The sequence below is a fragment of the Callorhinus ursinus genome, unplaced genomic scaffold, assembly GCF_003265705.2.
Source record: "Callorhinus ursinus isolate GAN/ISIS: 27379988/994484 unplaced genomic scaffold, GSC_fseal_2.0 scaffold2, whole genome shotgun sequence".
In the NCBI taxonomy this organism is placed as follows: Eukaryota; Metazoa; Chordata; class Mammalia; order Carnivora; family Otariidae; genus Callorhinus; species Callorhinus ursinus.
Genome location: NW_027397064.1, coordinates 54,500,636 through 54,634,440, shown reverse-complemented (window position 1 = coordinate 54,634,440; position 133,805 = coordinate 54,500,636). Strand labels below are relative to the sequence as shown.

The 133,805-nt window shown below is 37.4% G+C and overlaps 2 protein-coding genes across 2 annotated transcripts; both read left to right on the top strand.

Moving 5' to 3' along the window:
- The first annotated feature begins 52,296 nt into the window (after positions 1-52,296).
- Positions 52,297-53,094, top strand: LOC112807067 (small ribosomal subunit protein eS6-like). The gene has a single exon (XM_073882078.1). The coding sequence runs from the start codon at positions 52,331-52,333 to the stop codon at positions 53,078-53,080; it is 750 nt and encodes a 249-aa protein (XP_073738179.1). The 5' UTR covers positions 52,297-52,330; the 3' UTR covers positions 53,081-53,094.
- Positions 53,095-67,199: 14,105 nt separating this feature from the next.
- On the top strand, positions 67,200-130,185 carry MTX2 (metaxin 2). Its single transcript, XM_025850829.2, has 11 exons — positions 67,200-67,205; positions 67,758-68,124; positions 91,710-91,757; positions 92,962-93,008; positions 113,906-113,978; positions 117,758-117,834; positions 119,103-119,195; positions 119,701-119,739; positions 120,123-120,248; positions 121,329-121,405; positions 129,725-130,185. The coding sequence occupies exons 1-11, from the start codon at positions 67,200-67,202 to the stop codon at positions 129,906-129,908; spliced, it is 1,137 nt and encodes a 378-aa protein (XP_025706614.1). The 3' UTR covers positions 129,909-130,185.
- Positions 130,186-133,805: the final 3,620 nt, after the last annotated feature.

Here is a 133,805-nt window from a genome sequence, read left to right as displayed (position 1 = left end):
ATTAGGGGGAAGAGATATCACTTAAAGAGCAGGTCTGTCAATATTATTCTTGTTTGTTTGTTTGTTTTTCACAGTTGCACTCTTTAAGGTTTTTATTTAAATTCCAGTTTGTTAACATACAGTGTAGTAGCAGTTTCAGGTTGTCAATATCATGCTTATGTTTCACCATCTGCCCTTCATGGACTTGATGCTAATCAGATCTGGTTTGAAACAACAGCACCCCCCACCCCCACCCCCAGCTATTTGAAAGGACTTGTTAGAGGAGTTGTCATCTGCTTGCTTGTTTCCCCTGCAGTGGTCTTTGACAAGACAATGTTTCCTTTTTGATAAGCATTCCATGTACACCTAAACAAACAAACAAACAAGATGCCAACACCCTGGGTCATTTCCTTAATCTACCATCCTTTTCTCTGAGAAAATAAAGCTTTTCCTTTTGAAGCTACTGCTAGCCCTTAACCCTGATGGATGTCTTCTTTGATGAAGGTGGCTATTTTGACATACGTATAATGTTGTTCTATGAATCAGGCCAATATTAGCTATTTTTTGACCAGCCCCAGGGATCTTTAAAAGCTTTCTTAATGCAGATCACTATACAGCTATATTCAGTATTAGGGAGAGTCCTGGCTGGAGAAGGGGATGAACGAGGTGACCTCTGGAGGTCCCTTTTAGCAATGAAAATGCTACAGAAACGACTCAATGACTTCTGCATATTTTGTTTTAGGCCTATCATTGGAAAAAAGAGAGTTCAGCCCTAAGAAAGTAAATGCAGTCCATGGGATTACAGTGACACTGTGTTTGTACAGGAAAAGGGGATTTTAGACTTCACTAAATACATCTTGTCAGTGGAGGTACCTAACCCATCTGGATTGTTTATAGAACATTCCCCTTCCCATTATTCAGAGCCTTGTGTTATTTTGAGTGAGGTCATCCATGAAGTATGATGGTTACTATGCAAACTGTGAAACTGCTAAAACAATCCCATTTCTATTTTATAAGAATTCAAACTAAGTATGCTAATTTTCCCTCCAGCGGTCCGTTACAAGAATGAATACACAGTGGACAGTTCTGGCTGTTGTATAATTTATTGCTCAATGTTCCTTTGTCTTCACAGAATGACCGTGTGTCTATTTTTCTGGATTCAGGATAGTTGGGAGTGAGGAAGAAGAAATAAAGCATTTAATAATATTTAAATTTCCATTACTTGAGTACTAGCAAACAAGGGAGTTGCTAATGTAAAAACCTAGAGCAATGTCACCTAAATCCTCAAAGGATTAATTGTATGCATTCTGCCCCAGTCTCATATATGGTGAGGCCTGAGACCAGAGAGGTTATGTCCGATTATCATGTCATCAGAAGAGAGGGGCAGACTCGGGAGAGTTGCATTAACTCTGGACTTCTTAATTATTTCGTACGGCCAAACAAATGCTCTATATTTGCCGAATATTGAATTTAAAAACCTCAGGACCTAATCAGGTTCAGAGAAATGTTTAGTCTGACCACAGACCTCTCGACAAGAAAAATGCCGATTGTTAAAACTTTATTTGTGGTTTTAAAGTGAAACCATACTGGACATATCTCACAAATAATGATAAATCTCCATCTAAATAGAAATCAAGATTTTCATCGTTTTGTCCTCTAAAGCATATTTCCAGAGCATGAACATGCAACAAACATACAAAATAGTTCTATTTAACATCTCACTTACAACTGCTTCAGAAGTTCTAATTGTTATGTAGAAATATGAATTCAATAGAAACTGTTTAAATTCAACAGTGAACCAAGAGGAAAGAATTCCTAAATATTGGCATGAAAGGAAGGTCTATTACTTAGATTGTAAAGAGTTAACCATTATCTCTTCCACTTCTACTAGTCTTATTGATATAATTTAATAAATACAAAGGATGGCCACAGACTTGTGAGTAGCTAGTAGAGCAAGTCACTGACACTTTTGAGGCATTTCTAGAGGGCGCTAGACTATTTAGCACATCCCATTCTTAAGAGGTTTTGTTGAACCTAAACCACAATTTGAGGGATGTCTTTAAGAAAAAAAAAAAATCATGAATTCAAAATTGCTAGGGTATCTTCCAGGATCTGGAGGAGCCCAATGAGTGAAGCTTAAGTTTCTTTCTTTCTTTCTTTCTTTTTTTTTTTTTTTTAAGGTTTTGTTTTTAAGTAATCTCTACACCCAAGGTGGGGCTTAAACTTGCCACCCGGAGATCAAGAATTGCATGCTTTACCGACTGAGCCAGCCAGGCGCCCCAAGTTTCTTTGGGTTCATCATAAATCCCTCTCTGTCCCTTCTGAAATCGTTGCTCCATTTGCAATACTTAGCCATTGTTTGTAAGATGATTGCAGTCTGCTTTTCTCCAACATCTTGGAACCAGAATGACTATTTGCTCCTCCTAAAGTGCATCAAATAGTAGATAATGCAGACAACGGCAGCCTGGGGCTCTCTTCTACACTCTGAGCACCTCGATCCTACTCTGCTCTTCAGGGCTACTGGCTGGCTGAACTATTTCACTGTCTGGTAATGGGAGCTCTATTTCATCCCCGCGGTTCTTTTTTGTTGTATTTCCTTCTCAATGATAACAAACAGAAGAGAAATCTAGAACCAGAGATGACAGCTACACTGCTGACTTCTAAGCATTTCCCAGAAGGATGGAATCACCGAGGCTGAGGAAAGGACTGTGGAAAAAAAAAAAAAAAGAACATTATTCTTAAGGGAGGAGATGTGGATTTTAGCACTGGTCATGATTTATGATGAAAAGGGAACATAACTTCCCTGGTCTCAGTTTCTTCTATAAAACAGAGGGGTTTGGTCTGGATGATCATTAAGTTTCTTTTTCACCCTAGTATTCTGCCACAGCCCCTTACTTTGCTGGTTATTACTGAAAAGTTTATTTAACAATAATGTAGCTGTGTAAGATTAGCATCAACAAGAGGCCTTTACATTTTAAGCTATCTATCTTTAGATTGTGTGTGTGTAGGGGCACCCGAGTGGCTCAGTCGATTTAGCGTCTGTCTTCAGCTCAGGGCCTGATCCTGGAGTCCAGGGATCCAGCCCTGCCTCAGACTCCTGGCTCAGCCGGGAGTCTGCTTCTCCCTCTGCCTTTCCCCTTGACTTGTGTTCTCTCTCTCGCTCTCTCTCTCACTAGAGAGAGAAAGAGCACAAGCAGGGGGAGTGGCAAAGGGAGAGGGAGAAGCTGGACCCCAACTGAGTGGGGAACCCTATGCGGGGCTCGATCTCAGGACCCTGGGATCAAGACCTGAGCAGAAGGCAGACGCTTAACGACTGAGCCACCCAGGCGCCCCGAAACTCAAATGTTTTAGCTTGAGATTCGAGTCTCTCAACATCCATGTTGATCTCATGCCATTGTCTGACACAGAAACTTCACCCTAGTTAGTGTGATCTGTTCGTTCTCTTCCCCAAGGAAATGTATGCTTCTCTGCCTCTGAACCTTTTCTAATGCCATCCCTCTCTTTTCTAATGCCATCCCTCTCTTTTATAATTATCTCTCACCTTCCCTCTACCTATCCAAAGTCATCTTTTATGGCACAACTCAAATCTCATCACTGTGAAATCTTTTTGCACCATCCAGATTGAAAGTGAGTGCCTCCGAGCTTCTGCAGCATTTGTATTACTCACTCAGCATTTGTATTACTCACTTCAGTCTCCTGATGTATTAGGAGATCTCTTTCTTTCTCTATCCCCACCACTGTCTCCCTCTTCCCCATTCTCCATTAGTTTTCTCACCATTGGTGTATATTTCATCTCTCATTGAGGACCTTATACATGATAGCGATTCTATACTAGTTGCTGAAGGTTGAATGCAGTTTTATTAGATTATCACATACCGGGCTACTCATTAAGCACCTCTTCTACCAGGTGAAGAACATTATAACAATTTATTTGCTAAGGTTTTTTTTTTTTTTTTTTAAGCAATCTCTATGCCCAGCGCTGGGCTGGAACTCACAATCCCAAAATCAAGAGTCACGTGCTCTACGCACTGAGTCAGCCAGGCTCCCCGTGCTAAGTATTCTTTATATTTCATTATTTATAGTAGAACACGAGCTATTATTGACCACACAATAAAATACAAATTGGAGGCTAGGAGGTAAAGGAGGAACCATAGACTTCCCTTCTTGTGCTTCAAGACACATTCTTTTGATTGAATACATTGAAAATCAAAGGAGAGTGGGAATGTTTTCTGAACCGATCCCTTTTATCCTTATAGGATATGATATATAATGCACTTTGGTTGTTGTTTGAGGCTTTGTAATATATTGTATTGCATTCATTACTTGCTATAATCACTTGAGGACCTTATGGGAACTTGAGTACCTTATGGGAACAGAACCATTGGAAGAGGATTTTTTAAACCAAACAAGGTCTAGTGCGGGGTTGCTCAAGAAGGGTCTGGAGACCATAAATGTAGTGGTTACAAGAGTGCATCTTGGAGGCAGACAGGCTTGGGAGCAAATCCTAATGGACAATGCAGTGTCACTTAGCTCTACATTCCTCCCTTAAAAACAGGAATAATAACATCCTTATTTCATTGACTTGTGAGGATAAACAGGGGTAATACGCGCAGATTGCTTAGCACAATACCTAAAGCTTAATAATCATTCACGAATTATGAGTACAGGATGAGAGTTCTAACAGGCAGCTAGGATGGAAAGACACAGGCTAAGGGAGAGAAATATTCACTTATATATATACATACATGTATATATATATGTATGTATATATATGTATATATGTATGTATATATGTATATATATGTATATATATGTGTATATATGTATATATATGTATATATGTGTATATATATATGTATATATATAAAACAGGTATTTATTGAGCTATTAGGTTCCAGGCAGACTATTAACCACTCGAATTGGAGCGATATTGAGAAGGGAACAAGAATTACAGGGAACCAGTTTGGAGAGAATAAGTAAAGGTCTAGGGTTATTGATAAAATTAGCAAAATATAGGTGGTAGATGATAACAGACTAAAGTAAAATGGTAGTTAACAGATACTTGATGAGAGCAATGGCTAGGCACATACTGAATTAGGAGCCCAAGACTTTAGAGGATCCCAGCCTGGGAGAAATAAGGATGAAAGGGACATTGGACCATTGACCATTGCTTCCAATTTACCGACGAGGCAATGCAGAAAACTTAAATCCATGACACATCTGCTTAATTTTTCCCCATCTACAAGGACATGTGAATTCACATGCATGGCATTTTGAGGGTCAGGTGTCATGAATTAGATTGCAGTGATGATTTCCATGAGTTTCCTACATTGTGGCACTTCCCCAGGGTTGAATTTATCCTTAAAAATAGAGACTCTGGTGGCTGTGTTCTGTTGACATCAAAGTTAAAGTAGGATCAACCACATTCTTGACTCTGTTGCCACAGAAAGAAGAAATTCTTCCCTCTACCTACTCTGGCAGTGGGGAATCATGAATTTTCTTAACTGTGCATAAACCTGTAACTATTTCCATTGTGGGTTTATGAAAGCCTGCCCTTAAGCTTTTAGGGGGGAAAAAAAAGGCTTGCTGCAGAGGGACATTTTGAGGTCTAATTAATGGCAAGACAGTCTATGTAAATAGAAAGTATTTTATTTTTCCTAAATGCCTATGACCTAATCGTCAAAATAGTGTTAGTATTCAATTGCTTGTATGAAAAATTACTCTATCATATATAAATGTTTATATCTCCTCTTACATTTGAAACCTGAGCTATGTTTCAAATTTGTGAAGTGTTTTGTCTTTACTATAAGGGGCAAGAAAAGAAAGCGTATAAAAGAATTGTAGAAAAGATAGGTTCACAGTAGATAAATATAATGAGCTACAAAGGACAAGTTAAAAATATAATATTTCTTATTCAGACAAGGATAGCGTACTATTTGTCTCTAAAAATCTTTAGTTGACTTTAAAAACAATTTAAACTTCCTTGGGGTGGGGTACCTGGGTAGCTCAGTCGGTTAAGCTTCTGACTCTTGGCTTCAGCTCAGGTCAGGATCTCAGAGTCATGATCTCAGGGTCATGAGATCGAGCCCCAAGTTGAGTCTTGCGCCGGACTTTGCGCTCAGCGAGGAGTCTGCTTGGTATTCTCTCTCCCTCTGCCCCTCCCCGCACTTGCACTCTTTCTCTCTCTGTCTTTCTCTCTTAAGTAAGTAAGTAAATAGATAAATAAAATCTTAAAAAAACCCCAAAACTTCCTTAGGTGAACCTGCCAAGAAGCCCAATTTATTCTTGTTTTGACTGCAGATAAAAGCCCGCATGCAACCAGAGTAATCTATTTTTCTAGCAGCATATGGTTCCTTTGCAAACGTCAAAAACAGTTGTGTTTGTGTCTCTGAAGAAGCTTTGAAATTTGTTACATGGTGATACTATCTAAGAACTGTCCAAATTTACTTCTTTTGGAAGTTTGTGATTTTTGGTTGGCCCTGAGCTTTGAAAATTATATAGTTTATAAGAAAGTGCTATAGATTTCTTAACTGGTCTCATAAACAAAACCATTAGAAGTTACATATTTTATGATACCAATGGACTGAATGAATTTCAATCTGATTGATCAAAGATGAATAAAGGTATTGCTTTATACCTGTCCCTAACTTCATAAGCATCACAAAGACAAAGCAAGTTAACTCCAGATTATTTGTAAATAAAAGTTTCAGATTTTCCAATTCTGTTCCCTTCTGATTTTAGTTGTAAAATATAATTATCATTTTGAACTCAGGACAAATAGAGTTAGCTTAAAGCTTCCTCAGTTAAGATTATGTAGTACTAAGGGACACTTTAGTCTTTTTTATTTACTTATTTGAGAGAGAGAGAGAGAGGGAGAGCACGAGCAGGGGGGAGGGGCAGAGGGAGAAGCAGATTCCCTGCTGAGCAGGGAGCCCGACGCGGGACTCGATCCCTAGACCCTGGGATCATGACCTGAGCTGAAGGCAGACCCTTAGAGGACTGAGCCACCCAGGCGTCCCTAGTTTTTTGTTTTTGTTTTTGTTTTTGTTTTTTAAGTTCTATGTATTTAAGTAATCTCTACACCTGGCATGGGGCTCCAACTCACAACCCCGGGATCAAGAGTCCCACGCTCCCCGATTGAGTCAGCCAGGTGCCCCAGGGACACTTTAATAAATTTGAAAAACACATTTGGGTTGCTAAAAAAAACCCCAAACCTTTTTTTTTTTTTTAAAGATTTTATTTGTTTATCTGACAGAGAGAGACACAGCGAGAGAGACGGAACACACAAGTGCGGGGAGGGGGAGAGGGAGAGGTAGGCTTCCGCGGAGCAGGGAGCCTGATGCAGGGCTCCATCCAGGACTCCGGGATTCATGACCTGAGCCCAAGGCAGACGCTTAACGATTGAGCCACCCAGGTGCCCCCCAAAAATCCAAACTTTTTAAATATCTTCCCCCCTATTGTCAGAAGGCTCTTCTAGAGGCTACTCTTCTAGTGAAGAAGAAATAGTTATCTGTTGGTTTCATCTGTTTCTCTTGTTTGTTCAATTTAACTTTTTTATTTAAAAAATAATGTGCATGGTAGGTGTCCAGTTTTATACAATTATTTCTGTGTACCAGACTATCTCTCCATGTGTTCATCTACCATTCCTCCTATCTCCCTATGTGTGTCTACATAGAGAGATGTCAAAACAGATGTTCACCTAATGTTAATGATGATTATTTCTACAAGGTAGGCTTTTGTTGATTTTTTTCTTTGTAGTACTTTTCTATATTGCTTAAAATCTTAAAATAATGAATCATTAAATGTAGAGATAATAAAGTCATTACCATAAAATATATGAAAAAGGGGAAATTGCATTTGATAGTCACAGTCTTTGCATTTATTTTTCCCAGTGGAAGACCCCAGAGGAATTAGATAATGCATCTCATGTGCCAATTCCTGAATAATTAAATAAAAATGTCTGTAATATACATGGGTGTACACATGAGTCGAATAAATGATAGATAAGGTCTATCATTCATTTCTTCAACAGGGAATTCAGCACTCAGGTGTCACATATGTTCAATTTTCATCTTACCAGTTGGAAACAAGCTCTGAATTGTGCTGATAAAAGCAGAATTCACAAATAGCAGAAGAATAAGAAAAGAATATCTTTAGCTTAAGTAAAAGGGAGAACCAAGAAATATGGAAAATGATACTCTATTTTATGGAACTTATTTTTTTAATTGAAGTATGGCTGACACACAATGTAAAAGGCGAAAGATTTATGCGATCTGAAGAGAAACCAGAGTATCTGACACACAATGTTACATTAGTTTTAGGTGTACAACACAGTAACTGGACAAGTTTATACATAATGCTATGCTCACTGCAAGTGTAGTTGCCATCTGTCACCACAGGACACTGTTATAATCCCATTGACTATATCCTCTATGTTATACCTTTTATTCCCATGACTTACGCATTCTATAACTGGAAGCTTCTATCTCCCACTCACCTTCACCCATTTTGCCCACCACCTCTCCATAACTATACTTATCATTTTTTCATACCTACAAAGCAAACTCAAGAAATGCTGCTTTTTATATTAAAAGCAAGTTTCTAAAGATACAAGCAAACTTTTTATAGGAATGCGTATTCTTTTTTTTTTTAAGATTTATTTATTTATTTTAGAGAGAGAGAGAGAGCACGAGCGTGAGCCGGGGGAGGGACAAAGGGAGAGGGAAGGGAGAGAATCCTTAAGCAGACTTCCCTCTGAGCATGGAGTCCGACGCAGGGCTCCATTCCAGGATCCCAAGATCATGATCTGAGCTCAAATCAAGAGTTGGCTACTTAACTGCCTGAGCAGGCGCCCCGAGAATGAGTATTCTTAATATGCTTTGCATTTTTTCTGGAGAGCAACACCAAAAGATTCTTTGATATCTATCTTTCATTATGTTGTAGAAAGATTTAATGAAATTTCATGGTGGTCCATGAGAGAAACACACCAAAAACACAGGTCCAGTTAAGTCTCTAGGAGGCTAGTGAAAGGTTAGAGAACCACCATGAGAAAATGCTAGTTCTTTCGTCGGCTTTATTTCAAAGTTGGCTTATTTGAATAGCAGCTTAATACCACTAAGTATGTGTGAGAAAATTTAAAATAGAGATGAATTCTTTCTAACTGTACTAAGTATCTTCCTTTGGCTGAAATTATTAAAATTCTGTGGAGCATCTACATTGCTGCGGCCATTGGGTTTGGTTGTTTTGGCTGGCCTAGTGCCTACTCCTTCTTCCGCTAACAGCTTTCCACTTTTTTGGGGGGTAAAGGGATAGCTGAGTCTCCTGTCCAGGGCAGCGAGGACAGCTCCAGGACCTGTGCTGGCTTACTCTGAGGGAGGTGCTTCTGGCTGGCTGCAGAACCACTACAACCTAGTGTAGACCTGTGGCCCTTCTGGAGTAACCCAAACCTAGTCCTTTCCCCACCCTGTTTTAGCGAGCTTGCGGGGGTCCCATGTTCACCTCTCAGAACCCTGTGGGATGCACTGCCCTCAAGGAACTTAAAAACTCACTAGTAAGGGAGATCAGACGAGTCCCAAAATAACTTTAAGTGCTTTATGGGAGCTTCACATGCTTAGGACTGTGTCTACACAGCACAAAATGAAGTGGCAATCTGGCGTGCATCCCGCTGCTTTAACAAACTTGGCAGCCCAATGGATACATAAGACTTCAAAGTCTAGCCGAAGATCTCCGGAGAAGGGCTTCCATAGCTTCCATGGGAAATGCAGTATGAGTTGCTTCCTGGACTGGGACCAGGGAAAAGGAGTAGGTTTTCTCCTTCCATCTCTTTCAGTTTCCTGGAACTTTCTCAGCTCACAGTAGGAATTTGGAACAAAATGATGACAAAGATCCCACTACCAATTGCTTCTTGCTCTGTTTCATAGTTTGACAAATTTTGATTCTTTCTGTTTCTGAAACCTTCTGCACTCCGCTTTGCATTTTGTACACACCTTTATTATGGAACTACTGATGTTTATTGCAGTGATCTGCATCCATGTCTGTCTCCTCCAGGAAAGGAGCTATAATATTCATCTTCCTAACTCGGGACTCTACGATATCCGTTTAGTATTACACTGGTTTTCTACACCATAATTACTGAAGAGATTTTTTTTTTTTTAAAGGAATTGTCCATGGGCCCCGCTCTGGTCCTGCTAGAAATTGCTGCCTCCCATGCTTGGGTTAAGATGATAACGTCAGAGAAATTTGTCTTTATATCTTTTTTTCGAGGCCCTTTCTGCTACTCTTCCATCTACCCATACGGTCCAGTCAGTTAGCTCTAAGCACCAACTGGCAATGTTCTCTCCTAACCTGGTTATGTGACTGGTTGAAACTGTACACGAAAGTGTGATGTACCCTTCTGCATGTATGCTGTATTTCACAATCAAAATAAGTGAGGGGCCCTGGCGGGCTCAGTTGGTAGAACATGTGACTCAGGGTGGTGAGTTCTAGCCCCATGTGTGGCAGAGAGTTTACTTAAAATACAATTTTAGAAAATAAGTGAAATTGGGCGCCTAGGTGGCTCAGTCGGTTGGGCGTCTGCCTTTGGCTCAGGTCCTGATCTCGGGGTCCTGGGATTGAGCCCCGCATCAGACTCCCTCCTCCACGGGAAGCCTGCTTCTTCTCTTGCCTCTCTGCCTACTTGTGCTCTCTCTCCCTCTGTCTCAAGTAAATAAATAAAATCTAAAATAAAATAAAATAAAAAATAAGTTAAATAATGCTCGTTTGAAACAGGTGTCCAGCCTGGGTTTCCCACTGAATGAGAGAGAAAACTGTTTTAATATGTGTCAAGCTTCTTCTAAAGACAAGAGTGAGGCCCTGAGAGAGTTAAACTCTGGGATGACATACAAAGCAGTGCTGAGAGACAGACTGGCTAGGAAGAGGCAGAATCAGCGAGGCCATTTAAGGGTTCATTTCAGTAGGCTTCACAAGAGATGATGAAGGCTTGAGGCAAAGAAGAGGAAAACCGTAAGACAGACACTTTGGAGGAAAAACGGGAAGGAGTCAGTAAGACCAGATACAGACCTTGGAGCTCTAGCAGTAGAAAAGATCAGGGAAAATTTTTTTATTAGGGTAAAATATACATAAATTAAAATTAATCATTTTACCTACTTTTAAATGTACAATCCAATGGCATGAAGTGCATTCACATTGTTGGGCAAACATCACTACTATCCATCACCAGAACGGTGCATCTCTCCAAACTGAAACTCTGTACCCATTAAACACTAACTCTCGGGGCGCCTGGGTGGCTCAGTCGTTAAGCGTCTGCCTTTGGCTCAGGTCATGATCCCAGGGTCCTGGGATCGAGCCCCGCATTGAGCCCCACATCGGGCTCCCTGCTCGGCGGGAAGCCTGTTTCTCCCTCTTCCACTCCCCCTGCTTGTGTTCCCTCTCTCGCTGTGTCTCTCTCTCTCTCTGTCAAATAAATAAATAAAATCTTTAAAAACAAAACAAAACAAAACAAAAAAGCCACTAACTCTCCAGTCCCTCCTCTCTCTCCCCAGCCCCTGGTAACCACCATTCTCATTTCTGTCTCTATGAATTTGCCTATTCCTGATACCTTATATAAGTGGAACCATATAATATTTGCCTTTTTGTGTCTGGCTTATTTAAATTAGCATAATGCTTTCAAAACAGAAATGATTTTGCTGTGCCTCACCTCCATTATAAGTCATTTAAGATAAAATTGTGTTTTTCAAAATGGCACTAAATTATGCATATGCTTAAATTTAAGAAAGCATTATCTCTGGGCTTTCTGATCGCAAATTTTGGATAATTGAAGTTGAACTTTTCTCTCTTTCTACATCTGGGGTGTGAGTGGGATGTGTGTACAAGGTACTTTCGCTTCACCTACGAGGTATGCAACTGCTCAGAGGCCTTCCAACACCTGGAAATGCTGCAGTTTCAAATCTTTCTCAAATTCTCCCTAAACTCCAATATATCTGCTAGGTCTCCTATTTCCTTCGGGCTCTGTTCTCTGCTAATAGGTCAAGGATGGTGACAACGGGTTGGTGTACATTTCCCAGGTAACATATTTAAATTTTAATCAGGGATTTTTTTTTTTTTTTTTTTTTTTTTTACTAGACCCTAATGAGTTCTAGAGACAATGTGGAAATGGAAACTTCAAGAGAGAGGATGTGAGACTTTGGCCAGAGCAGGCTTGGGACTCTCCCAAATCTCTTGTGCAGATGGGCACCTAGGATGGTTGTATGGTCCCAGCAAAGGCCACTAAAGGTGGACAGTGCTTTAGGTGGCATGAAGCAAGGAGTAGAGGAGGAGCTTTTCATAGCACAGAATCCTCTCTGTTTGGGCTGGAGAGAGCCTTAGTGATTTTCCACTCCAGTCCCAAAACATGGGCATGGAAATCCGAGGGCCTGGCTTCAAATTTGGACTCCACTCTTTACTATTTGACCTTGGGCAAGCCACCTGACCTCTTCTATGCTTCACTTTCCTTATGGGGAATGAACAAAGTGGTATCTACCGCATAAGATTGTGGTAAGGATTAAATAAAACAAAATGTAAAAAGCTTTTCTATATTTATAACCTTAGTAGCTTAGGGCAACAGCAATCATCCATAACATCACAGTTTCTGTGAATCGGGAATTCTGCGGTGGTTTGGCTGGTCGTTCTGGCTCTGGATTTCCCCCGAGGCTACAGCCAGATGTCAGCTGCACTGTAGCAGTCTGATGGCTTGGCTAGGCCTGAAGGATTCACTCCCAACAGGGCTCCCTCACAATTCTGGCAGGTCAGGGTCCTCCATGCGGGCCTCTCTGTGGGCCTGCTTAAGCATCTTCATGACATGAGTACTGGCTTCCTCCAAAACAAGCAATTCGGGACACGAAGGCAAAACCCCAATACCCTAACTCACCTGAAATGGCACACTGCACCGTGGAATGTTCTACTAGGCACACAGGCTGGCTACCACGCCCATCTTCAGCTCCAATTCTAGTTATGAATTACCCCTGGGATAGCAGAAGAATGGGGGTGGGGTAAGGTCTGGAGGGAGGCAGGAAGACATGGAAGTGAGCCTCATCCACCTCTCCCTGACCCAACAGAGGGTGGAGAGGCAGCTTGAGTCAGGAAGGTGCAGCACCCAAAGGGAGCTACAGACCTCAGGAGTGTGCTCGTGCCTGGAAAATATAGATAAAATGATTCCTCTTTCAAGCAAATTGGGTACAACTTTGAAACTTTTGACAAATGTTCTAGTGATCCCTGTCACCTGGCTGGGCCAGCAGTTTTATTTATTTATTTATTTTTAAGATTTTATTTATTTATTTGACACAGAGAGAGAGAGAGAGAGCACAAGCAGGGGGAGCAGCAGAGGGAGAGGGAGAAGCAGGCTTCCTGTGGAGGAGGGAGCCCGACGCGGGGCTCGATCCCAGGATCCTGGGACCATGACCTGAGCCGAAGGCAGACCGTTAGCGGACTGAGCCACCCAGGCGCCCCGGCTAGGGTTTTAGACAGCTACCACTGCAGCCAACATACTGTGTGCGACAGCCAGTCAGTCTCTTCGTGTCTTACCGCCGCCCGTCTTTGAAATGGGCTTGACAATATTAATTCATTGGTGGTTGTTTTGAAAAACAGGTTTATCATTACAAATATGAAGTATATTTATTTTCATGTTATTACTTTGCTTTAGAATATTCATTAGTTTGTTTAAAAGATAGAATATAGATCCTCATAGATGCATTAATCAACACATTTACTTGTTCATTTTTCTTCTAATTTTAGTGTTCAGACCCCAAGGCTACATCCATTACAGGGTAATGGACCGCAAAATCTTATTTAATTGCAATGAACACATTTAGTGGAGTTAACAAAAAAGAAAAAATATGTAATTCTGTGAACGTCTGTCAGTTGAAAAGAATCAAAACCATTGTTCTCACTCCCTTCTACCACCCCCTTCCATCCTCCTTCACTCCGACTTCACAGACCTTGAGAAAGCAGGAGAGCCTGGCCGTCTACACTCAGAAGGCCTTGGAGACCCATGGCTCAGGATAGGGAGACGGATGTATCGAACATGCTCCAGGTTTGATTCTGATACAGGGTTTTAGGGTGGCTCACCACCAGCAATTTCCAGAGCCTTCCTCCTCTGCAGACTGAGAATGTTCAGCAGACAGATTGTGTTGGGGGACCCTTGGGCCACAAGCAGTCCCACTGTCTATGAGCTATTCTGGTGCATTCTCTACTTACCTTGAAGACAACATGAGCATTTTTTGAGGTAATTAACTATGACCTCATTTATGATTCTTGAATTATAAAATGTTTTAATGGAAGAATTTCCCTAGAAATTTAAAAGCGATAATTAAAAATAGATAAAACCCGCAAGTTCAGAAAAACTTAGTACATCCAAATTCTTCCGGCAGATCCTGGTACCATTACATATATGATTATATTTAATTTAATCTAAGATGATTACTTCAAACTGGATTCTCCAGCTGTCTATTTCTGGTTCCTCAGGGATCCTATGAAAAATCTGAGGAAATTTCTTGCTGATTGGGGAGATATTAAACTGCAACATATGGCCCACACATGTGATTAGTATTCCTCTAAGGAAAAATGCAAAGGATTATATTTAGAATACAGGGTATGTGTTCAGTGGCTCTGGATGACCCAGGGGATTATTAGGTTCTTCTTGTGGAATTTTCTATAGTTAAAAGATGAATCCGGAATTCTGAATGTTTGGTGTGGACAACGCAGCTCATCTGTAAGATTTTGCAGGTGTGAGGCCTGCCAAATTTTCAATATCATGTAGTTTCTTGAAAGGTATTCATACTGTTCTTCAGAGATTTTCTGAGTTTTAGGGTCTCTGCCATATATTTTAGAGGAGCCTTTTCACACAGGTATCTTCTGAAGTAAAAAATTAATAACACTGTGTTATCGGCCCCCGAATAGAATGGGTTGAGCCTGATAGTGTTGCCAGTTTGTGCCTATGGTACCTTAAATGAAATCATTCTAAATTTCACTACTTTTTGTTCTGATGTTTCACCACGAATGTGTTTTACCACATATTTGATCATGGAACTAGAGAATAGGACATGGTTTCTGATGAAATTCCGACTCTCACATTGTGGTCCTGGGAGGCCACGGGCAGATATCAGGATGACCTGCTGCGTTGGTCCAAGGCCATGCCTGGCTAATATGACCATCTCAGAAGCTCCTCAGTACCTTTTCCATCTTCTGGTAAAATGTCCCACACTGCAATATGAACTCCTTGTTTTGTAAGTGTCCAACTTCAACCACTAAAGTCCTAAAGAATGTAAGGGCTTCCAACTGCCTCTATGTGGCCTTTCCACTTGAATATCCTATTGTCAACTCAAAATCAATATCCCCTGCCCAATCCACTCCTCCAGCAAACTGGTTCTCCTTCTGGTTACCCGACTGCTGTCAGTTTAGTGACACCAACTTCTCCTCATTTCCAGTCACTCAGGTGAAAATTTTGGGGACGTACAATTTTGTTCATTCTCATACACTAACCTCTTTCTAAGTCCCTTTATTCATTTTTCTCTTCAAGCATTTGGATTCGCTTTCCACATTCCTCTCCTTTGACATCACATGGGAAGCTCTGGTTCTAGCTGTTTTCCACTACTCCGGGGTCCTTCCCGGCCAGTTCAGCCCCAGTGATTCTTCATGATCCCTCTCCCTCTCAGTTGTGCTACTGCCCCGGGCTCTAGGCATTGACGGCAAGCTTCAACTATTTTGTCTCACTCTCAAGGTCAAGGACCGCCTCTGACGAGAATCTACTCATCTGGCCTGATCTCCCACTATTGCCAAAAAAACCTTCTACTTCAATCAGGTTAATTTCCTTCTGTCTTTTTTCCTTTTTTTTCCATATTAGGCTCTTACTTGTTTCTGTTTCATTTTTTTTCTTCCTGAAGTATTCCTTTTCCCACCTTTTAAATCTCCATATTCAGACCTCTGATAATCCTACCTCACAGTAGCTTCTTTCCCTGCACTTAAAATCAACAAAAGCAAATCAAAACCATAAAAATATGTTCATGCTCTTCAATTCAGTAATACCATTTCTAGAACTGTATCCTAAAACATTTTTTTTAAAGATTTTATTTATTTATTTGAGAGAAAGAGAGATAGCAAGAGAGAGTATGAGCAAAGTGGGGGAGGAGAGGGAGCTGAGCAGGGAGCCCGACGTGGGACTCGATCCCAGGACTCTGGGATCATGACGTGAGCTGAAGGCAGACGCTTTACCAGGCATCCCTGTATCCTAAAACATTAACATTAAGAAATTAGAAAAAGCTCTTGTGCACAAACTTTCCCCTCCCCTCCAACACTATTGATGATAACACTGAAGAACTGCAAACAAACTATATGTCCTGAGATAGAAATAAGTAATTATCGTACATCACTCTATAGAATGCACAAAATGAATATGAGTTATAAAGACTAGGTAATTATATGAAATTTGTAAAAATATAAGGCTAACTGGACAGTAGCAACAGAATGTAATATTGTAGGTATATAAACATTTTAAATCAGCCCTTAATATGCAAAACATTTTAAATCAGCCCTTAATATCCCAGATTGTAAATAAGCTTGATTATGAAATGGTGAAGAGATAATTTAACCCTAAAGACATTGCTGACACAAGAAAAACACATCAATTTACAAGTTTCTAGGTAAATAAATTTGGACTTTTGTTAAAAAGAATCTAACATCTCTTATGTGCCTATGACATTCTAGTTCTTTTATATCTTATTTAGTCTTTACAATATACCCAGGGAGGGAGGTACTATTAGCTCCATTTTACAGATGGATAAAACAGGCTGGGAGAGGTTAAATAATTTTCCCAGGATCACACAGTTAGGAAATAGAAGTTTCAGGAACACTTCTTTATTCTTAATAAAGTTTCTGTTATTGAGGACTTGATTATTAAATAATGTGCCTATGTTAAACTTTAAAAAGTAGGGGACAAGAGGGGGGGCAGTTTGGGACTTCTTTTTTTTTTTTTAAAGATTTTATTTATTTATTTGGGGACAGAGAGAGAGCGGCAGGTAGAGGGAGAGTGAGAAGCAGGCAAGCAGGGAGCCCAATGCTGGACTCGATCCAGGACCCTGGGATCATGACCTGAGCCGAAGGCAGACGCTTAACCGACTGAGCCACCCAGGCGCCCCTGGGACTTCTTCTTAAGAAGTAGTCAAAAACGGGCGCCTGGGTGACTCAGTCGGTTAAGCGACTGCCTTTGGCTCAGGTCATGATCCTGGAGTCCCGGGATTGAGTCCCACATCGGGCTTCCTGCTCAGCAGGGAGTCTGCTTCTCCCCCTGACCCTCTTCCCTCTTGTGCTTTCTATCTCTCATTCTCTCTCTCTCTCAAATAAATAAATAAAATCTTAAAAAAAAAAGTAGTCAAAAACAATACAGAAGTTAATGATAAAAGCCATGCTGGTGGACAAGGTGCCTTCTGGGAGCTCTCGTTCACCATTTTCAGCTTAACATTTATGATTCAGAGGTGACAATGATGCAACTATGAAAGCGCTTGAATGATTTGATTAGGATGCAACCCAGCCTCAAAATCAGATAGAAGAATGGATGCTACCACCTTTCTATAGACCAGAAATTCAGCTGGCACTTCAGGACTCTTTAGTTTCAATAATCTTGCAGTTTTCTAAAGATAGTTGGTTCTCCAGACTCAAGTCTGTTTCTGTGGCAGAGGATCGGGTAGTCATGCCCCATATATGGATCATAAGAAGCTTTGAAATTTTGGCAATCTTTGATGGCAAGTAAGATGTCCAACTGCAGAGAATCTTGCAAAAGTAAAGTTGGCAAAAACCTAGTATTACTAAATTCATGGAACTGGTAGCCACCTGGGAAAGGTGTTATTTCGGAGATCCATACATTTTCCCCCCAGGGCTTGAAAACATGGACTCCCCCATTGAATAGGACAGGTGAGAAGTTTTTGAGCTTCTTCCATGGTCTTCAAGCTATGTGGGAGTTGCCCAGGCACTGTGGATGAAGTGCTAGTGAGAAGCTGAATCTCACAGTGATTTGGCTTTTAGGTCAGTCTTTGTCTCTGTCCACAGTACACTGTACTTTTCAGAGCCTACTGATAAATAATGCCTTTAAGTTAAAAAAGATGAGGCTGTTCATGCCTAAGATAACTCAAAATTTATTTCACACTGGTGTGGCCATAAAAAAAGTTCTGTCGTCAGTTTATTTACTCACAAGCACCAGCAGATAATTTTCAGAACAGTCTAGGTGGGTAGCATGAATTGGAGTACCATTGCTTGGAAAGCCCTTCGTTGCTAGTGATCAAGACAGGCAAGGAAGGACCGTTCCTCTGTTGTGTGTGAGAAGTGTTCAGGTCAGAAGCCTGAAGCTTAACAAGGTAAAAGGGCAATGGTACTGCCTCTCTCCCTTCCTGTACATGCAATTCAGGCTTCATATTATATTGTTTTGACTTCTTTTTGCTTTCAAGTCTGCCCATACTGTATATTTTAACTTGAATCCACTGTGCAAAAATTATGGGGTGGGGAGGTAGTGGAGGAAATTTTAACCTCCCGTGGTATGGTCCTAGGTTTTGTATCTCCCTGCTACAACCACTACATTGGTTAAAATTTGTAGTTTTGTGAAACCTTTTCCTTGGTAAAGGGTGAGAAGTCCAAGGGTTGGGAGTACCTCATGTCCACCAGTCATCTTAGCATTGTCACCAACATCTTGTGAAATAATTCAGTTGTGTGGTATTTGCTAATGTGGTATTGAACTCTTGAACAGTTTTAAGGTTTTTTATTATTATTATTATCATTCATTTGAGAGTGAGAGCGCGAGAGAGACAGAGAGCACAAGCGGGAGAGAGGCAGAGTGAGAGGGAGAAGCAGATTCCCCGCTGAGCTGGGAGCCTGACGCTGGCCTTCATCCCTCCATCCCTGGACCTGGAGATCATGACCTGAGCCACCCAGGTGCCCCCCTCTTTTTTTTAAGATTTTTTTTTATTATTATTCATTGAGAGAGAGAGACAGAGACAGAGAGGGCACATTGAACAGTTTTAAAAATTAAAATTCTTCACGTGAACAGCTTTAGCAGATGGGAAATGCTGAAATTAGCAAAGGTGCATGGAATGACTCAGAACATCCACCAACCCTTCCATCTGAAGACCTTAATTGCTACGGGAGAGAAGAGAGGCCCATTGGAGCTCTTTGTCTCTCTCTTTTTAAAAAATGATTTTATTTATTTATTTCACAGAGAGAGACACAGCGAGAGAGGGAACACAAGCAGGAGGAGTGGGAGAGGGAGAAGCAGGCTTCCCGCTGAGCAGGGAGCCCGATGTGGGGCTCGATCCCAGGGCCCTGGGATCATGACCTGAGCCGAAGGCAGACCCTTAACGACTGAGCCACCCAGGCGCCCCTCTTTGTCTCTTTTTTAAAATACTTCTATGCCTACCTAAAGTCTCTTTTTATTATGGAAAGTTAGAAATAGTTTGGCTTCTAAACTTAAGAATTAATGAAATAAAATAAGACGAAATCAGAGAGGGAGACAAAACATAAGAGACTCTTAACTCTAGGAAACAAACTGAGGGTTGCTAGAAGGGAGGTGGGTGGGGGTTGGAGTAACTGGGTGATGGGCATTAAGGAGGGCACTTGATGTAATGAGCACTGGGTGTTGTATGCAGCTGATGAATCACTGAACTCTACCTCTGAAACTAGTAATACACTGTATGTTAATTAATTGAATTTATATAAAAATGTCAATAAATAAATAAAAAACAGAAAAAGAATTCTATTCACTTGAATGATTTTCAAGCTAGATGACTAGTGATTCAACTTGATATTTTCTTAGCTTCTATTTTCTCAAAAAGAATTGAATTTTACTTTTGATGTATATCAGATGAACAGAGTATAGGTTACATGCTTAAGTATACTATCTAGGGATTGTATTATGTAGAAATTTTAGAGTTTATCCTATCATATTGTTACATGAATGGTAGTATTTTTAATAAAAACATGACTTTTGGCCATCATTTTATTTCCCCTTCACTGGGATATAAGCAGCATTGGACTTTCTTCAGATTGTGAAGGAAAAACCCTATTATTCTATCAGTGACCTTTGGCAAGCAGCTGCACTCTTGAACTGTTCATGTCTCTGGAGTGTTTGACTAAGGTTTCTTCTGGTCAAGTCATCGACAATCCAAATGTCAAACAACAATGTGGCCATTTTTCATCTTGAGATAAGTGTTTCTCCAATAAGATGATCAATTAGTCTTATTCACATTACAACACACCTCCCCATGTATTTTTATGCCCTACAAAGATCTCTGTAGTCCTATTTCCTTCTTATTAAAAAGCCTCTTCATTTAGATTTCAGGCTATTGGACTGTATAATCAATCCAAACACACCTCATGTATGACCTTTGTGTATTGACATTCTTTCTACCAATGCATCTTCCAAAGGTGGTATTACGAGAAAAAAATCTCTATTCTCAAGGATATGAACTAAAGTCTTTCATAGAAAATGTCCCACTTTTGGGACGCCTGGGTGGCTCAGTCGTTAAGCGTCTGCCTTCGGCTCAGGTCATGATCCCAGGGTCCTGGGACTGAGCCCCGCATCGGGCTCCCTGCTCGGCGGGGAGTCTGCTTCTCCCTCTCCCACTCCCCCTGCTTGTGTTCCCTCTCTTGCTGTCTCTCTCTCTCTCTCTCTCTGTCAAATAAATAAATAAAATCTTAAAAAAAAAAAAGAAAATGTCCCACTTTTGGTAGAACTAATGTTCTGGAAATGGGCTTTTCACTGAAGCAAAACTTATATTTAATTACAATTCCTTAGGATTTTTTTTCACTTGGAAACCAGGCGTCTCATGGAATGCTTTACAAGAAAAATTCTAAAATGTGTTTGCCTCTTGCTAGAAGACACTTAAGGTGCCACACTTGCTTCTAAAGAAAGGTCTAATGCGGGAAACGTTTTAGGTGACATTTTGTGAAGAATTCTCCGCCCATCATTACATAGTAGTTTGGAAAGTTTTGACTGCTGTCTGGGGTTGTATACATATAGCTGTTCCAAATGCAGCCAGACTGTAAATAGGAACTACTGCTTTTTCCTAGTTCCTTGCTAATGATAATATCCTTCACATCTACCCACATTTTCAAAAGCGTTTTACATTACCGTTGGACAATTTATAAATCCTTCCCAAGAGATACCCACAGTTTAGAGAGACCTATGAATGCTCTCATTTTTAGAAATCTTCTTTTTAATTAATGAAACTTAAAAAGGCCCTTTTGGAGAATGTTACTTGGAGCTCAGAGTGTTTATACCTCTGAATATAAACTGCTTTAAATCATTTTGGGGAGCATAATAAAGATACAGTATTGTAGACACATGGGCTGCGTGTCTGTGTGTAGTGAGGGAGAAAAAAATGCCATGTCCAGAATCAGTCTTTAGTAACACATTTCAGAAATTTGGAGTATTTAACATACTCAAAACAGCTGGCTTAAAATAATAACAAAATACTTTCCTAAATTTGAAAGTGAAACAGCAGTTCCAATAAGCATTATAAATAGAACAATCTTCCCCGGTTTATTAATTCATTCTCTTTTTCCTACGACAAGCCAGTGACAAGCACCTCATCTGGGCCAGGTAAGTACAAGGCACTGGAAATACAAAGATAAATGACAATCTGTGCCCTCCTGGAGATATTTTTCCTCCTGGAGTTTTAATGTTTAATTTCATTCGTGCTTTTATTAGGAAGGAAAGGCAGAAGAGGAGGGAAATGACTGTCTAAAAAAGGGATGGGAGTTTGAGTCAGAAGTTATTATTCAGCTTTTCTTGGGAGATTCTGAACTCATTCCATTATTATAAAGTTCTCACTTCTCCATCTGAAATGAAACATACACACCCACTTTCTCTCCCACAAAGATAGAATGAATGGTAACAAAATAAGAGCATGAGATCTGGAGTCAGATAGGTATGGGCGGAATACTAATCCTGCTACCAATTCGATTGTACCTTCCCATAATTTACTTAATTAGCCTCTCTGTGAATTGCTCTTCTCATCACAGAAGGAGAGTAAAAATATCAGCTGGTCCTTGCTAAAGGCTGTTTCTTTCCCCTTCTAGGCCCTTCCTTTCCCTTCATGCTCTGAATATTATTGATCTGAAAATGAGGCATCACACAAAAAATTTAAAATAATTTGAAACTTGGGAGTCATATCTTTCAAATGATGTAGCGTAATTGCTAACCTTGATGTTTTATAAGGCACTGGAGTAAAAATGATGTCAGGGCTCCCTAATCCCTTGGTCTGGCTATGCGTTTTTGGCATGGATCCCAGAGTAAATATACCAAGTCTTGCTTCTTGGGTCAATATAATTTCTAATCCCTAGGTTGAATGAGCAAATCTTCCCAGACAAGATTTAATTCACAAATGCATTTAGGTAGACACTGGGTATATCTAACAGTACATCATCAAGTGAAAACACGTCATCAGCATTAGCTTGACTAACTGAAAAGAAACTTGCATTAGGAAACCAGCAATCTCACCAGCAAATCCTGCTGGGGATTGACTAAACATAATTGTTAATCGAAAAAAAAGTTAAAAATAGAGTATTAGGGGTATATTCTCCCACTGATAGTTGCACATAATTCCCTGAAGTGTTAATGGAAGCTCAGCAAGTGCATCAACAGGAAAATCTGCCTCTTAACATCCACGTTCATCTGTCAGTCTCCATTCACAGACTCTTGAAGTGGAGTAGAAAGGAAAAAAAAAAAAATCCCATGGAATTTTCAAGTAAGAGAAGTCCATCTCTTTGCACTTACCAGTTCACCACACTACAGCCTTAGCTTTAAAATGGCTAAACTATTTGGAATCATGTATTCCCATCCCTGGAGGATGGACTTTGCTGTCTTTATCTTTCTAGAATAGATAGATTAATGGGATTCCATCTAACTTAACCCATGAAGGACAAGTTTTAAGCCAGGTCCCTCTGACTTACATGGACATTACAGGAGTTTCCCTTCCTTCCTTCTTTCCTTCCTTCCTGCCTGCCTGCCTGCCTGCCTGCCTTTACCTTTGCCAAAATGTCTCTGCATTCTTGGACTTAAAGCCAAGAACAGCCTAGAGTATCAGAAGAAGGTACACGTCTTTATTTTTTTATTCATTTCTATTGAAATAAACAAGCATATATTTTCCAATTTTTTTGCGAACTAAAATCAATTTCTGTGGCGGATGGAAGTTACTATCACAACTCAGTGTGCAAAGTCAGTGAGAAATTGAAGCGTGCTGTTTCTGCGACTGCTTCTAATGATTGCAATGGCAGGCTTACACTGCTTTCACAGGAGGCCTGTAGGTCAGGCCCCAAAGCAGTCTTGCATTTCTGTGTAACCCCTTCAAGGAAAACAGCATTCAATCTAACAGAGACTGAATAAGCTACACTTCTGTGATTTGTGTGGCTTGTGGCTTCTATTGGTTTTCTATTACTTCCTTAGCAAATTATCACAAACTTAGTGGTTTCAAACAACCTAAATTTATCATCTTGCAGTTCTGGAAGCAGAAGTCTGATGCAGGTCTCACTGGCCTAAAACTAAGGTGTTGGCGGGGGTACGGTCCTTTCTAGAGGCCTGAGGGGAGAACAGGTTTGCTGTTACTTCCAGTTTCTAGAAGCACGTGTGTTAAAAGAAGTTGCTGAATCCTATTACCCGAAAGGAATGGGTCATGGGCAGGATGATAAAAAGAAAAGAAGAGCTCTCTTTCACGAGTCTTTTATTTTAATGACCACTGTGGCAGGCAGCCTTTAAGATGACCCCAATGATTCCAATTCCTTGAGTATGAGCTGAACCTAGTGCCTTGCTTCCAACCAACAGAATATGGCAAAGACAATGAGATTTTGGTTCTGAGGTGAGGTCACAGGAAGACTCTGGCTTCCATCATGTTTCCCTCACGTGTTTGCTCTGATGAAAATCAGCTGCCATGTTTTGAGCTGCTCTACAGAGGGGCCGCATGGCAAGGAACTAAAGTCGGCTCCCGGGTGACAGAGAGCTGAAACCCAGGCCCTCAATGCAAGAACCTCAGAGGAACCGAATCCTGTCAACAACTGCTTGAGTGCGCTTGGAAGTGGATCTTTCCTTGCTCAGGCCTTGAGGCAGCTGCTATCCTTGAGGCTGAGGCATCTGGTAAAGCTGTGCCTGGATTTCTTTTTCTTTTTCTAAGATTTTATTGATCTTTTTGATAGAGAAAGAGAGAGAGCGAGAGCATGAGAAGGGTGAGGGCAGAGGGAGAAGCAGACTCCCTGCTGAGCAGGGAGCCCGATGTGGGGCTCCATCCCAGGACCCCGGGATCACGATCTGAGCCGAAGGCAGACGCTTAACCGACTGAGCCACCCAGGTGCCCCTGTGCCTGGATTTCTGATTCACAAAAACTGTGAGGAAACAAATGCTTGTTGTCTTAAGCCTCTAAATTTGGGGCTAATTTGTGTCATAACAATAGATAACTAATACAACAATGAAATGGCATTATAGAAAGTTTAGAAAATGGGGGGAGTCACCCGTAATTCTACCACTCAATCACAACTCTGGCTTTTTTTGTGTGTGTTTTGTTTCAGTCTGCATACATATACACACCTACATTTCTATTGCTGATGAGCATAATGTGAATAAAATTTTGCATCCGATTTTTTTTCATTTAAACTAAAGCCATAAGTATTTCCATGTTGCTATAAGATTTTTTGTACTTATGGGGTGCCTGGCTGGCTCAGTCAGAAGAGCACTGACTCTTGATCTCAGGGATGTGAGTTCGAGCCCCGCGTTGGGCGTAGAGAATACGCAAAGTAAATAAATACAAATTAAAAAAAAGAACTTTTGTACTTATAATATTTAATGGCTGCATAGTATTCGCTCAAGAGGAAGTAACATAATTTAGCTAATTTCCTCATTCTCTTTGGGCATTTCCATTACTTCCTATTTAATTTGCAATTAAAAATAATGTGACAACCATCGTTTTGTGGATGTGGTTTTTTTTTTTTCCTCTTACCACTTTAATTTTTCCCATGTCTTTCTCTTTCTTGGTACATTTCTCAATTTGCTATAGTAACTCCTCAGATAATTCTCAGTGGTTGGTGGATGGCAAAATTTCTGAGTCACTTCATGCTAAAGCTGTCTTTGTTTTTCTCTTCATTAAATATTAATTTAGATGGCTATTGATTTTTGGTTGAAAATTGCCATGCTCAAATATATGGCAATATCAAACCTAAGAAAAACTCCACCTCTCCAGTAAGAATAATATTTCAAAATTTTTAGCCAGCTTGAGTAGACAATTTTAGACATGGAAACAATATAGGTAATGTATATTTATAATTAATTTTGTCACACAAGCATTTACATTGACATATTACAAAAATCACTTTTTAAAGTTTGAATGACTGCCTTCTTTTTTATCTTGTTGAATTCCTAAGTACTTTTTATTGTGGTAGAATACACATAACGTAAAATTTGCCATTTTGATAATTTTTAAGCGTACAATTTAGTAGCATTAAACACGTTTATGTTGTTGTGTAACTATCACCACTATCCATTTCCAGAATGGTATTGCCTTTCTTTCGGAGTAGGAAAACTTCTTGTAAGTGGGATTACTAGGTCAGAAAGTTTGAATTAAGTGCTCTTTTTGTTTTTTGTTTATTTATTTATTTTTAAAGATTTTATTTATTTATTTGACTGAGAAAGAGAAAGAGAGAGAGAGAGAACCAGCAGGGGGAGCAGCAGAGGGGGTGGGAGAAGGAGGCTCCCCGCTAAGTAGGGATCATGACCTGAGCCGAAAGCAGACGCCTAACCGAATGGGCCACCGGGGAGCCCCTATGTGCCCTTTATGAAATTCACTTATATTGTAGTGTCTAATAACATGGGCTATAGAGTTAGACCAAACTGGATTTGAATACTGAATCTGAGTAATACTTGACAAGCTTTGGGAAGTAATCTAATTTTTCTTCCTTTCTTTTTTTTTTTTAAGATTTGATTTATTTATTTGATGGAGAGAGACACAGCGAGAGAGGGAACACAAGCAGGGGGGAGGGGTAGAGGGAGAAGCAGGCTTCCTGCGGAGCAGGGAGCCCGATGCGGGGCTCGATCCCAGGACCCCAGGATCATGACCTGAGCCGAAGGCAGACGCTTAACGACTGAGCCACCCAGGCGCTCCAATCTAATTTTTCTGTCTCATGTTCCTCTTCTACAAAGCGGAACCCAATAATACCAAATAATAATTGGTATGAAATTGTATGTCTAAAATACTTAGGATGGTGCCTGACACAGAGTGTCCGTGATTTCTTTTGTAATATGTAAACATGTAAATGTAAACTCCTATTATTTATCATCATTATCATCCTTATTATCACCATATTCATGACCCTATAGAATCAGTTATTCTTTATATATGTGGCTTCTGGCATTTTACTGCTTCTGCAAGGAGATGTTCAACAATATCTGTGACCAGTATTTGTGTTTTGAACAAGTTGTGGTACTATCAGGATTATAAAAGATGCTATTGGCGCAGTTCTCCTTAAACTTGGAAGATCAGCTTTTTCCAGAGCTTAACAACAGATGCAACGAACATGGAATTAAACCACAACAGTATTCATAGTACATCACCACAGAGCAGGTTTCAGTATCAGATGAAACGCAGGGGGAAAGAATATAAAACAATGATGGGAGGGGTGGGGGTGGAGAGAGATACTGAGATTTTGAAGAAATGAGTAGAAAGAAACAAGGAAGTTCCTGGTTATCGAGCAATTAAGGAAAGCGATTGTGGTCAGCACAATCAGGTGTCAGGTTCTACAAATATCCTCACAATACTCTAGTGAGATAGTGATGAGTAGACAAACAAGAAAGTCTAAATACAGAAAACTTACTTTCTCAGTGTTACACGGCCAATTATTGGCAGAAGTGGGATTGTAATTTAGGCTCCTGATTCCATGATTCTATTTGTTTGTGGCTCACTGCGTTAGTCTGATTAAGGACTAATTCTAGAAGGAGGTTTTTTTCTATTTCAAATGCACGAGTCTTTACCCAGACACGGATTCATGGAGAATGAATAAAGCACGGCTGTGCTGGAGAACTTCGGTTTGCCCCCTGAGATCCATGCCTATCCCCCTCCATCTTGCTGTCTACATCAGAATTGACCTGTCGAGATTGCATCAAAGGGCTCCCTTGCCCCCAGCTTCCTGTTGGTATTGGTAAAGGAGATTAGAGGGAAGAGAGTATTTATGGTTTCCTCCCTGAGGGGTTTCATTAGGCTGGCTATGTCCTGGCTCCTGTCTGGCGTCCCTCTGGGTACAATCTTCAGGTTCCAGTAACTTCTCTATACCCTTGTTATTGCAGGGTGGTAACAGTCCCTGGGGCACTATAGGACTATGCCTTGTTGATTTCCCTATATCCCACTCACATCTTTGTAAATAGTCCCTTTACCAAACTCTCCTCAAATTACCCCACTTTGAGTATACCGTCTGTTTTCTAATGGGCCTCCGACTGACACACAAGCTTTATTGCCACTAACCAGAACTTTTGGGGAAGAAAGAGGAGATGACTTAACCAGAGGCGGATCTGACTTCCCACCACTCCAGACTGGGTTTGGCCTATGAGGATGGCAAAGGAAGGTGAGTGGAGTTATTTCAGTATCTATGAATCCTCAATAAAACTGGATCCTTCCTCTTCTTGTTGAAGGTGAGACGATATTTCCATCAGTGGGGTCTCACCAGGTTGAGAAGAGAGACCTGGACTGAGTGGTGTCTGTTGCGGTGGGCCATCCTGGAGAGATGGACATTCTGTTCTACCTCTGCGTGTGGCCAGGCCTCTTGTCAGGAGTAGTCAGGCGATCCAGGGCTGAGCTGCCCAGCCATCTACTTACCTATTCTTAAAAGTCATAGAGCTCTCTTTAATACCCCCAAAAAAGTCATAGAGCTAAAAGCAACCAAATCCTCACATTTCAGAACTATCATTGGCATCTAAATTATGGTATTATAATTAAGCTTTGTATCCAAAGATAAGGAATAGTCTAGTGACCAAAGAAAGTCTCATTACTAAGTGTGATTTGTTTGATTTGAAGGTCTCTGGACTCCAGAGAACAGATTATTATGGGAACCTGTACCAAGATACCATCATTGTCCCATATGGGACAGACAGTTTTGACATTGACGTTGGGGATTTGCTGTTTTATGTCCTCTCTTGAGAATGCTTTATACATTTGACAGGACACACAGCCCCAGAGCTGCCAGGCTCTAGTCAGCTGGGAGAGCTCCTTTTATCCTGCACACAGTGATAACCTCCAAACCCATCAACTGTCCACTTAGCTATTTTCGCTTTTCTAACTGATTCTAGCTTTATTTCTCATGTATCCCACACTTTGGTACGTGATTATGTAGAGGCTGCCTTTTGTTGTTTACTTCAATAGTGTTCATTCATTTATTCAAGTATTTATTGGGTTGGCAGGTACTGGGCAATAATGGCCAGCTGTGATTATGATGAATAAATTAGTCCCTACTGTCATGGAACTTAGTCTAGTGGAAGATACAGATACACAAAAAGATAATTACCCACGGTTGTTCCTTGTTTCGTCAACTTTATTGTACGTAGAAGGCAGAATTCATCTCCACTGTGTTGTATCCATTGAGTATCTAAGCATATAGGTGACATCCGGTAGGTACTTTGTTTTATACATTTTCTGCTAATAGTTCAGAGTGTCTTACTCTGTCTGCCTTGGTGTCAAAGGCATCAGATCTGGCTACAAGGCAAAGAAGGAAATCAGATTGGAAAGTGATGCTTGTTTCACTCTTTCTATATGCCCTGGGACATCTGTCATATCTGACTAGATAGCTCCAGATGTCCAACAGATTGGGCTAGTTCCCCCATCCTATCCTCCTTCTGGGAGGCACAGCTGCGCCCCTCCCTGATGAGCTTCCCTGGTCCACTGCTAAGAACCATTTTCCAGGAAGGAACAGAAAAAAGACGAAAAAACGGCAAGCTCTGTGACTAAACCAGCTTCAGCTCTCAGGGGTAAGGAATCGTTCTCCAAATCACCTCATTAAAGGGAACAGGAAAGGAAAGACTCTATCTGAGGATCACTGGAGTGTAGTCACAATCCATTCCTTTAGTTTTCTTGCTAAATTTTGGATATTTGTTGCCACCGGTTGATATCTTTTGCTCTTGCTTTTTTTAGGGACTAAGGTACCCAGTTATTCAAACCAGCATATTCTGAGATTGTTTGGGTATGGTTTGTTCCAATCACTAATTTAATTTCCAACATTCTTGGTGTTTTTTCACTTTCAGTTACAATGAATTTATTTTGTTGAATGCATCAGGATTTGCATGACCTTTGAAATGATTCTCTGTCAGGAAACTGAGTAGCTTAAAATGGAGAGTAGCTCTTACATTGGTGACTATCATTTGGTATTATTAGCACCTCTTCTATCTAGACCCCCAAAAATTCAAATTAAAGAGTTAAATCATTTATGGAATCATAATTGCAGTCATACATTTCTCCAAATTTTTTATTTTTATGCAGTTATCTATTTATGTACCTTAATTTTCATTCATCTTAACCACAGTTATGACTTTTCTTTAAGATTATCACCTTAACCTGCCATCATGTCCAGCTCGTATTTATAGTAATTTCCCTATGATCGTAAGCTCTATTTTGAATTTTAAGACCATCGGAACTTCTCTCACTTGTGTCTGCAGGGAACTAGGTAAAGGGATCCACTGCTACTTGCTCTGCCTCAGGACTAAATCTTAAACTGCTCTTTCAGACCCAGTGGGGTCCTCCTCCATCCCATTGAGACTTTCTCCACCAGGGACTCTATAACTCATTTATCCATCTACTCTATTACCCATCTAGTTCTCAGCTTGTCCTTTGGATTGGAAGCATACCACTTGTCTCCTGGCTCACAACTTCGGCATCTGCTGACTCCCCCATTCCAGCAACAGCTTTAGTGGCTGCCGCAGGAAACGCTCTTCCGACCTCCACTTAGGAAGGGAAATGATGCTTCTATCAGATATGGAATCCACATGCCCTATTTCTTAAAAACATTTTTTTTTTCTAATTGAATGTCAAATTGTGGAAGCTGGTGCGATGGATAGGATCAGAAACTAAACTAGAGGTGGGCTTAGAGCTGAGTGCTTTAGATAGAACTAGAATATAGAATAGATGGAATTCTTTAGCAGAATTAGAATACGCATTGGCAGAAGACCAATAACCGGTATTTGTAGCTAATCAATGTAATATTTGCAGCTGTTACGCTGTTTAAATCCTTTTTAAAACTAGACTTAACTGGAGCTATGAGAAGCATAACTTTCCTGAAGGAATCTCTAGCAGAAGGAGTGATCATTTTCAGTAGGAAAAAAAGTATAAATATTAAGACTGAGTTCACCTAAGACAGATGAAATAAGCATCTAAAAGAAAATGTATCAGTTAGGATTAGATCTAGCAGCAAGTAACAGAAACTCAAAATAATAGTGGCTTTAACAAGATAGAGCTTTGTTCCTCTCCATGTAAAAGTCTAGAAATAAGCAGGGCCTGAAATCATTAGGGATGTATGTTCTTTCTGTCTTTCTGTTTTACTGTCTTTAGTGTTCCATCTCTGGTCCAAAGTGGATGCTAAGCCCCCAGGTGTCACATTTGCTTTCCAGCCAACAGGAAAGAAGGATATTATAAACATATATCTTGCTTTTATCACGTTAGATAAAATATTGTCATATGACCATTCCTAGTTGCTAAGGAAGCTGGGAAATGTCTTTATACCAGGTGGCCATGTGCTCAGCTAAAAATCCCAGGAATACTACTGCCAAGAAGAAGGAAAGAATAGATGTTGGGGAATAGATAAATATTATGTAATTGGGGACTGTTCGGGGTAAGAAAATTCACAGGCATTTCATGAAAACAAGTTCCAAAGAATTTCTGACTCCTAGCATTAAATAAATAATTTTAAACACATGTTAAATCATGTTCAGGAACATGTCTATAACAGAACCACAAGCCAACCCTCAAGAGCCTGGTATTAGAAGCACATTGTGAGTTATTATTGCCAATGTAGGTGTTGAGAATGAAGAAGAGTGAGTGAATGTTGAAGAAAAGACCTCAGAGACTTATGGATAAATGGACGCTAGAAGTATAGGAGTACCTGTCACAACTTGAGGAATGATTTTGATCATTGTCAATGGAGTTACTCTGAATTGCAGATTTGGGACTTGGGGAGTTTCTCCAAAGCAGCATTTCTGTACTTAGATTTTCAAATCAGAGAAACTGAAACCTCAACTCATAAGGATAGCAGCTTTTTTCAAAGGAGCATTTTTCCTCCCAAATGAGTCAGTTTTAACCGCTTCTTGCCATTTCTGGCAACATTAATCTATTTATCCAGTGGTACTCTAAGTTAACTTAATGTGCTTAGCTTGCTATTAAGAGTGATTTATGTACCATGAGAGATAAAGTTCACTTTGTGTGGGCAAAAAAGAATACAAAAGAACTTACCCTATAAGCCACCAGATCACTCACCATCAAATTTTGGCCCTACTTGCTCCCTCTGGAGGATTTTTCCATCCAAATCCCTTGAGGCCAGGGAGTCTTCCCGTTTCACTTGGTATCCCAAGTGCCTACCCAGTGCCTCTCACAAAGCTAGCTCTCAACAAATATTTGTTGAAATATTCTGAAGGGGGTTCATCAGAAACAATGACAGAAAAGCACATAATGAAAATTAACAACACAGTTTTTGGTTAGTGTTGGGTCATTTTTAGTAGTTGTTTTTTTTTTTTTTTTTGAAGATTTTATTTGTCAGAGAGAGAGAGAGAACACAAGCAGGGGGAGTAGCAGGCAGAGGGAGAAGCAGGCTCCTCACTGAGCAAGGAGCCTGATGCGGGGCTTGATCCCAGGACCCTGGGATCATGACCTGAGCCTAAGGCAGATGCTTAACCGACTGAGCCACCCAAGCGTCCCCCCCCCTTTTTTTTTTAAAGATTTATTTATTTACTTGAGAGAGAGAGAGAGAGTGAGAATCTCCAGCAGACTCCCTGCTGTGCCCGGGGCTCAATCCCACCACCCTGAGATTATGATCTCAGCCGAAATCAAGAGTCGGGCACTTAACTGACTGAGCCACCCTGAGGCCCCTCTAGTAGTTCTAAGAGAAAAGAAAATTCACAGCAGGATGGTACTGGGAAGTCTTGAGTTTTTGTAAGGAAGTGATGAAGGAAAAATATTTATTTTGACAACTGCTCTTCAGTGTGAAAAATTCACAGCTGTACACGGCAACAAAGAAAAAAAACCTAATCTATAAGAGCCTAAGCATATACCATACTAGATTTCAGGACACACGAGTATTCCTTCTGCTACTTCTGTTTGCTAGTGCCGCCCATTTGCCAAAATAAAGATGTCCTTTCTCCGGCCAAACCTGAGCTGCCAGAGTGAACTAATGACTTCAGAATGGAAGACAGATGCTTCCTGCGGGAGTGTTCCTGGGCAGACAGAGAACACGAAACCAGAGCTGGTTACAGAATTTTTGAGGCCCAGTGCAAAATGAAAATGGAGGACTGCTTGTTCATAAGTTAGGGGAAAAAAGTGTCATTAAAGGGACTAAAATATAAAGCTTTTTCCCTTTACCCACCGTATCTCTGTTGACTTGTCAGGGTGTTTTTATTTATTTAATGCTGCTCTAAGTGAAGAAGAATTAAGCATTTTAAGTTACTGGCATGTTTTTTTTACCATTCATCTTTCAATTGTGGAATTCCAGTTTTAAATTTATTCAAATATATTTATTCAAATTATATGAGAACATTTAACTTGCATGCAGGATCACCAAAATTGTACAGTTTGTGTTTTGTAGCTTGTACATGCATATGTATTTTGTTCTTTTTTTCTTTAAGGTTTTATTTATTTATTTGAGAGAGAGAGCACAAGCAGGGAGAGGGGCAGAAGGAGAGGGAGAAGCAGGCTCCCAAGGAGCAGGGAGCCCGATGCGGGGCTCCATCCCAGGATCCTGGAATCACGACCAGAGTCGAAGGCAGATGCTTAACCAACCGAGCCACCCAGGCATCCCTGTATTTTGTTCTTACCACCACACTGGATATGCTGCAAAAAACTGCCTCACCTGTTTCTTTCTTTCGCTCTTTGATTCATGCACATTCTCCTAACACTCTGTGGAAGCCAACAGCTTCTATAAAATGCTGGCCTTGTGCTTTCTTTGAGTCCCCTTGAACTTAACGCTGGATCCACTGGAATTCTGAGTTCATGCAGCATCAGAAATGCTCTATGAAAACGGGGGGCAAGAAACGACAGTCGCACATACAATGTGTGTTATCTGCTCATGCCATGCTACATTGTCCCTTTGGACTTCACTTACAAAACACCCAAATTCAAGGATTAAATTATTATGAATTTCAACACAGTAATAGTAGAGCATTAAATCAAATGTGGGGCTCTTTTGAACATGGGACCTTGTGTGCCTGCGCAGGTCACGCGCCAATGAAGACAGTCCTGCATGTAACCAAAGTAAGAGTTATCTTTTCTTTTCTTTTTCAGTAATTTGAAAAACCAGTAGTCATTGGAAGAGCACAAACAAAATGGGCACATGTCAATAGGGGCCATATTGAAAAATAATATTGTATTGGCTAACTGAAGCCTAAGATGAATCTTGATATATTGTAGAAGAATTAACAAGAGGGGTGCCTGGCTGGCTCAGTCAGAAGAGCATGGGACTCTTGATCTCAGAGTCATGAGTTGGAGCCCCATGTTGGGTATAGAGATTACTAAAAAAAATAAACTTAAAAAAAGAAGAATTAACAGGAAAAAAAGAACTTGTAGTCACTGTTTAATTGAGAGTCATCTTAAGTGCGATAATGACATAGTTGTGTGGCAAATTAGTGAATTAAAGTTTTTTAAAGAATAAAAATATTTTTGTTTATCCCTGTAAACCTTACAACTTAAAAAAAAGCTAAACATTACAGAGAGGTAATATAAAAAAACTACTCTCCGGGCGCCTGGGTGGCTCAGTCGTTAAGCTTCTGCCTTCAGCTCAGGTCATGATCCCAGGGTCCTGGGATTGGGCCCCTCATTGGGCTCCCTGCTCAGCGGGAAGCCTGCTTCTCCCTCCCCCCGCACTTGTGATCCCTCTGTCGTTGTGTCTCTCTCTGTCAAATAAATAAAATCTTTTAAAAAAAAAAGCTACTCTCACAGTTTAATGTATCTTGAAAAACTTGATGCATATATCTATAACATAACCATTTTTACCATTAATTCAGACAGATGACATAAGATCAAACAAAGATACCAATCTTGTTATTTTCTTTTCATGCACTAAAATTTTGTATTACTTCATTTTTTTTTAAGATTTTATTTCATTATTTCACAGAGAGAGAGACACGGAGAGAGAAGGAACACATGGAGGGGGAGAGGGAGAGGGAGAGGGAGAACAGGTTTCCTGCAGAGCAGGGAGCCCGATGCAGGGCTCGATCCCAGGACCCTGGGACCATGACCTGAGCTGAAGGCAGACGCTTAACGACTGAGCCACCCAGACACCCCTTGTATTACTTCATTGATGAGAGCACTGTAATAGCCCCAAAGGAAAATCCATCTAAATATTTTCAATTTGAAGGGTTTAAAGAAACAATAAATAAGCCAATAACTTGTTTTCATCTTAATGTATTTTCTTTTTTTTTAAAGATTTTATTTATTTATTTATTTGAGAGAGAGAGAGAGCGTGAGCATGAGCACGAGCGGGATGGGGGAGGGGCAGAGGGAGAGGGAGAAGCAGGCTCCCCGCTGAGCAAGGAGCCCGATGTGGGGCTCTACCCCATGACCCTGAGATCATGACCTGAGCCAAAGTCAGATGGTTAACTGACTGAACAGCCCAGGTGCCCCAATGTATTTTGTATTATATTAAGGTGAAAAATTCATCTATGTTTTCAAATAATCATTAGAAATACAAATAACTATATTAGGATGATATAGGAAATCATATGTGACAAGAGGGCGAAGATGAAGTTCTATGAATATACAACTTGGCGAATATAAAAGTGTCGCCGCAAAATAAAGATGTATTATATGTTCACTCATAATTGTTTATAATAAAATCAGCCAAAAGCCAGATAATTCTTGTGTTTATTCAAATAGTCTTTAAAAATAACTTCCAAACACACACACACACCCACACCCCCATACCACCGCATGTGTGATTATGCATTGAACATTTCTGGAAGGACACTCAATGTGTCTATCTAATGAGACTGGATGTTGAGAGAAAGAATTTTACTTTTCACATTTCTTCATCTTCTGTACTATTTGGTTTTTTTTTTTTTTACCATGAGCACGATTTTATTTCAATAATTTTAAAACTGGCTAGTTAAAAAAGGTAGTCATTCAGTGAGTATACCCTAAAACACATCCTGCGGTCTACAGGCACATATTGTACATAGGTGTCTCTATCATGATTTCATTTCATTCTTCAGTTGGTTGGAGTCCCTCTTTGCCCAGGGGGATCCTTGCATTAATACACTGTCATTGAGGGTGTCCAGAGGAACGAGTGTCTGCAAAGGGAGAAGGGCTTTTTGCGATAGTAGGGCTTAATTGTCAATCATGAGAAAGAGGAGTATCTGTGAAACTTCCTGGCATATGGTGTATGTAAATGATATTCTTTCATAATTTTAAAACACTGTTTATAAATGGAAAAGTTTGAACATATACAAAAGTAGAAAGAAATGAACCCCATGTATTCAGCAACTAGCTTCAGCAATGATCAATGGATGTCCAATCTTGTTTTGCTTATACCCCACCCACTCTCCCATTTCATCGAATTATTTTGGAGCAAAGCCAAATATCCTATCTTTTCATCCATAAATATTTCAGTATGTATCTCCATAAGGACTAAAAAAAAAAAAAACAAACCACAATAACATTATCACATCTAAAAAAAATCCCCAAGGATTCCTTAATATTATTAAATATTCAATTATTACTAAAATTTCCCTGATTGTCTCATAAATATATTTTTACAGTTGACTTATGTATAGATTATCGACTGTCTTTTAGCCCATAGATTACCCCCTCCCTATTTTTTTCTTACTCTTTATTTATTGAAGGAACCAGGTATTTTGTCTCATAGAATTTTCCACAGCTTGGATTTTACAGATTACACCTTCCTGTTATTGTTTAACATGTTTTCTGTCCCCTGAATATTTTGTAAATTAGTAGTTAGATCTGGATGCTTCGAGCAGTTGCCATTGTTTGGGAAGACTACCTCATAAGTGGTGGTGTGTACTCCCCGCTGCATCGTATCAAAAGGCACAGAATGTCCGCGTGTCTCTCTTTTTGTGATGTTAGTACTGACCAGTAGTTTAGGGGCTGTTAGCATAGCACATTGCGGTAGACTCTTCACTGGTTCCCCCACTTTGCCCTTGTTCCCACCCCCAAGGGATATCGTCCATGTAGGATTGAGCTGTGGATTGGCTGGACAATTCTGTTCATCTTGGCTGAGCTTGATTGGATGATTTTTTCTGGATCCAGCTAGGGCTTCCACATTAGTTGGGCAACTTAGTTGATTGATCCAGAATGTCTTCCGGTGCGATGGCTCATCTGTTCCTTGTGTCTCAATCTATGGCAGGCTAGCCCAGGCATATTCTCCTGGTTTTACAAAGGTCCAAGAGCCTTCCATATTTGTAATCATCTGACTCATTAAAAAGATCATTCTTTTTTAGCAATGCAAATTCTTTCTTAAACTTCCAATTAGTCTTCAGTATGAGCATTCAATACAGATACATATATGATAGAGCTGACCTTTCTGAAGTTTGGCAGTTCATTTTGTCTCTTTATGTAATAGGATAAGGTTTATTATTAACGTTTTCTAGCCCTTGTACTTACACAATTTCATAGACTTTCTGACGTGATGAGAGGTCTTTATCATTTTATTCTTGAGCTTGTCAGTTCAATCCACACCAGAATTCTTTATTTCCTTTAATTTGTCTCATTGACTGTTTTACTTCCTGCACAATTCTTCTTCTCTTTCTTTTGACAGCCCAAGCAGGTTTACAGCAGTCCAGTTTTAGCTAGGCCGACATATCTATTCAGCTTATCCTTGGGACATTCAGGAGAAACCTGTTGCAGTCAGTGTTTATGAGCTTTTATGATATTTACTTAACAAATGTGGCCTTTAGAAAACCAAGGCAGGCATTGAATGAGTTGACAAGAAAAATAGAGGATGGCAAATGCATGCCCGGGTAAATGGGAGAGTCACTCTGGAAAGATGCTTATATGAAATGAGGAATATTTTCCCCCAATGTTAGAAGAAACTCTGCCCGATCATTCATTTCTTCAAAATTTACAGAATCTTGGATCTCTTGAAGTATAAAAACTTCAATATATATATTGTGATATATGTATAACACAAGCCTAACTCTATGCTCAAAGGCAACTTCTTACTCACCCCATATACAAAGGCAAGATAACCTATAGCCCAAACTTGAAGGATGATATATTTTACTGGAAAGTAAGAATTGAAACCCTCGGATGGATTTTGCTGAACAATGCAGCAATCTGGGAATGTCAAAGAAGTAGGAAAAAAAGAAAAAGAAAAAGAAATCTTTTATCAGAACTTAGCTAGGCTTATGAGGGTCACTAAGGAGCAAGCTCAACAATAATTAAAAGCTATAAAGCGCTTGAGTGTCCTAAATTATAAACACCTTTACAATCTTGGAATTACAAAAAGGCGCTTTAAACACCATTATCACTAATCAGTTTAAAATATTATCAATTTAACACTGATTATCAGTAGTAAAACACTACCAGTTTAAAAATATTTCTTGAATGTCTTAACACTGTGTTCTGTACTTCCAAGGAATGCAGATGAAAATAAAATTCGCCCTTTTAAAGAGAGAGTAATCTCTCTTGAGTCATAAACTATTTAAGATATTTTGGAAGCTATGAATATTCTCCTTTAGAAAATGCACATTTGAACATACGCTCAAGATTTAACATTTAGCTTTTGGGGTTTTATGGGCATTCCAGAAACCCTCCGATGGATCTTGTAGGGGGAGTTATGGACTTTACTTGCTCCTTGTGAATTGGGAAGAAACTTAGTAGGAGTCACATATACCCCTAACTTGCCATCTGATCTTGATAAAGTCATTCCGCATCTTAGGGACTCAGTTTCCTCATCTGTCAAGAAAAGAAGCATGGAGTAGATAACCGTCTGGACATAACTTTTTCTGTCCTTTAGGAGCTAATAATCTGTCTGGGAACATGAAATGATCATAAAAATATTCAAGGCAATGTTTTTTCCAACATTTATGAAAAATTTCAAACAAATAGCAAAATGGAAGGAAATTATAGTGACCACCCATGTCTCCATCATTTAAATTCTGATATTCAATTTTATCACATATTTATCCATTTAGCCATTCCTCCATTCATCCAGCAGTTTAAAAAGTGCATTTCAGGGCGCCTGGGTGGCTCGGTTGGTTGGGCGACTGCCTTCGGCTCAGGTCATGATCCTGGAGTCCCTGGATCGAGTCCCACATCGGGCTCCCTGCTCAGCGGGGAGTCTGCTTCTCCCTCTGACCCTCTTCCCTCTCGTGCTCTCTCTCATTCCCTCTCTCTCAAATAAATAAATAAAATCTTTAAAAAAAAAGTGCATTTCAAAGTAAATTACAGACATCCCTACTTTCTTCCTACATTTTTCAGCATGAATATCATTGAGTTCAGTATTTGTTTATAGTTTTCTTCTTTTGATGTAAAATTTACATACAAAGGAATGCATAAATCTAAATTTCACATTTGTTGAGTTCTGGCAAACCCTATGGTCACTCTTTGTAATTGATTCCTTGCTATACCCCAACTCTTTTGTCCCATCTCTCTTTACTTACCTGGAGAAACTAAAATCCTGCTTAAACCCAACTCTCTAGCCAATAAAAAATTATCTGTATGGTTGAATAAAACTAGACAAAAGCAACTCTGTTGACTATGTGTGTTTTAAATTCATGATCACTGACATAATGCTTCCCAGCAGTTATACTCTATTTGCTTCGTCCAGTCTCTCCCACTCTCTAAACAAGTGTTTCTCACAAACTATCTGGGTGAAAGGTCAATTTCTTATCATTTTAAATCCATTATGGAATAATACTTTTGTAAAATACAACTTAAATGAGTTACAAGAAAAATGAAATAAAACAAAGACATACAAAAATGCAAGCCCCAAATTTTTATCATTAGGCTTAGCAGTCATAAAATTATTCCATCCAATTGCTATAAAAGCTTCTACAGGCTTACCCTCAATTCCTACAACTGTCTTTTCCTGGACGGATAACAAGGACTGTGAAAAAGCCCTGGTCCCCAGACTACACTCTAAATGACTATTTTGTAGCTTCTCCTGCCTCCTCAAACCTTTCCTATTTGCCTGCCCTTCCTCCTGTGAGCTGATGATTTTGCTTCACTGAGATACGTGAAGGAATCAGAAGAGAATTTCACAAGCTCTCACCCGCATATCTACCACCACCTCTATCTCTGCCCATACACACCATGCTTTCTTATGTGACTATGGATGAACTGCCATGCTTCTAGAAAAGGCCAATCCTTTTGATGTACACTGGGGTCATGCCATCTCAACTCAAGGATGAGGCTCTGGCAAGTCTCCCCCTCCCTTTCACATCAGGATTCCCCCCTCCCCTCTCTACTCCGTCATTCACATTAGCGTATAATCATGCTGTTATTTCTCCCACCTTAGAAACCTCTCGGCCGTCCCTCCCTGTCCAGCCACACACTTAACTTCTCTGCCCTTTTCCTGCAAAACTCCTTGAATTAGTTGTTTATACCAGCCATCTACGATGTCTTTGCCCGATTCTCCCTTGGACCCACTTTAGGCAGATTTTCACCCTCACTACTGCATTAAAACTGCTCTTTTTCTAAGGTCACCAGTGGTTTTCACATTTCCAAATTATTATTCATTTTTCAGCCTCAGTTTCCTTGACCCACTGGCAACATTTCACAGTTAATGGTTCTGTTCCTTGAAACATTTTCTTCTGTCTTCTGGGGTACCATTCTAGTTTGCTTTCCCTCTGACTTTTCCGGCTTTTCCTTTTCAGTTTCCTTTGGTGCCTTGCTGACCTGGAAATGTTGGAGTATCCAATCTTTGACCTCTCCGCTTCTCTGACTACGCTTATTCCCCCCTTGATTATACGCAGTTTTATGACTTTAAGTACCATCGATAGGCTGATGAACCTCAAGTTCCCTGAACCTCTCCCCTGAATCTCACTCAGATTTCCTATTTGTCGTCTCCCATTGGTATCTAATGAGCACCTGAGCATCTCAAACTGAACATGTCTAAGCACAGCTCCAGATATTCCCCTCTGCTCCCAAATGCTTTCTCAGGCTTCTCTACTTTAGTTAATAGCAACCGTATCCTTCCAAAGCTCTGAAACCTTGGCATCATCACTGACATCTTTTTTTTTTCCCCTCATACCTCACCTCTATTTCCTCAGCAATTCTTGTTAGCTAGCTCAGTTTACAGGACACCCAAATGAGGAAGAATTTTTGCATAAAGATCAAAGAGTAATGTTTTATAAAACAGAAATATTAAGAGAATGCCAATACAGCCTCCAGACTCTTTGACTATAAGGGATGGAAAATGAGTAGTCTCCGCTCTCCAGGGCTATAATGGGGTGGCTGGGGCACAGAAAGTTTCCAAGTTCTCCATAGGCAAGAGATGAGTGAGATTTTGGCAAGAGGCTGAGAATGAGAAGAAGTTGCTAATGATGAAATTACTCTTCCAGAGGGCCAAAAGAAGAAAGCTGGGGAGGTAACAGTGGAAGCATACATCATCACCATCATCACCATCATCACCAATATATAGTCCAATCTCCCATTAGAAGGATAGTTAATATACCTTTACACATAGGTGCTTCGGGTTAGACCGTAACACCTTGAAGGTGATATGCCTTTGGCAGTGTTAACTTAAGAATTTAATGCCAAGACAAGGTAATCAAGAATGAAGTCCCAAATGGCAGTTAATTTTATAAGAATTGAAGAAAAAGGGACAAATATTATATAAGTCCACTTACATGAGATACTTGGAGTAGTCAACGCCATCAACACAGAAAGTAGAATGGTGGTTGCCAGAGCCCTGGGGGAGACAGACAGGAGTTAGTGTTGAATGGGTGCAGAGTGTCACTTTGGGAAGATGGAACAGTTCTGGAGACGGATGGTGGCGGCGGCTGCACAACAATGTGAATGTACTTCATGCCACTGAACTGGACTTAAAAATGGTTAACATGGTAAATTATGTGCAATGTATTTTTTACCATGATAATAATAAAAAAGGGAATTGAAGCAGTGTGCTTTTAATGCTTGCTAGTCCAAGTCAGCTCAGAGAATGTCAATTCAGAGACCTTCATAGGGGTCTGACACTGTGGAAAGTGTTCTATTCACCTCCTCTAGTTTAATACTCACCAAAGCCTAATCATGAAAGTATTGTTGTCTCTATCGCGGAACAGGGAAACCTGGGAGCCCCAAAGTGTTCTTATCCAAAGCCACAGGCTAGTAAATAATGGAGCTGGGAATTATATCCGAGCATATGTGTCTCCAAAGTCTATGTGATTTCTATGAGCTAACTACATTACACTGACATAGGGGAGTTGTAAACTCTGCCTTAAAAAGTTCCAGTCCATGTTTAAAGCATGTGGCACAGTGGTGGACTCCTGGTAAGCACTAGGAACAGATGGTTAAAGGCAGCTCCTTTTATTTTATTTTATTTTATTTTATTTTATTTTATTTTATTTTATTTTACTAGTTTCAGAGGTAGAATTTAGTGATTCATTGGTTGCATATAACACACAGTGCTCCACATGTCAAGTACCCTCCTTAATGCCCATCACCCGGTTACCGCCTCTCCGCACCCACGACCCCTCCAGCAACCCTCAGTTTATCCCCTAGAGTCCAGCGTCTCTTATGGTTTGAAAGGCAGCTCCTTTTAAACAAAAACCAGACTGTGCTCAAGTTGAGAAGCTGGTGGTGTGATAGGAGCAAGCTCTATGAGAAATGGCTGAGGCCTTGAATGAAAGACCTCTGTTCAGAGGCAGCACTGTGGAAGGACTCATGATTACACATCGGCTTTCTCAGCCATATCCTCGCACACACAGACAATAATTGCTATCACAGGGCATCACCCCCTGGTTAATGCACAACCAAAATATGATGTGCCCAGAGGTAAAATGAAAATTTCATATCTGTGCTTTAGAAATACGAGTGTTTTGTAAATATGAGGCATTAAAATGATTTAGATTCCACAAAGCAGTCTGGGAACAAGAACAGTTTTATCAGATGGGTATCATAAAGCTCACTGACGGCCAAAACAACAGTGCCAAAAAGGAATTAGGTACAGACTACTCAGGGAAGCTTTGTATAATGCCAACTTGAACTTTTCTTCTTCTTTTTTTATCCCCACCAAAGCATGTTTTGGAAAATCTATGTATGTCTCCTATTGTACAGAGAACTTCAAAAGACTGAAGTGGACCACTGCAGAAACCTCAGAATACTGTCTTGAGAATACTTCAAATATTTCCAAAACACATCAGTATAAAACATCTGCACTATAAATTAAAGATGCCAATTGGGTTGCCAGTAAAGGCACAGTTTAATATTCCCAGATGTTATTATATAGTATCTTATGATATGTTGGCTGAGTAGAGTATGCACATTTGTACACCATGGAATTTTTTCAAAATGTAAATCTAATCCCTGGAGATATAACAATAGCAAGACTGAATAAATTGTCTGAAAAGTAAAATTTGTATTTCTCTTTTTTTATTGTCAGTTTAAAAGATGGAGGAAGGGAAAGAGCAAGAAAACAAATTCTTCTATTAAATGGTACTTTGTCTTATTGAGGTAGAAAATTCTTTTCTTTTCCTGAAGTGTAATTGACTTATAACATTATATTAGTTTTGGGTATATAAGATAATGATTTGATATTTGTATAGTCACTACTATGATCACCACAGTAAGTCTAGTCACCATCCATCCCCTTACATAGTTACCAGTTCTTTTTCTTGTGATGAGAACTTCCAACATTAACTCTCTTAGTAACCTTCAAATATGCAATACCATGTTATTGGCTATAGTCCCCATGCTGCACATGACATCCCATGACTTACTTATTTTATAACTGGAAGTCTGCAGCTCTTGACCCCCTTCGCTCATTTTGCCCACTCCCCAACCCAACTCCCCTCTGGCAACTACCAGTCTGTTCTATGGATCTATGAGCTTAGTTTTGTTTTCTTTGTTCATTTGTTTTGTTTTCACATTCCACATATAAGTGAAATCATATGGTATTTGGCTTTCTCTATCTGACTTATTTCACTTAGTACAATAGCCTGAAGGTCCATCCGTATTGTTGCAAATGGCAAAATTTCTTTTTTATGGCTGAGTGGTATTCCATTGTGTGTGTGTGTGTATATACATATGCATATATGTATATATATACCCACACATATGTATATATACCATACATATGGTGTTTATATATATATCAATCACATCTTCTTTATCCATTCATCCATCGATAAACACTTAGGTTGTTTCTATATCTTGGCTATTGTAAATAATGCTGCGATGAATATATGGATGCATATATCTTCTCAAATTAGTGTTTTGGGTTTTTTTTGGATAAATACCCCAAAGTGGAATTGCTGGATAATATGGCAGTTCTGTTTTTATTTTTTGAAGAAACTCCATACTGTTTTTCATGGTGGCTGCACCAATTTACATTCCCACCAACAGTGCACGAGGGTTCCCTTTTCTCCACATCTTTGTTAACTCTTGTTATTTCTTGTCTTTTTGATAATAGCCATTCTGACTGGTGTGAGGTAATATCTCATTGTGGTTTTGATGTGCATTTCCCTGATGATTGGTGATGCTGAGCATCTTTTCATGTGTCTGTTGGCCATCTGTATGTCTTCCTTGAAAAAAATGTCTATTTGGATCCTCTGCCCATTTTTTGATCAGATCACTTTTTTAATTGTTACAGAGTGTGTACGTTCTTTATATATTTCGGATTTTAACCCCTTATCAGATATACGATTTGCAAATATCTTCTTCCAGTTGGTAGGTTGCCTTTTTAATTTTTGTTGATTGTTTCCTTTGCCGGCAGAAGCCTTTTAGTTTGATGTAGTTACATTTTTTATTTTCGCTTTTGTTGCCTTTGCCTTTGGAGTAAAATTCAAGAAAATCACCTCTAAGACCCGTGTCAAGGAGCTTACCGCTTATGTTTTCTCCTAGGAGTTTTATAGTTTCAGGTCTTAAATTCATGTGTTTAATCCATTTTGAGTTAATTTTTGTGTGTGATGTAAGATAGTGGTCCGGCTTTATTCCTTTGCATGTGGCTGTCCAGTTTTCCGAACACCATTTATTGAAGAGATGGTCTTTTCCCCATTGTATATTTTTGGCTCTTTTGTCATAAATTAATTGACCATATATTTGTGGGTTTATTTCTGGGCTCTCTTCTGTTCCACTGATGTATGTGTCTGTTTTTATGCCAATACCACTCTGTTTTGATTACTACACTATAGCTTTGTAATATCATTTGAAATCAGGGAGTGTGATGCCTTCAGCTTTGTTCTTGTTTTCAGGATTGCTTTGGCTATGCAGTATCCTTTATGGTTCTATACAAATTTTAGGATTCTTTGTTCTATTTCTGTGAGAAATATGATTGGAATTTTGATAGGGATTGCATTGAATCTGTAGATTACTTCGGCTAACAACATTAATTCTTCCAATACATGAGCATGGAATACCTTCCCATTTGTTTGTGTCTTCTTCAATTTCTTTAATCAATGTCTTATATTTTTCAATATACAAGTCTTTTACCTTCTTGGTTAGATTTATTTCTAGTTATTTTTTCTTTCTTTTTTTGTTATTCTTTCTGATGCAATTGTAAATGGGATTGTTTTCTTAATTTCCTTTTCTAATAGTTTGTTGTTATTGTATAGAAACACAACAGATTTTTGTGTCTTGATTTTGTACTCTGCAATTTACTGAATTTATTAGTTCTAATAGTTCTTGGTAGAGTCTTTAAGGTTTCGATATATAAAATCATGTTGTCTGCAAATAGTGTGAGTTTTACTTCTTCCTTTCCAATTTGGATGCCTTTTATTTCTTTTTCCTGCCTAATTGTTCTGTCTGGGACTTCCAACACTATGTTGAATGCAAGTGGCAAGACTGTACATCCTTATTTTGTTCCTGAAACAGAAAGGTTTTCCTTTCTGTTTTTTCACTTTTGAATGTGATATTAGCTGTGGGCTTGTCATATATGGCCTTTATTTAGTTGAAGTACATTCCCTCCATTCCCACTTTGTTGAGAGGTTTTATCAAAAATGGATATTGTATTTTGTCAAATATTTTTTTCTTCATCTGTTGAGATGATCACATGATTTTTACCTTTCATGATCCTTTTAATGTATTGTTGAATTCAGTTTGCTAATATGTTGTTGAGGATTTTTGATTATGTTCAATGGGGATACCTCAAATTTTTTATAAGCATAGATCTGAAATGAATAGTTTTTTTTAAATTTCAGCATTTATTACTTTCATTGCAGACTTTGGAGAGGATGCAATGGAAGCTAAATATGCTTATTTACTTAGTACACTCTCTTTTTGAGGTATTGACCATGTTATGGCATATTCCATTTTTAGAATTTCCTATATTTTAAGACAATTGGTTGAATTCTGTCTAGGATGTTCAAAACAAAATGAAACATAGTAGGGGTGGCTCAGCTGGTTAAGCATCCAAATCTCAATCTCAGCTCAGGCCTTGATCTCAGGGTCATTAGTTCAAGCCCCATGTTGGGCTCCACGCTGGGCATGGAGCCTAATTAAAAAAAAATAAATGAAGCGTGGTAATTTCACAACACCAAAGAAGCCATATTTACATTATAGAAGTATTTTGGAGGATTTAAGAAATTCATAGCATCCTTGCCCTGTGGGAATTGGTAGCAAGGATAAAATAGTGGAAGCAGTTTCATTCTGGAAGCTTTCTCCTACTTTACTCCATTTGGAGTTGAGCTTTAGTGGTAATAACCATAGAGACATTTTTAAGTCCAAAGTTATTTTGGTTAATTCAAAAGACTATTTTTATCCATTCACTGTCTAATTCAATTATTCAATAGATTATGAACTCAAAATATCATTATCAAAAGCAGAAAGGGAAAGTTGTTAAGTATGTACATCCTTTATATAGGTAATATAGCTAAGATACCAGTCTCCAAATACTTTGGCATTATGCAAAAACCTTCAGGGGTCAGTAAACTAGGTTTCTAGCTTCTATCAGTAACCAGTTGTGCAACCTCAGAAAAATAATTTCAGCTTTTTGGAACTATGTTTTTTTCATTTCCAAAATAAGAATGTTGGGTTAGACTGGTTTTTTGGGTTTTTGTTGTTGTTTTGACCTGCTTCACCAACAGAGGACCTCATCTTAGCTGTTGTCTGGGGAATCCTAGTTGGGAACCTCCAATTAGTTTATGTGGTCAGTTTGAGGACAATTAGGTGTTCGGCTGGCATTACAGAATTCCCAAAGTTTCCTTCAGATTCTAACATGCCTATCTTCCCTCAATCATCATCAACAAAAATGAGTTATGGGGTACCTATTATTTTACCATATTGGACTAAGCAAGGGGATACCAAATAGTTAAAAAGGCTCCTCTTCAATCTGACTGGGAAGGTAGGATAAAATTAAGGAAATAGGGTGATGTGTACCGGGTGATAATGATAACCCCGGGGCCAGAGAGTTTAGGAAGGCCTTTTCAGACAGGACCTGAGAAACGTTAACAAGGTAGAGGAGGATGGACCTGTGGGAGAAAGTGATAAGGTCTTTCCAGGTGGGATGAATGGAGTCATCAGAAACATGGGAGCAGGAATGTTCAATGTCTGTCTTAGAAGAATGAGCAGGCCAGTTTGGCTGGAAAGAATTGTATTATTATTTAATGAGTCTTTAATCCCAAATTGTGTCTAGCAGCTTAGCTGTTATTTTAGCAAATGTGGTAGCTATTATTGCTATATTTAGCCAGCCTGTGGTACATCAGACTATCCAACTGTTTACAATTACTTTTATTAACCCTAGGGAAATTATTGATGTGTCTCAGAATCTAACACTGACACAGTGGAACAATTGGCAAATATTTATTGAATCCATATAGTATGCGGGTCTTTATGAGGCAGAAAGCTAGATTGGAAAGGTTCTAGCCCTAAGGAAGCAGACTAGTTGCTGTTATAAAATCCCCTCCAGGGAAAAAAACAAAATAAAATACAAGATTATACAGCCAATTTAGCACTTTAAAAAATAAACCTCCAAACAACCTATACTTACAAAAATGATCTTACTCATACTTATGATGAGAATGAATCACTGACAAATCTAAACCTCTAGCTCAGGTCCAGGTCTCTTCTTATCCCCATAAGCTCCAGGACAGTATTTCCTTTCTTTTTCACTCTACTGATCTCTTCATGGTGTCCCATAGCATGCCAAACTTTAAGTTCCGAAAGAACACATCATCTTCTCTCCCCAACACACCATCTCTCTCCAAACAAAATATAACAGTAGTAGAAACCACTTTCATTGCCACTACTATCACAAAAAACCAGCCACCAAAAAAACTCCAAAGCAAGCGAAACCAAGCCTGTCCTTTCTCTGGTAATTCTCATGTTGATGTAGGGCACTGCTTCCAACAACCCAGTCACCAGGTCAGAAACTTTGGGCCCTGAAAGAAGGACACGGTGAGATGGGGGAAGATGGCATACGTGCAGGGGGTAGGATTGAGACTGTTGGGAGGCCTGGGGATGTGTCTGTCTTGATTGCTGTATCTCTACAGTACCTGGCACTTAGTAATTGTCCAACAAATATTTGTTAAATTGAGTAGAAATTTGCCTAAGAGTGGACATTACTGCTTTATCAAAAGGGAGAAATAAATTAATATTCATCTTTTGCTTTATCTAGATAGCATAAAGTTTGACCTACAGATTCATGAATTGTTACTCTTGGTACTTTGGCTCAGTTTCCTCAGGGGCTGAATAGAATTCTGAGAGCTACCTTCAAAATCTAACCAGTATTTACAATCTGACTTCTGAGGTAAATTGAACTCAGTGTTTTAAGCAGCCAATTTACGAAAATACTTTTGGAACACACTTGTTTGAAAATCGAGGATTCACTGTTCTATATGATAAATGCTAAGTGAATATTTCAGGTGCTAGACACTAACCGTGTACTGAGGAGGGCAAGATGGCTTCCCGGGACGTAAGTGAAAGAACTTTTCAAGATGGAGCATTTATACAGAACCTTTAAGAGTGGGCAGGAGTTGGGAAGGCAGAGAAAAGGAAGAAGGGCCTTCTAGATGAGAGAAAAATTATGAACAAAAGCAAGAATTAAAAGGCGCAAAGAGGGATAGTGAGTAAATGTCTAAGTTGCGTAAGGAAGTATCAGAGATATGTAGACAGAATGTTACTGCAAGAGCAGTATTTTTAGGAAGATTAATTGGTGGTTATCTGTGGCATGATTTGGAGCTGAGAGAGACTGGAAATGTGAAAATTAATTAAGAGTCTATTTCATAAATCCTGGCATGAGATAAGGGTCTAACCCAGAGTGGTAGTGGATATACCAAGAACATGGAAAAGGATAACAAGAAATGAATGATATTTTGTTATTTCACAGAGCAGAAGTTATTTTCTAGGATTTCTGATTTATATCAAATATATAAACTTTAGGGAGATAGTCTCTCAAATACATCATTGCAAGGCCTTGTATTATTTTTCTTGAAGGTAGTTTTTATCTATATAAAAATCATATTAATGATATATAATTATACTGATACAGTAACCAGTTGAAATTTTCATTATAAAAAAGGCATACTGACACTTCTATTTCCAGCAAAACTGTGGATTAGACAACCTGAAAAAGTCTCTCATTATAAAACATTTGGAAATCGGTAAAATAAAGCATCCCCACAGACCAAAAGTGAAGACTGAATTGAGAATCAAAACGGTGTGGTCAAAGATGATGTTATGACTGCCCTGGAGAGTTTATTGGTCTTGTTAACCCAGAAACTGGGGTTTATTATCCCATGCAAGAACATGAGAGGCTTTGGGCCAGTGTCAAGTTGGACACCCCCACAATGCTAAAGCCCCCAAGAATTGTGCCCTCAGAGAAAGGGCAAGCTAGCAAAAATCTGTCTACCAACACAAGGAGGCAACCAGGAGTTTTTCACCTGTATTCTAGGTGGGCTGAAATCATACCCACTTTAAGTTTGTAACCACAAGTCCTCATATGGATTTGTTGTTTGAATTTATACTATCTGTAGGGGCCCAGGAACTCTCCCACGCTGAGAAATCAACCAAAAAAAAAAATGAGGTTTAGGCTAGGCTGTTATTACTCCTGGAGTGCTTGGTAGAAGCAAATGAAAAACCTTTCTGGAGGGGTATGCCTTTAATCATAGCGACACATAATTCCCACAGAGGAAGCCTCACAGACTAAAATTATAAAATACACAGGAAATAATCTACTATGAGTGAAGGTCAGCAAATACATCATATGGCATGATTAGACCCCAAGAACTTCAATTAATGGAAGCATTGGTTAGATATTACAAAATATCTGATTTATACAACTGTAGACTCTAAAGAAGAAATTAAGAACGTAAGAAAAGAACAAGTTATTAAAATTTCTTAAAAAGTATTTTGGGGCCTCATTCCGGGCAGATTGCTGGGAAAGGGGACCTATTTGGGCATAAGCACGGCTAAAACTGATGGTTGGGAGTTGTCAGCATTCCAAATCATGACGTCCAGGGCACTGTTACGAACTTTCATCCTATTCAATTAGTGCCTATGCTAAAAACGTCAGATATCTGGGGTGAGGCCTCGCGGCAGGGATCTCCCATGAGGTGGTGATAATTTAAGTCAAATGGTGAAAGAATAGTGGTTGTGAGATTTCTGTCCGGTTGGAAGCAAGGCCCCAGCAGTATGGTAGAGTGTAGGGCTGGTGATGGTGTTGGGGAGGTGTCAAGGTTAGCTACTGACAAGGACTAGGGTGACTGTCAAGACCCCGGTCAAAAGGGCTTGAGTTAAGGACAGATATATATCTAGGAGAAAAATGGGTTACCAAATAAACTGGGGAAAAAGTCCTGTAATGCAGATTAGGCATGCACAGGGAAGGTGGAGGTCAGGTAGGTACGGGTGCCCTGGATACCACAGTTAGAATAAGAAGACTCATTCCAGACCCTACAAACTGATGGGAATGGGGTTTCCAATAGGCTACCAGGCTTGGTTCAGACTTGTTCACAACTGTATCAAATTTAGGACCTGAATTTGGGTGAAATTCCATGAGGCAAGCACCGATCCAGTGGACTGCATTTATATATCCACTTATCTCTAGACTGTGCAGTGCCTTTAAGCCTTAAAAAGATTAAGAATCTTGCATTAGTATTGGATAATCAAGCAATTGTCATTTCTTTTAATTTACTACAAAATATCATGCAAAAGATTTCTTTTTGCACATGACTTCTATTTAAATGAACGCTACAACTCAGTGAACAGATTTATAAATCCATCCAACTCTTTGCTGTCTTCCAGGGTCACTATAATTTCTTTTAACGTGTTTATTGAGAGAAGCACTTTCTCCTATGCTGACAAAGTATTTCTTGAGGAGTGACTTCATTTAAAGTTTTCAATTTAAAAAATTTCATTTAGAATGATGTACTATTTAGGATGTTTTCTATTTGAGAGATAGAATCCCAGTCAGCCCTGTCCCCACCCTGCCTGCCAGGTTGTTGCTCCCCCACAGCTTTGTTTGGAAGGACCCTGGCAGGAGCTGCTCACTTCTGGAAAGAGCCTGCTGCTTCTGGATTCCCAGGGTTGGGGATTTGCTTCTGAGAACCAGAGAGTCTTTCTGGCTCTCCTGGGTCAGACCTCTTGGGAACTGTGCTGCCAGATTGCTTGTGAGTTTCCAGAAACTCCTCGGCCTTTTGACTCAAATGGCTCCTTGCTTCCCCCCTGCCCTCAACATAGCCCCCCTCGGCCTCAGTGCACCCTCCTGCCGTCTCCAGCTCTGGGCGCCTGCTTGAGAGTGGCTTCTAGTGTGTTGCTCAGCTGTGGCTGTGGTTGACAACACTAGCACTACTTGGTGGCAATCTTCCAGAGTTAGGAAGGTCTGTTTCCTGTAAAATAGAAATAAAATTCCTAGATTCTGTGTTTGACTTTGAGGGCAGAAAGGAGGCTAAAGAAAATTGGTTTACAGTGCGCTCTAACATTTCCAAAGTATGTTCCAAGACGCATCTCATCTTGAGAAATTCTTTTGGAAAAAAAAGATTGGTTAAGGAAACTCTAGGTTAGTTGGAAAACAGAAGTGTAGAAATCTGCATACCATTCTCTATTATGGAAACTCAGAATTCCCAGGAGCATGTTGATAGTTCCAACAAGTCCTATAGTAAAGAAACCTATTTAATTTGGATTAATCAGTGCTTTCCAAACTTTTTGATCTCCATAACATTTTTTGAAGAATACATATTACTATCTTGAAGGAACTAGAACGCTGGGGACCAAGCTTTGGAAAACATTAATTACCTGCGTCTAATGGCATTTGCTCAGGTTTCATTGTCTTTGTAGCTTCTGCCACAGAGGCCCACTTTTACTCTCTGGATCTTTCTTCTTTGTTGGTCTTTGTGACTTCCCTTATTCTGGTGTTCCTCCTACCTCCTTTCTGTGTCCTAAACCTGAGTGCTCTCCCACATTCAGGCCTCAGCTTGAAGTTTTTAATTTAATTTTTATTTTTTTAGTAGCTCTCTTCCCTTAGGATCACATTCTACCTTCTGGTTTCAATCATCACCCATACATAGATTTATTATTTATTTTTTATTTTTTATTTTTTTTTAAAGATTTTATTTATTTATTTGACAGAGAGAGACACAGCGAGAGAGGGAACACAAGCAGGGGGAGTGGGAGGGGGAGAAGCAGGCTTCCCGCTGAGCGGGGAGCCCGACATGGGGCTCGATCCCAGGACCCTAGGATCACGACCTGAGCCGAAGGCAGACGCTTAACGACTGAGCCACCCAGGCGCCCCACCCATATATAGATTTAAAAAAATCAATCCCTAATATCTCTCCTAGCTCTTGTCCTGCATTTCAAAATGCCTCCAGAACATTTTCACTTGTATATTCTGCTGTTACCTAAAATTCAACATGTTTGCACTTGTCTTCCCACAATATGTACCCTTGTTGGTGCATATACACAAACAATAACCACTTACAGTTCATAAAAGTAGAGAAAGCCCCATGTTAGTAGCAATAAAAAAGATTAAATACGCTCTTTTTCGTGGCGCCTCGGAGGCGGTAGGCTGCTTCAGGATGAAGCTGAACATCTCTTTCCCAGCTACTGGCTGCCAGAAACTCATTGAAGTGGACCATGAACGCAAACTTCGTACCTTTTATGAGAAGCGTATGGCCACAGAAGTTGCTGCTGATGCTCTGGGTGAAGAATGGAAGGGTTATGTGGTCCGAATCAGTGGTGGCAATGACAAACAGGGCTTCCCCATGAAGCAGGGTGTCTTGACCCATGGTCGTGTCCGCCTGCTGCTGAGTAAGGGGCATTCCTGCTATAGACCAAGGCGGACTGGAGAGAGAAAGCGCAAATCCGTTCGGGGTTGCATTGTGGATGCCAATCTCAGCGTTCTCAACTTGGTCATTGTAAAAAAAGGGGAGAAGGATATTCCTGGACTCACTGATACTACTGTGCCTCGTCACCTGGGGCCCAAAAGAGCCAGCAGAATCCGCAAACTTTTCAATCTCTCTAAAGAAGTTGATGTCCGCCAGTATGTTGTGAGAAAGCCCCTAAACAAAGAAGGGAAGAAACCTAGAACCAAAGCGCCTAAGATTCAGCGTCTTGTTACTCCACGAGTCCTCCAGCACAAACGGCAGCGTATTGCTTTGAAGAAGCAGTGCACTAAGAAAAATAAGGAAGAGGCTGCAGAATATGCTAAACTTTTGGCCAAGAGAATGAAGGAGGCCAAAGAAAAATGCCAGGAACAGATTGCCAAGAGACAGAGGCTGTCCTCTCTGAGAGCCTCTACCTCTAAGTCTGAGTCCAGTCAAAAATGAGATTTTCTATGAGTGACAAATAAATACGATCAGACATCAAAAAAAAAAAAAGATTAAATACCCAGAAACATACATAATGAGAAATGTGTAAAACCTAGATATGACAAATTTAAAACACTCCTGAAAGCCAAAAATGGAACAAATGGAAAGACATCATCTATTCTTGTATAGGATGAGTCAACATTATAAAGATGTCTTTAAGTCAATTTATAGATTTAATGCAATTCCAAATTAAATATCAACAAGGTTTTTTTTTTTTAATGGAGCTATATAAGTTGATACTAAAGTTCTTGTGGAAAAATAAACAGGCAAGAATATCCAGGAGAACATTAAAAAATTATGAGAAAAGAAATATACCAAAGGAGATAAACTACCTCATGTAAAAAGGAAGGAGATTTTAAGAAAATAAACATATATCTGCTTATTTGTACAAAAGAAATGCAGAAAGGGTAAACCAGAAATGAGATTGGTTACCTCCAGGGAGTGAGTGCGAATGGGTAGAAATAATGTGTAGTAAGAATGAGGAACAGTGACACTTATCTGTGTGTGCCTTTTTATATGGCTTCAACTCAGAACCATGGTAATGTTTCACATAATCTCCCTGCTCCCTGCAAAATAAAGAAGTAAAATCATCCAGGACTTGTGGAGAACCTTAAATGGAACATGAAAAGTAATAAATGAATTTAAGTGTATTAAATGAATAACATAATTGCCCTGAAGCAGGTGTGGAAGAAAAGAACTAACCTAACTAACCTTCGAAAATAGGTTTTGACCATAAACTGTTAGGCTAAAGCCCAAAATCCTGCACAGAAATACTGTACTCTTCTTAGTAATTTTTTTTCTCATGGGGATAAGAGCTTGCAATTTTGAAACTACTTTATGTGTATACTGTAACTGAACAAATAAGAAAATATATTGTGGATAATGAAAGCCAGGTTTTTCCCTGTCAGAGAAAGAAGAAATTTGTATTATTATAAATCATAAAAGGGGAAAAACCTAGAATGAATTTTTTGGTATTGGATTAAAATTTAAAGTATTAGTATGAACTCATGGTTTTACATATATATGTGTGTGTGTGTATGTGTGTGTGTAAAACATAAAACATATACATACACACAGAGAGATAGATAGTTTGGAAATAAATATAGATGTGTGTGTGTGTGCATGTGTTACTACATGCACATATATTTCCTATCTTTGTTCACTGAGTGGGCCTGGAAGCAATGACAACCCAATAGCATTGGGCATATCTAACAACCCGATCTTGGTTTCTAAATATCATTCTCTGCTAAAAGAAACGAGTTTTTTGGAAAATGGTTGATTCCATAGGTAGGGCAGGGAAAATACAAAATGTACCGGGAACATCTTCTAGTGCCAGAAAATAAGGAAATGCTCAAAAAATAATAGAGGTATTTTGAACAGACACAGGAATCAACTTGGACAATTTACCAATAGCCAAGTCTGGGGAAATTTGAGCAAGAAAATAAACAATGATAGTTTGGGATTATAATCAATAGGATAAAATAAATATCCATTAATCCATACTGAAATACATAAATACTTGAATAAATAAATAAATACAAGGGGAGAAGGCATAATGCTTCCTTGCCATAGGATTCTAATCAATAAATGTAGAAGGAACGATAAAAATAAAAAATCACCATTAGTTAAACGCCAAAGTAATAACTGTTGCAGGCAAGACCCATCAACAGATAGTAAAATTAGTGGACAAAATATGATCAGAAACAAGATTGCAGAGTCTTTTTTTTAAAAGATTTTATTTATTTATTTGACAGAGAGAGCGAGAGAGTGGGAGAGGGAGAAGCTGGCTTCCCGCCGAGCAGGGAGCCCGATGCGGGGCTTGATCCCAGGACTCTGGGATCATGACCTGAGCCGAAGGCAGACACTTAATGACTGAACCACCCAGGCACCCCAGCCCCCTTTTTAAAAGATTTTATTTATTTGACAGAGAGAGACACAGCGAGAGAGGGAACGCAAGCAGGGGGAGTGGGAGAGGGAGAAGCAGGCTTCCCGCTGAGCAAGGAGCCCAATGCAGGGCTCGATCCTAGGACCCCGAGATCATGACCTGAGCTAAAGGCAGACATTTAATGACTGAGCCACCCAGGTGCCCCAAGATTGCAGACTCTCAAAGTATCTCTTACAATATACTTCTTATTTACAAGGAAAAATGTAATTGTACGGTGAAGAAAAGTCAAAGACACTACCTTAAACAAGGGATCAAATTTAACATGACTAGGAATAAGATATATTGACTTGTACCCTGATATGATATACTGATAAAGGCACAACACTGCTTCTGAGGTACTTTTACCAAAAACATATAATGTCAATTTCTCATGGAAATATCAGAGAAACCCAGATCGAGAAACATTCTACAAAATAACTGAACAGTGTTTTTCAAAAGTGTCAAAGTCATGGAAGACAAAGGAAAAATAAAAACAGAGAAACTGTCATGTACTGGAGGAGACTAGAAACATGGTAACTAAAGGCAATGTGGGAACCTGGATTAGAAAAAGGAAGTGAGAGGGAAAACTGGATAAACTAGGTAAACTTGGTTAATTGTGTCACATCAATGTTAGTTTCTTGGTTTCAGTAATTTTACTATGTTATATTTTATATTTACAAATACACATACATTTTATAAACACAAATACATTACATTTGCAAAGGCAACTTTGTATGTACATAAAATAAAAAATTATGTTTTGCTAGTAGATATAGATATTAGGGAAAACTGAGTGAAGGAAATGTGAACTGTATAATTTTTGGCAATTTTCTATAGGACTAAAATTATTCAAAACAAAAGTTAAGGCAACTAGATAAAATAGAACCCAACTTCAGCTATTAGGAGTATATACTTTAAAACTCAAAAACTGAAGTTTTAGAAATTACTGGGAAGGTTAGGATATTAATTTTACTTTTAAGCCTGTTACAATGCATTTTAATCTGACTTGCACTTTCCTTAATATGCTTTCTTACTACCATATGATCTGGCAGGGCTGGTAAGCTTAAAGTGTTTTCCAATATGCTATTCTTTTTTTAAAAGCCTTATGTCTTGCTGTAATCATACATTTCAACAAAATAATGGGCATTAATAAAAGTGGAAAGATACATTGATAGTTTATCATAAGAAAAATATATAGGCTACTTATATGACCTTTAAATTGTTATTGGATATCAAAGTAATTGTTTTATTATTATCTTTAAAATTTATTCTTTTTTTTCTTTTAAGTGGGCTCCACACTGAGTGAATCCCAACATGGGGCCCAAACCCACGACCCTGAGATCAAGACCAGAGCTGAGATCAAGTCTGTAGATCAACTGACTGAGCCACCCAGACACCCCTAAAATTTATTCTTTTAGGTATCATCTTTGCTCACTCTATCTTCACCTCATTTTAACGTATTGAGATTCTTTGTTTTTCTTGTTTGTGTTTAGGTATGTGTGCAACTACACTTCTATGGATACGTTATATAGGCAGGTTCTCTTCTCTCAGAGAGGGGGTTCTCTTCTCTCAGTCTATCTATAAATCCTCTGGACAAAACTGGATGAGGGCATGCTGTGTGGAGACATTTAATTCTCTTATCCTTTCTTAAGCTAGTGAAAGGGCTCCTTATTTGAGTTTCTGATACTTCACTTGCAGTCTATATACAACTAAGGTGCTTTGAGTGCTCCACATGCAATATCTTTTTTTCCTGAATTGGAAGACTAGCCTGATGACACTACTGTTGGGTAGCACCTGAGTGGCTCAGTTGGTTAAGACTCTGACTTCAGCTCGGGTCATGATCTCGGGGTCCTGGGATCAAACCCCAGGTGGAGCCCCAGGACCAGCTCCGAGCTCAGCAGGGAGTCTGCTCATCCCTCTGCCCCTCTCCCCGGCTTGTGCACTCACTCTCTTTCTCAAATAAATGAATAAAATGTTAAAAAGAAAAATTAATACAACTTTGAACAAAGCAGAGGCAGATATTCTTTATAATTTTTATACTTGGAATTAGGTTCTCTACTGACAGTAAAATACAGACAAAACTAAATAGAAGATCTCACCAAGATACTAGCCAATAGGATCCATCAGTACATTAAAAGGATTATTCACCACGACCAAGTGGGATTTATTCCTGGGCTGCAAGGGTGGTTCAATATCCACAAATCAATCAATGTGATACACTACATTAGTAAAAGAAAGGATAAGAACCATATGATCCTCCCAACAGATACAGAAAAAGTATTTGACAAAGTACAAACTCCTCATAGTGTAGGGATAGAGGAGACATACCTCAATATCATAAAAGCCATCTACGAAAAGCCTACGGTGAATATCATTCTCAATGGGGAAAACCTAAGAGCTTTTCCCTTAGGGTCAGGAACGTGGCAGGGATGTCTACTATCACCACTGCTATTCAACATAGGACTCGAAGTCCTAGCCTCAGCAATCAGACAACAAAAAGAAATAAAAGGCATCTAAATCAGCAAAGAAGAAGTCAAACTCTCTTTGCAGATAACATGATACTCTATGTGGAAAACCCAAAAGACTCCACCCCAAAATTGATAGAACTCATAAAGCAATTCAGCAAAGTGGCGGGACACAAAATCAATGCACAGACATCAGTTGCATTTCTAACTAACTATGAGACAGAAGAAAGAGAAATTAAAGGGTTGATCCCATTTACAATTGTACCAAAAACCAAAAGATACCTAGCAATAAACCTAATCAAAGAGGCAAAGGATCTGTACTCAGAAAACTATAGAACACTCATGAAAGAAATTGAGGAAGACACAAAGAAATGGAAAAATGTTCCATACTCATGGATTGGAAGAATAAATATTGTTAAAATGTCTATGCTACCTAGAGCAATCTATACATTCAATGCAATCCCGATCAAAATACCATCAACATTTTTCACAGAGCTGGAACAAATAACCCTAAAATTTGTATGGAACCAGAAAAGACCCCGAATAGCCAAAGGAATGTTGAAAAAGAAAACCAAAGCTGGTGGTATCACAATTCCAGAGTTCAAGCTCTGTTACAAAGCTGTAATCATCGAGACAGTATGGTATTTGCACAAAAACAGACTCATCGGTCAATGGAACAGAATAGAGAACCCAGAAATGGACCTCAACTCTATGGTCAACTAATCTTCAACAAAGCAGGAAAGAATAACCAGTAGAAAAAAAGATAGTCTCTTCAATAAATGGTGCTGGGAAAATTGGACAGCCACATGCCGAAGAATGAAACTTGACCACTCTCTAACACCATACACAAAAGCTCAAAATGGTTGAAAGACCTTAATGTGAGACAGGAATCCATCAAAATCCTAAAGGAGAACATAAGCAGTAACCTCTTTGACATCGGCCACAGCAACTTCTTTCAAGATACATCTCCAAAGGCTAGTGAAACAAAAGCAAAAATGAACTTTTGCGACTTCATCAAGATAAAAAGCTTCTGCACAGCAACGGAAACAGTCAACAAAACAAAGAGGCAACCCACAGAATGGGAGAAGATATTTGCAAATGACGCTACAGATAAAAAGCTGGTATCCAAGATCTACAAAGAACTTCTCAAACTCAACACCCAAAAAACAAATAGTCAAGTCAAAAAATGGGCAGAAGACATGAGCAGACACTTCTCCAAAGAAGACATACAAATGGCTAACAGACACATGAAAAAATGTTCAGCATCATTAGCCATCAGGGAAATTCAAATCAAAACCACACTGAAATACCACCTTACACCAGTTAGAATGGCAAAAATTAACAAGGCAAGAAACAACAAATGTTGGAGAGGTTGTGGAGAAAGGGGAACCCTCTTACACTGTGGGTGGGAATGCATGTTGATACAGCCACTTTGGAAAACAGTGTGGAGGTGCCTCAGAAAATTAAAAATAGAGCTACCTTATGACCGAGCAATTGCATTCCTGGGTATTTATCCCAAAGACACAGATGTAGTGAAAAGAAGGGCCATATGCACCTCAATGTTCATAGCAGCAATGTCCGCAATAGCCAAACTGTGGAAAGAGCCGAGATGCCCTTCAACAGATGAATGGTTAAAGAAGATGTGGTCCATATATACAATGGAATAGTACTCAGCCATCAGAAAGGATGAATACCCAACTTTTACATCAACATGGATGGGACTGGAGGAGATTATGCTAAGTGAAATAAGTCAAGCAGAGAAAGTCAATTATCATATGGTTTCACGTATTTGTGGAACATAAGGAATAGCAGGGAGGACATTAGGAGAAGGAAGGGAAACATGAAGGGGGGAAATTGGAGGGAGAGACGAACCATGAGAGACTATGGACTCTGAGAAACAAACAGGGTTCTAGAGGGGAGGGGGGAGGAGGGGTTAGCCTGGTGATGAGTATTAAGGAGGGCATGTACTGCATGGAGCACTGGGTGTTATACGAAAACAATGAATCATGGATCACTACATCAAAAATTAATGATGTATTGCATGGTGACTAACATAACATAATAAAATAAAATTAATAAAAAAAATCCTAGAGGAGAACGCAGGCAGCAACCTCTGTGACCTCGGCTGCAGCAACATCTTGCTAGACATGTCTCCAAAGACAAAGGAAGCCAGGGCAAAAATGAACTATTGGGATATCATCAAGATAAAAAGCTTTTGCACAGCAAAGGAAACAGTCGATAAAACCAAAAGACAACCAACAGAATGGGAGAAGATATTTGCAAATGACATATCAGATAAAGGGCTAGTATCGAAAATCTATAAAGAACGTATCAAACTCAACACCCTAAGAACAAATAATCCAGTCAAGAAATGGGCAGAAGACATGAACAGACATTTCTCCAAAGAAGGCATACAAATGGCCAACAGACACATGAAAAAATGCTCAATATCACTTGGCATCAGGGAAATACAAATCAAAACCATGATGAGATATCACCCCACACCAGTCAGAATGGCTAAAATTAACAACTCAGAAAACAACAGATGATGGCAAGGTTGTGGAGAAAGGGGAACCCTCTTACACTGTTGGTGGGAATGCAAGCTGGTGCATCCACTCTGGAAAACAGTATGGAGTTTCCTCGAAAAGCTGAAAATAGAGCTACCCTATGATCCAGCAATTGCACTACTGGGTATTTACCCCAAAGATACAAATGTAGTGATCCGAAAGGGCACCTGCACCCCAATGTTCCTAGCAGCAATGTCCACAATAGCCAAACTATGGAAGGAGCCCAGATGTACACTGACAGATGAATGGATAAAGAAGATGTAATATATATAATACACACACACACACACACACACACAATGGTATACTACTCAGCCATCAAAAAAAAAAAAAAGAAATCTTGCCATCTGCAATGATGTGGATGGAACTAGAGGGTATTAAGCTAAGCGAAATAAGTCAATCAGAGAAAGACCATTATCATGTGATCTCATTCATATGTGGAATTAAAGAAACAAAACAGAGGACCATAGAGGAAGAGAGGAAAAAATAAGACAAGACAAAATCAGAGAGGGAGACAAACCATAAGAGACTCTTAATCATAGGAACTGAGGGTTGCTAGAGGGGAGTGGAGGGATGGGGTAACTGCGTGATGGACATTAAGGAGGGCACGTGATGTAATGAGCACTGGGTGTTATATAAGACTGATGAATCACTGACCCTTACCTCTGAAAGTAATAATATATGTTAGTTAATTGAATTTAAATTAAAAAATTACCAAAAAATCTAAATAAATCTAGATAAAATTCATGTGGGTTCATGTGAATGACTGGGTTCAACAGTGAAGACAGAAATATTCAGTCACTTATAAAAAATTTTCCAGAGACAAAATGGAAACCATTGCTGTAATTGGCAAGAGGTGCTGCTACCCAATATTAGTTGTTTCTATTCCATTTGAGTTTCTGGGATACTCTTTAAAAAAAAAAGGAAGCTGGCAAGTTACCAAATATTTCACACTGAAATTTGAACTGAGCAACAGCTTAAGATGGTTGCTTCAAATTGAATTTCATTTGAAGAATGATATAGTGAAATGTTTTCATTTTATCTGGAAAGGAAAAAATTAAGAATTACCATGAAAAAAGGATGTTGTGCCCCTTAAAGACTGTAAAATGTAAACATGTGCCAAAATAAAGTTTTGTGTAAGATAGTTGGCAAGCTTTTGGATTACTGAAGGTGTACTTCACACCAGGCCAAGAAGTTATTTTTCATATATTTAAATTTGGTATCCTGGCAAGGGCATTTCACTTATACTGAAGAGTTGTGGTAGCTATGTCAACATGACAACTTGAAACATTTCTTAGGTAACATTGTCTATGACTTTAAATGGGTGCAGACACTCTTTCTTTCTTTCCTTTTTTTAAAAAAGATTTTATTTATTTATTTGAGAGAGAGAGAGAGAGCACAAGCAGCGGGGAGGGGCAGAGGGAGAAGCAGACTCCCTGCTGAGCAAGGACCCGACACAGGACTCGATCCTAGGACCCTGAGATCATGACCTGAGCTGAAGGCAGATGCTTAACCAACTGAGCCACCCAGGCGCCCATACACTCTTTCATAGCACTTGTTACACTTGTCTAAACGGCTTGTTGGCCTAACCATCTTTCCAACTGGATTGTAATTCAGAGCAGACACTGAATTTTGCTCACTATAGTATCTCCATGATGTAGGTGAGGGCCCAACATTGCAAAATGGGGTCCAATAAATACTTGATGAATGAATTAGTGAAATGAATCTCATTCTCTAAGATAGATTCTAATTTAAAAAGAAGGCAAAGGAAAATATTGGTGGCCATGTCATTGGGCATAATCTTCTAGATGCTGACATTATATCAGAGGTGACCTAGTTCTCCAGCATGGGAACATTTCTCTCAAAGTGACTCCAAGTGCTCGGGAGTGCTTTCAAATTTCTGTTGTCTTAGGCCCATCTCTTTACTGTGTTTTTGACACTCATGTTGTAGACACTCTTGCTTCAGCCTTCTTAATCACCACCACCAACTCTTCGGCTTTGTGTAAGGGTTATAAGGTAAAATATGATAACTTAGATAAAGTTTAAAACCAATGCCAAACTATCATCAAAAGCAAGAGTGTCTACAGCTGACCTACAAAATTTGCCAGTTTCCATCACACATCACACAGTATTAAACAATAGTAGTCACACCATGAGACGTGCTTGCCTATCTGCACACAGTCTCACATGAGGACATGCAAACAATAAGGTATTTTGGAAGTTGTTCTATTATCTGCATGTGCTCTTCTCTCATTATTACTGTGGACGTGAATCTCTGCTATGGAACGTGAAGCTGGTCTAAGATAAATGCTTGGCAGTATCATTAAGGCTAATGAGGCCTATATTATGCAAGGCCTAGATGTAGACATATCAGAGCACTTGCCATATTAGTCACCTTATAGAAGTTCTATCCAGGGTGATAAAAACACTTTTTTTTTTAAATGGCAAAAGTGGCACAAAAATATTTCAGAGAGTTTGAAAAACAACAAAAAGAAAAAAAAATCAAAATCCCACCCTATTGTATCAAGGCTTTATCACATTTGAGAAATATTTCTTTTCATATACATTTTTACGTAGTTGTATTCACAATAAAGCACATTTCCAATTCTGCTCTTTTTACTTAACATAGCATCATTCATGTTTTCCATGTTGTTTTATTCACACATATTATTTATAGCTTCAGAAAGTACATATCCTTGTTAGCCAGCTGTGAAAGGGCAATATATACACCATGGGATGAGACAATTGTGAGTGGGTTTTTTGTTTTGTTTTGAAAAACTGTAAGTTTACTGCTCTAGTGATTTAGGGTTGCGTTAGCTCATTACATTTATGCAAAAGTAGCTACGTTCGCATAAATATAGTAATATAATAAATAGCTATATAAATAAATATAATAATTCTGGTAAAGGCATCCCCAGCTTTTCCTCTTAGTTAACACGATCATCTGAATTTCTCTCCTCCTCCCCCACCCCAGGGGCTGTAGTTAAGGCATCGTTACATTTTATTAGCCCCTTTATGGAAATAAAAATATTAAACCGCTTAAATGACTTTTGTGGTTTGAAAACAAGTGGTAGCCCCACTATAGCGCTCTCGATTCTTCTTGTGGACTGTGGTACTATGATATGGGCTGCCTTGCATCTCTTTTCTCATTTTCCTTCATAACAGATCCTATACCTCCCTTGCCAGCTTGATGACTGAGTCCATTCACTTGGACAAAGTATTTCATTCAAAGGTGACAACATCCAAACAATTATAATTCTTCCCTGGGATTAATTTATGGAAATTGGGGCTGCCAAGCTAAGAAGGTGTCAAGTTGGTGCTATAGGCAGCTATTTTTCCTGCCGGCTGGGAGAAGGTGTGTCTTCAGGGAGAAAGAATGAAGCTGAACAGAAATGAGAGGTAGAAGGAGAGAGAGCTGACACCCTGGTTCTAGAGGTCTTCATTCAGTTTTGTGAACTACTCTGGTGTATTTTCTACCACTACAAGGCAATAAACTTAAACTTGCTTAGCTAGATTTAATTGTGTCTTTATAACTTGCAGTCAGGAAAGTCTTAACTAATTCAGTTCCTAGAAGAGTAGATAAGACATTTTTCAACCACCTGTGAAAAGCACCCACATTAGATATAGTTAAAACTCAACTCTCAACAATAACATAAAGCTATAAAAGTGCTTAATTTGGTAGAATATTTTGGAAATTTAGCATCTTAATAACTGTTGAAAACCAGTTAATTTTTGAAGAACCCAGGCCCACTATAATCAGTAGTGTAGATGTTTCCCAAAGTGTTGTGTTGTAGTCAATATGCTTGTAGTTCATTTGAGGGTGTGCTAGCCTAAAATACAAGAGGGTGGGATCAGAAAGTGACAAAATGGTAAAAATTTAGTTCTGGGTCGGTCATGATCTCTTAGGAATTAAACAAAATGGATGAAAGTGGAGTTGAGAGATGTAAGGACAAATGATGTCCACATTTCTGTACCCTTTAAAAAATATCTTTGCAAACCCCATATATTAGATTGCTTGTAGTTGTCTACAATTCCATTATTTTTTTTTAAGATTTTATTTATTTATTTGAGAAAGAGAGAGGATGAGAGATAGAAAGCACGAGAGGGAAGAGGGTCAGAGGGAGAAGCAGACTCCCTGCTGAGCAGGGAGCCCGATGTGGGACTCGATCCCAGGACTCCAGGATCACGACCTGAGCCGAAGGCAGTTGCTTAACCAACTGAGCCACCCAGGCGTCCCTACAATTCCATTATTTTTAAAGTAAAAACTGTTAACAGATGAACAAAAAAGCTCTGAGGCATAACATGGTTACCTTAGTGTTTTTAATTGTATTAATACTTTATTTGGATTGATTGAATTTTCTGGAATTAATTCTGTTGATGGGGTGGGACTAAGTTGATAAAAAGGTCTGAATTTATTTTATCATTGTCAAGTAAATAGTTTAATTTTGAAGGAAGCTCAGCCTAAATTTTATCTTGCAGGCATTTTTCAAAAAAGAAAATATTTACATTTAAAATATTAACATTCTGTCAGAGAAAAATGAAATGCAGATAAAATGCCTTAGTATTTTAATGTTAATAAAGTATATATTCATCATGATAGCTGTGTATTTCCTACTTAATATAGTAGTATAAAATCTAGATTAGAGACATGAAAATATTTTCATGAAAGAACAGTTTTGCAAGAAAAGTGATTTTATTAGGTCAATGTTCATATCATGCATTAATGTTTTATTTTAAATAATTGTCTGATTATCCTTTTAGTAACATATGGATTCACTAGCACTTTTGTTTTATAACCTCATCCTTAAAAATTCCAGTGGCTGGTTTTCTTGTATTTTCCTTAATTGTGATCTTAAACAGATCTTCAGTTTTAAATCTGCCAGTTGTTCTAATATAGATGCATAAATACATTTATTCCAGTTGGTTATTTATTCAAAGACAGCTTGTTTGTGGATACCGTCAGGACATCTGCATTTTATTGGATCTAATTTTTAGTAATAAAGACCTCCCACATTATAGATTCTTTCCAGTCTAAATTAGCCTGTGTGGGAAGCAAAGGAACCATCAGTCAGGGAGAAAAAGTGAATCCATATGGTGCTGATGAGTCTGTTTCCCCAGCTACAATGATGAAAGGGTTGAGTATAGACAGTGCCCCCAGCAGATCCCTCTTTCTTTCTCAAAAGCTTTCTAGAACAGGGTTGGTGTCAGTCCCAACCCAGTACCTTCGAGCCAGCCCAGTTCGTCGATGTGCTATGCATCAAGTCATAGACACCTAACTGAAATTTTGAGGGCACGTTCTCCTTTGCCTCTCATCTTGCTCTGTTTCTCTTACATGTATGCCAAGTCCCTGGATCTTGCCATTCTCCTTCCACTTTGGGGCTCATCTTTGCCCTTTGGACTTGCTGGAGTTTGGATTCCCTGGTCCAATCCTAAGGGCTTTGGTTCACGTTCCCACATAATCTCTATGATGTGGAGAAATCTGTAAAAAAATCTGCAAGTGTCAAAAAGTAGTCAAAAATTTTATTCCAACTTTTTAAAAAGTGACAAACCAAACTTGGTAACAGAACTTGAATAAGTGACAGATCTTCACTTTTACAAGTTATACTAGTTCACTGTGCAGAGAAACAGATAGGAACTGAGAGCTTTTCTTTCAATTGACTCTCCATATCCTGGAACAGTTCATTTCCCTTGGTCAATATCACTCATGGGATAAGGAGGAGGAAACTGGGCACAGGATGTTCTTTACTATCAGTGTTATCTCCCTCAGCACAAACAAGAAAAACCTATTATTTCAACCCCTGTCAACTCTGAATGTCAGCGAGAAGATGCTGTTTCTTAAAACACTGCTGTATTAGGGGCGCCTGGGTGGCTCGGTCATTGGGCATCTGCCTTCGGCTCGGGTCGGGATCCCAGCGTCCTGGGATCAGCCCCGCATCGGGCTCCCTGCTCCGCGGCAGGCCTGCTTCTCCCTCTCCCATTCCCCCTGCCTGTGTTCCCTCTCTCGCTGTGTCTCTCTCTGTCAAATAAATAAATTCTTTAAAAAACAAAACAAACAAAACAAAACAAAACAAAACAAAACCAAACATATGCTGTATTTATGTTTACTTTTTTGGGTAAATTTGAATTTAGTTTAACACATTTCCTAGTTGCAAAGGGTGATGCAAATATTGATGATTTATTCTTAAAAAATTTATTATTTAGTGTAGTGGGTAGAATTGTATCCCCCCCCCAAAAAGAAAGAAAAAAAAAGGTTATGTTCAAATTTCTAATCTCTAGTACCTGTGAATGTGAGCTTATTTAGAAATAGTCTTTGCAGATGAAATCAAGTTAAGATGAGGTCATACTGGATTAGGGTAGACTAATCCAATGACTGGTGTCCTTATAAGAAGAGGGAAATTTGGATACAAACATACTCTGCCATGTGATGATGAAGCCAGAGATTTGAGTTGATGTGTCTATAAACCAAGGAAGGCCAAAGATTGCTGGCAACCTCCAGAAGCTACAAAGAATCAGGGAAAGATTTTTTCTAGAGTATTGAGAGAAAGCATGGCCCTGTGGACACCCTGACTTTGGACTTCCAGCCTCTAAAATTGGGAGAGAATAAATTTCTGTTGTTTTAAGCCATTTAGTTTGTGGTAATCTGTTACGAATTTCTCATCACTGAAAGGGGGCCTTGGCTTACCGGATGATCTCTGAAGTCAGTTCCACCTGTAATATTTTATGCCTCTAAATCTGTAACATATCCTGATGTTTCCTTAATTGTATGCTTCTATATAAACTGTATAAAAAGCCACTTATGGATTTAATGTCTCCTCCTTTTCCTGCTCCTCTCACCCCCCAAAAGGGAGAAGTATGTGAAACTTATCTTGTTCTGCAAAATGAGCTTCTTTTCGGGTGTCCAGAATTGAAGGGCAAACTATCTCTCGGCTTAGGAGCTGCTCATGCCTCCTGTCTGGCAAGCACGTTTGAATAAAGGAATAAACACTAATGTCTGTCCAGGGACTAATCAATCTAGCAGTATAGTGAAACAGAGGAAATTCAACGTGGATTTGAATCTGGGCTTCATCATCCTCCCTGAGCAGGCAGTTTAAACTCTCTAAGCCTGTTTCCTTATCCATAAAATGGCGGTAACAATATTGACTTTTTGGTTGTTGAGAAGATGACATGAAATAGAATAGTGTATACATTTTTTAAAGGAACGGGTATGGTGCGCTTAAAAACATTACTTGCGGGCGCCTGGGTGGCTCAGTTGGTTAAGCAACTGCCTTCGGCTCAGGTCATGGTCCTGGAGTCCCAGGATCGAGTCCCACATCGGGCTCCCTGCTCAGCAGGGAGTCTGCTTCTCCCTCCGACCCTCTTCCCTCTCGTGCTCTCTGTCTCTCATTCTCTCTCTCTCAAACAAATAAATAAAATCTTAAAAAAAAAAACAAAAAAAAATTACTTGCTGGGGTGCCTGAGTGGCTTCCACTGAGGTCCTGACCTCAGGGTTGTGAGATCGAGCTCCGCGCCCAGCAGCGGTCCCGCAGCAGAGAGTCTGCCCTCCCCCTGCTCGGGCTCTCCTCTCAAATAAGTAATTCTTAAAAAAGAAAAAAAAAACTTGCTTAGAAAATTCTCGCTTAAAGAAAGCATACTGAAAACCTCCAGGATTCTCTCTTTCCGCCCCCCAGGCTGGAGCCTAGAGCGGTCGGGAACCAGGCACCCCGCCCCCCAGCCGCTCGGCTGCCGCGAGGAGATTGGGACTCGGGAACCCCCGCGCCAGGGGAGGAGCGCGGCGGTGGCGCCAGCGGAAGCGGTCTCCTTCCACTGTCAGCTGCGCCGGAAGTTCTTGGCCAGGCCTGGCGGTAACCTTGGGGTCCTCCCGCCTCCACCGGCGCCCGGGTGGGCTGTGTGAGTCCGAGCCTCAGCCGGCACCACGCCTGGTAGCAGCAGGAGACGCTGGGGTTTCAGAAGAGGACGCTGAGGGCCGTGAGGAGCGGAAACCGCGGGCGCGGGGCCGCCCAGCAGCCATGTCTCTGGCGGCCGAAGCCTTCGTCTCGCAAATCGCAGGTAGCGCGCGTGGCTTCGGGCTGCGGGTGGAGGCGGGGGCGGCGCGGGGCAGTCGCGGGGCAGTCGCGGGGAGCAGCGTGGGGTTTAGGGCTGCAGCTTTGCCTTTTGTGGCATTAGGTACTGAACCCAGGCCTGGGGATAGAGGCGGGCACGGAGTACCAGCCTCATCTCACGGATGAGAAAACTGAGGGGGAGACACTTAGCGAAGGTCACACCGCAGGGGCAGTAATAACGTCCTCCTTCTCGAGGGCTTACTTTGTGCAGCTCCGGTTGGGTGCGGAGGGCCTGGGGTGGGTGGAGTAGGCCGTGGGTCGGCATGGGGGGGCGTGGCCACAAGGGCCGGGTATTATAAGGCTTTAGTCTGAGAGTGGGGGTAGTAGCCTCGGTCGTGGGATCTGAAGTTTAAGGTGATTGTCACTAGTGAGTTGCCCTTGTTACCTGATGCCATTTAAGGGCCACCGAAGTTCTTGCTTCCTCTCCAAGCAACACAATATTACCGTTAAATCTCTAGGATTCACTGAAAAGTCTTTCAATTTACATACACTTTTTAGAAACACCTTTGATTTGATGGACTGAACGTGGCTGATGTAAATAGATTTCTGTTTTCGAGGTTCATTTACCGTAATGAAAGAAATTAAATATTGTTGAAGTGATAAGACTAGACGTAGGTATTGTAGGTGTGGGTTGATGGGTAATAGCTAATCTTTAAATGGAGTTATTCTTAATTTCCTAGCAGTATTTTCAGCATGAGTAAAGACACAGTTACCAGGATGAATGGGTGCATTTGAAATAAAGTAGTATTTTGGAAATGAAAGTACTGAATGTGTCATAAAATTTGCCAAAATGTTTTTCATTGCATTGCATTTGTGTGAACATACATTTCTTTTTTTCTTTTTCACTTAAATACATTGTTTTCTGGAAGAGAGAGAAGCTCTCACTAGATTACAAGCTTCATGAAAGTACGGATCTACCTGTTTTGGCCCTCATTGTATCCAGAACACCTACTAGTTGGTGCTCAATAAAAATTTGTGACCTGAATCAATGGGGTGGCTGGGTGATAGACATTGGGGAGGATATATGCTATGGTGAGCGCTGTGAATTGTGTAAGACTGTTGAATCACAGACCTGTACCCCTGAAACAAATAATACATTATATGTTAAAAAAAAGAAGGGGAAGAATGAAGGGGGGGAAATCGGACGGGGAGACGAACCATGAGAGACTATGGACTCAGAAACAAACTGAGGGTTCTAGAGGGGAGGATGTGGGGGGATGGGTTAGCCTGGTGATGGGTATTAAGGAGGGCACGTTCTGCATGGAGCACTGGGTGTTATACGAAAACAATGAATCATGGAACACTACATCAAAAAAATAAGTAAATAAATAGAAAAATAATTGTGACTTGAATCAATGAATAATCTTGAGATTTCAAACAATGATTATTTCTATTTTTACTGTTTATGTTAAAAGTTAGATCATTCGTTTAATTTCCATCTCTGCTATGTTAAAAAAATCAACCATTTCACATTGTATGCTGATTCTGGTATACTGTACCCATATGTCCCAATGTGTGATTTCTTCTAAAGAAAAAAATCATAAATGTCCTTTGATAAACTTTTGATAAGTTTGGAATTTTGTTTCAGTTAGTGAAATTTAAGAATTCCTAGGAATTTCATTTGTGTGCCATCTGGCTATTTGTAATCTATCACTCTAGAAGGAGGCATTTAAAGATGAATAATTCAATAAATGGTATTGGGATAACTCCAAGTCATAACACCACAAGAATAAATTCCAAGTGAATTAAAGATCTAAATGTAAAATAAGGACAAAAACCAAATTGTAATAAAATAATTAGGAGAAAATATAGGAGATAGTTTCAGTAATCTTGGGTAGCAGAGGAGGCCTGAGCAAGACACAGAATCCAAAATCCCTAGGAGAAAAAATTGGCAGATTTGATTGCAGAAAAGTATAAAAAGCTTTATATGATAAAACACATAAGTTTCTGTAAAAATTAATGAAAAAGACAACAGGATCAAGAGTAAAGGACAGGAACAGGCAGTTCACAAATGGAGAAATGCAAATGGACAATGAACATATGAAAAGATGCTGTCACTAAAAGTAGATAAAGTTTTCCATTTAGTTAGATGTGTAAAAATGAATATGATAATTTCTAAAACTGACAGGGGTATGGGGAAAAATCTACCCTCAAACTGTTGGTGAGTCTGTAAATGTACTTTTTGAGAACTTAATGTAGCAATATCGATTAAAATGCCATCCTTTGACCCAGAAACTTTTCAGGGAATTTTTATCTGATAGAAATAGGAGTACCATTATTTAAAACTATATATAGCAATATTCATTATAGCATTAATTTTAATAGCAGGAAACCAGAAATGTCCTAAATATATGTCAAATTATGGTATGTCCACATTATTACAAATAATAGAAATGAAGAGATATACCTGTTAAATATATTGGCTTGAAATTTATGATTATCTTAAGTAAAAACAAGTTATAGGATAATATATATACTGTATGAACCCATTGTTCTTAAATAAACCCTATATACACTTGTATATGTTTATGTAAGCAAAGAAAAACAGAATATTCAGCTCATTTTAACTAGTAATTTCAGAGTAATAAGGATAGGGAGTTGGTGGAGGGTAGTAGAGGAACTACATTTCTGAATTGTTCAAATTGTTAGAGTATTTTACTTATAATTTAAAATTTTAAAAGATTGTATTTGGGCAAGCAGTGAAATAAGGGGTGGCTAAAATAACAATTTATATGAAACATTATGTTTGACTTATAAGTGACGTGTAAGTGTGACTCAGAGCAAGCAGCTATGCAGAGTATTTTATTTATGGCAATAATTTGATTTTCTTGGAAGAGGTCAACCTCAAAAGATTAGAGATACATATCTATATACTTCTATTATAAATACAATAAATAATTGTGAATCGGTTTTTTTAGTTGAGTGCTCTCATTTTTAGTGTATTGCTTATTATTCTTCCTTTCAGTGGGTGTGAGCCAACACACTGATACTTCTTTTAGAAACATTTAAAGGCAGGGCGCCTGGGTGGCTCAGTCGGTAAGTGTCTGCCCTCGGCTCAGGTCATGATCCCTGGGTCCTGGGATCTAGTCTCGCATCCGGCTCCCTGCTCCGTGGGAGGCCTCCTTCTCCCTCTCCCACTCCCCCTGCTTGTGTTCCCTCTCTTGCTGTGTCTCTCTCTGTCAAATTAATAAATAAAATATTTAAAAAAAAATTTAAAGGGGTCTTACATCTATCAGTGATATTTTTGAGAGCCTTATTCTTTTTTTTTTTTTTAAAGATTTATTTATTTATTTGACAGAGAGAGACCCAGCTAGAGAGGGAACACAAGCAGGGGGAGTGGCAGAGGGAGAAGCAGACCCCCCGCGGAGCGGGGAACCGGATGCAGGGCTCCATCCCAGGACCCTGAGATCATGACCTGAGCCGAAGGCAGACGCTTAACGACTGAGCCACCCAGGCACCCCGAGAGCCTTATTCTTAAGGCATCTGTTTGGAAAACTTCTCTGAACTCCCCAACTTAAGTGAACCATTTTTGTCTCTTTACTACCAGTGTATTCTCCACCAAAATCCTGTAGTTCTTACTCCTTACTACTGTACCTTAGTGTTACCTCTTTATCTCCACCTCTGTTACCTTAGTTCAGGACTTTGTCCTTTCTCACTTGGATTACTGTAGTAGTGTCTGAATTGGTTTCCATGTTTCTGGTCTGTCCTCCTTCCAATACAGTCTCCACCCTACAAGCCTCAGTGGGGTTTTGTTTATGTTATTTTATTGTTATTTTCCTAAAATGCAAATGTGATTCCTCTCTTCAACTGTCATATGGCATATAAGACCTGCCATAAGTTAGTCCATCTCTTCAGCCTCATCTCTTGTCACTCTTAAATTCTCACCTTTCTAAACTATTTGTAGAGTTCATCTTTGGCACATATTGTCCTCCGCCTGAAATGTCCACTTTGCTTGGATAACTCTTGTTTGTCCTTAAGACTGGGCACATTTTAACCTGTAAGTCTCTCTTACATTTTTTCATGTTAAATGAGAACTGGTTCTTTTTCTCTTATTTTCTGATAATAATTATGATACATGGCCATTGTAGACAATGAAGTAATCCAAAAGAATCTGAAGAATAAAATAACAATCACCTAAAATCATAACACCCAGATTAAGACTTTAAAGTTTCACCATCATCATTAAAACTTTGGTAAGCAGAGCTATCTTGTTCTCTGCCCCTAAATTAAAAACAACAACAACAACACATAATATACAAAATATACATAAAAACGTGCATATTTTTTTGTAAGCTATTTTGTTGTATGACATTGAGATGTGTTTCCTTGTCTAATGGAATTACACATCATCATTTTCAGTGCCTATATAGTATTTCATTGTAATGAAGAAAGCATTATTTATCTAGTCTTATTTTGGTAGGTATTTAGTGTGTTGTATTAGTTCAACCAGAGAAGCAGAAACGGTAGGATCTTGATCTCTAGCTCTAGCTTTGTATCTGTGTCTCTACACACACATGCATGCACACACATACACAGGGAATTGGCTTGTGCTGTTGTGGGGGTTGGCCAAGCAAGGACCATGTCCGCAAAGTAGGCAGCCAGGAAGGGGGGATTCAGGAGGAAGAAAAGGCACATGCAGCAGGTGCTGCTTGCAGCGTATGAACTCATAGGCCCTCTGTTAAAAGACTTCCAACAAATTAAATCAGGCACACCCAGGATAATTTCCCTTTAGATGAATATAAAGTCAGCTGATTAGGGACTTCATTTATATCAGCAAAATTCCTTCACAGCAGCACCTACATTAGTGTTTGGATAACTGGGAGAAGGTGTTTATATGCTACACAATGGCTGTTGCTTCTCTTTTGTCCTCCCAGAGCCTGCTGGAGAATGTCCTTTGTAGCTCACGTAGTCAGAAACAGTAGAAAGGGAATTCTGGCAACTGTAATTCCATCAAGTAAGTTGATGTATCCTAAAGCCATCACTGGTATATATTATTTTTCTCTGATGTGAACAGTGCTTTCATAAACATATTTGTGTATCTACTGAGTAGTTTCTTTGGATAAATTTCTTAAAGTGGAAGAGGATTTTGAATTGTTCTTGTCATTTAATAATATGGAAAGGAAGGGTAAATTATGATTTTGAATTGGAATTTTGAATTTTCTTAATTTTTAATTTTTGAATTAATAGCTTGGATCTTTAGGTGATACGCTTGATATAAAACTTTAGAAGAGGAATAAAAATAATCCTGAATACTGAATCATTTTCAAAATTTTTTATAACAGCCTGAGTATTTTAAATTTTCATTTGCTTGTTTTTTTGTTGTTTTTAATGGCAAGATTTTCCAGTATATTACATGAGGTTTTTATTTTTCTTTTTAATTTTTTACTGTCACTGGGGTATATATCCTAGGGGAGGGTGGAGTATCCCCATCTGGGTTCTGTGAGCACATTTGGAGCAGTCACTGTAGCCAAAAGGATGGAGTACTGTGATGGATGAGCCTGACTCCCTTGCTTATCCCTGTGCTAGGAGTGACTCCAGGCTTTAGGGCTCCCCAGAGCCACCAGATACACATAAAAGGAGAGAGAGGTGCTGAACACTAAACAGTAGAAATCTCCCACAGTGTCAATCACTTTTTTTTTTTAAGATTTTATTTTTAAGTAATCTCTACACCCAATGTGGGGGCTTGAACTTCCAACCCCTGAGATCAAGAGTCACATGCTCCAGGGACTGAGCCAGCCAGGTACCCTATCAGTGACTTCATTCACCTTGCTTCTACACTTCCAACGGACTTTGGAGTAAGTCACATCTGGCTACTTACTAAATGTGTGACCTTGGGCAAATTACTTCCCTTTTTAAAGCTTTGGTTTTTTATCTGGAAAATAGTGAAGATAATTTTATATTTTTTAAAGGTGATGAGAAAAGGTAATAATGCTTAGCCTTGTGTCTGACACACTGTAAGCGCTCCATGAGTGTTCATTATTTTCATTTTTAGCTGTTTACCTGTTAGTTTTTCTCTTTTACCAGATTTTGCCTCTAAGAAGTGCTGGTCTGTTTTTTAGACATTGCCAAAATGTTTTAGCCTTAAAAACTTAGCTGATAATTATCTAGTTACTGATAATAAGAGTAAGCATCCCTTTTTGAGCCACTGTCCTAGATGATTTAGATACATAATTGCTAATATTAACAATTTGATCCTGTTTGATAGATATTATTCTTGTTTTATAGATGGAAATTGAAGCTCCTTAGGATATAGAATGTAAAGGTTAGGAACCAGGCCATGGGAGTAAGACAGAACGAGTTCTAAGCTCAGCTCTGCCTCTTGATCTTTGATTTTGGGCAGACTTTCCTGGGCCACAGTTTCCTTACAAAATCTGTAAAAGGGCATAAGATGTTTTATAACATATTTGAAGCATCTATTTTACAGTGGTACATGGTAGATTCTGTTACCACTTTTATTGCCCGAGAGCCTTTGAGGATACTATATTTGTAATGTTATCCTTTTGCTGTTTTGGACAGCATGTTGTCCAGAGTGTCTTTGTTTCTAGTAACCCTGTATCATCTTTCTGAATGACCTTATTACTTCACCAGTGCCTTGCTATATTTTAAGCATATCAGTTAATTTCATCATATTGTAATTATTAATCTTTTGAAATCAGTACAATATCTGTTCTGTTCTTTATTTAGAAGCTCAGTAAACTATATAAGGGCTAAAAAAAGACTTGCAATATTTCATTTATCTCATTGTGGGCATGTGGGTGCTTAATTATTTAAATTTATTAATAACTTCATTCTAGCAGTAGCATTAATTTATATTATGATCTGGAAAAGTAGTTTTATGGGTTCCATGGAACCCATATGTAAGCATCTTGAAAGTAAGTATTATCAAAATGGGCATGTTTACAACAGTTTGTTTTTATATCATCAATAAAGTATTTTCTATTTCATCCCTCTTCCACGTAAGTACTAGGACATGTGGACTTTATTTATTTTTTAGGGAGAGAGAATTTTATTTATTTAAGAAAGCATGGGGTTGGGAGAGGGCGGGGCAGAGGGAAAGGGAGAGAGAGAGAGAGAGAATCTTAAGCAGTCTGAAGCTTAGCACAGAGCCTTGCTTGCGGCTCAGACTCACAATCCTGAGATCATGACCTGAGCCGAAATCAAGAGTCAGGCATTTAACAGATTGAGCTAGCCAGGTGCCCGGGAAATGTGAACTTTGAAAGCAGTTTGGAAGGGTACTAGAAGCTCAAAGAAGTGGAAAACATAGTTTAAAAGTCCTTTGTAAAATAGAAGTGATGCTATTGCTCACAAGGCTTATTGAGAATGCAGAAAGTGATAGAGTTATTATATCTGATAGTCAAAGGTCTTAGAGCTGCATGCCTGACTAAAGATGATGATTGTAGCAGATAATTGAAAAAATACAGTGCATTCAATTCTTTTATTTGTGAAGATAAAGATATATTGTTAGTTTTACTTAGTATTCTGAGGGTTCTCCAGGATTGAAGAAGGCACTGAGGAATTATTGAGAAGTTATTGAACTGGCCATCGCATTTCAGAGACTCTTCTTTCATTCATATTAGTCATGTGAATAGTCTCATACTGTAGTGTGTATCACCTGGCACATGTGAAGGGGGCATTGAAGGGGCAGATGGAAAAGCAAAGCAAAGACAAAATAGGTTCTACTGCAGAGTAGAGGTAAAGTACAATTTATTGAGAGCAGTGTGGCTTATTTTATTTTATCATACTTACATTCATGAATAGGTTGGAAACCAAATTCTCAGAGGCAGTGTTTTGTTGCCTTTTAGAAAACTTTGATATGATGTTAAGATCTTGAAGTAGTCCATAGTTAATCATAATGTGAGTTTTAATTTTCTTGTATGCTTTATTAACATTCCGTACTCTGAAATTACATGATTTTTTAGTTTTTAATTTAAAAGATTTGGTGATGGGTACCCCATAAAGATTTGCTAGTCTTATTTCTGTGAAGACTTTTGAGTCATTAACGTTAGCTCAAGCCCTCCATATTTGAGTGAAAATTGAAAGAAAATATCATCAAACTTTTTAACAGTTTTCAGACATTTTTGAAATTTCTTGATAAGCAGTTATCAGATGGACCGAAGATACCAAATGGAGATGAGATATTAAATTCAGGCTTCTCTTTTTTGTTCAAAGACAAATTACAATATTCAACAAATCCAGTTATAGACATTTATGTGTAGAAGTATTTGCCTTGCCAGTAAGAGAAATGCATGTTTTAATTTTTTATTGCTTTGTAAATGATCCTCTATTCTTGAACACTTTCTTATTTTTGTACGCTTTATAAATGAATCATGGTTTTGAACTTTTCTACATCAGTAATAAAAATGAATTTTGATTGGTTTGTGATAAAGAGGGTTCTTTTCATAAAAACAGTCATTTTGTCATGGCAATTCCCATTAACTGTAACTGCGTTAGCAAAATAGAAACCGTAAAAAGCGTTTCATTGTGCTTATACACTTAGCTATGTTTTTGTGCTGATTATATATTTTTATCTTTAAGAACTTTTATAAGCCAAAGAAGTTTCTTCATGACTTAATCCGCATTTGGATTCTCAGAAAAGTTTGTTGGGTATATTTATCCCAGGGGATGTAGTATCCTTGGATATTGTCATGGAATTGCCCCCATATCATATTCCATTACCTGGACAAACTAGAGCACTGACTACAACTTCATACAAATAAATTGTATCATTTATTAGACGGGAAGAGGGCCATAATTACTCCAGCATTTATTTCTGTAAGCTAATACTGGCAGCTGATGCTTTAATGATCTGGCCTTTTGTTAACCTCCTTTTCTTTTGGTTATTAGCCTTTATATTATAGGGGAATGTTTTGGCATCATGAATGTAAGCTTCTGATTTTTTTATGTATAAATTAAAAAAGATTATATGTTAATAAGAATGTAAAAGTAAAAGCTACTTTCTTTTTTTATTAGACATTGTTATAATTGTAATTTTTACTGTCCCTTCAGTTTAACATCCTAGTTTGGCTAGAGGATGAGAACTGGTTATGTAATATTAACTATTTATGTGGTAATTTATATTTATTTTTTAGCTGAGATTGTGAATTACTCTTTTTTTTGAGATTGTGAATTATACTTTTTTTAAAAAAAAATATTTACTTGAGAGAGAGAAAGCAAGCTCAAGCAGGTGGGGGGGAAGGGTAGAGGGAAAGGAAGAAGTAGACTCCCCACTGAGCAGGGAGCCTGATCTGGGGCTCGATCCCAGGACCCCGAGATCTTGACCTGAGCCGAAGGCAGACGCTTACCTGACTGAGCCACCCAGGTGCCCCAAGATTGTGAATTATTCTTGATGTGTTTTCTTCTTAAACAGATTGCTCTGTCTTGCCATATATACTTGTACTGATTTTCCCATACTGTCATTTTGTGGCTGTTTGGAGAAGGTAAAATGATTTTAATATTAAATATTTTGAAAGGGAGATAATTTTTAGAAATGATAGATTGTAGTTTAAAGACACATATAAAGTATGTTTCATTATTTACTGTTTTGGATTATCTTTGTATCATAGGTAAATGGCTTTACCTGTCTGCTTCTTACAAAAAGATTATTTAGCTGAGTTTAGCTAGCATAATTACATCAATTTTCTCTTGGATTATTTTTTTTCTCATTTCTTGAATAATGTAGCAGAGTTTCTGATGGAGGTAAGCCATTGTAGTCACTGGGTTCCAAATTCTGGGGACTGGAGGTCAGGGAGCCAAGGTGTGGCCAGGAAGTTGGAGAGTGAGATATCACAAAGGTAAATTTCAAGTAATGGGTTAATAAAATGGCACTGACTAGAGGGAGGGTGGAAATGTCAAAATCTATGCCTGAAGCAGTGAATGGAATTTATAAATGTAACATGGTCAGGAGTCAGCTTGGTAACTGATTTAATTCTGAGGCTTCATTCAGATGGATTAATATTTAATTCTGTCTTTAATGATAGATCTGTGAATAATAGTAACTATCAAAACTGTAACTGTTCAGTTACTATTGTAGTATACAAATCACACCACAATTTAGGGCTGTAAAGCAGTCATTTTATTATGTTCGTGGATCCTGTGGGTCAGGTCAGACAGATCACAGGAGAGATGGCTTGTTTCTACCTCACAGTGTCTGGGTCCTCACCTGGAAAAACTCAAAGGCTAGGGATCCAACAATAGTGGGCTGGAAACATCTGGAAGCATCTGCACTCACATGTCTAAGAATTGCTGACAAGAAACTCAGCTGTGGTTGTTTTCTGGAATATTTATGCATGGCCTCTCCAAGTGGCCTGGGGCTTCCTTGGAGCCTGGGAGCCTCAGGGTAGTCAGACATTTTACTCAGTGCTCCAAAGGCATTTGTTCAAGTTACCAAAGGAGAAGACGCATCACCTTTTATGACCTTGCCTTGGAAGTCTTAAAGCATCACTTCTGCCATATTCTGTCTGTCACAACAGAGTTACAAGTCTGCCCAGATTCAAGGGGAGGGGATTTAACTTTATCTCTTTTTTTTTTTTTTTTTAAAGATTTTATTTATTTATTTGACAGAGAGAGAGCGAGATAGCGAGAGCAGGAACACAAGCAGGGGGAGTGGGAGAGGGAGAAGCAGGTTTCCCGTGGAGCAGGGAGCCCGATGTGGGGCTCGATCCCAGGACCCTGGGATCATGACCTGAGCGGAAGGCAGACGCTTAATGACTGAGCCACCCAGGCGCCCCAACTTCACCTCTTGATGGGCAGATGGGGTAGGTGGGATGTTGGTGAGGTTCTAGAAGAGTTTGTAGGACAGGTTATACTGTTGTGGCCATTTTTAAGAATGTAATATGCCACAGTGGACAAGGTGGTAATATACTGGTGCAGAGGGGTCAGCTGAGTCTGTTTTAATTAGATCTGGGAACGGACTAGTTCCATCCATTTGGTTCTAAAACAAGATGGGGTGGATGAGAGGTGGGTGTAGGTAGAATGGTGTGTAAAGTGGTAGGGTGTTAATTGCACATTACAGTCAATTATCTGTGGAGCTCTCTAAAACAAGCCATGCTTGTATTACATGGCATTTCTCAAACCTCATGCACGCGCTTGCACATGTTCCCTTTTTTCTCACCAAAGGCCCGTTATATGTGAAGGTAGAGGGCAGCTCTAGGGCAATTTTTAGGTGTATATATATATTTTTAAAGATTTTATTTATTTGACAGAGAGAGACACAGCAAGAGAGGGAACACAAGCAGGGGGAGTGGGACAGGGAGAGGGAGAAGCAGGCTTCCCACAGAGCAGGGAGCCTGATGCGGGGCTCGATCCCAGGACCCTGGGATCACCTGAGCCAAAGGCAGATGCTTAACCATCTGAGCCACCCAGGCGCCCCTAGGTATATATATTTTTTAAAACACTCCATAGATGATTGGACCATGCACCTCTTGTTAGGAACCATTAAACAATTTGGAGAGAAAGTGAGTTTATGAGTTTCCACTGTTGAATTTAGTACATATTATTGAGATGTAATCATTCCTTAATTTGCTTTGATGGTTTTATTTCCAGAGTAATAGCAACTTTTTGCTGTCAGGTATCTTTCAGGCTTTAGATAGCAAAAGACCTGCTTGATTCCTACAGAATATATTTATTTGTTAGGTTGAGTACCTAATTTGCGCCAGGTCCTTGGCTAGGTGCTGAGTTACCTAGAATAGTAAAACAATTCTTGCCTTTGATGAACTTAATATTCTTATGTAGGACACATCCATTGAAATGGATAATTTCAATATAAAGTGGTGTATTGTTTAATAGAAATGGTAATTTAGGTAGTCTTTACTGAGCATGTTTTGTCCCTTCTCAAACTGAATTGAGGTGTTGGATTTTTAGTAAACATCTCAGCTCCTCTCCCTGCCCCTCACCTTCTGTCTGGCACACTTCTGTTTATGTTTCGGACCCATTTCAGATTTTATCTCTTCTTGTGAATTCTTTCTTGTCTTCCTGAGGCAGAATATGTACTTCTGGTCTGACACTTCTGTTAATATTAATTATTGATATATTCGGTAAGCTAGAGACTGTAGTAAGGCACTTACATGATTTAGGTAACATTTCCCCTTTTTACAGATGAAGTAATTGAGGCAAGAATAGGTTAAGCAACTTGGTCAAGATCACTCAGATAATAAGTTGTAGAGTTGAGAGGGGAACTCAAATATGTCTGACTTTAAGACCTATGTTTTTCTCTATACCACCTGTATTCACTTACTGTATTTTAAACTTTTTAAAAAAGATTTATTTATTTTAGAAGGGGGTAGAGAGAGAGAACACATCTGCGCACACGGAAGGGGGGAAGGGGAGGGGCAAAGTGGGAGGGAGAGGAACAAGCTGACTCTGAACTGAGCGTGGAGCCCATCACAGGGCTTGATCTCAGGACCCTGAGATCATGACCTGAGCTGAAACCAAGAGTTGGATGCTTAACTGAGTCACTCAGGTGCCCCTCACTCATTGTATTCCAAGTGGTTATATGTATCTCAGTCACCTGTTCTCCCTCCAAACCCCTCTCCATGCTCTCTTACCCACTCAACAAAGTTAGATCCTAGAGAGCAATGATAGTTTTATATTCATATTTGTCTTTTTATCATATTTTGGTAGTTTGGTAGTTTATAAAAACCTATGTTTAGTTAAATGCCTTTAGTATGTATTTTCCCTATGTCTCTGAGGATTTTCTACCTTTTCGCTCTTATTCATGAAGGGATTCTGTGATGGTTGGGCTGTGTTATCTTGTTCCTTGTTTTTTTTTGTTGTTTGTTTTGTTTGTTTTGTTTTTGTTCTTGGGGAATCTTGCAGTTTTGCCAAGATTTTAGGAGGTGTAACGACACATTTAATCTTCTGTAGGATCATTTGTTTCATGGCTAGCTGGGAGGAGTGAGGAAGGCTGAATGGGAAGGGGATGGAAAGGAATGGTCACCTAGCTTGATGTGAGAGACTGAGTATATGTAGAGTACTGAGAGTAGTAAGCACATAGTAGATACTTAAAAACATAGGTCCTGTTACTACAGTGATTGTGTTTGATTTAAAGTAGTGGGAGAATTGCTCCTTAGTTTGAGAGACACCTATTTTCCATTTTCTAGGATTAGATTTGGAGAACTATTACACCTTGAATATTAACATTGTTAACATTGTTGAGGTCTGATATTTGTGTGGGGCTGTTTGTCTTCTCTGGGTTTTTTTGGCTAGAAATTGCATTTTTCATCATAATCAGCTGTTTTTGTGTAGTTCTGCTATTGATCTAATATTCATCTCCATTTCTGAGAAAAGTTCAGACATGGTGTCAGTGTTTGTTCTTTATGAATTTTACCATTTTTTAAAAGAGAATTCAATTTTGAGTCCTGGCTACCAGGTTCATATCCATAACCCCACGTAGTTGGCCTGCTTTTAATTGGAAATTAATGAAAAATGGCTGATTATTTTTATAATCTGACAAAGTCTAAACATGGCCGTTTGGGAAGATGATGTGTACCTACTAAGAAAGAATGGAAGGTTTTAAATTCAACTTGTATCCACTTTAACCTCAATTATTGGCTTGTTGATGCTGTGAATTAGTTTTCTTGACCCTTGTTAACCTCCAGAAGTTTGTTAGTTTTATGAAATTGATCCTTTTTGAAATTGATCTCCAGTTTCACATAGATAGGTTTAGATGGCTCATGTTCAAGCCTCATAATGACTAACTTAATTTTACTTTCCTTATTGATTACATCTAATGGAAAAACTATCATTTAACCACTTTGGTTCCAAAATAAGTGAGGTCTGCATTCATTAATCTTAAAGGCTTACTCTGGAACACTATATAAAATTGCAACATGTCACTAAGGCATGTTTTAAAACATGGCTTTAAGCCATATGTGCAAATATTTAAGTAGAATAAGGTGGACAAAAATCTTCTTGAATAAATTAAACCACACAGGTCCTCACTACCACATTCCCTGAGGCAAATGAATGAAAGAGGTGAAAAGAACTTAATCTTCTATCAGGTGTATTCTGTGTCCCAGGGACAGCCTTTTTTTGTGGTATTTACAGACCATCTGCATCAGATTTACTGGGAGTGCTTGTGGCATGTTTGGATTCTTGGTCCTCATCTCTACAGTATCAGAATCTCAGGGTTTAGGGTTTGGTGGAAATACATAATTTTACGAAGTTCCGCAGATGATTCTTACTAAGGGTTGAGAACTACTGTTGTAGGATGATTATAATTGCTTTAATTTAATAATTAATTATTACCCAAGAATGTTTCTTTGTGGGCTGTGGAAGAGGTTAGCTGAAACAGCTGTGTGTTCACTGACTGGAGCCAGGCTACCTGGGGGCAGACCCTGGCTCTTGTTACTTACAAATACTGTGACTTTGAGCAAATTACTTATGCTTGTGCCTCAGTTTTCTTGCTGTAAAATAGGGATAATAATAATAGTGTCTGCCTCATAAAGTTGTGAGATAGTTAACATGTCAAGCACTTAAGTGCACACTGAGCACAGTAAGAGCGTTTAAATTTTCATTTACCTCAACTTTATTGAGGTATAGTTTACATATGTTTTTAAAGTATACAATTCAGCGATTTTTTAGGATATTTACAGAGTTGTGATCATTACCACAAATTGTAGAACATTTCCATCATTGCAAAAAGAAATCCCTTGCCCATTTACAGTCACTTCTGTTCCCAGCCTGAAACAACCGTTAATTTACTTTCTATCTCTGTAGATTTGCCTGTTCTGACATTCCATATAAATGGAATAATGCAATTTGTTTTCTTTAGTGACTGGCTTCTTTCACTGGGCATAATCCCTTGGAAGTCCATCCCTGTTGTAGCGTGTATCAATACTTGGTTCCTTTTATTGCCACACGCTATTCTGTTGTATGGATAGACCATGTTTTGTTCATTCATTCATCAGTAGTTGGTCATTTGGGTTGTTTCCACTTTTTGACTATTGTTAAAAATGCTGGTGTGAACATTCGTGTATAAGTCTCGCCGTGGATATGTTCTTTTCATTTCTCCCGGGTGAATACCTGGGAGTAGAACTGCTGAGTCATCTGGTAACTGTGTTTAGCATTTTGAGAAACTGCCAGCCTTTTTAGATTCCTGCCAGCAGTGTGTGAGTTCCAAATTCTCTACATCTTTTCAACATTTTTTATTTTCTGTCTTGTCGATGATAGCCGTTCTGTGGGTGTGACTGCGTTATTGTGGTTTTGACTTCCATTTCTCTCATGACTAATGATACTGAATATGTTTTCATGTGCTTGTTGGTTATTCATATTTATCTTCTTTGGATAAAAGTGTTCAAATCCTGTGCCCGTTAAAAATTGTGTTAGTTGTCCTCAATTATTGAGTTGTAATAGCTTTTTATGTATTCTGGATGTAAGATTTATGAGTCTTGGGGAATCTTAGCTGTCATCACCATTATCGTTATCTACCTAGATAGAAATTTAGGTAGTGTTTGACGGAAGGAGATAGATTCTCTTTATTTTCTGGTTTCATTGGGGCCTAATGTGAGAGGGGAAGCTCTGCCCTCTAGTAGTAGTCTTCAATTTTCAGTTTGTTTGCTTTCTGTTCTCTGCTTTCTGAATGAGAGGTTATTAGAGCTCATTTGCCTTGCTTAGTAATTCTGCTCCATCATTCATTCATGTGCCCTCACTTTGGGTCATTTTAATAGCCCTTATAAAAGGGATCCCAGAGTGTTCCTTAGCTCCTTATACCATGTGAGAACAGAAGGCAGAGACTCAGAAGAGGACCTTCACCAGAATCTGACCATGCTTGGCATTGCTGATCTTGGACTGCCAGCCTCCAGAACTGTGAGAAAGAAGTTTCTGTTGTTTATAAGCCCCCCAGTTGTGGTATTTTGTTATTGCAGCCCAAATGGACTAAGACAGTAGCCTTACCACTATGTTACAGAAAGCTTACCTGCCAGTGTTTTTAGGTTTATGGAAGTGGCACCATGACACTGCACTTCCAACATGAGCCATTTTCGGACATGAACATTGATCTCTGACTATTGAGGTGATGGGAGAATGGTTTTAAACTCTTTTTGTGCTAAGAGTCACTTCCTGCTTGTACATTCTGTGTAATATCTTTAAACATCCCCTATGAAACAGTAGCTTAGGGAACATTGCTATTTAATACTTTCTTGGTTAGTATTCTCTTGGATACAGGGTTATCTTTGGATTGTCCTATACTATAGTCTGCAGGTTGAATTGCTTTAAATCTAACACATAGTTCTTAAAATTCTAGTTTTGATGAAGTCCCGTGTCATCAGACTGAAAGTCTAGACATCTTAGAAATCTATTTTAAATGAAAGCTTTATGTCGTAACTGCCTAAAACTTGATAGGTGTCTGTGTTGCAATCATGGAGATCATCAGCATAGTAATTATGTCAAACTAGTAAACTTATTTCCTTCTTTTCTCTTTGTGTCTTGTAGTAACTTGTCCATGTTTGTGAGCTGCCAAATGCTTTTCGAATATTTTGTTATCTCAGTAGTATTTGCATTTATACCTTTGGCAGAAAGCCACCCAAATTTGGAGATAGGTTATACATGTTTCTTACTCCTTTTGTATAATACTGTCTAAATAAGTCTTAGGAAGCTGAAGAGGTGACATCTATGAGCTTTTGGAATCTAGTTGCCTAAGGATAAACTGGGTTTGACTTCATTAGTGCACAAATGATAGGGTTGTGTAGAGTTGTTATGGCATTAATCAATTTGATGGATTGGAAATATGACAGTACTGAAGCAGCATGTAATATTAGTGCCTGTTATTCTACAAATTATGTCTTCACCTCCATTCATATGCCAGAAGAGTCATGTTGTGCATTAAGAATGCAGAACTTCAAAAACAACAACAGAGGGTACTTCTTTCCATGGCCCTTCTCTTGTCCTCTTAGATTAGATCACAACAATAGACTTTGGAATTAAACTTGTTCATTAGGTCATAGCACTTGCATACTATGGAATACTCTGTATTGAATGGCATAGATAGATTATCTGCCCCTAGAATGACCCAACTTGATACTTGACAGATTACTGCAGGTAAAAGGTAGCACGTGTAAGAGACGTGGGCATATATATATATATATGAATTTATGGGCCAGTAGTTATTTCTCTATAAGTTATAATTGAGTAGTAGTAGATTTGTTGTTGTTGTTACATTGTTTTGGCTGATAAAGCTTAAAAATAGTGGGTACCTTAAAGATTATCAGATGAGAAGCAAATATGTATTTTTGGGGGCTGTGGGTATTGTTTTACCCTGTGTGCATTTCTAACACTAATTTATTTATTTATGCTTTTATTTTATCTTACAGCTTTCAAAAGTCCAAGAGTATCCTCTCTCTTTTTTAAATTTTTATTTATTTTATTTAAAAAAAAGATTTATCCATTTATTTGAGAGAGAGAGAGAGATAGTGTGCACACACCAGTAGGGGGAAGGACATGGGGAGAGAACCTTCGAGCAGACTCCCTGTTGAGCGCAGAGCCCCACATGGGGCTCAGTATCACGGCCTGTGAGATCATGATCTGAGCCGAAACCAAGAGTTGGTCGCTTAACCGACTGAACCACCCAGGTGCCCCCCTCTTTTTTTTTTTTTTTAAAGATTTCTATTTATTTGAGAGAGAGAGAGAGAGAGAGAGAGAGAGAGAGCATGGGGGGGGGAGGATCAGATGGAAAAGCAGACTCCCCGCCGAGCAGGGAGCCTGGTGTGGGACTCCAGGATCATGACCTGAGCTGAAGGTAGTTGCTTAACAAACTGAGCCACCCAGGTCCCCCCCCCCTTTTTTTTAAATTTTATTCTTCTCCAACATAAATACTTAACAGGAGTGGAGAAAATGTCTTTGAAAAATTTAAAAACACTCCTTTGGATAAAAAAAACTCCCATTCCACTGAAGACTGACACTTTAGGAGGCGTGTCCTTTGCTTCTGGTAAAAAAGACACTAAATGTGAAATAACTGCAGAATTGGAAAATAGGTAAAAGGCTAAGTAGGTAAAAGACTTTTAACAAAGTTTGTTGGGTAGAAAATTAGCTATGATGTACTCTGATATTTGTTTTATTTCTAGATGTTCTTTTATTTATATCTATAAAATAGGAATATGTTTTTTCTTTATAAAAATAATAAAAACTTTCATGGGTCTTTTGCTAAGGACTAAGAAGTCATTCTAATTTGAGATAATGAATTAATGTCGGTCACTAAGTACCTTAGAGTAAGTTATTGCTGTGTTATGAAAATGATGTAGTAGTTTTTTATTATGAAAGAGTTTCTGAAAGGTGGATAGTTTTACTTTGAAACTCTTGAAATAAAGATATTAGCTTTAAATGATACTTAGACAAAAAAATTAAATCTAGCTTAATTTGTATTTCAAATTACTGTAAATTACTGTAAATGCCACATTGAGTTTAGAGCAATTGAGAAGCCAAGTCTTTAATAAGTAATCTCAGGACCGTAGGATTTTTCACATTCTAGGGACTTACTGCTTAGAGAGAGAGATAAGCTACTGACATAATAATAGAATGGAGCAGAAAGTAGTATGATATAAGACAAGTACAAACTGCTATGGACAATATAGATAAAAGAGAAGTTAGATTTGTTCAATTCAAAAGCCTTCTTCATGTAGGTGGCATTTAACCTTGGTGTTGAAAAAGGTATAGGATTTGGGTATGTGGTGGTGCAGGGAGTATTCTGGACAGAGGGGAAGAAGTGGAGCAAAGTCACAAAGGTGAGAAAGTAGGAAGTATATAGGGGAAATTTTAGGTACTCTGGTAGGATAGGAGGGTCTTGTTGTATTCCCCCCTCCCCGCCATTAATTTGTGTGTGTTCTTTCCAACCTTTTCTCATAGTCAAAAAAGATGATTTCACTAGAATAGAGGAGGACTCATCTTTGTTCAAGGGTATATGAGCGGCTGGGTTCCCTGCTAAAATGTCAAATAAGTAATTATTTAATTAGAGCAGTGTTTTTCAAAGTGGAGTGGGGTATATACCCCCTGTGTACGTAAGACAATCCTTTGAAGTATGGGAAGAAACTTGGACTTCAATTTATTTTTTAACTCTATTTTCTTTTTTCATATATGCTTTATAATGTGCATGATTTGTTGGCTTAGGAGTACTGACCATATGATTTCTAAATCTATTTGGGTCCGAATGCTCAAATCTTTTATTGATGGGGACGTTTTTAAAAAGTGGTGGTGCCTGGGTTAGAGGTATAGGCTGTGGAAAGGGGAGTACTGAGATGACACCTCAGATAACTGAAGGCCTTGGGCTAGTGTTAGGAGGGCTACAACAGTAATATCAAGTGGGAACTAGTTTATGGAATTAGATTCTGCCAGCTATTTAGGCAGCTGTTTGGTATTTTTATATTTGTGTTACTGGTTGTAGTATTAAAGTTTTCCTGGTCAAGTTTCCCTTTTTTGGCCATGCTGTTTGTTTGTTTGGCCAAAAAAGAAATTATAATTTCTTTATCTTCTCTGCTGCATGGTTAGCCTAAACAGTACAGAGTAGTAATGGTACTGATAGTGGTAATAATATTTATTCAGCCAGCATTTACTGATTAGGTACTAAGTTCTGGGGATGAGGTGGTAAGCAAAGATCAGAAATGAACACTGGATTCATGATGTTTATGTTCTATTAGGGGAGAGAATCAGTCCTCAATTCAGTGTAAAACTGTTGTCTGTGGTAAGTGGTACAAAGGACAGTGCATGCGGTCAAGCTTGTAAAGAGAGTATTTGAACTATTTAGGGAGGATCAGTAAAGGCTTCCCTCAGGACAGGACTGGCTACAGAATGTGTAGGGTCCAGTGCAAAATGATCACATGAGGCCCCTTGTTCAAAAGAATTCCAAGACTAACAGCAGAACATGAAACTAAATGCAGAGCCCTTCTAAGCACTGGCCCTGTGCAGTTGCTCAGGTGGCACATCCAGGTAGCCGGCCCCTACATCTCAGCATGTTTGAGCTGAGACACAGTAGGAGTGGGAGATAGCTCCAGGCCAGATACAGCACAGATGAATCTCTGGGGCAGGAAGGAATATGGTGCATCCAGAAACTGGCTGAAGGCCAGTGTGACTGTAGTGTAGAGTAGGTGGAGTGGAGTTATGATGAGGCCAGAAGGCCAGGGAGGTAGAGTGGGTGATGTGTAAGGTCAAGTTGAGGAATCTCATCTTTATTCCAAGAGCCACACCAACTGTTGATGTGTGGGAAGCATAAAGTTTACTTTTGATGTGCTAATAATACCAGTATCTTGTACCTTGACAACATTGGACAGCAGTCTCTCCCGGTCCCCATTTCCTACCATACTTTTTTTCAGAAGCTTTGAGTTTCTCCTTCTGTATGTATTCTAAGGCTGGTCTTTCCCAAAGGCAAGTTTAAAAAGGCACTTCATACTGGGAGTGTTTTTGGTGGTAGAAGTTGAAAATAGCATAGATGAGTCATGAAATTTTGTTCACTATTGAATTAGTTTATGGTCTAAAACGTTTTGGGTCAATGGAAGTAAAACTAGTAACAGATAAAAATGTTTTATTATTGTTTAAGATGTTTCTTTTTAAATGCTACAGATTTTTAAGGTCTGTTGTTAGCACTATAATTATAAATTCTTAAACTCCCTCTTTTTCACGTGCTCAGGAGTAAGGGGTGGGTATTGACTTGCCTAACCTTGGGAAAGAGAAATAGGGAAGCAGTTGCATTTTTGGACTTTGTCCTTCATGTAATAGTGTTCTCGGTAAAGAAAACTTCAATTAATATTATCCAAATCAAGAAATAGGCATTGTTCTTTGTCATGTGTGGATAATAGTGTTCATGATTTGTGGATTTACTTAATGAAGGCAGTTAGTAGAGTTCATTTCCTGGAAAGATACTTGCATGGTTGGTTTGTAGATCCATTGCTGTGCCACACACTTAGGATTTTCACTTTTGGCACTCTATCGAATAACACTCTAGCTATTTCTTCTCCCATGTTATGTTTAAAATGTAATTAATTATTTGAGCTGGTTCATGTAGGCGATGCACTTAAATCAGTGATATTTGTATACTTTGAGCTGCTCATGGGTGAGATAGGTAGTTGATCATTCCTTGCATACTCCACCACCATTTCTTGCCTCCTGGTCCATGGATACACTGGAATGCTGTGCTGCTAAACTGACATATATATAGGGTTATATCAGCCTACTTGCCCTATCTTTTTAAATGATAGGTTCTATTTGTGAAGATAACATCAGATGTTTTGGAAGAGTTACTTTATGAGAATTTATTTTCAACAGTAAATTCTGAGTTGGAATATATTTTGTATACTGGATCAAGGAAAGCATACACCTTCACCCCAGTTTCCATCTTTAGATTCTTATTAATAACAGAAATTTTAGTATTTGTAGGCTTCTTTATTTTTATTTGTGATCAGGTTTATTTACTTTCACATATGTCTGTTGTATTAGATCTGGAGAATCCATGGTGGTGATAATAAATTAACTTTTACCTGGTCATTTAGAACTCATTGCTGCTTATATGAGAACTCTACTGTATTACTGAGTAGTAAAGTAGCTTCTGATTAATCAGAGAATACTTAAATTATATTGAGCATCTGCTTAATGCTAAGTGTATGTTACTCCATTGTTTTGAAAACTTGTAATCCATGTCTAGTACAGTACATATAAAACCTAGCTAACCATAAGTTAAAATTGCCAGAATATTTAATTAGTACACCCCATTGCTTTAACATAGTTAATAGTACTAAGTTCAGTAAAACTTTGATTAGCCAGAATGTTGAGGGAACAGAGTGGTAGATTTAATCAGATATCCCCTGTCTTTCTTTCTACACACAATTAATGTATGCAAAACACGGTACAGGGTGGCAGACACAGACGGGACACATCTGTGCCCTCAAGAAACTTAGTTTCAATATCTTCGAAATTTTTGTAAATTTTATTCTTATGCTTTATTGCTTTAATTAGATTTAGATGCATATAATTGAATCTTTTTTAAAATAATTGACTCTTCAGTGATGTAGGATTTTACAACGAATGAACCTCATTGTATTGTTTCTCATATAGATGTAAACGGTATAGGTGTGCTGACCATACAGTTTATCCTAAAAGGTTATTTTTTAGTAATTTGCTGATGTCAGCTTGTTTTTGTTTCCTTGACTTTTATTTTAAAAACTATTTACCCAGGTTAATTGGGTTCTTATTAAAATTCTGCTTTGTTACAAGTTTACAGTAACATATAATAAATATTTAGTTTTACTTCCTTTTTGGTATGTGACTTGAAACTCAGTAGCTTTTATATATATATATATATATATATATATATATATGAGCAACAGCATACAGAACGATGTATGGTACATTATTTGCTTGAGGTTTTCATGGTATTATCCCTAAATATGAGTCTAATTTTACGTAGCCCAGACCAAACCAAAAGTATCATTTATAATTTATCATAATATGATTTTTTTCCATTTCATTCTGAAGTATGAGTTAAAGGAAATTAAAGAGTTCCTCCCCCCCACTCGCTGGGCTATTTAGTGCATCTCAGTGAGAGGTTAAGAGTTATGGTCAAGTCTGACTTCGGGCCTGAAATTAGTTTTACTAGCTTTATTTCACATTGTAGGTACTTACTGCTTCATCATGCTATTCCACTTCGTTTTTGTGGAGTGGTGGTGGTGGTGGGTTCAAGGTAATGGAATGTTCTATAATACAACAGGGTTCTTCTGTATGTTTAAATACTACCAGCTTGGGCGCCTGGGTGGCTCAGTCGGTTGAGCGTCTGCCTTCAGCTCAGGTCGTGATCCCACAGTCCTAGGATCGAGTCTTGCATCGGGCTCCCTGCTCAGCGGGGAGCCTGCTTCTCGCCTGCCTCTTCCTATCTCTCTCCTTGTCTCTCATGAATAAATAAATAAAATCTTTAAATAAATAAATACTACCAGCTTATAAGGAAAGATGCATAGCCTGAAAGAGATCTATTTGGTTCTCTCATATAGTGTTATCCATTTGAAAATTTAGTTTGTTAAAGTTTATAGTAAAATATTGTTTCACTGTTTTTTTGATAGTGAATCAAATTGAGTATCTTAATAATTTTTTTAAGATTTATTTATTTAAGTAATCTCTGCACCAACATGGGGCTTGAACTCACAACCCCAAGATCAAGAATCACACGCTGTCCTGACTGAGCCAGCCAGGCACCCCCAAATTAAGTATCTTGTAAATAATTTGGAATGGTCTGTGTTTGGGAGCTAAAGGAAGAGTAGCATGCGGGCTGTTTTCGTTTTTAAATTTTCACTTTTGATTGGGCAAGATGTCTTCCACCTCTTCTCCGTTAAAATAACAACACACAACTCCCTACCAAATAAACCAAACATGCATTTAAAAGAAATTATCTAACCTACTTATACAGGATACCATACAACCTAAGGTAGTGTGATTAGTTGCCATATTTAAGATAACCTTGGCAATTGACTTTACTTAAATGCTCTAGGCAAGTGTTTGTGCTTATTAATTTGGTTATTGATATGTTTTTGCCCTATGTATCTAATTGTCACTGCCTTGTTTCCACAGCTACAGAGCCTTGGCCTGAAAATGCTACCTTATATCAGCAACTGAAAGGTAGGTACTTGTTCACAATTAAAAATAGTACGTATAAAAATATATCTAGGGGTGCCTGGGTGGCTCAGTTGGTTAAACATGTGCCTTCAGCTCAGGTTGTGGATCTCTGGGTCCTGGGATGGAGCCCCACATCGGGCTCCCTGCTCACCGGGGAGTCTGCTTGCTTCTTCCTCTGCCTCTGCTCCCCGCCCCCGCTTGTGCTTTCTGTCTCTCTGTGTCTCAAATATATAAATAAAATCTTTTAAATAAATAAATAAATAAACATATATTTGTTACCAAAAAAACACAACCCCTCAGTAATATCATTTACTTCTGAGAGAACATAAAGAAGGGCTTCTCTTGTATACTTTGTCAAGGAGATTTTGCCTAAACTGGTATCGGCTAGTGTAAAGCAACTATTCATGGCCTATAAGGTCCTTAGTTTATTACTGACTCATTATATGGGCTGCTGTAGGCCGTGTAAAATGATTGGTTGCAGGAGCACTTGGCACATTTACTGCGCCAGTAGCTGACACAGCAGAGTTTTGAAGTCCTGTGGTAAAGTGGGCTCTCAGTAAAAAGGAACTGTTAAAATGTATAGGCTAGGATGGTTCAGGCTTCCTTTAGCAGCTCTTCATATATCATCAGATCACATTATGGACCCCATTTGGGGCTCAGCAGCCTGCTGCAGTTGTCAGAAGACTGCAAAGTAATGAAGACTAATAGGCAGCAGCCCTAGTCTTCTACGCATGGAATTTTTATTGCAGCAAACTTGTCATCTTTCTTTTGTGTGACAGAGCTAGACACACTGTGCAATATTAACGGCAGGCTGGTTTTATATGATTTTGAATGCTTTTACTTTTAACTAGAGGGGTTTGAGCACATACTATTTTACTTAATTTTAATGAAAAGAGGAATAATATTTCTTGAAAAGTTGAAAAACGAATTTGTTTTTAAGTGAGTGATTTTCATTAAATATGGTTGATAAAATGAGAAGAATGATCAAATAGTTTTAGGGGAAATAGTCTATATTATGGACATATTTTGATAATTTAATCAGAATTATGATTACCCAATAGCGTTCATATAGAACTTCATAGTTTGGTGAAAGGCTGTACCTTTTATTTTTAAAAATAGGAATACTGTTTTAAAATAAAAATATAAGTATATTTTGCTTGTTTAGCGATCTCACTTTTGACTCAGACCTTTCATTGTATTTCCACAGGGGAGCAAATTTTGCTTTCTGACAATGCAGCTTCTCTTGCTGTGCAGGTAAATATGTAAATAATGTAACAATGTTCACTTTTGAGTTGCAACTATTTTTTCCTCTCCGGGCACTTTGTGATTTTTCTGTGTGATTTACCATTATCAATATAACATCTCTTCTGTGAAGTGTAATTTTATTATGTTAATATTTTCAGTTAATTGTTGTCAGTATATAAAATAAAAGTCTTCATTCTTTTTATAAAAATCACTTATATGCTAGATGTATTCTCTTAGTAGTGTAGCTTTTGGCTAGATATGGTATTGATTATTTGTGGTGATACGTTCCTTTATGGACACAGTTATTTTCTAACTTATTTCTAAAGATTTATTTACCACATGTTTTTAAGCATCATTCTTTCACTGTGCTCATTCTAGCCTAATCCGTTTGTTAATCTTGAAGCAGACATACTCTTCTCTAGCTATTCCTTATATATTTATTGATTACATTAATGTCTTTTATTCCCAAACCACTTATTGAATGCAGTAGTTCTTTATGTTGTATACCACAGTTATATAATCCAAAAAAGGTTAGTGGTCCTGTAAACTTTAAACTGCACCACAGGAAGAATAGAATACTTGGGGATTATTTGCTTTAAAAACTAATATTTGCTTTAAAAACTGTATATTAACTAACTGGAATTAAAATAAAAACTTAAAAAAAAAAAAAGCAAACCCTTCCAGATATTGCTAAAGGGCTCTGTGTAATCTTCACTGATTGTGTTTCCCTCTCCCTTCTCTTTCTTTATCCTGAATTTGCTTATCATATGATGGGACTATAGATAACTTATGCATACATAAGAAGGGAACAAAAATAACTAGTATTATAGATTGCTTTTTTAATTCATGTAAATTTAACAAATTGTATGTGTTTGATTGTTTTTTTGGTACTTGACTTGGTTTTTTTATATTTGTCCGTATTGATAGATATACCTCTGATTTACTCATTTTTATTAATGTATGTTATCCCACTGTATGAATATACCACAATTTACTAAAGAAAAAGGGAGAGAAATGTCTATGGAGATTATAGAATTAAAATTATTCAAACATTTTGCATATGTAGCTGTTATTAGTGTTAGCTTACATAGTTTGAATCACAAAGAGGATTTTATTGTGCAGCACTAAAAGATAACTTAAAAGAGAAACCTAAGACATGTGGCATTTTTGGAGATGGGAGTATGAGCTTCTGGAGGACAGAAAGAAAGGCAGGAAAGAAAGCCTGTGAGCTTTTGCTGTGTTCTAGGCGTGATGGTAAGCACTTGGGTCATCTCACATTTTTTTTTTTTTAGATTTTATTTATTTATTTATTTGACAGAGAGAGAGAGAGAGAGAGAGAGAGAGAGACAGCAAGAGAGGAAACACAAGCAGGGGGAGTGGGAGAGGGAGAAGCAGGCTTCCCGCCGAGCAGGGAGCCCGATGCGGGGCTTGATCCCAGGACTCTGGGATCATGACCTGAGCCGAAGGCAGACGCTTAACAACTGAGCCACTCAGGCGCCTCCGTCTCACATTTTTTTATGCAACTTGATATTCTCTGCGTTTAGTTACTGTGTTTGATAGCATGTCATTCAGTATATCTTTGTTTTTATTAAGGCAGGGAAAGAAGGAAAAGATGGAAAGAAATGTATTTGGACAATAATTTATTCATATGAGTATCTATGAGTATCTAAGTTTCTTTCTTTTAGATTTATTTTAAATCTTTTTACCAAAAATGTAAATTACCTATATTTTATTTATTTACCTTTGTTTTATTTTTATTTTTTTTAAGATTTTATTTATTTATTTGAGAGAGGGAAAGCACAGAGGGAGAGGGAGAAGCAGACTCCCCACTGAGCCCAGAGCCTGATGTGGGATTCTATTCCAGGACCCTGAGGTCATGACCTGAGCCTCATGAGGTCATGACCTGAGCTGAAGGTAGACGTTTAACCAACTGAGCCACCCAGACGCCCCCCTTTATTTTATCTTTAGATACTACTATTATAACTAGTGAATTTTTTTTCTTATGTTAACTTTTGAGAAGCAGAAATTCGCAGTTGATTATATACAATAAATGTGGACTTTATACTGCTATTAATCTTTTGCTGTTTTTGGTGAGGGTGAATTTAAATTTAGCTTTCGGATACAAATAACGCAGGGCGTAGCATACCAGATGTACTCGGTAAATGTTTGTTAAGTGAAAGGTTTATAAGTGTGGTAAAAGCAATTTTGCCTGATAACTGAAAGCGCAAACAAATTATTTGCTGTGTATAAAATAGAATTTTCAGTGTTTATCTTTGAAAAAAATAGCTTTCTAACACAGTGAATATTTTAGTTGAAACACTAATTCTTAACACTTTTTTAATTGCCATTTTTGGGATAACTCTTTCAGGACCTCATGAAAACTGTGAAACACTTCTCCAGAAAACATGCCAGCATACACACACAAATAGACACATACCTAAGCTATTCTGCATATGGTTTCAGGGGGCTTACTGATCTCCTTGCTGAAGCTATTTGGGGATCTCCTATGAAAAGACCCTAAAATTACTGATGTAATTTTCACCAAGTAGAAAGGTATTTTGAGAAGGAATAGAACAGTGGTTCTTAACTGAAGGAGATTTCTACCCGACAGAAGACATTTGACAGTGTTTAGACATTTTTGGTTGTCCTAACTGTTGGGGAGGGTGCTATTGGCATCTACTGGGTAAATGCCAGGATGCTGTTAAACAGCTTACAATGCACAGGACAGTCCCTCCACAACAAAAAATTACCCAGCCCCAAAGGTAAATAGTGTCAATGTTGAGAAGCTCTGGAGTGAACTAGTTTTCAGTACAAACCAAGATATCAATATGTTACCATTAAAAAAAAATAATGTTTTAAGTAATCTGGGGGAGGGAAGAGAAAAGAAATCTTAGTGTGTACTTTATTTAGCAACTCTGTTTTTATGGTTCCTTTTAATTTACTTTCTCACCATGGCTTCTCAAATCATAGTTATAATCAACAATAAAACCAGAAAAAGAAAGAACCTTTTAAAATGCAGAATTTGCTTAACCATTTCAGTTTTTTTGTTATCCTACATATGTCACCTAGATGATAAATTAACCAGCATATATTAAAAATTCTTAGTTTTCTTCAATATTCTTTGACTTGACAGCTGATAGTAGCCATGACTATAAATGTGACTTTTCCAGATATCTGATGTAAACTTTATGGAGTAATTTTCTTCTATATAGTGGACCAGTATCCGTTTAGAAGAATCAGTTAAATGTGTAAAATTGATCAAAACAATGTGACAGGTATCCATAAATTGGATATTTTCTAGAAGATACCAGATATCAAGCATCAGATATTTTAATAGTCTGCCAGTTAAGCCATCAGGAAATTTAAATTTTACCTACCACATAGACTTGGCATTTATTATATTCCTGGAACTAAGTGGTTAGATCTTTTTTGATTAAAGGAACCCATATGATTTCAGTTTAAAAGAAAATAAATTTTTCCCCCATGGCTGTTATTTCCTCGTAGATTTGCTTTTTCCCCCTCCCCCACAAAGTATTGGTATTACCTGAAGTGTCTGTCTAGTCATATAACAATCTTGTATGTTGAATATCGTGTAATATTAGTGTAGCATGTTCCTCTGGTTCTCATGAGCAGAGTGTGTGTGTGTAGCAGTATGTGCATACTGTATAATCAAATTGTGTGTGTGTAATTGGGAAAAAAATCTTGATAATAACTCTGTTACAGAACAGGCAAATCCACAGAGAGAGAAAGTATATTAGTGGTTGCCAGGAGCTGGGGAGAGGTAGAAAGAGGAAGTGCAAGGTATTGGGAATAACTGTTAATGGGTACAGGGTTTCTTTTTGAGGTGATGAATATGTTCTAAAATTAGACAGTGGTGATAGTTGCACAATTTTATAAGTATACTAAAAATCGAACTGAACACTTTAATAAAAAGATGAATTGTATGGTATATAAATTATATGTCAATAAATCTGTTTTTTTTTAAATTAAAAAAGAAATTCTGTTACTACTCTCTCACCTCCTAAACTTGAACCACTGTCCAATAGATATGTACTGTATATAATGTTGGCCACGTATGTAGTTAGAAATTTTGTAGTCCCATTAAAAAATGTAAAAAAACCCCGATGAAATGAATTTTAATCATGTTTTATTTAACCCAGTGTATCCAGATGTTACCATTTTAACATGTGATCAGTACAAAATTTATTAATGGGATGTTTTACTTTTTTATATTAAGTTCAAAATCTGATGTGTATTTTACACTTAGAACACATCTCAGTTTGTGCTAGCCACATTTCAGGTGCTCAGTAGCCACATGTAGCTGATGACTCTTGTATTGAACAGCACATATCTAGAAATACAGTATGAGCAAATACATATGAACTTCCCTGCAGTTTTTCTGAGTAAAATGTCTTATTTTCTTCAAGTTTATGACTTTACTGATTTGGTATATGCTGTCTTTCATAGTAGCTTTGCCAAGTGAAATGAGAGTTGGTCTCTTCCAAATACAGTATACCTTAAACATTACTCTTTGTTCCTCATCTGTAAAACGGAGATATAATAACAGCTATTTTATTGTATGTCATGAGGATTGGATATGTTAATATATATAAAATACTTAGAAAAGTACTTGGCACGATGGAAATATGCAGTGAATGTTGGTTATTATTTCCTTCTCTCCTACTCATTGACAGGAAGTGTGTATAATCAGTGTCAGCAGGAGGAATGGAAGCTTGCGGGCTTTATATTGCCTGAACACACTGAAGTAATTAAAATAAATTTTAGGTTTAAGAATTTTTTTGGAGGGACACCTGGGTGGCTCTGTCAGTTAAGCGTCCGACTCTTGGTTTCCGCTCAGGTCATGATCTTGGGATCATGGGATGGAGCCTTTTGTCGGGCTCTGCACTCAGTGCGGGAGTCTGCTTGTCTCTCTCCCTCTCCTTCTGTTCCTCTGCTCCTCCCCCAGCTCGCGTGCTCGCTCTCTCAAATAAATAAAATCTTTAAAACATTTTTGGGGGGGGCACATACTTGAATTTGTGTAACATTCATGGCATACCTAAAAAATGTTAATATTGAATGCTTTAATTCAAACAAAGTATTTTTTTAGAAAATGCTGAATAGGATTTGTTTCAAAAGTGAGTTTTTATTGAATACTTTTATTGTTTAAGGCATTCTACTGAGAGCTTTTATGTGAAGTACCTCATTCAGTTCTTACCATAATCCTGGTGTAGGGGACTATTATGAACCTCATTTGTGGAAACTGGAACTAAAGAGAGCTTTTCCCAAGGTCAAAGAGCCCACAGAGTGTGGAGGTGTGAACAGACAATAACAGCAGTAATGGTTGAGTACCTACCTAATGTGCTCATCACTATGCTGAGCACTTAATTCTTATTAACTCATTTAATCCTTAAAACAACTTAAGGGGTAGGTGCTATTATAATTCGCATTCTGCCGGTAATGTTAGTAAGAACAACAATAATAACTGAAGCTAAAATGTACACAGCACTTACTCCATGTGCCAGGTCTTGTTAAATGTACCTTATGTATCATAGGTAACTTTCTCACACAGCAACTCTAGGAGGTGGGTAGTAGTAGTATTTCTGTTTTACAAATTAGCAAGTTAAAGTGAAGAGGTTAAGCAAGTGGCTCAAACTTACATGGGTGGTACTTGGTAGAGCTGGAATGCAATCCGAGGGGGAGTCTAGAGTCAAGAATTCATGCTTATAATACTTTGTTGCGTATCATCAGTTCAGTCCAGGGACACAGATCTTTGAATTTTTATTCGAAATAAGTGGACATTGAATTCGAAAATCATTTCTGACATTTCCTAGCAAGTTATATCTTACGGTTTATAGATTACTTTAAGATGTGAAAGATAAACATGTCTCCGCTTTTGGATCTCTGAAATGTGATAAAGGCAGTTTTACCTATATTATCAGTTATTGTGAAGCTCAAGTTAGATAATAAATGAGAAATTCTTTTGAAAAAAGTGAAAGCAATAGAAATAACAATAGCATATTTTATGAATGTATATAATAAAATTGTTACTTTCTAATAAGTTTTAGAAAGGATGTTATTTATTATAGGAAGCCAATTTAAAAAGAAACCTGTTTTCCTTTTTTGTATGGCTTAATCTTTTGTAAAAGTTTGAATTTATTTTTATAGAGTGTCTCAAACTGATAGTCATTATTAGAATGCTGCATAAAAGAGAATGGTACTTTTTACTTAGTTTTTATACTCACTTCCAGTAAGAATAACATTTAAGCTCAGGTTAAGGGAAAGATCACTATTCTACTTAATATTCTCATTTTCCTGTACTTTTTGTGAATGAATACTCTGTCTCTAAAAATGAAAGGGCAGACAACAAAAAACCTTTTTTTCTGTTGAATATGTTGTATCATTTAAAAAAGTCAGCATTTTTATAGGCCCTATTAATTCTGGGCCATGAACACTTATATGTCACATCTGCTGATAAATTGTTAGCTGACCCTTGCTTTTTCCTTTTAGCAAATGGTGCCTTTTAGGTAGACATATTAATTAGCAGTTAAATGATAATATCCTCCTATAGTGATTGGGAAGAGCAGGAGAGAAGAGTATCTCTCTCTCCTTTGGACTGTGAGTCATTTGTGCCATTGGAGAAATAACAGTGATTATGAAGATACATCCACTGTAAACATGTCTTGTCATTCAGATGGCTGCTGTGGACAGCTTACCTTGGGAATTGTAGAGGAAATGATTTTGAATTTTCAGTTTAGTTGGATACATTTTTTTCTTTAAACAAGTTGTTCATGGTTATATACAGTTTTTTTAAGTATGTCTGTTCAAACCTGATAAAAATCCAAGTAGGATGCCACCAGTGTATATGTTTTAATAGAGAATTATGAGAATACTGTTTTATGAAAAACATTTTTAAAATTGATGTAAGTTAAAGTTTCATAGAGCATAAAAGTTTTTTGAAGTTTGTTCATCCCTTCATTTTGATCATCTGCAAAATGAGGCTTCTGTATTTACTTTCAGGATTAGAAGAAGGAAAGGAAAGCTTAGAGGTAGAGAGAATTTAGGGAATGTTTATTACATAAGGGGACCTGTAAAATCCTTTTCAGTAGAATTTTAGTAATGGAGGCTGTAGGATGTTTTCTTGATATCACTGAATTTAAATTCTTCAGACTGAATGTCTTATATCCCCTTTTATATACCAGCAGTATTAAAGTATTTTGGTGATTTATGCTTAAAAAACGTGGAAGAATTTAAATATATAAAATATGATCTTCAGAAAAGATAATTTAAATTGAGATAATTAAAATTGAACTTAAATTACAAACAGAATTTAGCAGATTAAAAACATTTTCAGTATTAATATTAATTACTCAACATATAAGTGGTATGGTATATACAAAACATTTAAATTAGTCTTACAGGATTTGTAAAAATGAAGCATATTCAAAATAGAATTAGGTCGCTATTAGAGCTGTCATTTTTAGTAGGTAGTGAAATAAAATGATTTTGCAGGGTAATGGTTTACTAACATAAGTATTTAACTTAGCAAAAATGCACTTTCCTGCAGTCAGGAGAGATTGCAAGTTAGAATATCAACCATATACTTTTCAGTGTAAAAAGTAAATAGCGAGCAGGATTTTAAAATTTGTTGCTGTTAAACAGAACAATGAAGACATAGCAGTAAGATGAAAAAATGACAGTCTGTTTTTTAAACAGAAAAGGGCTAGGATTCTTCATTATTAGATATACAGTATCAGCATAATCGATCTAGCAGCATTATATTTGAGCTGAAAATACACTTAAATTTGAGGCCATACACTAGCCTGTGTGAACGAAACATCTTTCATATAGTTCTAAGATGAAATTACCCTTGAATGAATAGCATCTTCATTTATCTTCAAACCTCTTCTGTGCTCTTAGTGTATCTACTCTTTCAACATTCCACAACAAGAATTACATTACACCATTATACCAGGGTACTTCTGCAGTGTGAAATAGATTGGTTTGGAAAATGAACCTGGCTTTGCTATAAATTACATTCTCAGGTACAAAGGAATTTGTTATTTTGTTTAAAATAGTCACAAATATAATTAAGGTCTTAATTTATGTTAAACTACAAATATGGCTATTACTTTAACTGGATTAGGAACTTAATCTGTCACTTCAGGAATGATACCTAACACTTTTCATTTGTAACCTTAGATACATTATTTCAATTACAGGGTCTGCAGCTGTTTGATATAAAAAATGAATCATTTTGTAGGTAGATTTGTTCATGGTTTTTAATTTTAAAACATGCTTCTTCAGTAAGGTGGAAAGTAATTCTTTGGTTGTCGTCACAGATTTTTCTTTTGTGTCCTGGTAGAATAAGATATGAATTAAAATTCAGAACCATTTTCATTTTGTGTCCTGAAAATGGCATTGCATGCTTTAGAATAGTCCTTAGTGAATTCTTGTGTGAAATATTTCAAATTTAATTATGAAATGAATAGAAGCTTTGTCCTAAAGAAGAAAATCGAAGGTCTGCTTTCTAAGGATAGCTTTACATGATTAGACTGAAAATTGCTTGTTTCCCTATCTAGAATTTGGGTAACTTTGTTAATGGGATCTACATACATTTAGAAGCTAAGCTATGTTTATAATCCCTTAAATTCCATAATATTAATCTGTGTAAGGCACCTCATCTTTTTAACATTCAAAAACAATGCTTTAAAATTTTGTAGTATTTTTATATTTTTATTGGCAAGCAATGTTGATTTTATTGCTTAAATACAAAGAGTATTCTTATGTATTTAATTTGTAAGACAAATAAATGTTCATTTTGTTTTTGGAATAAAGAAGAGGAAAGAAGGTAGTTGGTGCTGTTTATTGGTAAATGATCCAATGTTGAGTTACTGTTAGATTATCACAATGAATACATATCCCTGCCGTCTGCTATTTAGCTTGTCCTAAGAATTTAAAATTTGTTGGATTTTTGTTGTTATTTTTCTCAGCTGGGAATATTTATCTGTAAATAATAAAACGCTCATTATAGGAGCTCAAAAAAAAGTAGTTTCCTTTCTTTACTCCCAAACTGTTCATTATTGAGTGCCAAATATGTGACTGGTATTGCTTTAGGTTCTTGGGTTATAGGAATTATTCTCTGTGCCTTTGACTGTTTTATAGCTCCTTATACTTAATATTGACCTTACAACTTACTTTTATTTATATTTAATTCTAACAGGGAGAGCTTGTGTCTTCTCCTATTCTGGTTATCTTTTTTTTGTTGCTTTCTTTGTGAATTGATTTTTTTTCTACAGCTGTCAGATGTTGATGTATCTAAAGTTGAGTCAGATATTCCAAAAGTAGTTTTCAGGTGAGAGTTGTGTTAAGGGAGATTTATTCTCTGATGTGATCTGTCTCATATGTTCTCTTAATAGCATTTCATGTTTTTGATACCAAATTTGCTCTATTTAAAGCTATTTATGCTCATTGAATTGTGGTTTCTGATAACTTTTTAACTTAAATTCCTGTTACTGTTTTTCTAAAACGTTATCTGCTTATGGATATATTTGTCATTTTATTGATTTTTAAAAATAACTCTGAATTTAACAGGAGTTACATCTAACTTTTTAATGCAGTGAGCTCTGGTTCCATAAAATAACAAAATACTAATCTTTGTTGTAGCTTACTAGTTTTCTACAAATTTAGGTATGTTTTCATTTATTATTGTGAATATCTATGGCTTAGTCATTGAGCAAATGTTAAATGAGAGCCTATGGTATGCTGAAGATAAAGTAGTGAACAAGATAGACGTGGTCAGTGTGTGCTAACAGAGCTTACATTCTGGAGGCCTTTTATCAGTTCATTTATTAGTTTCATCAGTATGTGTGACTTTGAAAAATTATTCATAAAGTAAAAGTTTATGTTAATATCAAAACATCTTTATTCACTTATTTTTGCCTTGTTTAAAAGGTTTTACATAAAGTACGTACTGCAATCATAGAAATCATATTTACTCTTTACCTTACTATTCTTTAAAAAAAGTACTTTTGGTTCTGTTCCTTTATTTATCCTTTTAATATGTATTTAGGGATTTTTTAATTTTATGTACAATTTTACTCTTGATTATAAAGGAAATTATTTACCTTTTTCTCTTAAGGAGGTATTAAAGGGTAATAAGTGAAGTCAACTTTCTTTTGAAATCACCAAGGTTAAGCAGTCTTTCTTCCTTTATAAATGGATAAATGAGTATTTATGGTTACTAATATTATTACTGTTAATCCTAATAATATCTTATATCTATTGAACTACTATGTGCCAGATAGTATATAAAATGTTTTACATATTAGTACTTCAGTTAATTTGCCTAATTAATTGTTTCATTTTAGAAATGAGAAAGCTTATGAGGTAAAGGAACTTGAGATTCTCAAGACTTCTGCTCTATTAAGCCTTATCGTTCCTTATTGACTCTTAAAATTGATACAGAGGATTTCTATTTTTCTTCTTCTTTTTTTTAAATTAAAAAAAATTTTTTTAGTAGGCTCCATGCCCAGCATGGAGCCCAACGTGGGGCTCGATCTCACGACCCTGAAATCATGACCTGAGCCAAAATTGAGTCACTTAACCGAGTGAGCCACCCAGGAGCCCTCTTCTGCTCACTTTTTAACCAGATTATTTGGGTTTTTTTTTTTTTTTTTCGATGTTAGCTTATGTTAGTTCTTTTTATGTTTTGGATATTGACTTTTCAGTTTTTAAACTTAGTGGGCTGTAGATGCAGGGGACACAAGAGATCAAAGATAACTGTTCTTGGTTGTGTTTTTATTCTGCATAATAATTATAGCTCTACCCTTTTCTTAATACCTCAATACTACCATACTTGCAGGAAAATATTGACAAAGATTATACGGATTTGTAGGTACTTTCGTCACCTCTTCCACAAAAGAAATGAGGATGGCCTTTAAGGTTGGGCTTCTCAACATTTGAGTAGAATTGCTTATATGGTTTCAAAGCATATAACTGTGCCTTAGTGACCACGTCTTTGAAAAGAGAGCAGAGTTGTCTGCTAAGTGATATTAGAGAAGTCCGTCTTAAAGATTCCCAAGTCTCCCTCTGCCCACCGAAACCTGCTCATCCCACAGTTTTTCCTATTTTGGTAAATGGCAGTTCCATTATTCTGGTTGTTTATGTCAGAAATTTTGAGCCATCTTTGGAGTCCTCTCTTTTTTCCTATATTCACAGCCAGTTGTCAGCAAAACCTTTTGGCCCTAGCTTAAAAATACAGCCAGAATCTGACTTCTTGTTCCCTTCAGTACTCTTGTCTTAATCCAGGCCACCATCATTTCTTGCCTGGATTGTTGCAGAATCCTTCTAACTAGTGCTTCTGCTTCTGTTCTTCTACTCTCTACAGTCTAATCTTTGTATAGCTGCTTGTAGTCCTTTAAAATATTAGATTCCAGCAGTCTTGAGCTCAGCACCTTCGTATGATTGTTCATTTCACTCAAAGTAAAGGTCAGAATCCTTAAAATTATCTGGAAGTCCTACATGATCTCCTGGTTATCTTTGATGTCATCTCTTACCACTCACTTCCTTAATCTGCATTGTCAGACTGGTCTTGTTGTTCCTCAGACACACCAGTTGGAGTATAAGACTGTGTGAGTGCCTTTGAACTTGGACTGCTCTTCTCTTAGATATATACATGGCTTGCTCCCTAACTTCCTTGAGCTTTATGCTCAAATGTTGCCTTACTGGTGAGCCCTTATCTGACCACTCTACATATAACAGCAGGACCTTCATACTGCTTTGTATTTCTAAGTAGCAGGGATCACCATACATATTTTCTAGTTTGTTTATCATCTGTCTCCATTGGAATGTAAACTCCATGAAGGCCTAGAGTTTATGTTCACTGCTCTTCTCTCAGTGCCTAGAACAGTTGTGATACATAGTAGCTGCTTAGTAAATCTGTATCAGGTATATGGATGAATGCATAAATGCTTTCCATTCATTCTTCTAGATAATCAATATTGTGTCTTCCTATCAAGTTAGTTCACGGGAAGCTATGCATTAGACCAAATAAATTAGCCTTTTGCAGGCCTTACTGAGTTGTGTTTTAATGTTTTGCTCCAGGGCTTTAGAAGAAAAATAACACAAAAAGCAATTCTGAATATGGTGTATGTTGTCTCATGTCATTCAGTAGCCCTTAGAGAAGATTCCAGATGAAAAATGTCTTTTGGAGTTTAGTATGAGGAATTCAGTTGAGGACTGACCCCATTCTTTTTTGAAGACTATAAATATTCCATTGATGGATTCACTGCAGTTTATAGAATCAGTTTCTTATTGATGGATATTAGGTACTGTTATTATTATTCTAAGTATAAATGTTATAAGTATACTAAAGTAGGGTTTAGGCATGAATATCATTACATATATTATGAAATTTTATGCAGATACGTTCATATATTTCTAGCAATACAATTGTAGTGTCAAAGGATAGGTACATTAGGATTTTTGTAGCTGTTGCCAAACTAACCTTGTAAAAGAGTGCATTGATTTATACTTCAACCACTGGTTGAGTATATATAAATTTTGTGTTTTGAATTTTGACTAAGCAGTCTTTTAAAAAATGTTTTTATTATCAGAAGTTTCTGTTGCTTCATTAAAAAAATTCACATAGGATTAGAACTAGAAGATTTACTGAGTTTTAGACTTCTTTAGTCTTCATTTTGTGATTTGATGTATTTTCAGATTTTCATGTTTATTCATTCATTTATTGAGCTGATAATCATTATCTGGCACATAACTGGGAATTACAATAGTAAATGCTAGTTTTAGAAGACAGAGGTATCTGAAAGGAGCGAGAAGAATCAGAAGCTTGCCACCATATTACTGAAAGGTTGCTATAATAGGATCCCTGCCTGTATTCCTGATATTCTGTTATCTACAACATTTGAAAGGGTTTTCCCAACTTTGAAGCTGCTAGTTTTTTAATCTAATCAAAGCAGCAGCATTATTATTATTTACAGTAACAACTTTTGAATCTAGGATTTAAGGTATTTATAAAGGTTGAATTGACTGGTAACAGATTGTTCTTGTTCTTTATACTTTTGGCTTTGCTTTCACGTATGTGCAAATAATATATATTGTATTTTTCACAGTCATTCTTTATGAAAAAATCTGAGCCATGGTTCCCAGAAAATATGATTCAGAAGTAATTACTAAAGAAATAGAATTTAGAATCTTCATGGAGTACTGTAGGTGTCATCTTCTGGGATTGTTTCTAGAATTTCTCTGATTTAAAAGTTCTCAATGAATATTCTTTCTAAAGAATTCGGAGTCAAGAAAAATACACAGTATTTGATTATTATGGCTCAAACTGCTATGAGCATTGTTGTACATGTATGGTAATGACTATATGCCTTTTTTGGGGGGAGTATATTTCTGGGAATGGAATTGTTAGCTGATAGGGTAGGCATGTGCTTAGTAGTAATTACCAAACAGTTTCAAGGTGGGTGGATTAATTTACACTCCACCTGTAATGTATGAGAGGCTTCTCTCTCTCTCTCTCTCTCTCTCTCTCTCTCTCTCTCTCTCTCTCTCTCACACACACACACACACACACACACACACACACACAGAGTCTACTGGCCCACCCTTACCCCATCCCCAAATTCGGATACCCAGAGACAACCAACTTTCAGTTCTTTTAGCTGTATTATTTTTCCAGGTATTTACCTCTGTGTTTTTAAGATGCTTGTGTTATTGTTTCATTTAAAAATTTTAAAGTATCTATTGAATTCCACTATGAAATTTTCCTCTTACAACTCACCTTTCTCTCCTTCCCCATCTTCCCAATTGTGTTCTCACTTTTTTGGTTAAATTAATAGTATTTACATTATAATTAGAATGTAGATATTGATCTCAGTTGAGTAGCTCAGTGTACCATGAACATATTCTTTCTATATGGTTTCCCCCCCTCAGATTAGTAATTGTTTTATTTAATTCATTTGGGTAGTTTTCTCTCCTGAACTCTGAACTATAATGCTCTCCCTCTCAATGGTCAAAAACATCAGATTCTTTTTTTTCTTTTTTCTCAGAAATACTACCTTTGAAACTTCTGTTCCTTCTACTCTAATTGGAACAGTTCCTTTCTCTGCTGGCTTCAGAGCTGTTTTCTTATGACTGCTGTTCATCAGCATCCAGGGAATTCTCTTTGTTTTTCTTTTATGTTGGATCCCTTATTCTCTGGATCCCGTATTTTTTTTTTTTTTTTTTTTGGTCTATTATTTTTATTTTGTGCAGCACATTCTTCATTAGCTTTCTGAGAAAGGGTACAGGGGAAATAAAAATTTAAAGACCTTGCTTATGTGATACTATTTTTATTCTTTCTCCATACTTGATTAATACCTTGTCCACATGTAGAATTTTAGATTGGCAAGATTTTTTTCTTAGCATTTTGAAGGACTTGTATTACCATCGAGCTTTCGGAGTTGCTGTTGAGACATGAATGTCATCTATTTGCTCAGTCCTTTGTATGCTTCACTTTTCATTTTTCTGTTTTCCCCTTTCTTTTCTTTCCTTTCTTCCTTTCTCTTTCTTCTCTCTCTTCTTTCCTCCCTCCCTTCCTTTCTTCTTTCCTATATGCTGTGATCAGATCCCTTAAACTCTTTTTATGTTTATGTGTTCCCATATTAAAATAGGCATATTTGTTGTACCTACCTCTTGGGCAAAGCTCTTATGCAAGTACCTGGCACATGGTAGTAAGTGCTCAGTAAATATTAACCATTAAATTTTTCTTTAAAGTTGTCTTTTCTCTGCAATTTTTCGTTCCTGTCAGTTCCTTTTTTGTGGCTTATTTTGGCTCTAAATTTTATGTTGGAGGCTCTCCTCAAATATCTGTTGGTCTGTGCTAACAGTTTATTTTTAAGAGCAAGGCACTAAAAAGCTGATGGGGAGGGCGCCTGGGTGGCTCAGTTGGTTAAGCGACTGCCTTCGGCTCAGGTCATGATCCCAGGGTCCTGGGATCGAGTCCCACATCGGGCTCCGCCTGCTCTATGGGGAGCCTGCTTCTCCCTCTGCCTCTGCCTGCCACTCCCCCTGCTTGTGCTCACTCATTCTCTCTCTCTCTCTCTCTCTCTCTCTCAAATAAATAAATAAAATCTTTTGTTTCCTTGTTGGGGTTTGCGAAAATCAGCCTTTGAGAAAGAAAAGGAACTTTTCATGTTAAATGTTGGCTTTGATTCTGTGTGTGTGTGTGTGTTTGTGTGCGCGCACACGTGCACGTGCTTGCACAAGCACGCCTGTGTGTGTTTACTTAATGGAATTTTATTTTTGTGAAATTCCTTCCCAAATATGTAGCAGAATTCACCTCCATCTCCCAGTCAAACTTTTGGTTTCAGTCAACCCTGGGCATCACTAATTTGAAGAATTGCCTTCTGGGTTTCTAAACAGAGGTGTGCTCCTCCCAAGGCTTGAGATTGTGGAGGGTTTGGGAGAAACGGATACATTTCTGTAGAGTTTGTCCTGCGGTTGAAGGGTATGAAGGGCTCAGCCCAGGGACACACAATTCCTAGGCTGTGTTTCTCACAAGGGAGCTTGGACACAGTGTCTCCCCAACAACGCCCTGCTGTTTCTCTACACGAATCTTCTCAGACGGCCCGCGAAAGGGAACCTTGTTCATCTACTTATTTTGTAACATCACGGCTGAGCCACCACAGCGTTCTCTTCTCCTTTGCCAGCTTCCAGTTCATTGTGTAAATGGTTCGTTTTTTCTGTTGTGAGCTTTGGCGATTGTGTCAGGGCTCCGTTAGGAGACGGTTTCCCCTTGTGGTCCGAACAGCAAAACCCAAAAAGAGCCTTGTTACTCGGAGGCTCCCTCAGGCCTGCACCATCCAGAACACCACTCTTCATGCTCTGCTGTCGAGAAGCACGTTTCCACTAGCTGTATTCAGCACTACAATGCAGTTTTAAAACTATATTTGCATCCAAGACAATAAAAAGCTGTATTTTTTTTGAAAAAAAAATAAAATCTTTAAAAAAAAAGAAGCTGATGGGGAGATGAGGGAGATGACACGTAGGCTTAACTGTAGACTGCACAGTGAGCTGCTATTTTTGTTGGCTACTATCCCACCCTCCCCCACCCTTACCCAAACTATCAGCATTTGTAGGGCTTTTCTACAGTTATCTCTCTTGTCTTGGAGGGACTTAATTTGGTTGCCAGTGTATGGGAGCTGAGAGGGAGAGGGGTGCTGTGGGTCTCTTCAGTCAATGTGCGCACTCTCCCTTAGCCTTTCTCTTTTCAGTGTGATACCCCTACCCCCTCCCACCCAGTGCACTCTGCTATGCTTGAGACTTGAGTCAGGAGTCTCTCTGTTTCGGTTTCTTCATAAAATGAACCTCTGTCTCCTACCAGGCTGGGGGCGGGCTAGTTGTGTGATGCTTGTACAGACTTTCAGCCACTCTTATTTTTAGTTCTTTACCTCACCTCTGCCTTCTGTGGTACTTGGTGCCTCCAGTTTTGGAATCTCCTAGTTTCTGTGATGTAGATGCATTGATTTTTTTTCCTCTGCATATTCATAGGTTTCAGCTTCCTCTGCCCTGCTGAGTCTGTTCTTCATCTGACAGAAATAGGCAGACCCCTCTGGTTGGCTTTGGTCACCTCTCCCCCTTCTTTGTGTCATTCTGGGTTTATCAGTTTCCTATTCACTGTTATTTTAGTAGAGTTTTTTTTTTTTAAAGATTTATTTATTAGAGAGAAAAACGTGTGTGGGGGGAGGGGCAGAGGCAGAGGGGAGAGAGAATCTCAAACAGACTCCCCAAGGAGTGCAGAGCCCTATGTGGGGCTGAATCTCGTGACCCCAAGACCATGACTTAGGCCAAAATTAAGAGTCGGACACTCAACTGAATGAGCCACCCAGGTGTCCTTATTTTAGTAGAATTTTTGAAAGATTGCAGATAAAAGTGTAACTTCATTTCTTCATGTTTAACTGGTTATCCGTGATCTGGTATTACTCTCTTTCTTTTTTTTAAGGAAATAAAAAAATGTATCAACATCCCTTCAATGAGTTTTTTTGATGTTATGAATTTCATTAGTTTATTCAATGTGTTGAAACTACATCAACCTTATTAAATTTCAGGGTTTAGAAGTCAAGTACTGGGTACTATGTTCTGTGTGTATGTATGTGTGTTTAAAAAATTCCTTACCATTCAAAGAATGAATGTATTTATTGACTCTAGTTTTAATTTATTCATTTTTAAGTTCTTAGTTTTCACATGTTCATAAATTTATGTGACCATTTTATCAGTTGGAGTTGCTTGGCAGAGTAGACCCTATATTCTCTTTAAAATTGAATATTATGGTGCTTAATGTGTCACTGTCATCAAAAGTTGATTGATCGCTTGCAGAGTTTGTGGACACTCTAATATTGTGCAGATTATTTTTGTAATATTTAGCCTGATCACTTTCAGATGATGTCAGCCTGTCTTGCTAAGATGTCTTTTATGCACTGATTACCATTGCTGTAGATCCATGTTGTCTAATAGAACTTCCTGCAATGATATAAATGTTCAGTTATTTGTATTGTCCAATAAACACAGTAGCCATTAGCCACATGTGGCTCTAGAGCACTTGAAATATGTCTAGTGTGACTGGGAAACTGAATTTAAACTTTTATTCAATTTTAATTTATTTAAATTTAAATAACCACAGGTGACTGGTGGCTACCATATTGGGCAGCACAGTTCTAGATTCTGATAGTATGTGCTAAGTTTTTGGTGCGGATTATTTTATATTGTTAATCACTTGAATTAGTTTGGAATAAAGTATCCAGCTGAAGGATAGGAGTTAGCGGAGTTATCCTAAATTTGCTTATTATAATTAGAACTACATTTTTTCTTTGGATTTACATAAGAATGAAAATATGAAGACTGCAATTTCAGAATTGAAAATAAAATGTGTTTTAGGTTGGTGTATCATGCCATGTTATTTGGGGGCTGATAAGAGATGGAAAGTGAAAGTTGAAATTATTTTGTAACCTCTCAGAAATTTTCTTCCATTCTACAAAAGAAAGGAGGAACTACTGTTTGAATCAAAGCCTAGTTTGGATTTAACATTTTTTATTCTCAAAGACGGTCATAGTAGTGTTCTGTTTTACATTTTTATTTTTTAAAGATTGTATTTATTTATTTGAGAGAGAGAGAGTACATGAGAGGGGGGAAGGTCAGAGGGAGAAGCAGACTCCCTGCTGAGCAGGGAGCCCGGTGCGGGACTTGATCCTGGAACCGCAGGATCATGACCTGAGCCGAAGGCAGTCGTCCAACCAACTGAGCCACCCAGGCGCCCCCTGTTTTACATTTTTAATGTTTGAATGAAAATACCGCGTGACATCAGACTTCTTTGTGAACTGCAGGTTAATACATAAAATTTCTTTTGAATCGGGGATAGAGAGTAATTGTAGTAAATGCTGCGAAATTAATCTTTGGCTAACTACAATTATGCCATCAGTTGAGGTCTGTGGGTGAGTAGAGTGAGGCTAAATTGGTCAAAATGCAGTCAGTTATATTTTAGTAAAAAAGTGAAAAATTCACAGGACTGGAAACATGGCTTTGATTGCAGAACATTATCATTTTGCTTAATCCTTTTTGGTGAAATAGAGCTTTTTGAAATAGTGATTAGTACAATTACCACTGTACATTTAGTTTAGCAAAATATACAGTATTGACCATTTTTATAGTAGTATAATTGTTAAGGGAATATATTCAGACATTTTAGAAGATAATATTAAGTAGTTCTTTCAGATTCTTTTTGTTCTTCTCTGAAGGCCTCAGTCCCCTTTTATTCCTTCATTCTCAGAAGATGATTTCTTTCCCATTTCATAGAATGTGAACATTCTGTCGTTTTCTGGTCCTTTTTGCTTATCAGTGGCAGTCATTCCTGAGTCCAGCCGCCCTTGCGTTAGAGTGCGCGCGCACGGCCGAAGACCGGGTACCCGTACCTGTGCTCCCACGTCCCTTTTTCCCTTCTCATGGATCTTGTATGCCTGTTATTCTACCTGGTTTTTGTCAGTTCAGTGTGTTTCTGCTGTGTTTTTTTCTTTTCTGTTTATGTTTTAACAAGGACAACCTTTCTTCATCATCGGGTATAGATACATACGTAATAGAAGGAAGACCTTTCTAATCCCTTCTTCCTTTTCTTATCCATTCTTCTTGAAAGAGCTGCTGACACTTCTTGTCTCTAATTCTTCCATTCCTAGCAATCGGTGATTTTTGATCCTAGTCTATACTTGTGGGTCAGTCAAGTCGTTCACTATCGTTGTTATAATTTGGGAGCACAGGACTCTGAGAAACAAACTGAGGGTTCTAGAGGGGAGGGGGGTGGGGGGATGGGTTAGCCCGGTGATGGGTGTTAAGGAGGCACATAATGCATGGAGCACTGGGTGTTATATGCAGACAATGAATCATGGAACACTACATCAAGAACTAATGGTGTAATGTATGGTGACTAACATAACATAATAAAATTAAATTAAAAAAAAATTTGGCAGCGCAGGTTATAGTATTTAGAGGACAATATACACTTAAACAGATACAGAAGAGTCAACTTTTGGTTGGTTGAGGTGGTGTTTAAAGCCAGAAATAGTAATTATTGATGAATTAGTTAAAATTCGGTTTGGCCATGAGCTATAGAAAACCCAAAATAGCAGAGACTTAAAAAGATCGAAGTTTATTTCTTCTTCTTACAAGCACAGGTAATCCAGGTTCGGTGACTCCATGATTCTCAAGGAACTAGGCTTTACTCTTGTTGCGCTGCCATCTTCAACTCTCAACTTCTGTTTCATGGTTCAGTTTAACTCCTGTGGCTATAGTCATCCTTTTCCTATTCTAGTGAGCGGTAAGGAAAAAAAGCGGAGAGGCCATATCCCTTCCTTTTATTTTATTATTATTATTTTTAAAGATTTTTTTTTATTTTTCAACAGAGAGAGAGACAGCGAGAGAGGGAAAACAAGCAGGGGGAAGTGGGAGAGGGAGAGGCAGGCTTCCCGCGGAGCAGGGAGCCGGACATGGGGCTCGATCCCAGGACCCTGGGATCATGACCTGAGCCGAGGGCAGATGCTTAATGATTGAGCCACCCAGGCGCCCATAACCCTTGCTCTCAAAGAAACTTCCTAGCAGTGGCCCAGAACTTTAAGGCCCATTGGCCAGAATTTAGACATTGGTCACATCCAGTTGTAAGGGAGGCTGGGAAATAAGCTTATTTCAAATAGCCAGGTGTGAAGATATAATTCATGGTTTTTAAAAGGGATTGCATAACATTCCATGATTTGGATTCACCATAAATGATTTACTTGTTCTGTATTGTTAGACATTTAAGTTGCTTATGAGATTTTTGTTATTATAACAAAGTACAAATCAACAACTTACGTCTTTAAAAAATGAATTAGTGAGCATAAAAGCTACACATTAGAATACTGAGTATTATAGGAGAGAACTTGGAAGTAGCAGAAATAATATTTTGAGAGTTTTTCTCTAAGTCGAGAAAGGTGAAGATCCTGTAAGGAGTAGTGGAATTAAGCAATACCTTATAAAATTTGGGCTTCAGTCATCATTAAAGAAAATTAAACCAAAATATAGTATTGCTGGCTTACACAAACTAATGCAGTAAAATAAGTGTAGATAATTTACATTTTTTTCTTAAGCATGTATAAATGCTTTAAGTGTCATACATTTACTGGTGTCTAAGTTATATTGATTTTTTTAGTACTGAAATGACGTTTTGTTTTGTTTGGAATACAGATCTTTCACTTTAAATTGTTTCATTCTTTTCCAATAAAGTGTTACTATGTGAGCTGTTACTTAAGTTTAGAAAATAAATAAAAAGTTGTGTTCAAATATATATATACTTTCACTAGGCTAACTATACTTCTCTTGATTTGCAGGCCTTTTTGCAAATGTGTAATCTGCCTATCAAAGTGGTTTGTAGGGCAAATGCAGAATATATGTCTCCATCTGGTAAGTTTTTTAAAAATTCTCTGTTAATATTCTGCATTGATACAATTGTAATGTTAGTCCAGTTTGTACCTACAGTTTTAAAAGGCCTATTTTTGTTTGTTTGTATATTTACCCTTTGAAGAATTTCCCCATGGTTTTGTAAAGTAACAGTTGTAAACTTGATAGTCTTTGGGTGGACATGGCTATTCATTTCAACTCTGTGGTCATAGTTGGTTATTAGAAAGTTACAGAAATTGTTTTAAGTAGTAAATATTAAGAAAATACATAATCTCAGATATCCCCAGTCTTATTTACATAGGACTGTTTCCACTTCAGAAAACAAATTTTGATATTAATGAATCCATTCAGTATTAAACACACTTCTCCAAACTATGTTCTCCTATTATTCAGAGGGAAGAAGAGAGATTATGGACTAATTAAATTTACTTGTCAAAGATCTTGAATTCATCTCTGAATGCTTTTGGTTTCTAATCTTTGTTTTATTTTTATTTCAACAGATTTTAAGATACTTAGTAAGATTTTAGCCTTTCTGCTATTTTTTATGATCAGTATTGCCTTTTCTGTGTGTCATGTATTAGTAAATTAAGGTAAAGTTTTAAATAAATATGGTTCAGATAATTTTTAATATAAAAATATAGTGCCACAAAGCTGATAAATGTTAACTAGAATTGGTATGGATTATAATTATGGTTCTGCTGCTGCAGCAGTAACACAGAATCATTCCTTTATGGGTAAATCCTTTGAATATAAATGATTGGGATAAATGTGTTACATTGCTTTTTTAGGGAGACATTTATCTATCTCCTCCCTCTGAAGGTAACTTAGAAATGATTTGTGTAAACCTTTTTTTTTTTTCTTTTCATCTTAGGTTCTGAAAGGTGGTAATAATTGTCAAAAGCTGTGAAGACAGCCTCCATACACACTGAAAATTCTATACAAATACGTCTACACTTACAGATTTATGAATATGGGATGCCTAGGTGGCTCAGTTGGTTAGGCAGCTGCCTTCGGCCCGGGTCATGATTCCAGGGTCCTGGGATCGAGTCCCACATTGGGCTCCTTGCTCAGCAGGGAGCCTGCTTCTCCCTCTCTCTCGCTCTGCTTGTGCACTCTCTGTCAAATAAATAAAATCTTAAAAAAAAAGATTTATGAATATACATTTTAAAACATCTCCATAAAAGAATTTCTAGACTTGTAAACATAGACATATTTTAGATTGTTGAAGGCCATTAATTGACTCATTTTCTGTTAATTTTGAATGTAGGTTTTATAAACTTTCTGAATTCTGGTGAGATGAATTATATTGGGTTCTGTCCATCTTTTTCCTTTATGTAGTCATATAAAAAGAGTATATAGCTATTAATCTAATATTAAAGTTGATATCTTTGGCAAATGAGGAGAAGCCATAGAATTCATCCACCTGTTTCCTAAAATGACTATACTAAGTACCACCCAGGTAGATACTTTTTTATAGACTATATGAAAGACAAATAACTATTATAGAGGCTGCAGGACACACACACACATACACTCACTCAACTCACTCACTCACTCACTCATAGGAGGAGTCTCCTGTAGGCAGATGAAAATGGCACTTTTTATTAAAGCGTTTATTTAAAATTTCATCAAAACTAGTATTACTCTCTTTTATCATATGATTTGGGGTGATTAGGGGAATGTTTTATTTTTTTGCTTGATCTTGTTGTGGTAGGTTTTTAAAGCAGAGAACATTGTGCAGTAGTCAGAAATCAAGTCACTCTTGGCTAAGAGTTAGGAAATTTTTACTCATCCTTCTGTGACCTTGTCACATATTGACAGTTTCCTTGGGAAATTTCACTTCTCTTTTTTGAGCTTCAGTGACTTCATCTGTAATATGTGGTGGTTGGACTAGATGGTATTTGGGGCTCTTTTTATTTCTAGTCTTTTCTTAATCTACAAACTTGCTTGCTTTCTTCTTGCTTCCTTTGTTTAAGTTCTAAGAATGATTATTCTCCCTAAAATAAGAAATAGGGCCCGCAGTTTGTTTTTCTTTTTTTTAAAATGATCTTTGATGGGTGCCAGAGAATAATTGTCTCACTGTGCTTTTGCTTGATACCTGCAATATTAAGAATATAACATTGGCTTCACTTTAGGTCAGGCGAGTGACAAAAAACTTTATTCACTTCTAATTTGTTGCCTTGATTTTTATATATTTCTTTATATTTAGGGATACATGAGTACTCAGTTGACTACCCACACTGCTTTCCTGCTTCAGAATCTACAATACTGAAGTATTTTTACAAAAAGAAAACACAAACTCCTTCTTCCGAATACCAACTGGATATTGAAAATAAGAAATACACTTTCCTTTCAGAATGTTACAGCCTAAAAGTAACCTTCAGTCTAGGCATTTATCCACACATAGTTTTCATTCTCAGATTATTTTATCTCAGAGGACCTGTACTATTTCTAGCATTAGAGTACTTACAAAGATTTTATCTCAAGTTAAAAACGGTATGACCTAATACCCAGATAAATTCTTTTCTTTTTTGAAAGATTTATGAAGCAGTGGAAGAAAGGAATGTGGAATTCAGTGTTTTTTATTGGTTACATGGAAATGTCTTCTAAATATATCTATTGAGTTGTTTCCCTGAAGGCCTGCCTGCCTTTTGTAATGTGTGTTATCCTATGGATGTGGATGAAGCTTTTGTTGGTGCTATGCACCTCATCCATTACCCTTGGGCTGAGTGAGACAGAGAGGAGTGAATCTTTTGAAAAGGACCATGAAGAAGCCTACTGTTAGTGTGAACTCTGAAGTAGGTCTGATAGCCAAGTTTCATCTTCTAGCTTTTGGGGTGAACTTTGTTGCTATTTGGAGACTATTTTGTTATCATCTCTGATAATTTCATCAACAATTAGTATTTATAAAAATGAAATACTACTTTTTTAATGTGACATTTATTTAGAGCAGCCAGTTTTTATAAGCATACTTCTTATTTTTTCCCCCCAAATGTGTCTGGGAACATACTTTGTATTATAATTTATAAACTAGCATATCTTCAAAGATTGCTAATTCTCTTAATTCCTGATTTTTTTGAGTCAAAGACATTATTGTACCATTATATACTTAAAATTTTGAACTTAATGGGTATCTGAGATTTGTAGATGTAAAAAGAAGTCATCTTCTTAAATGTAGTTTAAAATACAGATTGATTAATTATACTCTGAATAGGAGGTCCCATTACATTTCTTTCAAATCTGTCAGTGGCTGTGAACCAGTGTTCGGCCTTGGTTCAGGTAATTTCAATAATTAGTATTTACTGCTATATTATATAGCGATTTGTTAGTGTTAGTTCTGAAAAGGGAATATTGTGATCAGTTATATACAAGTGAGAACTCTAGAAATGAATCTCCTTTTTTTTTTTTTTTAAAGATTTATTTATTTATTTATTTGACACAGAGCAAGAGATAGAGCAGGAACTCTAGCAGGGGGAGTGGGAGAGGGAGAAGCAGGCGTCCAGCCGAGCAGGGAGCCCAATGTGGGGCTCGATCCCAGTACCCTGGGATCATGACCTGAGCCGAAGGCAGATGCTTAACAACTGAGCCACCCAGGTGCCCTGAATCTCCTTTTTCTTTTAAAATTAGTCAGTAATTGTTTAAAACTTTATAGAATTTAATGTACACATTTAATTATTATTTTCAGAAGTTATAGGGATACAAAATCAGTATATTAATAAAACACATTCTATTTTTGTATTAATTTACTGAAAGTGTTTTCATATATTTTTTTCCCTCAACAGGTAAAGTACCTTTTATTCATGTAGGAAATCAAGTAGTATCAGAACTTGGTCCAATAGTCCAATTCGTTAAAGCCAAGGTAATAAAAAAAGATATTAAATATATTTGATCACAGTTAGTCTTAAGTCATTCATCATTCTTTAGTGTGTCTTAACATTTATATTGATTTTAACCTAGTTTTATAAAATGCCAATATAAACTAGTAGAGAAATATTTCTAAAGTGTAAGTTTTTTCTCCCATAATGTAAATCAATGGCAGAAGATGTAATTTGATCTTCACAAAATGGTAGATAATTTTCTAACTTACACTTATGAGAGTTCTGGTCATAAATGAAAACTTAGGTTGTTATAAAATGTCAGGTTAACCTTTGAGAAGGGAGGTATAGGATATATTTAGAAGTTGAACGTATTAATATATACATTGGAATTCAGTTTAGGTTTTAATAGTTACAAAGGACAACCTCCATTAACATTTTGGGGAACATCCTTCCAGACTTTTCTCTATGCATATACAGAAAAATATAGATCATACTATTATGTGGTATTTTGCAACCTGCCTTTTAAAATCATCAATATGTTTGGAGATTCTTCCATGTTAATGACTGTAGAAATATATCATCCTTTTAAGTTGTTGTATAGTATTTTATTGTATGGATGTATTATTATTTATTTACATAAGCCTTTATTGATGGACACATAAATTGTTGTCAGTTTTTGGCTCTTATTGAGTGTTAAGATAAATATTCTTCTACAGATATCTTTGTACACTTGTCAGATTATCTCCTCAGGATAAATTCCTAAGAGTGATACTGCAGTATTAAAGGGTATGCATTTTTAAAGTCTCACCACAGATGGCTGGATTGAACTAAAGGGTTATACCATTTTATGCATCTACTCATTATTATAGTATATGAGAATTTTAAAATTAGTGTCTATTTCCCTATACATTTACTAACATTTTTTTTTCAACTTTGACCACTTTATAAGCAACACATGTCAGTCTTTTGGCATTTATTTTATTACTAATAAGGTTAGTCTCTAAAAAAAAAAAACAAGGTTTACTGACCATTCTGTTTTCTTCTTTTGTGAAATATTTGATAATGTAATTTTGTTCATTGAAAGATACATTTTTATAATGGCACATAAATACTACTTATTAATATTTTGTAGTGATAGATTATTAACTGTTTTTTCGTATATAATTTTAGGAGATATTTTAGAAATTTATTAGACATAGTAAAAACATTGATGTAGTAAAAACATTTGTATTCACTTGGTAGTAAGATAACTGAAAGTTTTTGTCTATTTAATATGATGCTCTTTTAAATTTTTTTAAATTCCCTTTAGGGCCATTCTCTTAGTGATGGGCTGGATGAAGTCCAAAAAGCAGAAATGAAAGCCTACATGGAATTAGTCAACAATATGCTGTTGACTGCAGAGGTATAATAGAAGATAATAGGCCTTGAAAAGAAACTTTCCTCTCATAAAAGATCATCTTTCTTATGGGCTATTTTAAAGTTACTGAGAAATAGGAATATAGTCAAGCAATTCTAGGGCTAGGATGGTTACTGAAATTATTTGGTTATTATGTTTGAACAAATTGTCTGACATTTTCAGATTCAGTTTTTCTATTGTAAAAAGGAGTGATTCTTGCCCACTCATTATTTGACTTTGGCCTTGGGAGGTTTACTTAAATAATATCTGTAAAATACTTTAATAGTATTTAGGGATGTACTACTGTATGAATAAGAAATACTTTTATTAAGTATTACCATTAATTAAATTTAATAATTCTGTATAGCAACATTAGCCAGAGGAGGGAAAACTCATATATGTGACTTTTATAAAGTTGGCTTATAAAAAATCACCATGGCAAGAAGTAATTTTCTTTATCCATTTTCTCTTTGGTATTCTGAAGTTTTAGTGACTGTTCTTTTGTTCCTAGTTATATCTTCAGTGGTGTGATGAAGCTACAGTAGGGGAGGTGAGTGGTTCTGCAGCATTTATCTTAATTAAAATTTAATGAGAAAACACTTTTGCTCAGAATCGTAAGTCCCTGCTCATAAATGAAACATTGTGGCTTATACCATTAGTGATACAGTTTTTCACTTACTTTAATTTTGCTTGCACATACATTTTAGGGAAGTTATATGTCATTGTTTGATATAACTGGTTGCAAAGTACATAAAAGTTTATATATTTTTAAAGGAAATGGTTTGAAATTTTAATTTTTTAGATTGCAAGCTATGTATTTTTTTCAGATTGCTGTATTTGTGTTCTGAAAACATTTTCCTAAGTATTCTGTTTGTAAAAACAGGCTTTGTTTTTAGAAAGAATCATGTTTGTCACAAAATCTTTTTGCTCTAGATCACTCATGCCAGATATGGATCTCCTTATCCTTGGCCTTTGAATCATATTTTGGCCTATCAGAAACAGTGGGAAGTCAGACGTAAAATGAAAGCTATTGGATGGGGTAACAAGACTCTGGACCAGGTGAATTCAGATAATTCAGATCGAAGTGAGGGTTTCCTCAACTTTAAGGCATAAGAAACTCATTTTTTTATGTTGATAATCTTTAAAAATCTCAGCATAATAAAAAAAATTAAGAAAACATTTGCTCTTATTTTTTTCTGACATGAAGTGGTTTTTATTTGTTTTATAAAAATCACACATGCTTATTGTAAAACAGACTATATAATACAGAAAAGTTCAAAAAGGAACTAGAAATTGCTTGAAATCCTACCACCTAGAAATTGCCACTGCTAACTGTTTGGAGAACATTCTTCTAGATGTCTCTTGTAGATGTCTCTTGAATGGGACCGTATTATACCTGGCACTCTGTAATCTAATTTCCATTCACCAATACATTGTGGGCATCTTTTATGTCAGTAGATACAGATCTGCAGCATCAGGGCTTAAAAAAAAAAACCCTGTTAAATACAGCTCTTACTATATCTATTTTTCTTTGGTCTTAAGTTTACTGAAATTGCAAAATTTAAAAAATATATAGCTTTTCAAGGTCATGAGATTGAACTAATTCAGTCATTAAACTAATAATGTCTTTTTTCCAAGGCTACTCTTAGTCCTAGCCAGCCAGTTTACTGATGTGTGACACACTGGGGGATTGGGTAAATGAATAGGGATTGAGTATATAAAATCCATCTCCACTAGTGGGAAAACAACTCAAATGCTTTTACTCATGGTGGGTCAGCAGTGTCATCTTTATGAAGCAGATTTTTTCATATATGTAAAGTCATTTGAATCTATGGATTCAGGAAAACATTTTTGTAGGGGGTGAAGTTTTGAGATAGAAACTTTCTTAATAGTAATCCTTATAAGTAACTTATATGTACTTGTGTTTAAAGGAAGTTTGCTCTCAAATTTTCTTCCTATTTCTTATATAGAAAGTATTACTTATGTTCTATACATGTTCTGTAGTCTGGTTTAAATATATTTAAAAGGTTACCTAAATTTACATTTTTTGTTATAAACTGTGATACAAATTAAGTTTTAGACACATTTTATTGTTTTGCTAATTTAAATATTTTCCTTTGGGTCTGTTGCCTATGTTAGGTCTTAGAAGATGTAGACCAGTGCTGTCAAGCGCTTTCTCAAAGACTGGGAACACAACCATATTTCTTCAATAAGCAGTAAGAAACTTTATCTTTTTCTTAGTTTTTTCTATATTGTTAGGTTACAAATTATTTTACCATAGAGGAATTGTTTTATCCAGAAATATTTATGAAAAGATTTTGTTTTCTTTTTCATTTTTGCCATCATTAAATATTTACTTAGCACTTCTTGGTTATCAGGCACAGCTCTAGGCTCTGGGATACTAAAATTTCTAAAATGCAGTCCTTGCCATTAAAAATTTGTCTTAAGGGCAGACATGTAAACCAGTCATTATTTTATGGTATGATAGAGGTACTACTAGAGGTAGTTGGAGGTGCTGTGTATGGAACTACATTATCTTAACAAAATCTACATTTGCAAAATACTGTTAAAACATGAAGTATAACCATACTTGTTTATACAGGGTGATATCCTGGGGAGCAGAAAAGTGAATAAAACTAAACAATAAAAAATTTTGTTGGATGGACAAGCACTATTATGAACTTATCTTTTAAAAGTTAATGAAAATATTTGTAAAGCACAGAAATTAGTATGAAAGATATAGATTAAATATATATGCACATATATCTAAATTGGATAATTCATGTTTCATTAAGACAGAATTATTTTGTAATCTGAAAAGAATATCTAATATAGGCAAAGAATGGATTTCCTTTTTTTTTTTAAGTTACAGTTTTAATGTATTAGAATCATCCTGTGATCCAGTTTAAGATGGGCTTAAATTAACATTTTAATCTTAATGTTTTACTTAGAAATTCTAGCCTTTTCTTGGCTCTGTAATAAAAATTTTTGCTTTTTAGAGTGATAATTTTTTAAAGGTGTATTTGCTATTAATTATTATATCTTTATAGGCATTCATCTTCTATAGCCATATCCTGTATCTTTTGGTAGAGATACTAATATTAGCAAAAGTGACAATGATGATAGCTTGGAAGTATTTGTTATATTAATGTATGCTACATATAACTGAAATTTGGGGTCTTTTGATCTCTGAAGCACAAAGGTCATAGAATTCAAACCATGAAATCCTGGTAGGTAAAACTTCGCCAGCTATGTTCCTATTTCTAGTGATGTTTGCGATGCAGAGTCTGTTTGTTTAGTCTCTAACACAAAAGAACTATAGCTACATATTAGACCCAGGTAGTTCCTTTTCTTGCTGATACAGGAAGTCTTAGGGCTGAAAAGCCCAGAAGAGGTGTGTTTTACTGTTTGAAGTGCATTATCATGTGTTAGGAGTTAGTTTTGTTATGCATGCTGTCTTCATGGAGGCCAGGAGAATATATCTGACTTATTCTTCTCATTTAAACCCAGTGTCAAAGACTTCATTCATGACCAGGTATCATTCAGCATGTGATTTAGTGGAAATATCAAAGTATATTTTTTCTTATAAGGGTACAATTATATTTAAGCTCCTAATGAAAAACTCAAAATTTAAAACAAGCACAAAACCAAAGATTTGCTATGGAGGAACCGTTTAATTGATATTAAGATGTAGGTTTCTGAAATAATTTTACCTTGTATGAGACTTACATAAACATTTTTCCCTAATGATTGAAAAATAGATTTCATTTTTTTTAGAATTCATTTTTAATTTTAGTTTTACCCCATTGTCTAATTAGTAGTAAACTGTAATTAGGAAAAAGTCATTTGTATTTTCACTTTGAGGTGACAGCATTTTTCTCATTTTTTATCTGTCAGGAGTTATTACTTTGTGAGATACTGTGTTTTAGTGAATAGAGCACTGGCTTAAGTCTAGATAATGTAGTATTGGATTCCAGGTCAGTGGCCCTGAATTCTTTTCTTGGCTCTAATATATACCAGACTTTGGCAGGTTACTTTATTTCCCTGTGTATCCTCCCTTTGCCCTCTAAAATTAGGATAAATTTTTCTCCTAGCTAACCACCTGGGGATGTTGAGAAGACTCATGAAAGAAACTCAGTAGTTTTACTTGCTGAGAGAAGGGGAATGGGTAGATGAGGGAGATCCTGCAGCAAGAATAGGAATTGGGAAAAGAGGACAAAGAAGATAAATGGTGGAAAGAAAAATTTAGGGAAGTGAAATTGGAAGAAATTAGAAATAACACAAGATAGATACTAACACTGGTGGCCTTTTTTATCTTTTATAATACACAGTGTTAGTTGGTAGCTTTTAAATATTTAAGTCATATTTCCAAAATGCAACTAAAACAAAATCTGTATTTCCTGTTGTATACAAGCTATCTTACTGATGTGATATCTGTTAAGACACCTATCCAAAGGCTACTGGGTTATTTGTTCTTTTTCATGTGGTTGGCATGGACTTGGAATGAAAAAGTAAAACTTTTCTTAAAGTGTTATTTTTATGTTACCTTTTTTTCCCTACATGTAGTCAGGATAGAATGAGTTATACTGTTGTAAACCATTTATGAGCTCCTTGCAGGTCTGTATGTTTTCTAAACAAAACCTGCTTATCAGCAGAGGGTCAGTAAGTGTTGGTTAAAAGTAGCTTAAATTGGGAAGTTGGAAGAGGAGTTATATTTGAAAAAGAAAGAGTTCTGCATTAACTATTAAATGGTAAAACTTGAAAATATACCCTCATATACTGATGGGAAAGGGTATTGAAGAAATGCTGCAAAAATCATACATGGGAATCTTAAGATGAAAAATTTCAGGGAAGAATTGGATTTTACTGAGGTTTATTCAATAAAGAAATTACCAGTGGAGAAATTGAATCAGTAATCAAAACACTCCCAACAAACAAAAGTCCAAGACCAGATGGTTTCACAGGTGAATTCTACCAGACATTTAAAGAAGAGTTAATACCTATTCTTTTTAAGCTATTCCAAAATATAGAAGAGGAAGGAAAACTTCCAAATTCATTCTGTAAGGCCAACATTATTCTGATACAAAAAAAGAAAACTAGGCTAGTATCTGTGATGAGCATCTATGCAAAAATCCTCAACAAAATATTAGCAAACTGAATTCAGTAGTTTGTTGAAAGGATCATTCACCAAGATTAAGTAGGATTTACTTTATTTTTTTAAAAGATTTGTTTTAGAGAGAGAGAGAGAGAGAGAGAGAGAGAGTGAGCACATGTGAGCAGGGGGAGGGGCAAAAGGGGAGGGAGAGAGAAAATCTGAAGCTGACTCCCTGCTGAATGTGGAGCGGGACTTGGGGCATGATCTCTTGACCCTGAGATCATGACCTGAGCTGAAATTAAGAGTGGCTGCTTCACCAACTGAACCGCCCAAGCGCCCCAAGATTAAGTGGGATTTATTCCATGGATGCAGGGGTGGCTCACTATTCTCAGATCAATCAGTATGATACATCACATTAATAAGAGGAAGGATAAAAACCATATGATCATCTCAGTAGATTCAGAAAAGGCATTTAACAAAATACAACATTTCTTTAGGATAAAAACTCAACAAAGTGGGCATAAAGAGAACACACCTCAACATAATACATGCCATTTATGAAAAATCCAGCTAACATATTCAATGGTGAAAAACTGAAAGTTTTTCCTTTAAGATCAGGAACGAGGCAAGAATATCCATTCCCACCACTTTTATTCAACATAGTACTGGAAGTCCTAGCCACAGCAGTCAGATAAGAAAAAGAATTAAAAGGCATCCAGATTGTTAAGGAAGAAGTAAAACTGTCACTGAGTGTAGATGACATGATAATATATGTAGAAAATCCTAAAGACTCCATCAGAAAACTACTAGAACTCAAATGAATTCAGTAAAGTTGTATGATACAAAATTAATGTATAGAAATCTGTTGCATTTCTATGCACTAACAGAGAAATTAAGAAAACAATCTCATTTATAATTGCATCAAAAAGAATAAAAATATCAAGGAATAAATTTAACCAGATAGCTGAAAGACCTATACTATGAAAACTATAAGACATTGATGAAAGAAATTTAATATGACACAAATGGAAAGATATAGCATGCTCCTGGATTTGAAGAATTAATATTGTTAGAATGTCCATACTACCCAGAGTAATCTACAGATTGAATGCAATCCCTATCAAAACACCAATAACACTTTTCACAGAAGGAGAGCAAATATATCCAAGGTATGTATGGAACCACAAAAAACCTTGAATAGCCAAAGCAATCTTAAGAAGAACAAAGCTGGATGTATCATAATCCCAGATTTCAAGATATACTACTAATCTATAGTAATCGAAACAGTATGGTACTGGCACTAAATCAGGTACATACATCAGTGGAACAGGATAGAAAGCCCAGAAATAAACTCATACATATATGGTCAATTAATCTATGACAAAGGAGGCAAAAATATACAATGGAGGAAAGGATAGTCTTTACAATAAATGGTGTTGGGTAAACTGGACAGCCACATGTACAAGAATGAAATCAGACCCCTCTCTCACACCATACACAAAAATAAAATGGATTAGAGACCTGAATGTGAGACCTGAAATCATAAAACTAAAAGAAACATAGGCAGTAATGCTTTAGACATCATCCTTAGCAACATACTTATGGGTATGTGTCCTCAGGCAAGGGAAACAAGCAAAAATAAACTTGGGGCTAAAAAAGACAACCTACTGAAATGGAAGAAGATATTTGCAAATGATATATCTGATAATGGGCTAATATAGAAAATATATGAAGAATTTCAACAACTCAACATCAGAAAACCAATCTGATGTAAAATGGGCAGAGGACCTGAATAGATATTTTTCCAAAGAAGACCTACAGATGGCCAACAGACACATGAAGAGATGCTCCACATCACTAATCATCAGGGAAATGCAAATCAAAACCACAATAAGATACCACTTCACCAGTCAGAATGGCTATTGTCAAGAAGATAAATAAAAAGTATTAGTGAGGATGGAGAAATTGTGTGCTAGTAGTGGGAATGTAAATTGGCACAACTACTGTGGAAAACAGTATGGAGTGTCCTCAAAAAATTAAAAATAGAAATATCCAGTAATTTCACCACCAGGTATTTACCCTAAGAAAATAAAAACACTAATTTGAAAAAAAATATGTACCCCCTATGTTTATTGCAGCATTACTTATAATAGCCAAGGAATAGAAGCAAGCCAGGTGTCTAACAGTAGATACATAGATCAATGGAACAGGTGTCTATCAATAGATGAATGGAGATTGTGTGTGTGTGTGTATGTGTGTGTGTATGAAATATAAAATGCTATATGTAATATATATGCATATAATATGGAATATTAATCATAATCAGTGAGATCTTGCCATTTGCAACAACATGGATGGACCTAGAGGGTATTATGCTAAGTGAAATAAGTCAGACAAAGAAGGACTATATGATTTTACTTATATTTGGAATCTAGAAAACAAAACAAATGAACAAAAAAACAGACTCTAAAATAAAACAAACTGGCAGTTACTAGAAGGGAGGTGAGTAGGAGGGGTAAGCAAAATAGATAAAGGTGATTAAGAGTACAAACTTCTAGTTATAAATAAGTCATAGAAATGAAAAGTAGAGCATAAGGAATATAGTCAGTAATATTGTAATAAAGTTGTGTGATGACTACTTCTCACAAAGTGCCTCTACATTTATCTACCTACATCCCTGATTCTTTTCAGATATCCATTTGTTATTGATTCTTCATTTGTAATGACATTATTCATGGTGCTATTTAGTCCAAGGAAACTTGTGATTTTTTTTTTTAAACTATCCTGTTGGCTACCCTCTTAAACATGACCATTGACTGCACATCTGACTTTGATTAATAATTCTTGATGAATGTGTCAAAAAAGGGAAGGCTTTGAAAGAATGAATAACTACTACTGAAAAATTAAATATCCTGCATACCTTAGGGAGGATGCTTTCCCTCGATTTGCATTCAGCAAATACTGATTCAGTTCCTTTCATCCTTTTCTAAGAAGTGGGGATATAAAAGATGTATGCAGCGTCACTTCTAACCAGTTTAGAGTATAATGAGGAGAAACAGTTAAGTGGACACAGTTATAGTGTGGCATGAGAAATGCATCACCTTTTTATTGATTCGTTCAAAACATATTAAGAACTCTCTCAGACATCGTTCTAAGTATTGGGGACACAGCAGGAAAGAAGTAGAGAAGATCCTGGTAGAGGGAGACAGACAATAACAAATATTAGATAGTATTAAGTGCTACATGGAGAATTCATATAGGATCACATGGTAATATGTGACTGCAGGTCCACTTTATTTTTTTTTTTTTAAGATTTTATTTATTTATTTGACATTGAGAGAGACAGCGAGAGAGGGAACACAAGCAGCGGGAGTGGGAGAGGGAGAAGCCGACTCCCCACTGAGCAGGGAGCCCGATGCGGGGCTTGATCCCAGGACCCTGAGATCACAGCCTGAGCCGAAGGCAGACGCTTTACCGTCTGAGCCACCCAGGCACCCCATGCATGTCCACTTTAGTTTGGGTGTTCAGATGTGACATTTAAGCCTTGTTGTGAAAAACAGGAAGGAGCCAGCAATGTGAAGTCAAGGGAAAAGTGTTCCAGGCAGCAGGAATAATTGGGTCAAGGCCCTAAGATTGGCTTGAGTTTGTTATGTTCAAATGGAGGAGGCAAGGCCAATATTGGTTGTGTGTTGACAGTGGTAGGAGATGAGACTGAAGAGAAAAGCAGGGGCCAGGTCATCTAGGCTTTCTGTGCTTCAGGTAAGGAGTTTGGCATATTAGTGTAAGTGGAATCGATATTCATTAGAATAGTTTATGCTTGGAGTGGTATGGTCTGGTGACATTTAAAAAAAAATCACTGTGGCTACTATGTGGACAATAAATAGAAGCAGGAAGGCATGTTAGGAGGCTGTTGTAGTGGTCTAGGTGAGAGATGATGGTGGCTCAGAGTGGATGATAATGGGGAGAGAGAAATGGTAGTAATCAGGACATATTTGGCGGTTCTGTCTCAAAACACTTGCTAATGGATATGAGAGGGTAAGAGAAAGAGAAGACTCAGGAGTAACCCTGAGGTCTTTAGCTCAAATAGCAGAGTGGATAATGGTGCCTTTTATTTTGGGAATATGGGATGAGCAAGTTTGAGATGCTTCATAAGCATTCAAGTAGAGATGTTATGTAGACATTCGAATTTATGATTCTGGACTTTAGGGGAGGGACTGGGATTGGAGATAAATATTGGGGAATTAGTGGCATAAAGATGTATTTAAAACCATGCAGCAGCATGAGGTCCTTCATCATTAGTGATCAAGACCACATAGTAAGTAAGTGGCAGAGTTAGGATTCAAACTTAGATTTGATGGACCCCCAAATCTGTTCTTCCAAACCAGATTACTGAAACATACTTTCACATGTAGGTAGGCTAACACATATTTTCTCAAAAACTTTATCATGATAGGACTGGCAGCAGTAATTAGTTCATAATTATGGTGATAATTTTCTCCTTTCAGTAATATTTTAATATTATTGGCAATTATTTTAATATGATGTAGTTTGGTGAAGCCTCATCTATAGACCATTAGTAGTGAGGTGGATAAATTTCAATTTTTTATTACTAATACACAATTAAAGGGGAAAAAACCCTAGAAAATTCTTTGTTGAAGACATCTTTATTTCTCCTTCAGAAAGTTAAATTATTGGGGTGCCTGACTGGCTCAGTCAGTTAAGGGTCTGACTCTTGATTTCAGCTCAGGTCATGATCTCACCGGTCCTGAGATTGAGCTCCACTTTGGGCTCTGAGCTCACTGGGGAGTCTGCTTGAGATTCTCTCCTCTCTATTTGCCCCTCCCACCCTCCTCATCTCTAAATAAATAAATAAATCTTTAGGAAAAAAAAAGAAAGCTAAACTATTTTTAAAAGTGTAAAGTTAAAATTAAATCATGGTGTTAATATATGATTGGGTTATCAGGTGTCGTATGTTCAGCACCACAGTGAAATCCTCTGTGCTTTGATACCATTTTGTTTATGCTTCTATTAAAACACTTAACTAAATTGCGTTGTAATTTACGTTTTGTGTCCATGTCTTATGTCTCTATCATCTAGCACAGTTCCTGGCACATTGGAGACCTGCTGTATTTATTTAGTGGATAAATTAATGAGTAAAATGAATATGATCTGTTACACCAATATTATTTTAACTCATTACTACTTTAAAAAGCAAGTCACACAACTAGCAAATTATAATTTAAAAGGTTTTTTTTTTTCATATCTTACAACAGAAACTGCAAGTAAAAACAAAATAAATTCTAGCATGTCAAGGTAGGATTTATTTCTTGTGTGACTTTTTCTTTTAAATAGATGAATAAAATGTTTTAAAAAGTAGTGTATATTCTGCCATACAAGTTAAATGCTATTCATGTTACTTTCATTTCTACTTTTGTTTTAGGCCTACTGAACTAGATGCATTGGTATTTGGCCATTTGTATACCATTCTTACCACACAATTGACCAATGATGAACTTTCTGAGAAGGTGAAAAACTATAGCAACCTCCTTGCTTTCTGTAGAAGAATTGAACAGCACTATTTTGAAGATCGTGGTAAAGTCAGCTCATCTGTCAAATCATCTTAGAGATAATGTCTTAATTTAGTCATTATTTAAAAAAAAAATTTAACTTGAAATGTGTTACTTGAAAGTTACAGTAAGTAATGGTATCAGAATTTTAAAACCAAAAACACTGCTTTTTGAAACCTCAGAATAAATTATATAATGCATCCTGTACATGTACTTTATACTGTTAATTAAAATAATTCTGAATGATTTCATTTGATATGTTGTACTTGATATCTTGAAATTTTTGTTTTCGTGGAACATGTATGCATATAAAAATAAAGCTCAAAGAACTGTATGGCTGGTGTATTTATGTCCTTTTGATCTTTCTGAAAGCTACTCTGGAATAAACTGTCTTTTCTAAGATAAGTAATCTGTGTTCCATACTTTTCAGGTGACTTCAATAGATATATGGTGAACCTGGGCATGGGAAAAATGTTAACAAGTATGCACTTAGAAAATGTAAATAATTGCAAGGCAATTAAATCCTGGAACAGATTACCATTTAAGAGCATTCTTCATATCTAAACCTAATTGAATTTGTGAACATTTCATCACAGCAGCTATATTTTTATAGTTTCAGGGACCTTATTTTTTTTGAGTCAAGAATATTTTAATAATATTTTATTACTCTTGTGGGGAAGGGAGTATAGTTTTTACAGAGGTGAAATTTGTATATGAGCACTAAGGATTATAGGTTTTATCCCTTTAAAATTTTTAAATATTTTGTATAAAACCAAGGATGCTGGAAAGAGATGTGAAAATCATGTCATTTTTTTGAAAATACCGAGAATAATAATATTTATAATACTATAAGTATTATACACATTAGTGTATTTATTATATATTATATATTATAGTAATTATATATATAATAATATTTATAGGGGCACCAGGCATTTTTACCTCATTTAATCCTTACTAAAACACTATGAAGGATATTATTCCCAGTTTACAGAGGAGGGAATGGTAGACAGAAAGCATAATGCCTTGTCCAAGGTCATAGAGTTAGCAAATAGTAGAGTTGGAATTCAAACAGGCAGCCTGGCATCTGTTTGGCTTTTAGTGAACACTACACTTTATTTTTTTTTTTTTTGTTAAGAGTGTAGATTTATACAATATAAAGGATATATTAGGTTCTCCTTAGTCTAAATCCTATATAAACTTTGGGTACTCTTTTTGGACCATAGTGCTATTTATAGCTTTCCTAAACTAATTAGTTTTGTAATGTGTATTATTAAAATAAAAAATTCCAAGTCACCTGTGTTTTTGCAGAGTTTTTATGATGGTGTTTTTTTTTTTTGGTATATATTTTTGTGTATTTGTACTTGATGCTTTTTTCTTTTTATCATAACATTCATTTAATTGAACCAAAATCATTTGTACTTCAGTATATGAAATCTAGACTTTTTTCTTTGAGTTTTTTGGATATTAAGATATTCCATCAAAATAAGTTGTGGTATTTTTATCTTTACTACTGGCTGTATTCTTATTTTAAAATGAGGAGCATTGGGAGACAATGGTTATTTATTCCAAGTTGAGTTATTTGCTCTTCCTTAAGACTTAACTGTATCTATGGATCACTCTGGGAGGCCTTGTTTTTCTCTAGTATTGAGTGAATCACCATCAAAACAATGCATTAGAAAGTAGAAACCTTGATTATCCCATTTTGGTGATTCAGTTACCTCCTTTTATCTTTTAAATTTGGGTCCACAAAGCCAATTCTTAGTAGCTAAAAATGATCACTGAAAGGCTAGTTTCCTGTCTAAAAAGTTAAATGTTGTTTTACTGCCAAAATAATGTGTGTACTGAATTTGAGAATAACTTGGATGATCCTTTATTTAAATTAAAATTTAAATCATGAGTCGTGAGAAAGTTTGAATCAAGATAGATATAGTCTACAGTGTCATTTGATGACTTCTGAATGATGTGCGTTACTGGTTTTAATATATCTTCTAGAAACCCTTTAGAAGTCCAACTTGTTACTTTTTAATTGACTTTACTATTGGACAGTAGACACTGTATTAATTCATTAGGAGCCCAAATCCAGGAAAAGTAGTAGTATAAATGTCAATCTGAGAGATTCACTTAATACATCTTGATACTTTTTTTTTTTTTTTAAGATTTTACTTACTTACTTAGCAGAGCAGGGGCAGAGGGAGAGGGAGAAGCAGACTCCCCAACTGAGCAGGGAGCCTGACATGGGGATCCCATCCCAGGGTCCTGGGATCATGACCTGAGCCCATGAAGGCAGCCGCTTAACAGACTGAGCCCTCTTGATGCCTTTTTGATGAACAGATAGTGAGTAGTATTTTTCTTACTGTTGTGTATGATTGTCATTTAATGAGGATGGGTAAAATGTAGCTGTACATTGAGGTATTTTAAGATATTCTAAAGTAAAAATAACTTTTTTGAACTTACTTTAACTTATTGTTTTAAAGTAGTATAACCAGTGGTTTCTTATGAGCTAATTTATATATTTTATTGAGTCTTAAAAGGAAATATTTAAAATATTAAATTATTTTTATTAAATTGTTAATTTAATATTTATTAAAATATTTAATATTAACATTGATTATATCTAGACTGATATAAATATTTTCCTAATCTGTTTTTAAGTTCCTAAGAATTGGGGTTGGATTTCTAGCTTTAGGTTTTGTTTGTTTTTCTTATGTTTTTGTCAAATTACAGTAATTGAATTTGTGATAAAACTGTAGTAGATTCTTTGGGATTTCCTATTTTGACAATCCTGTGTTCTGTGAATAGGAATGGTTTTATTTAATTCTTTCTAATCCATATGGCTTTTGCTTGTATTGTTTTATTTTGTTTTTTGGTTTTGTCTACAGCACTGACTAGGACTTCTAGTACAGTGCTGAACAGGAGTAGTGAGAATGGACATCATTGCCTTATTCATGATCTTAGGGGGAAAGTATTCAGTCCACTATTAAGTGTGATTATAGGCTTTTTTAGATGCCCTTTATTAGGTTGAGAAAGTTCTTTTCTGTTTCTGGTTTGTAGAGTTTGTATATGTGTGTTTAAATCATGAATGAATGGTAATCAAAGGCTTTTCTGTACCCATTGAGGTGAAATTTTTTTTCTTTAGTATGTGGGAATGAAAAGTTACATAAATTGATTTTCAAATGTTGAATCAGCTTTAGTTTCCTGGGATAAATCCCACAGGATGTGATTTCCTAGATTTTATTAAGGATTTTTGTGTTTATATTCATGAGAAATGTTGGTCTTCGGTTATCTTGTAATGCCATGGTTTTGGTATCAAGTTAATGCTGGCCTCGTTAAATGAGTCAGGAAGTATTCCTTCCTCTTAGGAGAGTTGACGTTGGTGTTTTTTCTCTTTGGTAGAATTTACCTATGCAGGTGTCTAGTCCTAGAGATTTCTTTGTTGGAAGATTTTAAACTTAAAATTTTAACTTATTTAGTAGACTTAGGACTATTTGGTTATAATGTTTCCTCTTGAGTGAGCTTTGGTGTGTGCTTTCCAAGGAACTTAGCTGTTTTATCCATGTTGTTGAATTTATGGCCATAGAGTTGTTCTTGGTATTCCATTCCATTATCCTTTTAATGTCTGCACCATCTGTAGTGATGACCCTTCTTTTCTTCTTCATATTTGTAATTTTTGTCTTCTCTTTTTCTTAGTCTGGTTAGAGATTTATCAATTTTATTGATTGTTTTTCCAGAAATCCAGCTTTGGTTTCATTGATTTTATTTTTAATTTTATTTTATTATGTTATGTCAGTCACCATACATTACATCATTAGTTTTTGATGTAGTGTTCCATGATTCATTGTTTGCGTATAACACCCAGCACTCCATTCAATACCTGCCTTCCTTAATACCCATCACAGGGCTAACCCATCCCCCCACCCCCCCTCCCCTCTAAAACCCTCAGAGTTTCTAAGA

Excerpts from the sequence above, each read along its gene's own strand:
- LOC112807067 (XM_073882078.1), top strand. The coding sequence starts at position 52,331 with ATGAAGCTGAACATCTCTTTCCCAGCTACTGGCTGCCAGAAACTCATT.
- MTX2 (XM_025850829.2), top strand. Across the intron at positions 119,740-120,122 it reads ATGAAGCTACAGTAGGGGAG|ATCACTCATGCCAGATATGG; the intron begins GTGAGTGGTTCT and ends TTTTTGCTCTAG. Across the intron at positions 120,249-121,328 it reads GTAACAAGACTCTGGACCAG|GTCTTAGAAGATGTAGACCA; the intron begins GTGAATTCAGAT and ends TGCCTATGTTAG.